This window comes from Pseudophryne corroboree, chromosome 2 (assembly GCF_028390025.1).
Source record: "Pseudophryne corroboree isolate aPseCor3 chromosome 2, aPseCor3.hap2, whole genome shotgun sequence".
NCBI classification, from domain to species: Eukaryota; Metazoa; Chordata; class Amphibia; order Anura; family Myobatrachidae; genus Pseudophryne; species Pseudophryne corroboree.
In genome coordinates this window covers 866323771-866467949 of record NC_086445.1, presented here as the reverse complement: position 1 = coordinate 866467949, position 144179 = coordinate 866323771, and positions in this window count along the sequence as shown.

Below are 144179 nucleotides of genomic sequence, written 5' to 3'. Positions count from 1 at the left end.
CACCTCTACATTTCCCCAATGCATTAGTCCTGTCAGCTCTAAACAAAATTCTATCCTTAAGTCCCAAAGCGGAATCAGGAATAGTCTCCAACAACCAAGTCTCGGTAAAAATTAAAAGAGAACCATTTCTCAAACAGCGTTTGTTTGCTACTGATGTGCTCATCATAAGTTTACATACCCTAGCAGAATTTGTTATTTTCTGGCCATTTGTCAGAGAATATGAATGATAACTCACAAACTTTTCTTTCACTCATGGTTAGTGATTGGGTAAAGCCATTGTCAAACAACTGTGTTTACTCTTATTTAAATCATAATGACAACAGAAACTACCCAAATCACCCTGATCAAAAGTTCTTAATACCGTGTATTGTCCCCTTTAACATCAATGACAGCTTGAAGTCTTTTGTGGTAGTTGTGGATGAGGCTCTTTATTTTCTCAGATGGTAAAGCTGCCCATTCTTCTTGGCAAAAAGCCTCCAGTTCCTGTAAATTCTTGGGCTGTCTTGCAGATTGTGAGTTATCATTCATATTCTCTGACAAATGGCCAGAAAATCACAGGTTTAAACATCAGAAAGTTACTAAATTAGTTTTACCTCATTCTGACCACTTTGTTGACATACTGTACGTCAGGAACCCTGGTAGAACCCAGGAAAGAAATTCACCCCGCACAAGAAGATGCTAGCCCGCTATCCACTTGTGGCTGAGTTGAGTAAAAATTGTGAAACTCCACCGCTGGTGGATTCACAAATTGCTCAGCTGGTGGTGTCATCTGCTCTGCCCGTCACTACCGTCACTTCTCTTAAGGTGCCGACGGATAAGCGGGTGGAGGGCTGCTTAAAAGCTATCTATACCCTTGCAGGGGCTGCGCATAGGCCCACCATTGCGGCTACTTGGGCCGCAGAAGCCATTTAGGTGTAGGCTCAGGAAATAGAGGCTGAGTTTCCGTCCAATTTTTCTGAACATGCCAGACAATGTCTCTCTTATGTTGTCACGGCATCTCATTACATTAAAATAGCAGCTTCAGATGCAGGTGTTCTGGCGGCCAAGGCTGCTATGACATCCATTTTGGCTCGCCGTATTCTCTGGTTGTGGTCCTGGTCAGTAGACTTGGACTCTAAGAAAACTCTGGAGGTGCTCCCATTTAAAGGTAACATCCTCTTTGGTGAGGATCTCAACAAGATTGTTGCTGACTTGGCGTCTGCTAAGACTGCATGTCTTTCTAGTACTGCGCCGAAGGCTAAGAGTACTTCCTTTCGCCCTCCGGGTAAAGCAAAGGGTCAGGCGTATCCGAAACAGGCTTGCATTTCCAAAAACACCAAGCCCAAGCCTAAACGTGCCTGGGTGAGAGGCCGACTTCTACGGTTTACCCAGGTATGGTTGAAGACCACTTCAGACGCCTGGGTATGGGAAGTCGTCACTCATGAATATGCTATATCCTTCAAGACATGTCCCCCTCCTCGTTTAGCCTGACAGATGTCCCTGCGGATCAAGTGAAGGCAAAAAAAAACCTCCGATTAGTGGTACAATCCCTCCTGGACACGGGAGTGGTAGTGCCGGTGCCTTTGGCTCAGAGGGGCAGGGGGTACTATTCAACGCTGTTCCTAGTCCTCTCGGCCCATTCTCAACCTCAAATCTTTGAACAAGTTTGTGAGGGTCTCCAAGTTTTGTATGGAGACCCTTCGCTCTATTGTTCTGGCTTTGGAACCAGGGGACTTTATGGTATCCCTGGCTATACAGGATGCTTACCTGCATATCCCTATTGCCATGTCACATCAACAATACCTGCAATTTGCTATTGGCAACCTCCATTACCAATTCCAGGCCTTATCGTTTGGACTGACCACGGCTCCGCAAATCTTCACCAAGGTCATGGCGGTTATGACGGCCTTACTCCTCCATCAGGGGATCAGGATCCTACCGTTTCTAGACGACTTGCTGATCCTGGCCAACTCACCAGAAGTTCTCCTCCGTCATCTGGATCTGTCAGTTCAGTTTCTGCAAGCCCACGGGTGGCTCATCAACTGGAAGAAATCCCTGGTCCCTGCCCAGAGCATGGTGCCCCTGTGGGCATTGCTGGATACATTGCTGGATACTCACGACCAGCGGTTGTTCTTGTCTCAGGAGAAAGTTCTGAAGCTTCAGGACAAGATACGATGCTTCCTCTCCTGTCCGCGGGTGTCAATACACTCGGCGATGCAAGTACTAGGCTTCATGGTGTCGGCTTTCGACATCGTCCCTTTTGGATCTCCAACTGGGTCCTCCTGACGACGGATGCCAGTTTGAGGGGTTGGGGCGCGGTGTTAGAGCAACACTCTCTTCAGGGTCGCTGGACAAGGGAGGAATCTCTCCTCCCAATAAACATTCTGGAATTGCAGGCAGTGTTCAAGGCTCTGAAACTGGCCCAGCATCTGGTACAGAACAGGCCTGTTCAAGTACAGTCGGACAACGCCACCACGGTAGCATACATAAATCATCAAGGCGGCACTTGAAGCCGCATGGCAATGATGTAAGTGTCAAAAATTCTTCAATGGGCGGAACGCCATCTACCAGCAATATCGGCAGTGTTCATTCCGGGGGTCCTCAACTGGGAAGCGGACTTCCTCAGTCATCAGGACGTACACGCCAGAGAGGGGAGCCTTCATCCAGAAGTATTTCAGCTCCTAGTGGACAAGTAGGGCCTACCAGACGTAGAGCTGATGGCGTCTCGACACAATTACAAGGTTCCGGTCTTCGGAGCAAGGACAAGGGATCCTCAAGCAGCGTTTGTGGACGCTCTGGCAATTCCATGGAACTTTTGGCTGCCATACGTGTTCCCTCCGGTGTCACTTCTGCCCAGGGTGATTAGGAAGCTCAAGCAGGAACAAGGAATCCTACTTCTGATCGCTCCAGCGTGGCCCAGATGGCATTGGTTCTCAGACCTACAGGGTCTCTCATTAGAGCGTCCTCTTCTGCTTCCACAACGACCAGACCTCCTCGTTCAGGGCCCTTGTGTCTACTAGGATTTGGCCCGGCTGGCTTTGACGGCGTGGCACTTAAAGCTTCCGTACTGAGGGCCAAAGGATTTTCTGAAGTGGTCATTCACACTATGTTGAAGGCCCGTAAGCCGGCTTCTGCTCGGATTTACCATAGGGTCTGGAATTCTTACTTTGCTTGGTGCGCATCTAACAATCATGACGTTTACAAGTTTAGTACAGCTAAACTTTTGGCCTTCCTACAACAGGGCCTGGACTAGGGCCTTCGGCTGGCCTCCCGAAAGGTTCATATATCTGCCTTGTCGGTATGGTTTCAGAGAAAAATTGCGACCCTGCTTGATGTTCATACTTTCACTCAGGGTGTTTTACAGATTCAACCTCCCTATGTCCCAACTGTGGCTCCTTGGGATTTGTCAGTGGTTCTGGAGGCTTTGCAAGAGTCTCCTTTAGAACTTCTTGAATCTGCGGACCTTTAGTGGCTTTCCCTGGGTATCAGATTTGAGTGCCTTGTCTTGTAGGTCTCCCTATCTGATTTTTCACCGGGACCGGGCGGTTCTTATACCGCGCCCTGGTTACCTACCTAAGGTGGTGTCTTCTTTCCACCTTAACCAGGAGATTGTGGTTCCGGCCTTTGTCTCGCCGGATCTATCTTCCAAAGAGAGGTCTTTGGATGTGGTACGGGCTCTCCGTATCTATGTGAAGAGGACAGACTCTGTCAGGAAGTCTGATTCTCTCTTCGTGCTGTTTGGTTTTCACAAACGTGGCTGGCCTGGTAACAAGCAGACCTTGGCCAGATGGATTAGAATGGTGATTGCTCCTGCTACCATCAAAGCCCATTCTACTCGGTCTGTTGGACCTTCTTGGGCGGCCCGCCATGATGCGACCCTTGAACAATTGTGCAAGGCGGCTACGTGGTCCTCAGTGAACACGTTCATAAGGTTCTATGCCTACGATACTTCTGCCTCCCAGGATGTGCCCATTACAGTGCGTCCCCTCCCATAAGGAACTGCTTTAGGACATCCCCGATGCAATTCCCTGTGGAATACAGTAACTCGGCTGCAGAAAAGGAGATTTATGGTAAGAACTTACCTTTGTTAAATCTCTATCTGCAAGGTACACTGGATTCCACAGGGCGCCCACCCTGACGCACTTATCTTCTTTGGGTTGGTATGGCATTAGCCACTGAAACTTTCTCCTGCCGTGAGAATGTGGTGTCTGTGGCTACTAACTGTTGTCGTCTCTTTTACCTGCTGCTGCATTGGATTGGTTAACAAAACTGAGCTCTTGTGCACAGAGGCGAGCTTATAGAGGAGGTGGCACTGAGCATCTTGGGAACAGTCAAAAGCTTTTAGTCTATTGATGCCTTGGATCAAGATCCTACTCTACACCACGATGATGGCCCTCATTCCGAGTTGATCGCTAGCTGCTTTCGTTCGCAGCGCAGCGATCAGGCCAAAAACCGGCAATTCACAAAAGCCGATGCAGTTTTACACAAGCTCTAGCGACGCTTTTCAGTCGCACTGCTGGCCGCAGAGTGATTGACAGGAAGTGGGTGTTTCTGGGTGGTAACTGACCATTTTCAGGGAGTGTGTGAAAAAACGCAGGCGTGCCAGATAAAAACGCAGGAGTGGCTGGAAAAACGTAGGCGTGGCTGGGCGAACGCAGGGCGTGTTTGTGACGTCAAAACAGGAACTATACAGTCTGAAGTGATCGCAAGCTAGGAGTAGGTCTCGAGCTACTCTGAAACTGCACAATCTTTTTTTGTAGCAGCGCTGCGATCCTTTCGTTCGCATTTCTGCTAAGATACACTCCCAGAGGGCGGCGGCTTAGCGTTTGCACGGCTGCTAAAAGTAGCTAGCGAGCGAACAACTCAGAAATGAGGGCCGTTATTCCCTGTGGAATCCAGTGTGCCTTGTAACAAAGGTAAGTTCTTACCATAAATCTCCTTTTTTAAATATGGTTTCTTGTGGCCTCGTTTATGGAACCACATGTGAGTAGATCACAGTATGAACAAGCTCTGAAAAAGTATCAGTGTGTTTTCATCAATAAGTAGATCTCGCTGAGCAACAACTGCAACAATGCTCCGTATAGCACAGGCATGTCCAAACTGCGGCCCTCCAGCTGTTGAGAAACTACACATCCCGGCATGCCCTGACACAGCTTTGTCATTCCCTGACAGCAAAACTGTGTCAGGGCATGCTGGGATATGTAGTTTCACAACAGCTGGAGGGCCGCAGTTTGGACATGCCTGGATAGCAGCACACATTCACTTTTAACGCTGCACTCATAGCTGTTTTTTTTACAATCTCCCTGAAACGTTTTTTTAAAAGTAGGCAAGTATGCATTTTTTTTCAACATCTCATAATGATTTGATCACATTATTATTGGGCATTATGATGGATTTGGTGCCAAACACAAAGATATTGCTGCATGTGGTCAGTAATACACCATAATAGCAATCTGATTTATTTCCCCTGCAGCAGTCACCCAAATCATATTAACTACAGAGTACAGCTACAGATACCACCTTTTGTAAGAATGATACTTATTTCCAAAATCCAATTAGTGAATTTGCCATACCCATCTGCCATTGTAGTTATCTACAGTGCATCTGCAAAGTATTCACAGCGCTTCACTTTTTACACATTTTGTTATGTTACAGCATTATTCCAAACTTGAATAAATTAATTTTTTCCCCTTAAAATTCTACACACAATGGGGGTAATTCTGAGTTGATCGCAGCAGGAACTTTGTTAGCAGTTGGGCAAAACCATGTGCACTGCAGGGGAGGCAGATGTAACATGTGCAGAGAGAGAGAGATTTGGGTGTGGTGAGTTCAATCTGCAATCTAAATTGCAGTGTAAAAATAAAGCAGCCAATATTTACCCTGCACAGAAACAAAATAACCCACCCAAATCTAACTCTCTCTGCAAATGTTATATCTGCCCCCCCCTGCAGTGCACATGGTTTTGCCCAACTGCTAAAAATGTTCCTGCTGCGATCAACTCAGAATTACCCCCTATACCGCATAATTACAAAGTAAAAAAGTTTTTTTTAGATTTTTGGAAGTGTATTAAAAATAAAAATCTAAGAAATCACATGTACATATGTATTCACAGCCTTTGCTCAATACTTTGTTGTTGCACCTTTGGCAGCAATTATAGCCTCAAGTCTTTTTGAATATGATGCCACAAGCTGGGCACATCTATGTTTGGGCAGTTTCGCCCATTCCTCTTTGCAGCAATGTACAGCAATTTTCAGATCTCCCCAGAGATGTTCAATCGGATTCAAGTCTGGGCTCTGGCTGGACCATTCAAGGACATTCACAGAGTTGTACTGATGCCACTCCATTGATATTTTGGCTGTGTGCTTAGGGTCACTGTCCTGCTAAAAGATGAACCGTCACCCCAGTCTGAGATCAAGAGCGCTCTGGAGCAGGTTTTCATCCCGGATGTCTCTGTACATTGATGCATTCATCTTTCCCTCTATCCTGACTAGTCTCCCAGTTCCTGCCGCTGAAAAACATCCCCACAGCATGATGCTGCTGCCACCACCATTCTTCACTGTAGGGATGGTATTGGCCTGTTGATTAGCTGTTGATTAGCTGTGCCTGCTTTCCTCCAAACATGACACCTGCCATTCATGCCAAAGAGTTCAATCTTTGTCTCATCAGACCAGAGAATTTTGTTTCTCATGGTCTGAGAGTCCTTCAGGTACATTTTGGCAAACTCCAGGTGGGCTGCCATGTGCTTTTTACTAAGGAGTGGCTTCAGTCTGGCCACTCTACCATACAGTCCTGATTGCTGGATTGCTGCAGAGATGGTTATCCTTCTAGAAGGTTCTCCTCTCTCAACAGAGGAATGCTGTTCTTGGTCACCTACCTGATTAGGGCCCTTCTCCCCCGGTCGCTCAGTTTAGACGGCCGGTCAGCTCTATAAAGAGTCCTGGTGGTTCCGAACTTCTTCCATTTATGGATGATGGAGGCCACTGTTCTCATTGGGACCTTCAAAGCAGAAGATATTTTTCTGTACCCTTCCCCAGATTTGTGCCTTCAGACAATCCTGTCTCGGAGGTCTACAGACAATTACTTTGACTTCATGCTTGGTTTGTGCTGAGACATGCACTGTCAAGTGTGGGACCTTATATAGACAGGTGTGCCTTTCCAAATCATGTCCAATCAACTGAATTTACCACAGGTGGACTCCAATTAAGCCAGGGGTTGCCAAAAGGTAGATGGCGATCTACCGGTAGCTCGCGGAGCATCCGCCAGCAGATCGCGACAGACTTAACAGAAAATAACTGTAAGGGGCCTGCCGCCACTGCTTCAGTTCCCAGGGATGCAGCGTGCAGATGGGCGGGTGAAGTAATTATGTCACCCGCGATGTGAGGAGCCTTGGCGTTAGTTGGATCCAGTTTGAGCCAGCCAGCGGTGGCGACGACAGGAGGAGCAGCCAGCAGGAGGCCATGCAGCGTGAAAGCGGGAGCATGACTGCGGGGAGAGGGAGGACTGAAGCTAGGCAGCGTGACAACTTGTCAGGTAAATTATGCAAAGCAGGGTTTCTTCACAAGGGGAGGGACGATCTGCAAAGGAGGGGGGGGTCTGCACAGAGCATGGTATCTTCACGTGGTAAAGGGTTTTTTTTTTTTTACACAAGGGGGGATCTGTAAAGGGTGGAGGATCTGCACAGAGAGGATTATTGTACAGGGGGCTACTGTGCAGGGGACTGGAAGGGGGTTATCTGCAAAGTGGGGGATTTGCACGGAGGAGGGTATTGTACATGGGGCTATTATGCAGGGGAGTGGAAGGTAGGGTATCTGCACAAGGGAGGGATTTGCACAGAGGGGGGTTATTTGATGTTGTCATTCTTAATACTATTTTTAAATGTGAGTGTTATTGTTGGTGTTATTTATTTATTTATTTTCAAAATATTTTATTAAAGTCCTCCAAATAAACATTACAAAATTGTAAAGAAAACATTGTGTGAATTGTATATACCATCACAGCAGTAACCAAATATAGAAAATGGGAGTACACAACATACATAGGAGAAATTGAGAACATTTTCCAATTTTCTAAAATAATCATATACTATAACAGATGAACTAAAGAGAAATTAGTAATCGATAACATAAAAAAAAACCTGTAAACTATCAAAAGAGTGACAGCAGGGCTATATGATAGCAGAGATAGAACGAAACACAGCTGATTGCATACTGTCACTCAGTTCTAAAAAAGGAAACAAAACAAAACAGTATTCAATAGGATAAACAAAATCAACAATTTCACCTGCCAAGAACCACAGGTCACCGATCCGTCCATAGAATTGTCCGTCCAGCCGCCAAAAGAAGATAAATATATAAAGAAGAGAGAAGAAGAAATGTGGGGAGAGAGGAGCGTAAGAGAAGGGGGAGAGTAAAAGGTTCAGTCAGCCAAAGAATCCCAGCCATCAATTCGTTGGAGCAAATACCAAGAGGTGGATTGAAAATATTTATGTATTGCTAGTTTGGTGTGGGGAGGAAGGGTATGTATATACTTATTCCAGCATGTAAAGAGCGTAGGAGTTAAGGTTTCCTTATGAAGAGAAGCCTCCAGCCAATCCATAGTAAATAAAAAGAGTAATCTAGAGGTAGCCATAGAGAGAATGGGAGGGGTAGAATGAATCCATTGTTGTAATATTGCTTTTTTCCCTACTGCTGAAAGCAATACAATCAGTTTTTTGTCAGTGTTTGGAATTCCAGGCTGGTCCGTCAGGTGTCCAAAGAGAGCCCAAGGAACAGTACATTGAAAGGGGATGCCTAAAATTGAGGTTCCATAGTGCTGTAAGGTACGCCAAAACTCTTGAATAACAGGGCAGTCCCAAAGACAGTGTAGGAAGTCAGCTTCCGCCACAGAGCATTTATTACATCCGACCCTGTCAGATATACCCATTAAAAAACTTTGTTTAGGTGAGACATAGGCCCTGTGTAACAGTTTTTTATTATTATTATTATTATTATTATTATTATCCTTTATTTATATGGCGCCACAAGGGTTCCGCAGCGCCCAATTACAGAGTACATATGCACATAATCAAAACAGGAAAACAGTGACTTACAGTTGAAGACAATATAGGACAAGTACAGGGCAACTAAGCAAAACTACACCAGTAAACATAGAGATAAGTTCCAGGTGGCCAAAAACTGCGGGATCTGGGCAGTTGAGGATTAGTAAAGTAAGAAAAGTATAAGCACATGAGGGAAGAGGGCCCTACTCATGAGAGCTTACATTCTAAGGGGAGGGGTAGACAGACAGGGGTGACACAGATGGGGTACATAGAGAGCATGGAACAGAGGGTTAGGTTGAGATTTGGCTAGGTTTGGTAAAGAAATGGGTCTTAAGAGCCCGTTTGAAGTTTTGTAGAGAGGTGGAGAGTCTGAGGGGGAGAGGTAAAGAATTCCAGAGAAAGGGAGCAGCACGTGAAAAATCTTGGAGATAGGAGTGGGAGGAAGTAATCAGAAGACAGGAGGGTCGGCGTGCATTAGCAGAGCGAAGAAGACGGTTGGGAGAGTAAAGGGAGATAAGGTCAGAGATGTAGATGGGAGAGGAGTGGGTGAGAGCTTTGTAAGTGAGTGTGAAAAGTTTGAATTGGATTCTGAAAGGGAAGGGAAGCTAGTGGAGGGCCTGTAGGAGAGGGGAGGTAGACGTAGTGCGTTTGGTGAGGAAGATGAGCCGGGCAGCAGCATTGAGGACAGATTGGAGTGGAGAGAGGTAATTGTCAGGGAGGCCAGTTAGGAGGAGATTACAGTAGTCCAGTCTGGAAATAATCAGTGAGTGAATAATGATCTTAGTGGCATCCTGGGTGAGAAAAGGTCTGATTCTAGAAATGTTTTTGAGATGAAAATGACAGGTTTGTGAGAGGTGCTGAATGTGTGGTTTGAAGGAGAGGGACGAGTCAAGGATTACGCCAAGACAGCGTACTTGGGGGCTAGGGGAGATAGTCGTGCCATCAATGAATAATGAGATTGTGGGAGGTGAGGCTGTGCGGGAGGGTGGGAAGATGATCAGCTCAGTCTTAGACATGTTGAGTTTAAGAAAGCGCTGAGACATCCAGGAAGAGATAGCAGAAAGACCGTTTGAGGTCCGAGTGAGGAGAGCCGTGGAGAGATCAGGGGAGGAGAGGTAGATTTGAGTGTCATCAGCATAGAGGTGGTATTGGAAGTTAAAAGAACTAATGAGTTCACCTAAAGAGGACGTATAGAGAGAGAAAAGGAGAGGACCAAGAACAGAGCCTTGGGGGACACCAACAGTTAGTGGAAGTGGGGGGGAGATAGCATCATGAGAGGAGACAGAGAAGGAATGATCAGAGAGGTAGGAGGACAGCCAGGAGAGGGCAGTATCACGCAGACCAAGAGAGTGAAGGATTTGCAGAAGGAGAGGGTGGTCCACAGTGTCAAAAGCTGCAGAGAGGTCAAGAAGAATAAGCAGAGAGTAGTGGCCCTTAGATTTGGCTGCATGGAGGTCATTGCAGACTTTTGTGAGGGCAGTTTCAGTGGAGTGGAGAGAACGGAAACCAGACTGGAATGGGTCAAGCAGTGAGTGAGAGGAAAGAAAGGCAGTGAGGCGATTATAGACAATACGCTCAAGAAGTTTGGAGGCAAAGGGGAGGAGAGAGATGGGTCGATAGTTGGAGAGAGTGTTAGGATCAAGGGTAGGTTTTTTAAGAATAGGGGAGACAAGAGCATGCTTGAAGGCAGAGGGGACAGTGCCTGATGAAAGGGAGAGATTGAGAAGGTGGGCAAGATGGGAACAGGCAGAAGGAGAGAGGTAGCGGAGGAGGTGGGAGGGGATAGGGTCGAGCGGTGAGGTTGTGGGGGGGAGGAACGGATGAGGGCCATGACTTCCTCGCCAGATACATGGGAGAAAGATGTCAGAGTTGGTAAGAGGGAAGGGGAGGGGTGGCAAGGGATGGGTGGTGGCTGGTTGCTGGTCTGGTGGGATGTGATATCCTGATGTATGGAGTCAATCTTGGATGTGAAATAAGTGGCAAAGTCAAGAGCAGACAATGAGGAAGGGAGAGGAGGTGGTGGTGGGCAGAGGAGGGAGTTAACAGTGGCAAAGAGGCGCCGGGGGTTGGAAGACTGGGTAGAAATGAGGATTTTGAAGTATGATTGTTTAGCAAGGGAAAGGGCAGTACTGAAGGATGAGAGCATGAATTTGAAATGGAGGAAGTCTGCTTTAGAGCGTGATTTCCTCCACTGTCGCTCGGCAGTACGTGAGCATTTTTGTAGATATCTGGTGCATTTGTTGTGCCAGGGTTGAGGTGTTGATTTGCGAGGGTGAATAGTGGTTGGCGGAGCAACAGAGTCAAGGGCAGAAGTAAGAGATGCATTGTATAGGGATGTGGCTTGTTCAGGGCATGTGAGAGAGAGAAGAGGAGAGAGAAGGGAGTCAAACAGGGAGGATAGGGATGAGGTGTCAATAGCCTCAATGTTACGCTTCGTGGTGGTAGCCTTAGGAGGGAGAGATGGGGAAGCAGAGATAGATAAGTTGAAAGAGAGCAAGTGGGTGTCAGAGAGGGGAAAAGGGGAATTGGAGAAATCAGAAATATCACAGCGGTGAGTGAAAACCAGATCCAGTGAGCTCCCGTTCACATGGGAGGGTGAGGTGGTCCACTGGGAGAGACCAAGTGAAGAGGTGAGGTTAAGGAGTTTAGAGGCAGGTGATTTTGTGGGGTTATCGATAGGGATGTTGAAATCACCTAGAATAATGGAGGGAATGTCAGAAGAGAGGAAGTGAGGTAGCCAGGAAGCAAAGTTGTCGAGGAATTTGGAGGAAATGCCAGGTGGACGGTAAATTACAGCAACTCGAAGATTAGTAGGTTGGTAGAGGCATATTGCATGGACCTCAAATGTAGAGAATGTAAGAGAAGGTTCTGGAGGTATAAGTTGGTATGTGTAGCTTGAGGGTAAAAGGATCCCAACACCACCCCCATGGCGACCCCCGGGTCGGGGTGTGTGTGAGAATGTGAGGCCCCCAGCAGAGAGAGCAGCAGGAGAAGTGGAGTCATGAGGAGTAATCCAGGTTTCTGTAATGGCCAGGAGGTGCAGGGAGTTGGAAATGAAAAGGTCATGAGTGGGGGCCAGTTTGTTGCAAATAGATCTGGCATTCCAGAGTGCACAGGATAGGGGGTATGAGTTTGTGGGAGAGATGTGAATGAGATTATCAGGATTGCTGTAGCGTTGAGGTAGGAGTAATTTGGAAGGAAAGGATAAAGAGGGTGTGATGATGGTGCTGGGGCCTTGGCTAGGAAGGGAGACTGCATGAGTGAGACAGGGAGGGAGTGCAGTTTGATACTGGTGGAGGAGAGGTGAGGAGACAGGCAGAGGAGGGAGAGAGCAGGGTTGAGTGGTGGGGTATAAATGGTGTGAAGGGGCAGAAGTGAATTGCAATGGGGAAACAGAAGAGGGGTAGGGAGGCAGACAGAGGAGAGGAGAGAGGATGAGATGTAGGAGACTGGGAGAGAGGGATAGAGGTGGTAACAGGGGACAGAATAAAGGATTAGAAAGACAATGAGTAATGGGGTTTGCCAGCCTGGCCATAGTGTGGATGGGGTGTAAACTGATAGTAAAAATGAGAATAGGAGGAGGAGTGGTGGCTGTATGAGAGAGCAGTGAAGTTTGCAGAAAGAAATACGATTTGCAAGTATTTAAAATGATGTTAATATCTACAGATTACCAGTAAATCAAATATTCGTTGATGTTAGATGGAAAATTACACAGTGTTGGCAAACCACAAGTCAGTGTTACTTCATCAAATATGCTTCTCAATAAAACATTTGTTTTCCAGGTATTTGCAGGGTCAGAGTAAAAGTTGTTTTGCTGGTGTTTTTGCAGAAAGTGAGTGTATAGTTTCCTGGGTAAGTGAGGTTTGGTGAATAATAGGAGTGTACAAACATTTGTAGCTGCAGTCCAAGTATTGGTGGATTGTGATGATTTATTTGCTGTTGTTTGGAGTTTCCATGCAGTTTCCGTCCAGTTAAAGTCCAGTATAAGTCCCAGACGACACCCTTAGAAATTTTCTCCCTTTGAAATCTTTCTTCCAAAAATGATTCAGCTACGCTAATTCAGCTAAACTACACACTAATATAAAGCCCAAACATGTGTATGTAAGCACATTGATTGATTGGACCCTCCCCTAGCCCATCACCCATTTGGAGCAATAAAACTTAAACAAACAAATGGTGAGTAGGGATGAAACCATTACACATTCCCCAAATAACTACAAATAAAACTTGAATAAATCTGCTAATAATATTTAATACACTAGACATACCTATGGCTAGGCATTCATGATAATCCTATATGATAATTAGCAGACTCAGTACAGCTTGCTGGGAATTGTTGTTCCACTAGACATACCTATGGCTAGGCATTCATGATAATCCTATATGATAATTAGCAGACTCAGTACAGCTTGCTGGGAATTGTTGTTCCACTAGACATACCTATGGCTAGGCATTCATGATAATCCTATATGATAATTAGCAGACTCAGTACAGCTTGCTGGGAATTGTTGTTCCACTAGACATACCTGGTAAGAGAACAATGAGATATGAGGTTACTTCATAGTCCATGCAAATTGATCACAAAGTAGTCCAGTATAAGTCCCAGACGACACCCTTAGAAATTTTCTCCCTTTGAAATCTTTCTTCCAAAAATGATTCAGCTACGCTAATTCAGCCATTCCTGATACATACTTGCCAGTATTAATTTAAGAGTCGTAAAAAAGGTGTCTAGTAAGCTATCTACCGTTAGTGTGGGAACTTGAGAGATCCATTTTGCCAGGTCAGGAAGGTCAGTGTGAGGGTCTAATTCCAAACGGATACGGGCATATATAGATGATATTGAGTAATTATTGGAACGAAAAAGGGAATCTACAGGTTTTAAAGAATCTTGTTCCTTAAGTTGAGGAAGAATGGAATTCAGATAGTGTATATCCTGGGAATAAAAGAACCCATGCAGGGGCGAGATCTTATATTTCTCAATAGCCTCCGAAAATGGCACTTGAGTGTATGAGGACATCAGTAGGTTACGTAAATTTAGTAGACCAGAAGAACACCAAGTACTAAAAGGCGAGGGGCGAGCATGTAAAAGGTAACCAAGGGAGAGGGGAGTACAAAGCTGAGATTCTAACTTGGTATCCATGAATATATCATTACCACTGAGCCAATCCATGGCAAAGCGAAGAAGGCAAGCCAAATTATATTGTTTAATATTAGGTAGATTTACTCCTCCTTGACGTACAGACTGCGACATTTTTTTAAGACTTATTCTAGGTCGCTTACGGTTCCATATAAACTTGGAAAGCAGGGTATTGAGTAAAGAAAAGTCAGAATTAGTGAGAAGAATGGGGGTCATTTGTAGAATATATAGAAGTTTTGGGAAGCTAGCCATTTTAAATAAATTGCACCTCCCTAGCACATTAAGGGAGAGATTTTGCCAAAGACTAAGTTCGTCTCGTATTTTATGTATAATCGGAGTAACATTACGTGAATAGAGAGTGCAAAGATGTTGTGGCAAAGCCACTCCTAAAAATGTGATATGCGAAGGGGCCCATTTAAATGGGAAGGGTCTATCCCAACCCAGTCGCGCCTGACCAAATATAACCAGGGCTTCTGATTTGGTAAAATTGATAGAAAAGCCGGCGAAGGACGAGAACCTGTCAATTGCCTCTATCAAGGCAGGGAGGGACCGTTTAGGATCTGAGGTGAATATAAGTAGATCGTCACCGAAGGCTACAACTCGGAGTTCGCGGTTCCCAATAACAATACCTCGAAACCCAGGTAATAGCTGGATATAGCAAATAAAAGGTTCTAAAGCCAAATTAAAAAGCAAAGGAGAGAGAGGGCAGCCTTGCCTGGTGCCTCTCTTAAGAGAAAAGGAAGGGGAAGCCACATTATTGACTACCACCTGGGCCACCGAAGCAGTGTAGAGGGTTCGTATAAGATTACAAAAATTAGTGCCAAATTGTTGATGGGTAAGTACCTTAGAAAGGTGCGGCCAAGCTATTTTATCAAAGGCTTTTTCAGCGTCTAAATTAATAAGAATATTATCTTCCAGTTTATGAAGGCGGGTATGAGAAATAGCAGCTATCGCTGACCTAATACCCTATACTGATTGTCTGCCCTTAATAAAAACGAGCTGGGCCAGGGAAATGAGAAGAGGTAGACATGTCTGTAGGCGGTTGGCCATTAATTTGGTAAGTAATTTGAAGTCTTGGTTAAGAAGTGAAATAGGGTGGTAAGACCCCACTAGGGAGGAATCTTTGCCCGGCTTGGCTAGTACAATTATCCGCGCCTCATTGAAATATAGTGGTATAGTCCCAGAAGTAAAGATATGGTTATATACTTTGACTATAGTAGGTACAAGTTCAGCACTAAGTAATTTATAGTATTCGGCCCCAAAACCGTCAGGGCCTGGGTTTTTGCCGTTTGGTAAAGATTTAATAGGTGCGTGAACCTCTTCCTCAGTTACCGATACATCGAGAAGGTCCCTGTCATCCTGAGAGAGGACAGGGAGCCGAGCATCTCGCAAAAAGGATTGACCTGAAGCTTCGTCATCCGGCTCTGCAGTATATACAGATTTATAAAACTGCATAAACTCAGCGCAGATAGCTGTCGGGTCTGATATAATGGCTTCTGAAGATTTAACAGCTTGTACCCATGTACGTGTACGGGGTCCCCGAATAAGGTTTGCCTGGAATTTGCCTGACTTGTTACCCCATCTGAAATATTTATTCCACTGGAAATCATATTTTGTCTGAGCCTGCTCTGTTAGAAACGTATCATAAATTTGTTTTGCGCAAAGGTATGCCTCTTTATTGCAGGGGTGTTGTGACGTTTATAAGTTCTATACGTTGAGGTAAGTATGGAACTCAGTTCATGTAAGTGAGAGGTGAATTTTTTTGCGTCTAGAAGTGACATATGAGATAATATGACCCCGGATAACTGCTTTAGAGGCGCTCCAAAATAACGAAACATTCTCCTCCTGGGCCGAATTATCAGAAATGTAAGTGTGCCAGGTATGTCTAAGATGTAGGAGAAAGTCCTCCGAGTGCAAAAGATAAGCAGGGAATCGCCAGCATTTGGAAAAACATTGAGGTAGCGCGAGCCTAAGGGATAACATAATAGGGGCATGGTCGGAAATAATTATATTTTTGATCGAGGTGTGAGTAGCTTTAGAAAAAAGATGTCTGGACAGAAAGAGATGAGGAAGGTAGATGAGCAAGCATTAGTGTGATTCTGCAATAAAGCCAATGTTACTCCATTTTGTTATATTCAATACATTATAAGCTTACTTTAGCATTAATATATGATATGCTTAAATATGCTGGGGAGAAGGAAAAAGTATAGAATGATGAAATGTTCAGTTAGCAAAAAGAGGAACTTGTGGGTAAGCCATGTCTGAGAGATAGAGCAAGAAAGAGGAACCTGTGGGTAAGCCATGTCTGAGAGATAGAGCAAAAAAAAAGAACAAGACCGTTATCAGGAAGAGGACACAACCCTGAGGTTAAACTGTAAACTCCATTTAACTTTTTAAAACAAGTCTAAATATATGTATGTAAGAACAATAAAGCAGAACTCAGATTGACTACACCAGGTTCCGTGTGTGATCATTTGATTTCTCCAGCTAGCTGCATGGCACTATATTTTGTCCACAGGTGATTCTGAATACAAAAGACAGGCTGTTGTTGGAGTCCTCTCAGAGAAGGCTGAGGCTAAAGGAGGTCTACCTCCAACATTTTCATGGTGCCGAAACCCGGGAAGCCAAGAAGTTGAATAGAGGAGCAACAAGTCACCTGACTCTAGACGTTGGAACCGTTTAAACCGCGGTAAGTAACAAATTGATTGCGATTTTTCGCCAATTGTTGCTTTACGTGTTTTAACGTCTGTGTCAGAAGTGTCAGTTTTCTCTGTTCAACTCAAGCGCTTCCTAGTAAAAGCCTTGCCTCTTTTGTATCAGAACAAGCAATGTAAATATATGTCTGAAATTGAAGAATGTATTAATTTTGAAAGCTCATATGGTTGTGGGTGTTGTACTGTTAGTTTAAAGTGGTTTGTGCATGGTCCTCACGGGTCAGTAAATATTACATTTGTTGCACGCACTGAAAAAGATATATCAGGTTTTAGAAGGTGTAGGGGACATTAAGAAGGGGTTTATGGTAAAACTGTGGGTTATATGAAAGGTATATTAACAACAGGAAGTCATGGTTTTGTTAATCTAAGGGAAGGCAAGGACTTGCACCAGATACTGAAAGAACCAGAACCTGGAAGATTCTTTTGTCCCTATTCTGTCAGACCCATCAGATTGAGATATACCTTGATAATGGAAGATTGTGAGTCCCCCCATAATGAAACTGAATGATTACAGGTGTATGTAATCAGTAGGACAGAGGTAAACCTGTAGTGTTCAGGAAACCCATCTTTACAATAATCAACATAGAATACTGAAGTTGTGTAACTCATATCGGAGAGAGAAGTGTTGATAAGTTGGCAGAAGGCAGGATGGGAACCTCTAAAAGCAAGGGTGAATTAACCCCTGTGGAAATAAACAGGAGGTTGGACCACATGCAATTAAAGATATAGCCAAGGTATTTAAAGGGGGAGGATTTCCTTCAGATGGGGTATTTAACACTGACAAATGGAGAAAGTTTAGAATATGTAATAGGGAATGGCAGTGGCGGAACAAGCGAGCGGTGGGCCCAGGTGCGAGAAAATGCTTTGGGCCCCCCCCCCCAACATATCCCCACACACACACATCCCATCCAAGTCCACCCCCTCTCCCCTGGAGAGGATCTGGTGAGGGGGACCTGCTCAGGGCCAGAGAAATGGATACCTAGCAACAGTGCCGTAACTAGACATTTTAGCACTGTGTGCAAGAAACGGCATCGGAGCCCCACCCCTGCATGTAAACAGGGGCAGTGCGCGCCGTAGGCGCGCGCAAAAATACATAGTGGCGTGGCTTCGTGAGGAAGGGGTGTGGCCACAAAATAATACCATTTCATAAAACGGTACACAGTAGTCTCCATTATTCAAATTACGTCGCACAGTAGCACCACTACACCAGGTAGAGACCCTTTTACACCTTACAGCGGACAGATTCCTCTTTTTACACATTACAGCAGACAGCGTGCACTTTTTACACATAACGGCAGACAGCGTGCCCTTTTTACACATAACGGCAGAGAGCGTCCCCCTTTTTACACATAACGGCAGAGAGCGTGCCCTTTTACACATAACGGCAGACCGCGTGCCCTTGTTACACATAGCGGCAGACAGCGTACGCTTTTTACACATAACGGCAGACAGCGTACACTTTTTACACATAACGGCAGACCGCGTGCCCTTGTTACACATAGCGGAAGACAGCGTCCCCTTTTTACACATAACGGCAGACAGCATCCCCATTTTTACACATTGCGGCAGGCAGATTACCCCTTTGTACACATAGCGGCAGGCAGATTACCCCTTTGTACACATTGCGGCAGGCTGAGTCCCCTTTTTACACATTACGTCAGGCAGTCCCCCCTTTTTACACATTGCGGCAGCCAGATTACCCCTTTTTACACATTGCGGCAGGCTGATTCCCCCTTTTTACACATAGCGGCAGGCAGTCCCTCACTTTTACACATAGCGGCAGGCATTCCCCCCTTTTTACACATAGCGGCAGGCATTCCCCCCTTTTTACACATAGCGGCAGGCATTCCCCCCTTTTTACACATAGCGGCAGGCATTCCCCCCTTTTTACACATTGCGGCAGGCATTCCCCCCTTTTTATACATTGCGGCAGGCATTCCCCTTTTTATACATTGCGGCAGGCATTCCCCCCTTTTTATACATTGCGGCAGGCATTCCCCCCTTTTCATACATTGCGGCAGGCATTCCCCCCTTTGTATACATTGCGGCAGGCATTCCCCCCTTTTTATACATTGCGGCAGGCATTCCCCCCTTTTTATACATTGCGGCAGGCATTCCCCCCTTTTTACACATAGCGGCAGGCATTCCCCCCTTTTTACACATAGCGGCAGGCATTCCCCCCTTTTTACACATAGCGGCAGGCATTCCCCCCTTTTTATACATTGCGGCAGGCATTCCCCCCTTTGTATACATTGCGGCAGGCATTCCCCCCTTTTTATACATTGCGGCAGGCATTCCCCCCTTTTTACACATAGCGGCAGGCATTCCCCCCTTTTTACACATAGCGGCAGGCATTCCCCCCTTTTTATACATTGCGGCAGGCATTCCCCCCTTTTTATACATTGCGGCAGGCAGGCCCAAGAAAGAAAGAAAGTAAAAAAAAGAAAGAAAGAAAAAGAGAAAAAGAAAGAAAGAAGAATTATACTTACCCTCTCCGCCGGCTCAGGCTCCTCGGTGCAGCGTCTGACGATTCCCGGGCTGTAGAGAAGAAGGAGGAGGGAGGTGGTGGAGGGAGCCGCAGCAGCGCTTTGTTACTGGTGGAGGCGCTGCTGCTGCTGCTCCTCTGCTTCCCTATAGGCTGTTCTCGGAAGACAGCCTATAGGGAAGCAGAGGGGCAGCAACAGCAGCGCCTCCACCAGTAACAAAGCGCTGCTGCGGCTCCCTCCTCCGGCTCCCTCCTCCTTCCCCCGTCCGTGCCGCTGGCCCGCTGCTCCTCTCCTCTCAGGGCGGCTGTGCGCTGCGGGCAGCGGTTGCCTGCAGCGCACAGCGGCATGTAATGAGTCAGTTTGACTCATTACATGCTTGGGCCCCTGGACAGAGGCGGGCCCCAGTGCAGTGCACTGCCTGCACTGCCGGTAGTTCCGCCTCTGGGGAATGGATAGAAAAACGAAGAAAAGGGGATCAGGTCTATATTTGGCTAACAGCAAGTGAAAAATGGGAGGAAGAGGAGGAGAGGAAAAAGAAGCAAAGGGAAGATGACCAGCATATGACGGTCTGTTTGGCAACTACAGGAACGAACCAGGGCCATAATGTGCCAGTTATTCCCAATCCTCCCCCTCATCCATCTGTAGCACCAGACCCAGTAGCCACACTAGTCACATATCCACCCCCTTATCCTGCAAATCTGGGAACCCCTGTACATCCTCCCACACCATGAAACAATTACCCCACAGTAATTTCATGTAGGCACTGTGGGGCCACGTTGAACCCTGATAGCAGGGAATATCCCTTATGCACCACACCTGCTTTCCACCCCACTTCAAGGATGGTCACTAGACTAGACCCTCATAGTCTACCAGGTAGAAAGGAAAGCCTTCCGCTGACTCCTAGGTCCAGGAGCAGCAGGAAGAAACACAATAGAAGAACCAAACATATCTTTTATACTGAGAAACCAGATGGAAGTCTCCAGATGCATGAAGTAGAAGATAGTGATCAGTAAGAGACTGCCCCACAAACATGCTACCCGGTGCGTACCTTTGCCTATGTCAACCCCAGAGGAGGAGAATTGTTAGTAGCAGGGGACGAAGGTCATGTAGAAGGAGCTGCCAACAGAAGACCCCAATTCCTCACTAGGGAAAAACATAACCCTTTTTCAGTAATGGAAGTTACTGCTATGCTTAAGGACAGTCCAGATCCCTATAAGCAGCCAGGACGGTTTGGGTTATACATAGAGACTATGTGCAATCTGCACTCAGCTGCATGGGTGGATGTGGAACAAGTTTGTAAAAATAAGTTAACAGAAGTGGAGATAAGACAAATAAAGGACATGCCCGCCCATGGAAGAACTGAATATCATGAGGAAGTATGAGATGTGCCGGTAGAAAATAGAAAAACTATAGCCAGTGGGGAACAATTTGTGGCCAGATTAAGAAGATGGTGTCATCTAAGGAACCAAAGATATCCAGAGAATGTGGGACCTCAAGGAGAGCAGTCGTTTAGAACTTATCTCTGTAAAATCAAGGAAGTGGTCAGGAATGAAGGACTTGACCCAGAAGTTGGTCCAGGGGATCGGTCAGTCAAGCTGAGAGCACTGGAAGGTTTAAGACCTTTGGTAAGGCAGAAGCTGATCACCAGCACCCCAGCATACAGATCAGCCCCTATGGAGCAGATTTTGGAAATCGTTGAGGCCATTGAAGACCAAGAGAAGGAAGAGAAAGAGAAGAAGGCCAGCAAGCTCAAAACAGTCTACCTGGTCACTGGAGAAGGAACCAGAAAAGGTGCAGAACCTGGAAAGAGGGAGATGATAAAGCCGGAATCAGGAAAATGCTTTTGGTGTAAGAAGCCAGGACATTTCAAGAGAGATTGCCGAGTGTACAAGGTTTGGGCTTGACAAGAAGGGGTATCAATCAGCCCCCAAGGACAAGTAAGACTGAAGCCCCGGCACCCCAGGACAGACGATACTCCCAATAAACCCCTCGGATAGAATGGAAGATGGGTTTATTGAAATCAAATTACCAACGGGAGAGAAAGTTTCCTGCCTGCTTGATACTGGGGCAAGCCAATCAGTCATAAGACAGGAAGAAGTTCCAGCGCACCTAATTACAGGAAAACCAGTAACGGCAAAGGGATTAAGTGGAGAAAAGATTCAGTTAAGAAAAAGCCGGATACTCAATGTTCAAGTACAAGGACATCCACATGAAATCCCAGTAGAATTCCTGGTATCCCCAGCTGGCCCAGTCAACTTGCTGGGAGCAGATTTGCTGCAGAAACTACAAGCAAGTATTCTGTACAGAGGGAACAAGGTAATATTCAAGACAGCACTATCACCCACAGACTATGATCAAGTGCAAGCCGCTATACAGATATTTCTAGCAACCACCGCAGAAGAGGATGAAGAAGAAACCCCAGAACAAATTAAAACCTGGCGAGGATGGGAAGTTCCAGACAAGGTATGGGCAAAGGGAAAAAGAGATGTGGGAACCATGAAGGTCCAACCTGTGAAGCTGTCGATCAAACCAGGAACTGTACCAGTAACCATAAAACAGTACCCCTTGAACAAGGAACAGACAAAAGCCATAGGAGTACAGATCAAAGATATGCTTGCACATGATGAACAGCAATATTGCTGGACAAGACTACCTCAAGGAGGAGCTACAAGCCCATCAGAGTTCACAGAAGCCATGGCCACAGTCTTGAAAAAATGGGCACCTGAGTATCTAGAAAAAACTCAGCTACTGCAATATGTGGATGATCTACTACTAGCAACTGCTTCCAAACAGCAATGCCAAGAAGAGACAATATCATTGTTAAAGTTTCTTGCAGATAAAGACTGCCGAGTGACACAAGCCAAGCTGCAATTTGCCCAGAAGAAGGTGATATTCCTAGGACACTGCATTTCTCAAGGAACACGCCACCTTACAACAGAAAAAATAAAAGTTATACTGAATGCTCCAATCCACAGACCTTAACACAGAAAAGAGCCTTTCTAGGTTTGGTGTCCTATGTCAGAGACTGGATACCAGGAGCTTCAGCCCTTATGCAACCACTGTATAATGCCAAGAAGACTGCTACAAACTCCTAAGAAGAGCAAGAGACACAATGGGTGGCAGTTAAGCAGATGAAGGAAGCCATATGTTCAGCTCCAGCCCTGGGACTCCCAGACTACACAAAGCCTTTTACCTTGTTCTGCCATGAACATAGGGGACATGCAACAGGAGTCCTGACACAGGAGGTCGCTTATTATTCAGCAGCACTGGATGGAGTGATGCAAGGATCACCAACATGCATAAGGTCAGTAGCAGCTGCAGCCATCCTAAAGGACAAATGTGCAGATGTTGTGTTAGATCATCCACTTACCATACAAGTTCCACATGCAGTCTCAGAAATACTGCAACAGACATCTACAAGACATCTCAGCACAGCAAGGCTGACAAAATATGAAGTAGCCCTTCTATCAGCAAGCAACCTTACTATTAAGAGATGTACCACTCTCAACCCTGCAACTTTACTACCTCTTAAAGATGAACCTGACGGTTCAAAAGGAGGGAAAGATGAAGAAGTACAGCCAGAGGAAAGAACAGAACCATACCCAGAACAAGAACATGACTGTATAGCCCTCATGGAGGAAGAAATACAGCCAGATTGGAAGATTGATGACAGACCGACACATAATACAAAATTTTTATTTTTTACCGATGGTTCTAGTTATTATGTTAAAGGATACAGGGTGGCGGGGTATGTAATTGTTTCCCCCCATGAAGTCTGGAAGAACAGAAGTTTCCTTACAGCAGCAGGTAAACTTATAAAGAATGGGCATCTAATACAAAGACTAACAAGAGCATTGAAACTGCCCAAACAAATGGCAGTCATAAAGACCAAGGCACACACCAAGGAAGAAACAGAAGAAAGTAGAGGAAATGCATATGCAGATGCAGAAGCAAGAAAGGCAGCCCTGAAGAACAAACATGAACCAGCCATTTATGTTCAGGAAGAAGCAGAAGAAGTGAACATAAAGACTCTCATCAAGCTACAAGAACAAGCAAAAGCAGAACACAAGGCATGGGAAAAGATGGGAGCCAAAGCAACCTGTTTAGGTTTATGGAAGAAAGAAGATAAATGGTACCTGCCTAGAGCACTATACCCACCTATGCTACGTGTATCCCATGGATCAGATCACAAGGGAAAAGAACAAATGACAAGGCTGGTACAGGACCATTGGGTAGCACCAGGATTCTATGTGGCAGCAAATAACTTTACGGATCAATGCTGGATATGTGCAGAGAATAATCCAGGAAGAAGAACAAGAACAAGCTTTGGGCAAACACCTCAAGCTTATTTTCCTTTCCAGAGACTACAAATTGACTATATACACATGCCAAAGCATGGAACATATGAATATGTTCTAACCTGCACAGACATTTTTAGCAGATGGCCAGAGGCGGGGCCGGTAGCAAAAGCAAATGCTATCTCTACTGCAAGGAAAATAATAGCAGAAATAGTGTGCAGATTTGGGGTTCCAGAAGGAATAGAACGTCTAAATGGGACCCTAAAGCTTAAAATACAAAAGGCCATGCAAGAGACAGGGAAAGCATAGGTAAAGTGCTTGCCCTTAGCATTGTTTGCAGTTAGAACACCAGGCAAGGTTTATTTGGGACAAAACCCAAGACAGGGTGTTATTTGCCCCAGGAACTGCAGCATAAACATGGAAATATGACAGGATATATAAAACAGTTGAATGAACACCTAACTGAAATACATTCTCAAGTTTTATCCTCAGGACCTGAAAGAGCTGATCTTGAACCACATAGCATCCTGATTGGCGATTGGGTCTACCTAAAAAGACACGTGAGAGGAGCACTTGAACCCAGATATGATGGTCCTTTCCAAGTGTTGCTAGTGACCCCCACCTCGGTGAAACTCGAGGATCGAGACTCGTGGGTACACGCATCGCACTGCAAAAAGACCAAGATCACTATTAAACCCCCAGGAAAGTAATAACTATGAATTTACTTGGACCTAAGCCTGAGCCTGTGGGGGGTTATTTGGGATCCACAATGTTGGTTGTTGCCATTGTATTTACTGTACATTTGGTAAACACGCCTGTAAGTCAAGGCCCTACTCCAGCCCCTGAGATAAGTACGGAAAAATACCCTGTAACCATGAATAAATACCCCTGAAGTGTAAGAAAGACATGCAGTTTGGCTTATACTCCCGTGTGCAAAAATGGAAGGCAGGGATAAATGTTTGTGTGAGTGTGGACAGGAACCAATGGAAAAAGCAATGGAATGTCAGACTAAATGTAAATTTGATTACAATACATGGGGAAAATACTTTGCAAGGGTACAGACATGTTGGAAGTGTTGCCCAGAAAACAGTTTGAAATGGTCATGTATGACTGGATGTTGGACAAGGCCTTTCCTGCATAAGAGTAATGAATGGGCATGGCTGTTAGAAGCCAGGCAAAGAGAGGCAGGAGGGCAGTAAGAAAAAATGCAGGAAATAGAAGATATAAAAAAGCAGTTTGTGAGAAAGGTGGAGGAATCATCATGGACATGGGGAGACTAGGATTTTGGATGGTTAAACCCTGCAAATTGGTTCAAGGGGATTGGAGGATGGTTAATGGGCATTGTTCTCCTAATTGCAAAAGTAGCTGGAGTATGTTTGTTGGTATATGTACTCATATGTATTATTCTCTGTTGTATTTCATGCACTTTCGAAAAAAGTAAAACGCAAGATAAACAAAAAGAAACCTGCTAAACACGTAAGATTCGAGCATACAGAGGAAATAGATGAATGTGACCAAGATGAATATGATGATATTGAATCACGTAATGACAGACCACCCGTCTACAAAAATGAAAGCAATCAAAATAGACTGTAAAAAGGACTCTTATGCATCTATGCCTTGTGACTATTTTGTCTGTACGGGATGGTTATTACCCTCCCTTGGCAATAGGCCCAGGGGGACAGACGTACTTGACCAGGTCATCGCCTGGCCTGCACGGCGAAGGAGGGTAGCAAGGTATAGTGTGATGTCTTTTTGAGAATCAAAAGGAGGGAAAATGAGGAAGGTAGATGGGCAAGCATTAGTGTGATTCTGCAATAAAGCCAATGTTACTCCATTTTGTTATATTCAATACATTATAAGCTTACTTTAGCATTAATATATGATATGCTTAAATATGCTGGGGAGAAGGAAAAAGTATAGAATGATGAAATGTTCAGTTAGCAAAAAAGAGGAACTTGTGGGTAAGCCATGTCTGAGAGATAGAGCAAGAAAGAGGAACTTGTGGGTAAGCCATGTCTGAGAGAGAGAGCAAAAAAAAAAGAACAAGACCGTTATCAGGAAGAGGACACAACCCTGAGGTTAAACTGTAAACTCCATTTAACCTTTTAAAACAAGTGTAAATATATGTATGTAAGAACAATAAAGCAGAACTCAGATTGACTACACCAGGCTCCGTGTGTGATCATTTGATTTCTCCAGCTAGCTGCATGGCACTATATTTTGTCCACAGGTGATTCTGAATACAAAAGACAGGCTGTTGTTGGAGTCCTCTCAGAGAAGGCTGAGGCTAAAAGAGGTCTACCTTCAACAGAGATAATCAATACGAGAGTGGGTAGAGTGAGGATGGGAGAAGAAAGAATAGTCACGGTGTATTGGGTGATTTATACGCCAAGGGTCAGAAAGAGCAAGTTGTGTGCAGAAGGAAGAAAGAAGATCACAGAAAGATTTGGAAGATGGGTTACTCACCCCAGACCTGTCCATGGACGGATCAATGACCGTGTTAAAGTCTCCACCTAAATTCAAACTCTCCCAAGACAAAATCTTCTCCAAAACAGCTGCAAAAAAATCATGTTGAGAAACATTCAGGGCATATAAATTAAGAAAAGTATACAAGATATTATCGATTACCACATCCAATAAAATAAACCTCCCATCATGATCAAGAAATTTCCTGCGTATTGAGTATTGTAAAGATCTGTGGAAAAAAATGGCAACTCCCCTGGTCTTATTAGTGTAAGGGGTCGAGATACAATCTCCAATCCAGGGGGCACGTAAGGTGTTACGAGGATCGTCTAACCAGTGTGTCTCTTGCAGAAAGGTAACATGAGGGGTCATACGGTGGAGGTGGGAAAGTGCTTTTTTTTACGTTTTAACGGGTTATTAAGGACCTCCACATTCCATGACACAATATTAAAGGAAAGAAGTGGAGTATCTCCCGTGGTGGTGGGCAAAAGAGGAGAAGGGTCACCCATATCAGCCTATTCCCTCTGACGGGAATACAAAGAAATATATAGCAAAGATAAAACAGGGCCCCTGCCTGTCCCAGCGAGCAGGAAGGGGTTGACCCATGGAGGATTGAGACCGGCAGGCCCGGCAGGTGATACAAACAACATTAAACATTAACAAAATTAACAAACAAGAGTAACAAGAAAAAACGCAGCTCATTGCAAGTACAGAGATGAGCAATTATTCTTCACCACGTGACCTACAGGTGGAAAAAGAGAGAAAGGCATAGATACAAGCAGTAACAACATCATATTATTCAGGTGGGTAAACGTGAAAAGTGGGCTTTAGCAAGTGTTATATAATCAAAAAACAATCGTTTGCCATCCTCAAAGACTCGCAGTTGAGCCGGGTACAAGAAGGAAAACTTGATTTTGGTGTCAAACAGTTGCTTGCATAATGGGGCAAACTCCTTGCGTTTTGCAGTGACAATAGTAGAAAAATCTTGAAAGATTAGAAGCCGATCTCCATTGTAGGTTAGGCTGGCCGTCCTACGGTAGTGATCTAAAAGCATAGCTTTGTCAGCATAATTGAGAATTTTCATGATCACAGGGCGTGGGCGACCAGAGTTCGTTTTACGCCCAGGCCCAATTCTATGTGACCTCTCGATAGCCAGAGGGGTGCCTTTGAGATCCATAGCTAATTGTTGTGGTATCCATTGGAAAGAAGGTCAAGCAGTTCATGGCCTTTGACCGATTCAGGGATGCCCACCACCTGAAGGTTACTTCTGTGTCCGCGATTTTCCAAATCATCTAGCTTTTGGGTTAAATCTGTAATGTCTTTTTGTTGTGAAGCGATGGTAAGTTGCGCCGTATGTAAATCATCTTCCAAGGTAGACACCCTCTGTTCAACGTCATCCAGGCGGCCAGAATGCTGGGTTAATTTGGACAAGGTGGAGTCAATAGCTTCCCTAATACCCACCAATTTTTCTTCTAGCAAAGGGCCTAGCACCGCCGCGATATCCGTAGGTTTCATTTTGGAAGACTTACTAGCTGGAACAGATTTGCGTTTTTGACGAGGTCTGGAACGGGTGACGGAGCAATCTGAATCAGAGGAATCGCCACACACAGTATCTTCTCGAGTTGCAGCGGGGGAGCCAGCAACAGACATTGAGGTGGGTATTAGCAACTTTTCCATAAAAATAGCAGTAAGCGGGATATGGAGATCTCAATTATACAGTAGGTGTCGTCGCACACAAGGAGCAGGTAATAATTGTTATGATCCAGACACTCAGGTCAGGGGAGATCTTATACTGTGAGACCTGAGTACCAGGATGTAATGCTGGAAAGGGGAAACGGAATGGGAATAGCCCCTGGCGCCCTACCTCCGTTGTCTTACCCGTGCTGTCAGTTCACTCTTGCGAGACTATGGTTTCTTGGGCCCATAGCAGCCGCGTTTGAAGGGCGGATTATGTCTGCCCAACTCCGATGCCCCCTCAGGTCTTAAGGAGAGACAAAGAGTGAACCGAGGCAGGGTAATAACAAGGGGCCCTCTAATCAACAAGGCCAGGGGCTACTGGCTAACCTGAAACTAAAAGTATGCGCGGCTTACCGCCAGGGAAAAGAACAACCAAAATAATCCACTTGTCCACTCTCCTACACGGCACCGCCGAGTACCGGAGAGGACTATGGAAGCGGAAACCTCCGCAAATGCTCCAATGCAAGAAAATAATACTAAAGCGGCCTAGGCCGTAACACGCGGCAGGGCCGCCACTCACGAAACCAAGTGGGAACCTAAATCGACTGCCACAGGTAAATGAGGACCAGGAGAACTCCTTGGGACCAGATGACAAACTCCAAGATTTAGGGACTCAGAGAACTGGAGAGACCGGACACAGCAGACCAGGAACAGACGTTCACCGAACATGAGCAGCATGCAGGAAGCTATCACCGGCGTCTGTGTGAGGCACTGAGGAGGCATTTAACAGGGAACCCTCCAATAAGAGCACAGAGCCTACTTACAAAAAATGTCGTGCAGCTGCCTTGCTGCACGACCAGAGAACATGTGTGAACACTTTAATTAATCAATCCCTGCAACGGGGAACGCGGTCCGCCTGTGGCGTCCCCGTTGCTAAGGTCCTAGCGTTGCTAGGGACCCGGCGGCTCAGCACGCACGGCGTCCCTAGTTGCTAGGCACCGGGTGGGCAAGGAGGAGGGTGCAGCGGCCGCGGTCGTCGCTCGGAGATGGACCGAGCGACGCCACGGACCGCGGCGCCTAACATTTCCCCCCCCTTGAGGAGGGGTCAAAGAACCCCTAAAGCCCGGCTTCTGAGGAAACTCCTGAAAAAATAATCTCTTGAGTTTAGGGGCATGAAGATCTCTATCCAAGACCCAAGATCTTTCCTCCGGACCATAGCCTTTCCAGTGAACCAAAAAATAAAGCCGGCCCCGAGAAATTTTTGAATCTAAAACCCTCTCTACCAAGAACTCCTGTTGCCCCTGAACATCCACCGGAGATCTACCCTGGGAAGTTCTCCGAGGAAATCTCCTGGAAGAAAAATACTGTTTAAAAAGGGAACAGTGGAAAGTATTTCCAATTCTGAGAGATCTTGGCAAGCGTAGCCGAAAAGCAACTGGGTTGACCTTTTTAATAATAAGGAATGGTCCAATAAATTTGGGTCCCAATCTGGCCGAAGGTTGTCGGAGCTTGATGTTGCGAGTTGACAACCACACCTTATCTCCCACCTTAAAAGTGCAAGGACGTCGGAGCCTATCAGAAAATTTATTTTCTCGGAAGGCAGCTTTTTTCAGGGCAAGGTGCACTTTTCTCCAAATTGCTCTGAGATGGGAGGTTAAGGTCAACGAGGAGACTGGAGAATGATGGAAAAAAGAGTTGGCTCTAGGATGAAAACCAAAGACTGAAAAGAATGGGGACTTCTTGGTGGAGGAATGACAGGAGTTATTATAAGCAAATTCGGCTAAAGGAAGAAATTCAGACCAATCATTCTGGAGTTTGGCCGAATACAAGCGTAAATATTGTTTTAATGACTGGTTGACTCGTTCGGTTTGCCCGTTAGACTGTGGATGGTAACCAGATGTTAAAGACAGTTTCATATTCAATGAGGCACAAAAACATTTCCAGAATTGTGCGATAAATTGCCGACCCTGATCAGAGACAATATCAGTGGGCAAACCATGGAGCCTGAACACATGGCGGAGGAACAAAACTGCCAACCCTTGAGCAGAGGGTAATCGGGGAAGAGCAATGAAATGAGCCATTTTACTAAAACGGTCTACTACCACCCAAATGACTCGACATCCGGCTGAAAGGGGAAGGTCCACCACGAAATCCATGGATATATGAGACCATGGCCTGAGAGGAACGGCTAAAGGTATGAGTTGCCCGATCGGCAACCAACGAGGGACCTTATGCTGTGCACAAACCTGACAAAAGTGGACAAATTCTTTTACGTCTTTAGAAAGACTAGGCCACCACACCGAGCGAGAGACCAGTTCCAAGGTCTTAGTGATACCTGGATGACCAGAGACCTTGTTGTCATGAAACTCAGCTAAAACAGTGCCTCTCAAAAATTCAGGGACAAAAAGACGACCAGCAGGAGTAAGTCTAGGAGCCTGGTGTTGAAGCTGGTTTAACTGAGTAAATAAATCCTGTGTGAGACCTGCCCGGATGACTGAAGATGGAACTATGGGGGTAGTAACAGGATTGCTATTGTGAACCGGAAGAAAGCAACGTGACAGGGCATCAGCTTTCGTATTCTTGGAACCAGGGCTGAATGTGATAATAAACCTGAAACGAGTAAAAAACAATGCCCAACGTGCCTGCCTAGCATTAAGCCGTTTAGCTGACTCAATATATTGCAGGTTCTTATGGTCAGTAAATACTGTAATAGTATGCCTAGCTCCCTCCAGCCAATGCCTCCACTCCTCGAAAACCCATATTACTGCCAGTAATTCCCGATTACCAACGTCATAGTTGGATTCTGCGGAGGAGAATTTCCTGGACATGAAGGCACAAGGATGTAATTCCTGAGACTCCGGATCTTCCTGAGAAAGGATAGCCCCCACTCCAACCTCTGAGGCATCAACCTCAACAATAAAGGGGAGCTCCGGATTAGGAGCTCCGGATTAGGGTGTCTGAGGACAGGAGCCGAGACAAAGGCCTGCTTCAAGGCCCGAAAGGTAGACTCGGCTTCAGGCGACCAATTGGAAGGATCCACTCCTTTTTTAGTCAAGGCTACTATAGGAGTGACCAGGTCAGAAAAGGAATGAATGAACCGCCTGTAATAATTTGCAAACCCTAAAAAGCGCTGAATTGCTTTTAAATTAGTGGGTTGCACCCAATTAAGGATGGCCTGAAGTTTTTTCGGTTCCATAAAAAATCCCTGGGGAGAAATAATGTACCCCAAGAAGGACACTTCTGTGATGTGAAAATCACACTTCTCAAGCTTAGCGTATAAATGATTCTCTCGTAGTTTTTGAAGAACCAGACGCACCTGGGTAACATGTTGTTCCATAGACTCAGAGTAAATCAAAATGTCGTCTAAATAAACGACCACGAACTTCCCAAGGAAGTCACGGAGAACATCGTTGATGAGGTCCTGAAACACCGCAGGAGCATTTGACAGGCCAAACGGCATCACCAGGTATTCATAGTGACCCGACTGAGTGCTGAAAGCCGTCTTCCACTCATCCGCAGATCTTATTCGGATGAGGTTGTAACCTCCCCTAAGATCGATTTTTGAAAAGATCATGGCGGAGCGTAACTGATCAAAAAGCTCAGAAATCAATGGCAAAGGATAGGTGTTTTTAACCGAAATCTTATTCAAAGCCCGAAAATCAATACATGGTCTGAGTGACCCATCTTTTTTCTCGACAAAGAAAAAACCCGCACTCAACGGAGATTTTGAAGGCCTAATAAAGCCTTTTTTCAGGCTTTTCTGAATGTAATTATTCATGGCTGTGGTTTCTGGCCCAGACAGGGCATATAATCTCCCCTTAGGCAAAGTGGCACCTGGTACTAACTCTATCGCACAGTCATAGGACCGATGGGGAGGCAGAATGTCCGCATTGCCTTTGGAGAACACATCGGCAAAATCTTGATATTCTATAGGAATAAGTTCTGGGACGACTGCCGCCACCCGGACTGGATGGGAAATACATTCCTTAACACAAAAAGGACCCCATTGGGAAATCTCCCCAGACCGCCAATCTATGGTGGGATTATGAAAGGCAAGCCAGGGGTGACCCAAAACTACAGGAACTGCCGGACAATGTGTAAGGTAAAATTCTATGTCTTCAGAATGTAAGGCCCCCACTGTCAGTAATACTGGAGGTGTGCGGTGAGTAATTATCCCATTGGAAAGCGGACCCCCATCCAAGCCGTGCATGGTGATACGTTTGTCTAGTGGTATCTGTGGAATGCCTAAAGCCTTAGCCCAAGCCAAGTCCATAAAATTTCCTGCAGCTCCACTGTCGACAAAGGCCGACACCAATGAACTGAGGCTGCCAAAGGAAATCTTAACAGGAACTAATAGAGAATCATTTGAGGAGATTAGCTGCAGACCCAAGTGAACCCCCTCACAATTCACTTGGTCAGAGCGTTTCCCGACTTGTTCGGGCAGTTGCAAGCAATATGTCCCTTACCACCACAATACAAACAAAGACCAGAGCTTAATCTTCTGGTTCTTTCCTCTGGAGACAGCCGGGAGAGACCCATCTGCATGGGCTCCTCGACGTCCTCAGGAAAGGTATAAACACAAGGATTAGGCCTAAAAGTTGTTCCTCTTTCAGCCCTCCGCTCTCGGAGACGACGATCTATTTTAATAGCAAGCTCCATGAGTTTGTCGAGAGTCTCAGGAGCGGGGTACTGAAGGAGACTGTCTTTAATAAGTTCAGACAAACCGAGGCGAAACTGACTGCGCAGGGCTGGGTCATTCCAGCCACAGTCGTTCGACCAACGGCGAAATTCGGTACAATACACCTCTGCTGGATTTTTACCTTGTTTAAGGGCACGCAGGTGACTCTCAGCTGATGCCTCTCTATCTGGGTCATCATATAACAGGCCTAACGATTTAAAAAAGGCGTCTACAGATAACAAAGCAGGATCATCTGTTCTTAACCCAAACGCCCAGGTCTGTGGATCACCCTGGAGCAACGACATAACTATCCCAACCCGCTGAGACTCAGTACCAGAGGAACGAGGCCTTAAACGAAAATAAAGCTTACAAGCTTCCTTAAAATTAAAAAAATCTTTTCGGTTACCCAAAAAACGGTCGGGTAAATGCATCTTTGGCTCTGGGACCACATTCGGGGAGGCTCGCAAAAGATCTTCCTGCGATTTCACCCGAAGAGTAAGGTCCTGAACCATCTGAGTTAGTTCATGAATTTGGTTAACCAAAAGCTGACCGGGATTTGGCCCTAACCCTGCCGGATTCATGAGGCCGAATTTTACTCTCACCAAAACAAAAAATGGAAAAAATAAACCCCCCCTTTTTTTTTTTATGTTTTGGGCCGGTGATAATGTTATGATCCAGACACTCAGGTCAGGGGAGATCTTATACTGTGAGACCCGAGTACCAGGATGTAATGCTGGAAAAAGGAAACGGAATGGGAATAGCCCCTGGCGCCCTACCTCCATTGTCTTACCCGTGCTGTCAGTTCACTCTTGCGAGACTATGGTTTCTTGGGCCCATGGCAGCCGCGTTTGAAGGGCAGATTACGTCTGCCCAACTCCGATGCCCCCTCAGGTCTTAAGGAGAGACAAAGAGTGAACCGAGGCAGGGTAATAACAAGGGGCCCTCTAACTAATCAACAAGGCCAGGGGCTACTGGCTAACCTGAAACAAAAAGTATGCGCGGCTTACCGCTAGGGAAAAGAACAACCAAAATAATCCACTTGTCCACTCTCCTACACGGCACCGCCGAGTACCGGAGAGGACTATGGAAGCGGAAACCTCCGCAAATGCTCCAATGCAAGAAAATAATACTAAAGCGGCCTAGGCCGTAACACGCGGCAGGGCCGCCACTCACGAAACCAAGTGGGAACCTAAATCGACTGCCACAGGTAAATGAGGACCAGGAGAACTCCTTGGGACCAGATGACAAACTCCAAGATTCAGGGACTCAGAGAACTGGAGAGACCGGACACAGCAGACCAGGAACAGACGTTCACCGAACATGAGCAGCATGCAGGAAGCTATCACCGGCGTCTGTGTGAGGCACTGAGGAGGCATTTAACAGGGAACCCTCCAATAAGAGCACAGAGCCTAATTACAAAAAATGTCGTGCAGCTGCCTTGCTGCACGACCAGAGAACATGTGTGAACACTTTAATTAATCAATCCCTGCAACGGGGAACGCAGTCCGCCTGTGGCGTCCCCATTGCTAAGGTCCCAGCGGCTCGGCGCGCCCAGCGTCCTAGCTTTGCTAGGGACCCGGCGGCTCAGCACGCACGGCGTCCCTAGTTGCTAGGCACCGGGCGGGCAAGGAGGAGGGTGCACCGGCCGCGGTTGTCGCTCGGAGATGGACCGAGCGACGCCACGGACCGAGGCGCCTAACAATATTGAGGTCACATGGAGAAGAAAAAAAAAAGGAAAAATATGATAGGCTACATCCTAAAGGGTAACAGCCCAGGAGTAGTCGGCATCAGTCCATAGACAACGTGACATATGTGTAGTTGGGCGAGAGTGGATGTCAGATAATTGTATTGTAGTTGAAAAATCTCCAAAATATTGAATGAATAAAAAAAAGTCTATAGAGCATATGATGTAAGAAAAAATACTCCTGCACAGCACCTCCTTCAATGAACCTCTAACGTAGATGAAGAGGATAGATGAGAGGAAAAAAAAAAAATGGCTGTGCAGATGAGGGGGGGGGGGGGTTTTGCGTAGAAGGAGTAGTTGGCTTGAAAGAATCGGCAAGATGGCCAGCAGTGTAAAGAAACTATATCTGTCCCCTTTGACCATCCATCATGTTGGGAGAGGAGGAGGGACAATATGGAGCAGGAGTGCAAATAGAGAATGGCTGCTGTGGCGGCAGCAGGTACTCACAGTATTCCAGGTAGGCTGGGGACAGAAGGTATTGCAGCCTTCATATGCACTGTCCCAGGATAGCAACCCACAGGATCCCCAGTACAGCTGGTGTGTGGAGAATCCCTCGGCAGAGGAACAGTCTGGGAGGTGAGCAGATGGTATAGCACCTCCAGGCTTATGTGCGGCAGCGGCACAATCAGGCGCCTTCACTGGGGGGTGTAGGGGCTTCAGCAGCAGGTAGCAGTCCAGTAACAGGGGGACAGTGTCAGCGGTGGTCCCGTCGGGCGCCGCGACGAGCGGCCGCAAATTCGGGGCTTCCGGTTCTCCCTCCAGGCAGGCTCAGAAATTGAGGCCCCGGTCTTGGGGTGGAGGTAGGCCGCAACCTGCAGGAGCGTTTTCCAACACTCCCCGGCTCCGCGGCGCTGACTTGTCCACAGCGGGAGGTAGGCAAGGGTAAGAGGGAGGTGGATGGGACAAAAGGGCTGGTAAGAAGGGGCAGGGAGAGTGTTTATTTGGGCAAGAAGACAGGAACTTGGGGATTCTGCTGCCACTCTCCTCTGCCGCTAGGTCACGCCCCCCTTGTTGGTGTTATTTGATGCCGGTAGATCACCGGTAAGTAAGTGAACAAACAGTAGATCCCAGGTCCCAAAAGTCCGTCCACCCCTGAATTAAGCTGTAGGAACATCTCAAGGATGATTAGTGGAAACAGGATGCACCTGAGCTCAATTTTGAGCTTCATGACAAAAGCTGTGAATACTTATGTACAAGTGATTTCTTAGTTTTTTATGTTTAATACATTTTGGAATAAGGCTGTAACACAACAAAATCTGGAAAAAAGTGTAGCGCTGTGAATACTTTCCGGATACACTGTATCTATCTATCTACCTACCTACCTACCTATCTTTCTATCTTACTGTGAAAGACCTTTACTCAAGAGCATGGAGAGGACAACTGACAGATATATTGGACAGCAGTGACAGAGATGTTAAATAGGTAAAGACACATACATTATTTCTCAGTGTTGCTAACTATTAGTAAATGTAAATTACCCGATTCAGACCTGGAAGCAGCCGCGCGGTCGCATTCAGGTGGTCTGCGCACACTCATCCGCCTGACAGCGCGACCAGGGGTCAACCTTAGATCCGATGCCTCCACAATCTAATTGCAGACACATCGTGGGGCGGCCTCACACATGATGGGCAGCCTTGCCCTGTGCTGGGCAGTCCCCAGCATGTGCGGAGGTGAACGCAGTTCTGGCTGCGTAAAAAAAAATGCGGGAATATATTCATGCACCAATTACAAAAAAAAATATTCACAAGGTTTGGATGGGTTCACTACGGGTGGCCGGCGGTCGGGCTCCCGGCGACCAGCATCCCGGCGCCGGGAGCATGACCGCCGGCTTACCGACAGCTTGGCGAGCGCAAATGAGCCCCTTGCGGGCTCGCTGCGCTCGCCACGCTACGGGCACGGTGGCGCGCTACGCGCGCCACACTATTTTATTCTCCCTCTATGGGGGTCGTGGACCCCCACGAGGGAAAATAAGTGTCGGTAAGCCGGCGGTCGGGCTCCCGGCGCCGGTATACTGAGCGCCGGGAGCCCGACCGCCGGCAAACAGAAGACCACCCGGTTTGGATACCTTGACATTGCTTATTAATGACCTTCTGAAATGATTCAAGACTGGTTGAAGTAAAAGAACAAATGACTGGACCCCAAAGTCCTCTGGGGCCATGCTAAAACTCACATAAAGTTACGCGGGCTCGGGAATGGCATTTAATGGGGACAGACAAGAGACAGATTGTAGAATGGCCAGAATATGGGACAGCTTGGGTGATATGTCCGTGGATGAAATAGATGTCATATGAGTCCATATGTGTCCACCTGGTGTTATTACTGGTAAGAGGATGTGACCAGTCTTCTTATCTCACATTTTGCAACAGGTCTCAAGGGGCTTTTAGTCTGGATCATAAATTTACTTGTTAGTTTAACTCATTTTACCAGTCTCAGTTGCCATTGTATAGGTTGATATGTAAGATGACTGATTTATTCTCGATGTTCCCACCTTCTAAAACATTTGCCCACCCATCAGTGATTGATTTTAACCAGAAGGAAGTACTATACATTGCTTTATTACAGCACATTTTACTACACAGTACTGACTGTTTTTTATTTGTCCCTGTTTCCAAGAAAAGAAAATACTGCAATATCCAGGAAAAAGCTCATCTTCTTGCTCTGACCTGAGCGTGTTATTTATGAGAGGCTCCCAAAGCAGTGGTAGCTTCAGATGAATGTTAAACTGACCCTGGGGGGCTAGTTTATATCACAGACTTTACAGTAGAAGTAATTAAAACCCAAAGAGAAAGAGATATAGATAAATCACAGAGAATATAAAAAAATGCAACAGGGATTGGCAATAAAAAAAACTAGCATTGTAATATTTTGTACTATGCTAGAAGTCATCTGTGATGATAAAATAGTATGGGGGATTGTGATAAAGGTGTCAGTTCACTGCTTTGAGAAATCTGCCTATCCTTCAGAACATACTGTATTCCAGCAGAAGCATTTTTTAAGAACTAGAACATACAGTTACTATTTGTACAAGTATGAAAAGCACAGGGCTGGGAACAGAACCCAAACTTATAGTAGGGGTCACGTTTACTAAGGATCATTTTTTTGGTGTGATTCCAAATCGCCCATATCGGACCTTAACGCCAGAATGAAAATCATAATTTTACTAAAAGTCGTGTGGTCCGATGGTGAGAAGAATCATCATGTTGTGTCGTGTTTTTAGCTGCGATAAGCCAGCGTGTTTGCAGTGAAGCCTGCACAGATCAATGCGATCCATACATGCTGTTGTGTTTAATGTGAATTAAGGGGGCAGCATTCTGTGACTTGTAGTCCTCCTGTAAAAGACAATATAATTTCTACATTTACACCAAATGCTATCAATTCGGCACCCACTGCCCAGGGGTGCTGGGGATAGCCCTGGTTTTCACCCTAGCTCTGGGGGATCCTCAAGAGGGAGGAACCCCTTTAAAGGATTGAGTTTTTAAAGTGTACCTGTTACTTACATAATGAAAGGGGTTGGGTAAAATATCCTGGCAGTAACTATCCCAATGGTCACAATACTGGCAGCAGAATCCTGACGGTCAAAATCCCAATGAGTTTTGGTAAGTATGCTAACCCAAACCCACCCCTCCCGCAGCCTAACCCTAACCATCCCCTTTGTCAACCTAACTTTATCCCTCCCCCTAGTGCCTAACCCTAAACCTAACAAACCAAAACACTAATACCATCGGAATTTTGACTGCCTGGTTTCCGTAACCAGTATTGTGACCATCGGCATGGGATCCTGACTACATTCTGTGAAAGCAGCCAGTCTGTGTACTGAACCATTCTTGTAGGTTTATGTCAGTGCAGCCTATCAGTTAGAAATTACTGACATCAGTGAGGTCACTAGTGAATTGGTAAAGTGTATGATGGTTGAACCCATTAATAAAAGGGCTCACACCACTGTGTGTTGCTGATACATACAATTCAAACATGTAAGTCAAATGCAAGCTCACCAAATACCAGAACCTACTGTGCTGTCAGATTGGGACAAGAAAGGCCTGCTTATTGGGTGTTGCCAGCCACCACAGAGGCTTGGTTACCCATTAAAGAGTGCATGGTGTGGGCCCCTTTATAAATAAATAAATATATATATATATATATATATATATATATATACATAATTAGCAGGGGATCCTTCTACTTGAGGAAGAAGCACATGGGAAAAAGTAGTAAACCCTATTTTAGGTACATACTTATTGTCATTCAGCTGAGTATCATATACAGGGGCGTAATTAGAACCCGTAGCAAAATTTTAAAAGGGCCCTATTTCTACAGAGAGGGGAGGTACAGGGTGACACACACAGTGGTAGAATGGGGGTAAAAGGTGACACACATACAGGCTGAGTGGGTTTACAGGGTGTCTCACACACACAAGTGTAGAGATAGTTTATATTACTATTTAGTTTGCTCCCCCTGCCCCCCTTACATACACACTTTGCTTGCTGTGCTGCCAGGATATAGGGCAGAGAGGACGACACTGACCAGCAGTGACCAGCCAGTATCTAAAACACAAAAGAACTGCATTAGTGTTATGATTCCAGTACTTCTGACCAGAGGAGATCTTATGACAGAGGCCAGAGTACTGGAAGGAAATGCTGGTTACGGGAGCGGGAAAGCCTAGTAACCCCTGGCGCCCTAACTCCGTTGTCTCGCCCGTGTAATCAGAAATCCCCTGCGAGACTATGGTTGCTTGAGCCCATGGCAGCCGCGTTTGAAGGGCGGATTATGTCTGCCCAACTCCGATGCCCCCTCAGGTCTTAATGGGAGACAAAGGGAAATCCGAGACAGGGTGATAACAAGGGGCCCTCTGACTAAGCAACCAGGCCAGGGGCTACAAGCTAACTAACTTAAACCAGAAGTATGTGCGGACAAACCGCCAGGAAAAAGGACAACCAAAAATCCACTAATCCGTAACTCCTATCCAGCACCGCTGGATACCAGAGTGGATTTGTGGGAGCGGAATCCTCCGCAAAAGCTCCGAAACACAATATAACCAAATAATAAATAGTAAGCGGTCAAGCCGCAACACACGGCTACGCCGCGACTCACGAACACCACAGGATGTTAAAGGTGCTCGGTCTGGACTCCAGGAAAAGATGACAACTTCCGAGTACTGGACCACTGAGGACAGGAACGACCGGATAGAACAGGACTGGAAAACTCTCTGCAACTGACACAGCAAACAGGAAGCTATAACCGGCGTCTGTGAGAAGTCCTGAGAGTGCCTTTAAATGGGAGACCTCCAATCAGGAGCCAGACAGGGCTAATTACAACATGCCGTGCAGCTGCATGCTGCATGGCCAGGAACCAGTGAGGTGATTAACTTAGACCCAGCAACGGGGAACGCGGTCCGACAGTGGCGTCCCCGTTGCTAGGGTCTGTGCGGCTCCGTGCGCCCGGCGTCTAGCGTTGCTAGGGAGCCGGCGGCTGTCCGCATGCGGCGTCCCTAATTGCTAGGCGCCGGGCCGTACTGACGAGCGGACCCTCGGCGCCTAACAGTACCCCCCCCTTGAGGAGGGGTCAAGGAACCCCTAAAGCCAGGTTTCTGAGGAAATTCTCGAAAAAATGCCCTCTTGAGCCTCGGGGCATGGAGATCCTTATCCAGGACCCAAGACCTTTCTTCTGGACCATAACCTCTCCAATGTACCAGAAAATAAAGCCGACCCCGGGACAACTTGGAATCGAGAACCTTCTCCACCAAGAACTCCTGCTGACCCTGTACATCTACTGGTGATTTCCCCTGAGAGACCTTTCGAGGAAATCTACTGGAAGAAACGTATGGTTTCAACAAGGAGCAATGGAACGTATTTCCGATCCGGAGAGTTCTTGGTAAACGCAACCGGAAAGCAACTGGATTGATCTTTTTTATAATATGAAATGGTCCAATAAATTTGGGGCCCAATCTGGCTGAGGTTTGTCGAAGTTTAATGTTGCGAGTCGACAACCATACCCTATCTCCTACTTTAAAAGTGCAAGGCCGCCGGAGCCTGTCAGAAAATTTTTTCTCCCGAAATGCCGTTTTTCTGAGAGCAAGGTGCACTTTTCTCCAAATGAGTCTGAGATGAGAGGTCAAGGTCAGCGAGGAGACAGAGGAATGTTGAAAAAAGGAATTAGCCCTGGGATGAAAACCGAAAACTGTAAAAAATGGAGACACATTGGTGGAGGAATGACAGGCATTGTTGTAAGCAAACTCCGCCAAAGGAAGAAACTCGTACCAATCATTTTGGAGTTTGGCCGAGTACAAACGCAAATACTGTTTTAATGATTGATTAACTCGCTCAGTCTGCCCGTTGGATTGGGGATGGTAGCCGGACGTTAAAGACAATTTCATCTTTAATGAGACACAAAAAGACTTCCAAAATTGTGCAATGAATTGTGGACCCCGATCAGAAACAATATCAGTGGGTAATCCATGGAGTCTGAAAACATGGCGGAGGAACAAAACTGCCAATCCCTGGGCAGATGGCAGTCGGGGAAGAGCAATGAAATGGGCCATCTTGCTAAAACGGTCCACTACTACCCATATGACTCGGCATCCGGCTGACAGAGGGAGGTCTACCACAAAATCCATGGAAATATGAGACCATGGCCTGAGAGGAACATTTAAGGGCATAAGTTGACCGATAGGCAAGGAACGGGGAACTTTATGCTGTGCACAGACTTGACAAGAAAAAACAAACTCCTTTAATGTCTTTGGAAAGACCAGGCCACCATACTGAGCGGGAGACTAATTCCAAAGTCTTAGAGATCCCCGGATGCCCGGCAACTTTGCTATCATGAAACTCAGTCAAAACAGTTGCTCTCAAAAACTCAGGGACATAAAGACGACCAGCAGGAGTATTTCCAGGAGCTTGATGTTGAAGCTGCTTTAACTGGGTGAATAAATCTTGTGTGAGACCTGCCCGAATGACTGAAGACGGAAGTATGGGAGTAACAGGACTGTTATCATGAACTGGAAGAAAACTGCGTGACAAGGCATCCGCCTTGGTATTCTTGGAACCTGGCCTGAAGGTGATAAAAAACTTGAAACGAGTAAAAAATAAAGCCCAACGAGCCTGCCGGGCATTCAGCCGTTTAGCTGATTCGATGTACTGAAGATTTTTGTGATCAGTCAAAACTGAAATGGTATGTGTTGCTCCCTCAAGCCAATGCCTCCACTCCTCGAAAGCCCATTTAATAGCCAGTAATTCCCAGTTACCAACATCGTAGTTGGATTCAGCAGAAGAGAATTTCCTGGACATAAAGGCACAAGGATGTAATTCTAGAGAGTCCGGATCCTTCTGAGACAGGATAGCCCCTACTCCAACCTCCGAGGCATCAACCTCAACAATGAAAGGCAATTCTGGGTTGGGATGTCTGAGGACTGGGGCTGAGATGAAGGCTTGTTTCAAGGCCTGAAAAGATACTTCAGCTTCACGTGACCAGTTGGTTGGATCCGCTCCCTTCTTAGTCAGTGCCACAATGGGAGCAACCAGGTCGGAAAAAGAATGAATAAATCTTCTATAATAATTCGCAAACCCTAAAAAGCGCTGAATTGCTTTTAAGTTGGTGGGTTGCGCCCAACTAAGGATGGCTTGGAGCTTCTTTGGTTCCATACAGAATCCCCGAGGGGAAATAATGTACCCTAAAAAGGATACCTCCGTGACATGAAATTCACACTTCTCCAGCTTGGCATATAGGTGATTTTCACGTAATTTTTGAAGAACCTGACGCACCTGGGTAACATGTAGTTCAATAGAGTCAGAATAGATCAAGATATCGTCTAAGTAGACGACTACGAATCTTCCAAGAAAATCACGGAGCACATCGTTAATGAGATCCTGGAAAACTGCTGGAGCGTTAGACAGGCCGAATGGCATAACCAGATACTCGTAGTGACCCGATTGAGTACTGAATGCCGTTTTCCACTCATCTCCTGACTTGATTCGGATGAGGTTATACGCTCCTCTCAGGTCAATCTTAGAAAAAATCACAGCCGAACGAAGCTGATCAAAGAGGACAGAAATCAGCGGCAAAGGGTAAGTATTCTTTACTGAGATTTTATTCAAGGCTCTAAAGTCAATGCAGGGTCTGAGTGATCCATCTTTCTTCTCCACAAAGAAGAAGCCTGCACTTAAAGGGGATTTAGATGGCCTGATAAATCCTTTCCCTAAGCTCTCTTTAACATACTCATTCATGGCCACAGTTTCTGGTCCGGACAATGCATATAACCTTCCCTTTGGCAATGTGGCACCAGGAATTAGCTCAATAGCACAATCATAAGGCCGATGGGGAGGCAGAATGTCCGCATTGCCCTTGGAAAATACATCAACAAAATCCTGGTATTCCACAGGAATGGGTGCGGGAATGACAGCAGCAATTCTGAGGGGAAGCGTAATACATTCCTTATTACAGATGGTACCCCATTGTGAGATCTCCCCCGACTGCCAATCAATGATGGGATTATGAAAGGCCAGCCAAGGGTGACCTAGAACCACCGGAACTGCTGGGCAATGGGTAAGGAAAAATTCAATCTTTTCGGAGTGAAGAGCTCCTACCGAAAGTAGAACAGGGGGTGTACAGAGGGAAATAACCCCATTGGACAAAGGACTCCCATCTAAACCATGCATGGTGATACGCCTACCCAAGATTAACTGAGGAATACCTAAGGCCTTGGCCCACGTTAAGTCCATAAAGTTCCCTGCAGCTCCACTGTCAACAAACGCCGACACCGAAGAACAGAGGCTGCCAAAGGAAACTTTAGCTGGGACTAACAGGGAATTATTCGAGGAGATAAGCTGCAGACCAAAGTGAACCCCCTCACAATTCACTTGGTCGAAGCGTTTCCCGACTTGTTCGGACAGTTACGGGCAAAATGTCCCTTACCCCCACAGTACAAACAAAGACCAGAATTTTGCCTTCTGGTTCTTTCTTCAGGAGACAGCTTGGAGAGACCCATCTGCATGGGTTCCTCTATGTCCACAGGAATGGAAAAAACACAAGGAGTAGATCCGACAGGTGCTCCTTTTTCAGCCCTCCGCTCTCTGAGGCGACGATCAATCTTAATAGAAAGCTCCATGAGTTTATCGAGAGTCTCAGGAGCGGGATACTGAAGGAGACTGTCTTTTATAGACTCAGATAAGCCGAGGCGAAGCTGACTGCGCAGGGCTGGGTCATTCCAGCCACAGTCGTTCGACCAACGGCGAAACTCCGTACAATAAATCTCTGCGGGATTCCTACCCTGTCTGAGAGCACGTAACTGACTCTCGGCGGATGCCTCTCTATCAGGGTCATCATACAAAAGCCCTAACGACCCCAGAAAGGCGTCTACCGACAACAATGCCGGATCCTCTGTTCTTAAACCAAAAGCCCAGGTCTGGGGATCCCCCTGAAGTAAAGAAATAATAATTCCGACCCGCTGAGCTTCAGTACCTGAGGAGATTGGTCTTAAACGAAAATAAAGTTTACAAGACTCTTTAAAATTAAAAAACTGCTTCCTATCACCAGAAAAACGATCAGGCAAATGCATTTTCGGTTCAGGGACGACCCTTGGGGAAGTCCGTAAAAGATCTTCCTGCGACTTCACCCGAAGGGAAAGATCCTGAACCATCTGAGTAAGTTCTTGAATCTGGCTAACTAGAAGCTGGCCAGGATTTGGCCCTAAACCAGTGGGATTCATGAGGTCGACAAATCTTCTAAACTGAATAAGGGAAAAAATCAAACCCTGTTTAATTTTAAGTTTTGGTCTGGCCGGTTATAATGTTATGATTCCAGTACTTCTGACCAGAGGAGATCTTATGACAGAGGCCAGAGTACTGGAAGGAAATGCTGGTTACGGGAGCGGGAAAGCCTAGTAACCCCTGGCGCCCTAACTCCGTTGTCTCGCCCGTGTAATCAGAAATCCCCTGCGAGACTATGGTTGCTTGAGCCCATGGCAGCCGCGTTTGAAGGGCGGATTATGTCTGCCCAACTCCGATGCCCCCTCAGGTCTTAATGGGAGACAAAGGGAAATCCGAGACAGGGTGATAACAAGGGGCCCTCTGACTAAGCAACCAGGCCAGGGGCTACAAGCTAACTAACTTAAACCAGAAGTATGTGCGGACAAACCGCCAGGAAAAAGGACAACCAAAAATCCACTAATCCGTAACTCCTATCCAGCACCGCTGGATACCAGAGTGGATTTGTGGGAGCGGAATCCTCCGCAAAAGCTCCGAAACACAATATAACCAAATAATAAATAGTAAGCGGTCAAGCCGCAACACACGGCTACGCCGCGACTCACGAACACCACAGGATGTTAAAGGTGCTCGGTCTGGACTCCAGGAAAAGATGACAACTTCCGAGTACTGGACCACTGAGGACAGGAACGACCGGATAGAACAGGACTGGAAAACTCTCTGCAACTGACACAGCAAACAGGAAGCTATAACCGGCGTCTGTGAGAAGTCCTGAGAGTGCCTTTAAATGGGAGACCTCCAATCAGGAGCCAGACAGGGCTAATTACAACATGCCGTGCAGCTGCATGCTGCATGGCCAGGAACCAGTGAGGTGATTAACTTAGACCCAGCAACGGGGAACGCGGTCCGACAGTGGCGTCCCCGTTGCTAGGGTCTGTGCGGCTCCGTGCGCCCGGCGTCTAGCGTTGCTAGGGAGCCGGCGGCTGTCCGCATGCAGCGTCCCTAGTTGCTAGGCGCCGGGCCGTACTGACGAGCGGACCCTCGGCGCCTAACAATTAGGTCTAGTAAAAGGTGAAATACGTGCCATTGTAAAAAACAAATTCTAATAATTCAACTATCTAAGCGCTTACCACTTGGACGACACTAGTTGTAGGTTAATGAATGAAGAGCTACAATGCACTACAAGAGCTATAATGCCCATCCAATCACTGTCAAGAACTGTATTCACTATGATTACAGCCACTGGCAACAAGAAGAGGGGACAGAGGTGTGTCATTGCCATCCACTTTGATTGGCAGAAGGGCGAATCTTGGTGTAGTTTCTATAGAAGCCAACCAAGCACCCATGTTCATCCGTGGTCCTGCTCCACCAGGTAAGAACCTTCTAATAGAGTAACAATGTATTATTTGTGTACACATTCTGGAACCTAACTAAAAGAGGGGTAGGCCCTTCAGGCAGGGGGGTCCATCTGGGATTGCTCTTGTACCCTTTTGACCCAGTCCAATCCTGCCGGAAACCACCCACATAACATTGTAAAGTGCAATGGATTATGTGGGCCCTATTACAATAACTGAGAGAAGCCTTTCTAATGTACAGACAGGAAAAAGAAAAAAAAAAACAAGCTATTCTGTGGCATAGGAGGGTGGTTTTATTTTAGCATTTTGTTGGTGCAGAAGATCCACTCTGTGCAGTAGGTAAGTATGTCATGGCATTATCTGACAAGACTTTTCCTATTTGGATTCTTTGTTTTTCTCATGATAATTTGTTTTTTCTCTAACGTCCTAGAGGATGCTGGGACTCCGTAAGGACCATGGGGAATAGACGGGCTCTGCAGGAGACATGGGCACTTTAAGAAAGACTTTGACTCTGGGTGTACACTGGCTCCTCCCTCTATGCCCCTCCTCCAGACCTCAGTTTGAGACTGTGCCCAGAGGAGATATGTGCACTGCAGGGAGCTCTCCTGAGTTTCCTGCTAAGAAAGTATATTTGTTAGGTTTTTTATTTTCAGGGAGCACTGCTGGCAACAGACTCCCTGCATCGAGGGACTGAGGAGAGAGAAGCAACCCTACTTCTCTGAGTTGCAAGGTCTTGTTTCTTAGGCTACTGGACAACATTAGCTCCAGAGGGATTGGAACACAGGTTCGTCCTGGACGTTCGTCCCAGAGCCGCGCCGCCGTCCTCCTCACAGAGCCAGAAGAAAGAAGCCGGGTGAGTATGAGAAGAAAGAAGGCTTCAAAGGCGGCAGAAGACTTTGTGAGCTTCACTGAGGTAACACACAGCACTGCAGCTGTGTGCCATTGCTCCCATACACCTCACACACTCCGGTCACTGTAAGGGTGCAGGGCGCAGGGGGGGGGGGGTCGCCCTGGGCAGCAATATAAACCTCTCCTATGGCAAAAAGAGATATATACATGTACAGTTGGGCACTGTACATGTATATAAAAGAGCCCCCGCCATGTTTTACATATTTTGAGCGGGACAGAAGCCCACCACCGAGGGGGCGGGGCTTCTCCCTCAGCACTCACCTGCGCCACAGCGCTGAGAGGAAGCTCCCCGGACTCTCCCCTGCTTACAGACGGTGACAGTGGGTTTTCAAGAGGGGGGGGGGGGGGGCACATAATTGGCGGTATACAGGTGTTTCAGCGCTAATGGAAGGAACATACTGTGTTTTTTTCCTGGGTTATAGCGCTGGGGTGTGTGCTGGCAAAGGGCCTAGGGGGAACCTGTCTTCAGAAAAGAGAGTCCCTGTGTGTGTGGAGTGTGTCGGTACGTGTGTGTCGACATGTTTGACGCTGAAGGCTCACCTAAGGAGGAGGGGGAGTGCATGAATGTCAGGTCGCCGTCGGCAGCGCCGACACCAGACTGGATGGATATGTGGAATGTCTTGAGTGCTAATGTAAATTTATTACATAAGAGATTAGACAAAGCTGAGGCTAGGGAACAGGCAGGTAGTCAGACCATGCCTGTCCCAGTAGTACCGGGACCTTCCGGGTCTCAGAAACGCACATTATCCCAAATCACTGACACAGATACCGACACGGATTCAGATTCCAGTGTCGATTATGAGGATGCAAAATTACAGCTAAAAGTGGCTAAGGGTATTCGTTATATGATAATTGCTATAAAAGAGGTTTTTGCATATTACTGAGGAACCCCCTGTTCCGGACACGAGGGTACACATGTATAAAGAGAAAAAACCTGAGGTCACCTTTCCGTCCTCATATGAGCTAAGCGAATTGTGCGAAAAGGCTTGGGAATCTCCAGACAGGAGACTGCAAATTCCCAAAAGGATTCTTATGGCGTATCCCTTCCCACAAAAGGACAGGATACGATGGGAATCTTCGCCTAAGGTGGACAAGGCGTTAACACGCAAAGGTAGCACTGCCATCCCAGGATACTGCTACCCTCAAAGATGCTGCTGATCGCAAGCAGGAAGTTACCATGAAGTCCATTTACACGCATTCTGGTACTATTATTAGGCCGGCTATGGCACCGGCCTGGGTTTGTAGTGCTGTCGCAGCATGGACTGATTCCTTATCAGCAGAGATTGAAACTCTGGATAAGGATACCATTTTAATGACCCTAGGGCACATAAAAGATGCTGCCTTATATATGAGGGATGCTCAAAGAGACCTTTGTTTACTAAGCTCTAGAATAAATGCTATGTCTATTTCTGCTAGGCGACTCTTGTGGACCCGGCAGTGGACGGGGGATGCCGACTCAAAACGGCATATGGAGTTGTTGCCTTACAAGGGGGAAGAGTTGTTTGGAGAAGGCCTCTCGGACCTTGTCTCTACTGCTACAGCAGGTAAATCTAATTTTTTGCCTTATGTTCCCCCCGCAACCTAAGAAGGCGCCTCATTATCAAATGCAGTCCTTTTGTTCAAATAAAGGCAAAAAGGTACGGGGATCGTCCTTTCTTGCCAGAGGTAAGGGCAAGGGGAAGAAGCTGCACACAGCTAGTTCCCAGGAGCAGAAGTCCTCCCCTGCGTCGGCAAAATCCACCGCATGACGCTGGGGCTTCCCTGGGGGAGTCAGCTCAAGTGGGGGCACGTCTTCGATTTTTCAGCCACATCTGGGTTCACTCACGGGTGGATCCCTGGGCACTAGAGATTGTTTCTCAGGGATACAGGCTGGAATTCGAAGAGGTGCCTCCTCGCCGGTTTTTCAAGTTGGCTCTGCCAGCTTCTCCTTCAGAGAGGGAGTTAGTGTTAAATGCAATTCAAAAATTGTATCTTCAACAGGTGATAGTCAAGGTTCCCCTTCTGCAACAAGGAAAGGGGTAATACTCAACCCTGTTTGTGGTACCGAAACCGGACGGTTCGGTCAGACCCATTTTGAATTTAAAATCCCTGAACCTGTACTTAAAAAAGTTCAAGTTCAAGATGGAATCGCTCAGAGCCAGCCTGGAGGGGGGTGGATTGGATGGTTTCTCTAGACATAAAGGATGCATACCTTCATGTTCCGATATTTCCTCCTCATCAGGCGTTCCTGAGATTTGCGGTACAGGACTGTCATTACCAATTTCAGACGTTGCCGTTTGGGCTTTCCACGGCCCCGAGGATTTTTACCAAGTTAATGGCGGAAATGATGGTGCTCCTGCGCAAGCAGGGTGTCACAATTATCCCATACTTGGACGATCTCCTCATAAAGACGAGATCTCGAGAGAAGTTACTGGACAGCGTATCACTGTCTGTGAAGACGTTACAGCAACACGGCTGGATTCTCAATATTCCGAAGTCACAGCTGGTTCCTACAACGCGTCTGACCTTTTTAGGCCTGATTCTGGAAACAGACCAGAAAAAGGTTTTTCTTTCGATGGAAAAGGCTCAGGAGCTCATGGCTCTGGTCAAGAACCTGTTGAAGCCAAAAAAAAGGTTTCGGTGCATCACTGCACACGTGTCCTGGGGAAGATGGTGGCATCTTACGAGGCCATCCCCTTCAGCAGATTCCATGCGAGGACTTTTCAATGGGACCTACTGGACAAGTGGTCCGGGTCTCATTTACAAATGCATCAAAGGATCACCCTGTCTCCCAGAGCCAGGGTATCTCTCCTGTGGTGGCTGCACAGTGCTCACCTCCTAGAGGGCCGCAGGTTCGGCATTCAGGACTGGATCCTGGTGACCACGGACGCAAGGCTCCGAGGTTGGGGAGCAGTCACACTGGGAAGAAATTTCCAAGGTCTCTGGTCAAGTCTAGAGACCAGGGACGTGCAGTCAGGGGAGGCAGGGGAGGCAGTGCCTCCCCTGTCATAATCATTAAAATAATATAAAGAAAATACTTATGACACATATTCTGTGTCATAAGTATGTGCGTTAGGCTTTATATTATTTTAATGATTCCTAGTGTGTAAAATACTTGTTTAAATGAGGTTAGGAGGCACCGCTGTTGGTGCCTCCCGCTGTCAGTGCAGAGGGCAGGAAGCGGGGAGGCGGGACCAAGAATTGGGCAGTAAAAGCCCATCAAAAAATGAAGCTGAAGCGGCACTTAGTGGAAGTGCCGCTTTGACAGGGGAGTGACAGGGGCGTGCTTTAAACCCATAGCACGCCCCTGTCTCTAAGACTGACCACAACAGCAGCAGCGGTGGAGCGGGAACTTGCCGGCTGCGAGTCCCGGTCTCTGCCCAAGTCTCTGTCCCGCCGCCGTTACGACTGTGCGGCGCGCCTTCCCCTTGCCTTGTCCCGCCGCCGCCGTCGTAGCTGAGTCCCGCCGCCGCTGTCACCACTCAGCCCCTGAGACCTGCTTTCTGCTGCGCCGGCTGTCTGGTCCGGAGCATCGCCGCAGCTGCCAGGAACCGAGGAGAGTGTCTGTGGATGGTGGATCGTGACCCCCCCCCCCTCCCCCAAGGCGAGTACCAACAACACACTCACTCTCTCTCTCTCACTCACTCTCTCTTTCTCTCTCTCTCTCGTCTGCTGATGTAATGTGTAAAAAAAAATCAAAAAGGGGACGCTGTCTGCCGCAATGTGTAACAAAGGGGACGCTTTCTGCCGTAACGTGTAACAAAGGGGACGTTGTCTGCCGTAACGTGTAACAAAGGGGACGCTGTCTGCCGTAACGTGTAACAATGGGGACGCTGTCTGCCGTAACGTGTAACAAAGGGGGACGCTGTCTGCCGTAATGTGTAACAAAGGGGGACGCTGTCTGCCATAATGTGTAAAAAGGGGGACGCTGTCTGCCGTAATGTGTAAAAAAGGGGGTCGCTCTCTGCCGTATTGTGTAAAAAAGGGGGACTGTCTGCCGTAATGTGTAAAAAGGGGACGCTGTCTGCCGTAATGTGTAAAAAGGGTGACGGTCTGCCGTAATGTGTAACAAAGGGGGACGCTGTCTGCTGTAATGTGTAAAAAAGGGGACGCTGTCGCCCGTAATGTGTAAAAAAGAGACGCTGTCTGCCGTAATGTGTAAAAAGGGGTGCTGTCTGCCGTAATGTGTAAAAAAGGGGCCGCTGTCTGCCGTAATATGTAAAAAAGGGGTACCTCTGATCCCAAAGCCCCAACTATTATAACTCAAGGGCTACCTAAAACACATATTTTCAAAAAATAAATAAATGTTTAAATAAAAAAATAGAAGTAGGCAGGCACTGTCAGCCTACTTCCATGACATCACAAGTGGCGGTAAGGTTCATCGCTGGACTTTGCAGATCATTATGGCTGCAGTGCCTCACTAGCCAATGACCTCACCGCACGCCACTACTAGAGACTTGTTTCCACATCAACGTCCTGGAGTTGAGGGCCATATACAACGCCCTACGTCAAGCGGAGGCATTACTTCGCAACAAGCCAGTTCTGATTCAGTCGGACAATGTCACAGCAGTAGCTCATGTAAACCGCCAAGGCGGCACAAGGAGCAGGGTGGCAATGGCAGAAGCCACCATGATTCTTCGCTGGGCGGAAGGTCATGTAAGCGCACTGTCAGCAGTATTCATTCCGGGAGTGGACAACTGGGAAGCGGACTTCCTCAACAGACATGATCTGCATCCGGGAGAGTGGGGACTTCATCAGGAAGTCTTTGCACAGATCGTGGGTCGGTGGGGACTGCCCCAAATAGACATGATGGCGTCCCGTCTCAACAAAAAGCTAAAGCGGTATTGCGCCAGGTCAAGGGACCCTCAAGCGGTGGCGGTAGACGCCTTGGTGACGCCTTGGGTGTTCAGGTCGGTCTATGTGTTCCCTCCTCTTCCTCTCATACCCAAGGTGTTGAGAATAATAAGACGAAGAGGAGTGAGAACAATCTTCGTTGCTCCGGATTGGCCACGAAGGACTTGGTATCCGGGTCTGCAGGAGTTGCTCACAGAAGATCCGTGGCCTCTTCCTCTACGACAGAACCTACTGCAACAGGGGCCCTGTATGTTCCAAGACTTACCACGGCTGCGTTTGACAGCATGGCGGTTGAACGCCGGATCCTAGCGGAAAAAAGGTATTCCGGAGGAGGTCATTCCTACCCTGATTAAGGCTAGGAAGGACGTGACATCGAAACATTATCACCGCATATGGAGAAAATATGTTTCTTGGTGTGAGGCCAGGAATACTCCTACGGAGGAATTCCATTTGGGCCGTCTCCTTCTCTTCCTTCAAACTGGAGTGAATTTGGGCCTAAAATTAGGGTCCATAAAGGTTCAAATTTCGGCTTTATCCATTTTCTTTCAAAAGGAATTGGCTTCACTTCCTGAAGTTCAGACATTTGTGAAGGGAGTACTGCATATTCAGCCTCCGTTTGTACCTCCGGTGGCGCCTTGGAACCTTAACGTAGTTTCCTTAAGTCACATTGGTTTGAACCACTCAACGCGGTGGAGTTGAAGTACCTCACTTGGAAGGTGGTCATGTTGCTAGCCTTAGCTTCAGCAAGGCGAGTTTCGGAATTGGCGGCTTTGTCACATAAAAGCCCCTATCTGGTTTTTCATGTTGATAGGGTGGAATTGAGGACTCGTCCTCGCTTCCTTCCTAAGGTGGTCTTATCTTTTCATATGAACCAACCTATTGTAGTGCCTGTGGCTACGTGTGACTTGGAGGATTCCGAGTCCCTTGATGTGGTCAGGGCTTTGAAGATTTATGTGGCCAGAACAGGTAGGGTCAGGAAGACAGTAGCTTTGTTTGTTCTATATGCGCTCCTGCTTCAAAGCAGACTATTGCTCGCTGGATCTGTAACACGATTCAGCAGGCGCATTCTACGGCAGGTTTGCCGTTGCCAAGATCGGTTAAGGCCCATTCCACTAGGAAGGTGGGCTCTTCTTGGGCGGCTGCCCGAGGGGTCTCAGCACTACAGTTGTGCCGAGCAGCTACTTGGTCGGGGTCAAACACCTTTGCAAAGTTCTATAAGTTTGATACCCTGGCTGAGGAGGACCTTTTGTTTTCTCAATCGGTTCTGCAGAGTCATCCGCACTCTCCCGCCTGTTTGGGAGCTTTGGTATAATCCCCATGGTCCTTACGGAGTCCCAGCATCCTCTAGGACGTTAGAGAAAATAAGATTTTAAACCTACCAGTAAATCTTTTTCTCGTAGTCCGTAGAGGATGCTCGGCGCCCGTCCCAAGTGCGGACTTCTTCTGCTGAACTTGTATATAGTTATTGCTTACATAAGGGTTATGTTATAGTTTCATCGGTTTTGGACCGAGACTATGTTGTTTGTTCATACTGTTAACTGGGTAGTTTATCACAAGTTATATGGTGTGATTGGTGTGGCTGGTATGAATCTTGCCCTTGGATTAACAAAAATCCTTTCCTCGTACTGTCCATCTCCTCTGGGCACAGTTTCTCTAACTGGGGTCTGGAGGAGGGGCATAGAGGGAGGAGCCAGTGCACACCCAGAGTCAAAGTCTTTCTTAAAGTGCCCATGTCTCCTGCGGAGCCCGTCTATTCCCCATGGTCCTTACGGAGTCCCAGCATCCTCTACGGACTACGAGAAAAAGATTTACCGGTAGGTTTAAAATCTTATTATTTTTTTTACTTTTTTTTTTTTGAAGCAAATGTATTTGACAGTTTTCATAAATCAGGATTAAGTCACTAATCATGACAATACAACATATAGTTCAAATAAGCTGATAAGGCATTTTTGAGACATCATATTACACAGATTGACAAGTTTTTATATGAACAGTTTACAAAAGTATATATTAATCACAGGCTGAGTAAATAATGCAGTGCTCCACTTTTTTTCCCAAAATTTCCCAAACAAAATGGGGAGAGCATGAGCTACGGCCGTAGCCCATGGTCATAGAATAAACTGCAAGTTTTTATTTAAACTACATACAGTATGTGGTTTAAACTGTATTTCATTGAGGGCTAAATAAAAATATCTGGAAAACAGGACTGAAGTTGTTATTGAACAGGAAAAATATCTCCTCTGTGAAACAAAAGTGTTAAAAAAAGAAAAACTCAACATATATATATATATATATATATATATATATATTCTTTTTTTTCTTCTTTTTTTTTTTAACTGAAGTTACAACAAAAGAAAAAAGACATCCCATCTATAAAGTGGCTATATCCAGGGAGGCCTTCTAACACAAACTAAAGTGCTAATGAGAGGTACAAAATCAAATGATACATCCCTACACACACAGGTGGATGTTATGATAACTATCTGATATGGCCTAATGGGTCAGAGTAGATGGATGTGAAAGACATATAAACATAAGCACCTATTTACTATTCTACAATGAGAAGAAAAAAAATCTTAAATTAACCTGGGACTTGAAGATTGAGGTATCACATAAATCTCTCTAGAGAGTTGGTAGGGTTATAAGAAGTATTCACAATAAAAATGGTAACAAAGCAATCACAAAAGCAGTGTTGTTATCACAAAGTTATAGTTGGCAGGGAGAGAGCAATAGAACATGGGTCATTAACCATCTCTTCATGTAATTGCCCCTAATGGGCTTAAGTAGAAAGGTAAATTAAACATAGTGAGGGGTGAAAAACAATAACACAGGAATAGGTATCATGATGCAAGTATGGACGTGGTTAATCTAAAGCTGTAAATGACAAAAGCCCTCATTCCGAGTTGTTCGCTCGCTAGCTGCTTTTAGCAGCATTGCACACGCTAAGCCGCCGCCCTCTGGGAGTGTATCTTAGCTTAGCAGAAGTGCGAACGAAAGATTAGCAAAACTGCTACTAAATAATTCTTTGCAGTTTCCGAGTAGCTCCAGACCTACTCACAGATTGCGATCAGCTTAGTCCGTTTAGTTCCTGGTTTGACGTCACAAACACGCCATGCGTTCGGCCAGCCACTCTCCCGTTTCTCCAGACACTCCCGCGTTTTTCCCTGACACGCCTGCGTTTTTTAGCACACTCCCGGAAAACGCTCAGTTACCTCCCAGAAACGCCCCTTTCCTGTCAATCATTTACCGATCAGCAGTGCGACTGAAAAGCGTCGTACGAACACCAGCAAAACTGCTAAGTTTCTTAGTTAAATAACTTAGCGCATGCTCGCTGCGTACCATGCGCATTTAGCAGTAAATCACAGCATAGCGAAAATCGGCAACGAGCGAACAACTCGGAATGACCACCAAAGTCAGAAGTAAAGGTGCCAAGTAGTGACCTCTGAGACGATCCGTGCAGAGTCTGAACTGATAGCAGCTCCCGACCATGTTGTATAGCCTGTATTGATTGAATAGCATGCACCATTGTGTCCCCTTGTCCCGAGACAGAGACACCGTCCATCCAAGTGTTAGGGTATGAGTCACTCTGAGTATAGAGGAGGCTAGACGTGGGAGGATTAACCCCTTCCAGGTGCTGGGGACAGCAGGCAGTGGGATCAGGCATCACTACAGGTGGAGAAATTTCACATTGTGGACGCATCCGCAGACCAAAATGCAGGAACCTTAGAATCCACCACGGCGTCTATCCGAGATAGCAGATGATTGTTTCTGTCATCCAAATATGATAGTAGGAGATCACTGAGTTCCTCAGTCAAGCGATACAGCGCTTCAGTAGCCATATTCAGTGAATAGGGGTTGCTCTTGGTGACTGGAGAAAGATGTAGGAGAGGCACCTCAGCTCTGGCCAGCAGCAAACTAAAATGATGACCCAGCAGAGAGATCCAATACCTCCAATGTAACGCAGAGTTGCAGCTGCAGACAAAAAGATTTCTCCTTTGAAAACAGGCTCCAGCGACTTGCAAGCCTTAGAAGAGGAATAGTTGAGTGGGAAAGACTTGCACGTTCTCCCCGATAATCGTGCCCATAAAATGGCGGGCGGTCATACGCGCCTGATACCTTGCAGGCTGGATTCCGGCATGATAAGAGTGGCTCCAGACCCAGGACCCATACAGAAAGTGGCAGTAGGGTGTTAGAAAGTCTGTACGTAGCTGGGTAAAAGCAATCCCAGGGTAAAGCTGTAGTTTGGGAGCAGTTTTTTAGCAGCTGAGTCCAGAGCCCATATAAAATGCGGCCACACTTGGTGCCCCGCCCACCGGAAGTCATTCTTCTCATGATAAATTAATGAATTAGCCTTTAAATATGCTCTATCTATAGCTCCACATTTCCTGTGCTCAGTGAAACCCCATTTGTGGCAGGCAGCTTTCCCTTCTTAGGACTTTTTCACATTGGTCGGTTTTCCTCAGACGGCAAAAAGCTGCCCCTTTTTTTGGCCACGGTCAGTGGCTTTCACGCACAACGGCTTTGTGCCGTGTTGAACATTGTGGGCATGAACAGCAGCAGCACCCGCAGCAGTAGCAGCAGCTGTCCTGGTCAGTGGATATTGACGGCTGTAACACAGAAGCCGTGCTGTGACCTTGCCGTCTGAAAGCTTTTAGGTGCTACAATACTTAATTAACAAAAGTACACTGTAAAAATACGGACGTCCAAGGAAAACCGGCCAGTGTAAAATAGCCCTTACTGACCAGAATAGAAACATTTTGCAATATATTGGTATTTGGTAAACTTAAATTCAGGGTTGTAACTAGGGTATGCAACAGGTGCCACTGCCCAGGGTGAAAGGTCGAGAAAGCACAGTCGTTGTCTGGACAGCATAGAATTAATCCAATCAACTGCATTCATGGCCATACAGTTCATCCCCAGAAAACTGATTGCCAGTGACAGATCTTGCTACGGGCATGCAAGATTTTTACCCGGGGCACTGCCGCCGTCCGGAGGCCGCCGCCGTAGCAAGATCTGCTACTGGTGCCCCCGGTCCTCGTTAGATGCGGTGCAGTGCAGTGCGCGCTGAAGTCATCGCACACTGCACGGCATTGTGGGGGCGGCACATAGACACTAGGGGTCATGATTGACCTCTAGTGTCTATGCGGTGCTATGGGAGAGACGTCATGACGTCTCTCCCATAGATCAGAGTAGCGGCACTGGTGGGCGGAAACGGAGGGCAGCAGCAGTCGGGAATCAGGAGCGGGGATGTGAGTATTAATATATTTTATTTTTATAAGCGGCGCAACTCTACTGGGGAGCACAAATGGGGGCACAACTCTACTGGGGGCACAAACGGGGGCACAACTCTACAGGGGGCATGACTGACCACGCCCCTTTATGAAGCCACGCCCTATTTTCACCCGGAGCACCACAAGGGCTAGAACCGGCCCTGCTGATTGCAAGCGCTGGCAGATAAGTGCATAACCTAAAACTCCCAAGTCCCTGTGTTTCTACTATTTATGTGTAAACATTTTTTTAGTTTGAACGTGTTCATTTTTAGGGGAGGGAATTCAGTTGTTTAAAAAGTCGGTTGGGTGTCTGTTTTTTCCTGTCTATTGTCGAAGTCAAAAATATTACATACCACATACACACATACAAACCCCACACAGAGTGGTCTCTGTGCGTGCACGTGTTCTGCCGTGCGTGTGCATACCCGTATGCTGCGTAAATTGGCCCGTGAAGCTCTGCGTATTAGCGCGTGGTATGAATACAGTAACATACACATTCGCATAGCAAAGCCATATTCAATATTTTATTTATATAGTGCATAATTTACACATAGTCTATACACACTTCACCAGCAAGTAACTGTGTGCATTACGGTAGAAGATGCATGTGTTAATTAAAAATCACATTGTCACAAAATAGCAAATCGCTCTTATACACATTCAAAGGTGATACTTCCAGGAATACAATACAAACAATTTCTTAAACGTATCAGACTGTCTTGTTTAAGCAAGCATTGTGACCATGGAAAATGGACCTTGGACAGAGGGAATGTGTAAATACTGTTGTTTGCCCCAGTTGTTTTAGAGTTGTATATTGAGTCAATAGATACTGGACTGTCATTGTTACACTAGAGGTCAGAACAAACAAGAACACAATATAGCCTACACAAACACAAGCCAGACCCTTGTTTGCTTAATACCTTTCAAAACCACAAAAAAGCTGACATTACAGACCAGACATTGATGTATGATATAACAAATGTATAATATTTATATTCTCGTACACATAGTCTAAACACATCTAACCCATGGTTTATATATATTTCATAACTAATTATGAATAGCAGGAAACCATATATACATATATATATATATATATATATATATATATATACATACACATCACAAGGATGGGAATTAATAAATATATCATGTGTGGGATCATATTGTTCAGGGTCACAAGCAGTAATCCGGTGGGTGTGAGGATATTGTCTCATATTGCGGCAATAAGTTATTAGCAATACCGGATTCATGTATGATAATGTGGTGGGTTTAACTAGTCTTGGGGCGGGAACTCAGATATAAACAACAGTAATCACATCTCAGGACTTAGTCATCGCCCACCGGTTGAGCTGGCCAAAGATCCCCAGTGCACTGGATATGTCCCACCCCCGGACCAATGGAAGAAGAGCTTACATTTCCCATTGTATTGTTTTTGGAACCATTGTTTAAAAGAGGCTTCCTGGCCAGGCTCAGTGCTAATTCTCTGAAGGTCATCTTGCTAAGACAGACTGAGTCTTGGGTCCAGGAGCGCTCGCGAACAAACGTATGTATTATTGGTTGTAGCTCTTCTCTGTGATATTGTTGTATTTCTGTGTATATCCCTTATAGTAAATACTTGTTGCTGCGTTGGACCACAACATAACATATACAACTGGTGTCGCATTCCGTTCTTGTTTGGGTATAGAAGTGTATTCAGCCACAGGTGTCGCTGTATAGTGCGCATAGCATGTTAGCGTGCATACGCTACGTCTATTCACGTTGTAGGGGTATTGTCTGCATTCAGCGGCCGCAGCAGCCCGAACCATAGTATTGTAAGGTATAGCATTTCCCTGTAAGTTAAACGAACGTAACAGTTGCGGGCTCATCCGGTTCACCTCATACTCACGGACTTGCAGGGCCGAACAGACTTTGGTCTACCAACAAAGGGTGGAGACGCGTCTTAAGTAATTTTCTATTGTGTTTAAAACTATCTAATGTTGTTAGACCACATCTGTTCTGTATAGTCTTAGAGGTGCTGGTGCAATCCGAGGGAAAACAGGGAAAAACCATTTACTTTCTTTTGTGTGTAATTTTTTTTGCGCGTACTGATAGTTTGCATACATTCTCACATATTGTTGCCATAGGTTGTAATAGTCATTATAGATCTGCATAAAATCGGATACGTTTATTTGTTATATATTTGATATATTTTGTTAAGGGAGTAATTATAAAAACACAAAACGCAGTTCCGACCTAAAAGTTTAGGTAAACACTCAAAGGAGGATTACCCTTGTGGGCGACTTCCGGCGAGTGTGAGGAACAACAGTGTATTGTGGAAGTGGGCAGTAGCATTTTGCTCACATTGATCGTGATAAGTGTGGTATAGTCAGTTGCGAACGCACGTTGTACACATGGTACGGTATGTGAGGTAAACGTATGGGGACGCGCACGTGGCGCAGGGACGCGCACGGTTGCATGCTTGCACAAGGTTGCGTGCAGTAGCGAGCACAAGTTTAACCACACAATAGGAATAAATTTAAAGGCGGGATAGAAGCCATTTTTACAGTAGCAAGTAACTATCCGATTTTAAAAGCACATTACAGGTTGAGTATCCCATATTCAAATATTCCGAAATACGGACTTTTTTGAGTGAGAGTGAGATAGTGAAATCTTTGTTTTCTGTGGCTCAATGTACTCAAACTTTGTTTAATACACAAAGTTATTAAAAATATTGTATTAAATGACCTTCAGGCTGTGTGTATAAAGTGTAAATAAAACATAAATGAATTGTGTGAATGTAGACACACTTTGTTTAATGCACAAAGTTATTAAAAATATTGGCTAAAATTACTTTCAGGCTGTCTGTATAAGGTGTATATGAAACATAAATGCATTCTGTGCTTAGACTTGGGTCCCATCGCCATGATATCTCATTATGGTATGCAATTATTCCAAAATACGGAAAAATCCGATATCCAAAATACCTCTGGTCCCAAGCGTTTTGGATAAGGGATACTCAACCTGTATTATAATAGTTTTATTTAAAGTGTACTACCTCTGGGGCAAACTATCGATCAAAGGGAGTGATATTTTTCTGTACAGAAAACCTTGTGTATTAGTGTTACAGAGTAATTCCATATATCCATTTTAGAGATACAAAGAATGAATGATAATATTGGCTTCTGTAACCTGAAGCCGAATTAACATCCCTACACTGTAGCCTTGGCTAATTAGCATTTGAAGAACCAGCACATGGCCAGCTCAGCTCACTGATACAGCTAGCCCACATGCTGTGAAAGACACACCCACAGGTATGAATATACTGTACCCACTTGAAATCAGAGCTCACTCACTCAGAATCAATCTAGCTCTCAGAAGCATGGCTTGTTCATCACCAGGACCGATCTCCTTACTAAGGCTAAGTATCATACTCAATATCTCATAGATAAATAGCATAGAATAGTTAAATATGTGTTTGTGGTAAAGTAGTTATGAAATGATTGGCATAGAATAGTTAAATATGTAAATACATTTGACTTTAAGGTTAATAGTACTTGTGCAATCATGTGATTGTTATGTGTTGGTGATAATACTCTATGAAATCTGTAATGAATTGGAACAGTAGACAATCTGTAGCATAGCATTCCTGGTATACATTTGTGGATGGTGATTTATAACAGATTGTAGTGGTTTTATATAGTGCATCTTGCTGAAATATAGCATGTGCTTGTAGCAATGGCAGGCTGATACTTGTGGTTACCTGGTGATCTGGTCTTGTGATGGTTCATATAATATGGACAGCATACAATATGCTCTGGTTATTGAGATACTGTGTTGGCTTGGAATTGTGAAAGGTGATTAGATGGCTTGGAATTGTGAAAGGTGATTAGATGGCTTGGAATTGTGAAAGGTGATTAGATGGCTTGGAATTGTGAAAGGTGATTAGATGGCTTGGAATTGTAATATAAGTTGGAATATAGTGGAGTCTTATGGCTTCTGCTATGTGATTATGGTGTAGCAAAGAATGCCATGTGTTTGGACTAGCAAATCTAAAATGGCTGCTGGCATTCCCTTTTGAACCATATGTTACAGACTTTGGAATCATGGGAGTTTTCCCAAAATGGAGTCTAGCTTCTGTCCCATGCGGTCTGTGGACAATGCAGCCACATGCTGCCCCTCCCCCACACACACACAAACACACACATACATAAACCAAAACCAATCCCCTAAGGTTTTTCTCTAAGATATATATATTTTCCAATATATATCAATAAATCTAGGATTTAGCCGAGTGCTTTGAGTAATATCTCCCCAGTAATAAATACACACATACAGTACAGTACATACATCTCTCACACTTCTTTCATCCTATTTGTTCCTTATATAGTTTAAATCTGTGAAACTATTACAGGTTGAGTATCCCTTATCCAAAATGCTTGGGACCAGAGGTATTTTGGATATCGGATTTTTCCGTATTTTAGAATAATTGCATACCATAATGAGTGATCATGGCGATGGGACCTAAATCTAAGCACAGAATACATTTATGTTTCATATACACCTTATACACTCAGCCTGAAGGTAATTTTAGCCAATATTTTTTATAACTTTGTGCATTAAACAAAGTGTGTGTACATTCACACAATTCATTTATGTTTCATATACACCTTATACACACAGCCTGAAGGTCATTTAATAAAATATGTATAATAACTTTGTGTATTAAACAAAGTTTGTGTACATTGAGCCATCAAAAAACAAAGGTTTCACTATCTCACTCTCACTCAAAAAAGTCCGTATTTCGGAATATTCCGTATTTCGGAATATTTGGATATGGGATACTCAACCTGTATATGGTGACTTGCATTGTATTTGACCAATACTGTTTAATGATAAAAGTGAATTCTATGAGTAGCAATTGTTTGTTGAAATACATTCTTATGATTTACATTCTATATGACTGGCATGCATTCTTATATGAACAGAATATTCCTAATGATTTAAAGATATATATGTCTAGATGCAACCTCTGCGGGTTTGCTTATAAAAGGTACACAATTAGTGATGAACTATTATAAATCACTAAAGGGTTAAAATTATACATTTGCTTCAAAGATATGAAATATAGTTATATAATACAAGCAATAGAATCAGACAGAGAAAAGGAGGGGAATAGAGAAGGAAAAGTATACCCTTACCATGATCCCCTTATCATTGGCGCCCAACAGTACTGCTTTCAATTTAAAAGCAGAGAACCCATATTATTATTTTTTCTGTTTAAATCGCTTGTATACAAAATATACTTTATCTCTCTCCGTGCAAGATTTATTTTTTTCAGCACTAACAAGTTTCCTCAAGACCAAGGATTCACACTGAAGACATTAACCAAGCAAGTATGGTTTTAATTTATAACTTTTATTTGTTACAGCAAATACAGTTATCAAATGCATTATAAACTGTAGCACTCTCCCCAAGTTTATAAAGCAGACATTTTGCTGTTCAGATCAACTTGTTCACAGCCAATACAGCCAGGAATTATCACCATTGTTCTAAGTGATGTGCAAACAGTTCCTTTTCTGGCTGGTTTAAAACCTAAGATTTGCATACCAATAGGTTTCCTTGAATACTAAAGTAACTAAAGAATTTGTATGGGACAGAGTAAAAATACATTTTTACAGTTGAAACTCAAACTGCTTTAGTTTTGTTCTTAACAGATGCATAATTAATTACAGCAAACCCATATATGACTTGTACATTTTTTTGGGATAAATATAAAAGTTTTTATAGTTTTGAAGCAAAAATAAATAGAACTGAAAATTTATTGATAGTGATAGTAATTTTTTTGTTTAACTGAAATGTATGGAAAGTGTATTCCAATGTACTGTGCTAAAGTAATGACACAAACATTACTTAATTGGCAACTTTTCTAATGTTTGTTAAGGAAATCATATTTCACACATGAAGGCTTTTAGCACCAATGTGAAGCATGATTTCAGCTTACCACTAGAGATGAGCGGGTTCGGTTTCTCTGAATCCGAACCCGCCGAACTTCAGCTTTTTTTACACGGGGCCGAGCAGGCTCGGATCCTCCCGCCTTGCTCGGTTAACCCGAGCGCGCCCGAACGTCATCATCCCGCTGTCGGATTCTCGCGAGGCTCGGATTCTATCGCGAGACTCTGATTCTATATAAGGAGCCGCGCGTCGCCGCCATTTTTCACACGTGCATTGAGATTGATAGGGAGAGGACGTGGCTGGCGTCCTCTCCGTTTAGAGTGACTAATAGTACTAGAGAGAGAGAGACACAAATTTTGGGGAGCATAATATAGGAGGAGTACTACTTGCTGCTGATAGTGTGACCAGTGGCAGTGACCAGTGCCACCAGTTTAATGAATCCGTTCTCTGCCTGAAAAAAAACGATACACAGTGTGACACAGTCACACATACCATATCTGTGCTCAGCCCAGTGTGCTGCATCATACACTGTATATCATTATCTGACTGCTGAGTGCTCACTGCAGTGCTCACACAGCTTAATTGTGGGGGAGACTGGGGAGCAGTTATAGCAGGAGTACATATTTTAAGTACAGTGCACACTTTTGCTGCCAGAGTGCCACTGCCAGTGTGACTGACCAGTGACCACTGACCACCAGTATTGTGATTGTCTGCTGACCACCAGTATATTGTGATTGTCTGCCTGAAAAAGTTAAACACTCGTCGTGTGGTGTTTTTATAAACGCATTCTGCAGACAGTGTCCAGCAGGTCCGTCATTACATAATATATACCTGTCCGGCTGCAGTACTAGTGTGATATATATATATATATATATTTTAATTTTATCTCATTATCATCCAGTCTATATTAGCAGCAAACACAGTACGGTAGTCCACGGCTGTAGCTACCTCTGTGTCGGGACTCGGCAGTCGCTCGTCCATCCATAATTGTATACCACCTACCCGTGGTTTATTTATTTTTTCTATCTTCTTGATACTAGTAGCTTACTTTAGGAGTCTGCAGTGCTGACAGACAGTGTCCAGCAGGTCCGTCATTACATAATATATACCTGTCCGGCTGCAGTACTAGTGTGATATATATATATATATATATTTTAATTTTATCTCATTATCTTCCAGTCTATATTAGCAGCAGACACAGTACGGTAGTCCACGGCTGTAGCTACCTCTGTGTCGGCAGTCGCTCGTCCATCCATAATTGTATACCACCTACCCGTGGTTTATTTTTTTTTTCTATCTTCTTGATACTAGTAGCTTACTTTAGGAGTCTGCAGTGCTGACAGACAGTGTCCAGCAGGTCCGTCATTACATAATATATACCTGTCCGGCTGCAGTACTAGTGTGATATATATATATATATATATATTTTAATTTTATCTCATTATCATCCAGTCTATATTAGCAGCAGACACAGTACGGTAGTCCACGGCTGTAGCTACCTCTGTGTCGGCAGTCGCTCGTCCATCCATAATTGTATACCACCTACCCGTGGTTTATTTTTTTTTTCTATCTTCTTGATACTAGTAGCTTACTTTAGGAGTCTGCAGTGCTGACAGTGTCCAGCAGGTCCGTCATTACATAATATATACCTGTCCGGCTGCAGTACTAGTGTGATATATATATATATATATATATATATATATATTTTTTAATTTTATCTTATTATCATCCAGTCTATATTAGCAGCAGACACAGTACGGTAGTCCACGGCTGTAGCTACCTGTGTGTCGGCAGTCGCTCGTCCATCCATAAGTATACTAGTATCCATCCATCTCCATTGTTTACCTGAGGTGCCTTTTAGTTGTGCCTATTAAAATATGGAGAACAAAAATGTTGAGGTTCCAAAATTAGGGAAAGATCAAGATCGACTTCCACCTTGTGCTGAAGCTGCTGCCACTAGTCATGGCCGAGACGATGAAATGCCAGCAACGTCGTCTGCCAAGGACGATGCCCAATGTCATAGTACAGAGCATGTAAAATCCAAAACACCAAATATCAGTAAAAAAAGGACTCAAAAATCTAAAATAAAATTGTCGGAGGAGAAGCGTAAACTTGCCAATATGCCATTTACCACACGGAGTGGCAAGGAACGGCTGAGGCCCTGGCCTATGTTCATGGCTAGTGGTTCAGCTTCACATGAGGATGGAAGCACTCAGCCTCTCGCTAGAAAAATGAAAAGACTCAAGCTGGCAAAAGCACCGCAAAGAACTGTGCGTTCTTCGAAATCACAAATCCACCAGGAGAGTCCAATTGTGTCGGTTGCAATGCCTGACCTTCCCAACACTGGACGTGAAGAGAATGCGCCTTCCACCATTTGCACGCCCCCTGCAAGTGCTGGAAGGAGCACCCGCAGTCCAGTTCCTGATAGTCAGATTGAAGATGTCAGTGTTGAAGTACACCAGGATGAGGAGGATATGGGTGTTGCTGGCGCTGGGGAGGAAATTGACAAGGAGGATTCTGATGGTAAGGTGGTTTGTTTAAGTCAGGCACCCGGGGAGACACCTGTTGTCCGTGGGAGGAATATGGCCGTTGACATGCCTGGTGAAAATACCAAAAAAATCAGCTCTTCGGTGTGGAAGTATTTCAACAGAAATGCGGACAACATTTGTCAAGCCGTGTGTTGCCTTTGTCAAGCTGTAATAAGTAGGGGTTAGGACGTTAACCACCTCGGAACATCCTCCCTTATACGTCACCTGCAGCGCATTCATAATAAGTCAGTGACAAGTTCAAAAACTTTGGGCGACAGTGGAAGCAGTCCACTGACCAGTAAATCCCTTCCTCTTGTAACCAAGCTCACGCAAACCACCCCACCAACTCCCTCAGTGTCAATTTCCTCCTTCCCCAGGAATGCCAATAGTCCTGCAGGCCATGTCACTGGCAATTCTGACGAGTCCTCTCCTGCCTGGGATTCCTCCGATGCATCCTTGCGTGTAACGCCTACTGCTGCTGGCGCTGCTGTTGTTGCTGCTGGGAGTCGATGGTCATCCCAGAGGGGAAGTCGTAAGCCCACTTTTACTACTTCCACCAAGCAATTGACTGTCCAACAGTCCTTTGCGAGGAAGATGAAATATCACAGCAGTCATCCTGTTGCAAAACGGATAACTGAGGCATTGACAACTATGTTGGTGTTAGACGTGCGTCCGGTATCCGCCGTTAGTTCACAGGGAACTAGACAATTTCTTGAGGTAGTGTGCCCCCGTTACCAAATACCATCTAGGTTCCACTTCTCTAGGCAGGCGATACCGAGAATGTACACGGACGTCAGAAAAAGACTCCCCAGTGTCCTAAAAAATGCAGTTGTACCCAATGTCCACTTAACCACGGACATGTGGACAAGTGGAGCAGGGCAGGGTCAGGACTATATGACTGTGACAGCCCACTGGGTAGATGTATGGACTCCCGCCGCAAGAACAGCAGCGGCGGCACCAGTAGCAGCATCTCGCAAACGCCAACTCTTTCCTAGGCAGGCTACGCTTTGTATCACCGGTTTCCAGAATACGCACACAGCTGAAAACCTCTTACGGCAACTGAGGAAGATCATCGCGGAATGGCTTACCCCAATTGGACTCTCCTGTGGATTTGTGGCATCGGACAACGCCAGCAATATTGTGTGTGCATTAAATATGGGCAAATTCCAGCACGTCCCATGTTTTGCACATACCTTGAATTTGGTGGTGCAGAATTTTTTTAAAAACGACAGGGGCGTGCAAGAGATGCTGTCGGTGGCCAGAAGAATTGCGGGACACTTTCGGCGTACAGGCACCACGTACAGAAGACTGGAGCAACACCAAAAACGCCTGAACCTGCCCTGCCATCATCTGAAGCAAGAAGTGGTAACGAGGTGGAATTCAACCCTATATATGCTTCAGAGGTTGGAGGAGCAGCAAAAAGCCATTCAAGCCTATACAATTGAGCACGATATAGGAGGTGGAATGCACCTGTCTCAAGCGCAGTGGAGAATGATTTCAACGTTGTGCAAGGTTCTGCTGCCCTTTGAACTTGCCACACGTGAAGTCAGTTCAGACACTGCCAGCCTGAGTCAGGTCATTCCCCTCATCAGGCTTTTGCAGAAGAAGCTGGAGACATTGAAGGAGGAGCTAACACGGAGCGATTCCGCTAGGCATGTGGGACTTGTGGATGGAGCCCTTAATTCGCTTAACAAGGATTCACGGGTGGTCAATCTGTTGAAATCAGATCACTACATTTTGGCCACCGTGCTCGATCCTAGATTTAAAACCTACCTTGGATCTCTCTTTCCGGCAGACACAAGTCTGCTGGGGTTCAAAGACCTGCTGGTGAGAAAATTGTCAAGTCAAGCGGAACGCGACCTGTCAACATCTCCTCCTTCACATTCTCCCGCAACTGGGGGTGCGAGGAAAAGGCTCAGAATTCCGAGCCCACCCGCTGGCGGTGATGCAGGGCAGTCTGGAGCGACTGCTGATGCTGACATCTGGTCCGGACTGAAGGACCTGACAACGATTACGGACATGTCGTCTACTGTCACTGCATATGATTCTCTCCCCATTGAAAGAATGGTGGAGGATTATATGAGTGACCGCATCCAAGTAGGCACGTCAGACAGTCCGTACTTATACTGGCAGGAAAAAGAGGCAATTTGGAGGCTCTTGCACAAACTGGCTTTATTCTACCTAAGTTGCCCTCCCACAAGTGTGTACTCCGAAAGAGTGTTTAGTGCCGCCGCTCACCTTGTCAGCAATCGGCGTACGAGGTTACTTCCAGAAAATGTGGAGAAGATGATGTTCATTAAAATGAATTATAATCAATTCCTCCGTGGAGACATTGACCAGCAGCAATTGCCTCCACAAAGTACACAGGGAGCTGAGATGGTGGATTCCAGTGGGGACGAATTGATAATCTGTGAGGAGGGGGATGTACACGGTGATATATCGGAGGATGATGATGAGGTGGACATCTTGCCTCTGTAGAGCCAGTTTGTGCAAGGAGAGATTAATTGCTTCTTTTTTGGTGGGGGTCCAAACCAACCCGTCATTTCAGTCACAGTCGTGTGGCAGACCCTGTCACTGAAATGATGGGTTGGTTAAAGTGTGCATGTCCTGTTTATACAACATAAGGGTGGGTGGGAGGGCCCAAGGACAATTCCATCTTGCACCTCTTTTTTCTTTCATTTTTCTTTGCGTCATGTGCTGTTTGGGGAGTGTTTTTTGGAAGGGCCATCCTGCGTGACACTGCAGTGCCACTCCTAGATGGGCCAGGTGTTTGTGTCGGCCACTAGGGTTGCTTAGCTTACTCACACAGCTACCTCATTGCGCCTCTTTTTTCTTTGCGTCATGTGCTGTTTGGGGAGTGTTTTTTGGAAGGGCCATCCTGCGTGACACTGCAGTGCCACTCCTAGATGGGCCAGGTGTTTGTGTCGGCCACTAGGGTCGCTTAGCTTACTCACACAGCTACCTCATTGCGCCTCTTTTTTTCTGTGCGTCATGTGCTGTTTGGGGAGTGTTTTTTGGAAGGGCCATCCTGCGTGACACTGCAGTGCCACTCCTAGATGGGCCAGGTGTTTGTGTCGGCCACTAGGGTCGCTTAGCTTACTCACACAGCTACCTCATTGCGCCTCTTTTTTTCTTTGCGTCATGTGCTGTTTGGGGAGTGTTTTTTGGAAGGGCCATCCTGCGTGACACTGCAGTGCCACTCCTAGATGGGCCAGGTGTTTGTGTCGGCCACTAGGGTCGCTTAGCTTACTCACACAGCTACCTCATTGCGCCTCTTTTTTTCTTTGCGTCATGTGCTGTTTGGGGAGTGTTTTTTGGAAGGGCCATCCTGCGTGACACTGCAGTGCCACTCCTAGATGGGCCAGGTGTTTGTGTCGGCCACTAGGGTCGCTTAGCTTACTCACACAGCTACCTCATTGCACCTCTTTTTTTCTTTGCGTCATGTGCTGTTTGGGGAGTGTTTTTTGGAAGGGCCATCCTGCGTGACACTGCAGTGCCACTCCTAGATGGGCCAGGTGTTTGTGTCGGCCACTAGGGTCGCTTAGCTTACTCACACAGCTACCTCATTGCGCCTCTTTTTTTCTTTGCGTCATGTGCTGTTTGGGGAGTGTTTTTTGGAAGGGCCATCCTGCGTGACACTGCAGTGCCACTCCTAGATGGGCCAGGTGTTTGTGTTGGCCACTAGGGTCGCTTAGCTTACTCACACAGCTACCTCATTGCACCTCTTTTTTTCTTTGCGTCATGTGCTGTTTGGGGAGTGTTTTTTGGAAGGGCCATCCTGCGTGACACTGCAGTGCCACTCCTAGATGGGCCAGGTGTTTGTGTCGGCCACTAGGGTCGCTTATCTTACTCACACAGCTACCTCATTGCGCCTCTTTTTTTCTTTGCGTCATGTGCTGTTTGGGGAGTGTTTTTTGGAAGGGCCATCCTGCGTGACACTGCAGTGCCACTCCTAGATGGGCCAGGTGTTTGTGTCGGCCACTAGGGTCGCTTAGCTTACTCACACAGCTACCTCATTGCGCCTCTTTTTTTCTTTGCGTCATGTGCTGTTTGGGGAGTGTTTTTTGGAAGGGCCATCCTGCGTGACACTGCAGTGCCACTCCTAGATGGGCCAGGTGTTTGTGTCGGCCACTAGGGTCGCTTAGCTTACTCACACAGCTACCTCATTGCGCCTCTTTTTTTCTTTGCGTCATGTGCTGTTTGGGGAGTGTTTTTTGGAAGGGCCATCCTGCGTGACACTGCAGTGCCACTCCTAGATGGGCCAGGTGTTTGTGTCGGCCACTAGGGTCGCTTAGCTTAGTCATCCAGCGACCTCGGTGCAAATTTTAGGACTAAAAATAATATTGTGAGGTGTGAGGTATTCAGAATAGACTGAAAATGAGTGGAAATTATGGTTTTTGAGGTTAATAATACTTTGGGATCAAAATGACCCCCAAATTCTATGATTTAAGCTGTTTTTTAGTGTTTTTTGAAAAAAACACCCGAATCCAAAACACACCCGAATCCGACAAAAAAAATTCGGTGAGGTTTTGCCAAAACGCGGTCGAACCCAAAACACGGCCGCGGAACCGAACCCAAAACCAAAACACAAAACCCGAAAAATTTCAAGTGCACATCTCTACTTACCACACTTTCTGTTGTTTTGCTCAAAATTTAAGCAAACAGAATGGGCGTATTGTTTACAGTGTACAAGACCCAATAAAACAGGGATCTGTATCACTGTACAGCAGCATTACTGAGCACACACTTGCAATGCACTTACAATACAATTAGTTAAAATTAATAGATTGTTAATGACTGAATATAAGAACCTTATTTAGGAAGAAGAAAAGAATATGGATAATTCTACCTATGCTAAACTTGCTAACACTATTTTCTTCTCTTTCCAGATGGACTAACTGTTATTTTTTGTTGTTGATGTTCCTCTTCTTAGAATAAGTTTGTGTAGATTCCATGGAATTATGGATACTTGACAGGTTTTAGTCAAGGGTGTGATATCTGAGTGTGGTACTCAGTCAAGGTATGAGCCGCGTGGGGCGCTCCCACGGACTCATAGATGTGACGCATTAAGCGTAACATCTGTGGGACTCTGCCCTGGTTGCAGTGGTACAAGGCATTCGTTGAATATGTCTTTGAAAGTTGTCTAGGTGGGTACGTGATTAACGACACATTAAGAATTTTGAGCTGACCAATGCGCACTGGATACCTGTTTTAAGGCCGTTATTAGCGATTTCGGCTGGGTGACTCCAGGTCTGCAAGATAAATTCACCGATTCTATAGAGAATCGAGGACTTCATTTCCACGCAGCAGGCAGCAGGGATATCACACAAATTAGTAATACAGTCATAGAACACCATACATTAAAATATCGATTTCCTTAAATAGTTTAAGAAACTCGCAGAAGGGGGGTATACTAGACCCATTTATTCAACTCTGTTACAATTTATAGGTACCCTGGTAAGAAGCTTATAATCAGGTAAGGTATTGATAAGCAGGGTGTAATTACGTGGACCTTATAGCGGGTTTTGCAATGAGTCCTGTAATAATCGTTCTATAGATTGGTAAGCAGAATGTATTTGAAAGAAGACTAAATCGCAGGAAGGCGAAGTCTTTAACAATAACGGTAAAGATGGATATTCATATAATTTAAGATGCCGCAGATGTTAGGATGTCTAAATTTTTCTTTCCTTAGATAAACGGGTCATATGGTAAGTATATATATATATGACTTCAGGAAACATGAATTTTTAGACTGCTATATACATTACATTATAAATATTAAGAAACAATGCAATATATGTAATACTCGGAACGTTGGACATGTAATATGCCCTTAGTACTAGGCATGTTATATGATAAGCAAAGATAAGGCGATCTGGGTCTGTCATGTACATGTACATAAGGAGACGTCTTTTTGTAACATTGTTGACAGATGATAACGGATTCAACCTTTCAGCTTATAATGATGTTCAAGATACATATAATTGTTCTTAAAACTGTATATGGTAATATATGGGATACAAATAGACAGGTGGTATTAAAATCCTGCTCTTTGTGAAATCCCAGGTATATACAGGTATTTATAATGGAATATATATGTATATATTGGAGGAAAATATCCTCAAACCACCTAGTGGTAGTAAGTATGTATTGTAGCCCTCTGACCAGATTCTTAGGAATTGGAAAATGGGCGGGACAAGGTTCTTTTGGAAGATCTGGAAAAGTTTAATTGCTGACATATCTCTCATAAGGTGACACAGAATTGGATAAACATTGTCACAACTGTTGTAACAGTACATATAGAAAGGTTGTTTAAATCCCAAGTGCTTGTTAAGAGCTGACACAAATGTGATTTTATTTTTTGTGTTCACAAATCTCTGTAAATCCTAGTTAAATTGAGATGTTCAGAATTAAGGAATTAAGAATAACCCTGACGTTTATGGTTTTATACACCAGGACAGGGGGGTGACCATAGGTCATAAAATATGATCATCCTGTTTAAACTGTCACAGTAATGATTGAAACGGTGGGAAGGTAAGTTATCCTTAAATGCATATAGTGGTAATTTTGATGTTTTTTTTTAACCTCTGGTGACCAGTAGGGACACTCCCATACTTTAGGAGTTTTGGAACTCCAAGATATTGATGGTGTTAGATCAAATGGTAGGACAATTCGTGGTTTCTTTTAACCAGAAAATGGAGGAACGCCCTCATGTTAGAAAAGTGGCTTTGCAGAACAGGCACTGGATCAGCTGTTTGCAAAGAAACTATAAAATCATAATCACAAGGTAGTCATAAGATATTGAGCTAATGGTTGCCTAATATCTGATATATGATTGGTCTGTTAACTAGAGTTGTTTCATCTCATCTTTACCGGTCCATAGCAGGTAAAAGAATGGTCTCATATTTAAATAGGTTCTACAGGACAATGTTGTGTTATTGGTAATCTATTTGGGTAAAACTTACTAACAGTTTGTGTGTTTGCAATAGATAGGAAAAAGTTCATTTTGACAGTAATTGTATTATGTATACTAATGTTTCTATTTTCTCAGAACATCAAGGAACAGTCCAAAAATTTGTCAAAGAGCCCAAGACTTCCTCAATTCTCCTTCACAATTAATATACAGATTATTGGACAGGAGAAAGGGGGGGGGTAGTATATGAGCTGGTTCAGGATAAATATATGTGAAAATCCTGAATATCAGGACATTTTTGGAGAAATGTTTTATGAAAATGTGAAAAGCAAAGGCATCCTAGGATCTGGATGCCATCTAGTGGCTAAAATAATGTGAAGTTCAATCTGTAGCACTCGCAAATAGTGGCAAATGTGATTTGTAAAAATTTCAGAATGGAGTATACAAAATCATCACGTATCATAGAGGGTGGGGAGGGACAACTAATGCTCTGGAAGAGTTTCTGTTTCTCGCATCTACAGGGAAACAAGTCAACAGAAGGATATCAAAAGACTACAAGTGGATCGGATGGAAGAGAAGACATCATGGGTAGGTAGAGAGACATCCAAACTGATACCTCTTTATTTCCTACATAGATACAGATGAGAAGGACGAGCCCAGCTGTAGACAGACGATATATCCAAAGATGACTGCATGGACCCTTAGATGATCGGACAGGACACAGACCAGAAGTACCGGACACAGATGACCTGAACCAGATGGTCCAAGGGATGAAGACACCTTCAGAAGACCCCACCACACTATGAGAAGAAGACTTCACAAAGAAACAACTAGGCCTTTAGTTTCCATTGTTGAGGGATATTAGGAAAGGGCTTGCCCACATAGGCAGATTTTTTTGTCCTTGCATAAGTATGCATAAATATAAAAACAAGGTTTTTTTCCATCTACGTATGGCGGTGCAGGGGAGAAATGCCTCTTCTCAACCCCTTCATTACTTTATACTTTGAACTGTGAAATGACTTTGTTGTAATCTTTTCCAAACTAAATCTTTTCTTTCTTTAGACACCTGTACTAACACAGAACACACACTTACACTAAAATGTTTTTGACTGTATATCAGTTAAATCTGTCGAATGCCAGATCACTGTCAACAGGGGGATATGTTACAGAGTAATTCCATATATCTATTTTGGAGATACAAAGAATGAATGATAATATTGGCTTCTGTAACCTGAAGCCGAATTAACATCCCTACACTGTAGCCTTGGCTAATTAGCATTTGAATAACCAGCACATGGCCAGCTCAGCTCACTGATACAGCTAGCCCACATAGACACACCCACAGGTATGAATATACTGTACCCACTTGAAATCAGAGCTCACTCACTCAGAATCAATCTAGCTCTCAGAAGCATGGCTTGCTCATCACCAGGGCCGATCTCCTTACTAAGGCTAAGTATCATACTCAATATCTCATAGATAAATAGCATAGAATAGTTAAATATGTGTTTGTGGTAAAGTAGTTGTGAAATGATTGGCATAAAATAGTTAAATATGTAAATACATTTGACTTCAAGGTTAATAGTACTTGTGCAATCATGTGATTGTTATGTGTTGGTGATAATACTCTATGAAATCTGTAATGAATTGGAACAGTAGACAATCTGTAGCATAGCATTCCTGGTATACATTTGTGGATGGTGATTTATAACAGATTGTAGTGGTTTTATATAGTGCATCTTGCTGAAATATAGCATGTACTTGTAGCAATGGCAGGCTGATACTTGTGGTTACCTGGTGATCTGGTCTTGTGATGGTTCATATAATATGGACAGCATACAATATGCTCTGGTTATTGAGATACTGTGTTGGCTTGGAATTGTGAAAGGTGATTAGATGGCTTGGAATTGTGAAAGGTGATTAGATGGCTTGGAATTGTGAAAGGTGATTAGATGGCTTGGAATTGTAATATAAGTTGGAATATAGTGGAGTCTTATGGCTTCTGCTATGTGATTATGGTGTAGCAAAGAATGCCATGTGTTTGGACTTGCAAATCTAAAATGGCTGCTGGCATTCCCTTTTGAACCATATGTTACAGACTTTGGAATCATGGGAGTTTTCCCAAAATGGAGTCTAGCTTCTGTCCCATGCGGTCTGTGGACAATGCAGCCACATGCTGCCCCTCCCCCACACACACACAAACACACACATACATAAACCAAAACCAATCCCCTAAGGCAGGCATTCCCAACCACGGTCCTCAAGGCACACTAACAGTGCAGGTTTTAGTGATATCCAGGCTTCAGCACAGGTGACTTAATTAGTAGCTCAGTTATTTTGATTTAACCATCTGTGCTGCAGCCTGGATATCACTAAAACCTGCACTGTTGGTGTGCCTTGAGGACCGTGGTTGGGAATGCCTGCCCTAAGGTATTTCTCTAAGATATATATATTTTCCAATATATATCAATAAATCTAGGATTTAGCCGAGTGCTTTGAGTAATATCTCCCCAGTAATAAATACACACATACAGTACAGTACATACATCTCTCACACTTCTTTCATCCTATTTGTTCCTTATATAGTTTAAATCTGTGAAACTATTATATGGTGACTTGCATTGTATTTGACCAATACTGTTTAATGATAAAAGTGAATTCTATGAGTAGCAATTGTTTGTTGAAATACATTCTTATGATTTACATTCTATATAACTGGCGTGCATTCTTATATGAACAGAATATTCCTAATGATTTAAAGATATATATGTCTAGATGCAACCTCTGCGGGTTTGCTTATAAAAGGTACACAATTAGTGATGAACTATTATAAATCACTGTGAGATAGGGGGTGGTATCTGTCTATGTACAGGGCGCATATAAAATATTTATAAGGTATTTATAACGTGAAATACATCCCTTTTATTAGTGAGAAGATGGTATGTCCTTCATATGACAACTTGATGGTTTCTCTGATTCCTTCTTCCTCCTCTCGTAGGGTCATATGGTGAGCCCAATGATCATATAAAACAGAAGTAAAGGCAAAAATGTGTAGAACAGTTTGTCACCAAATAGATATTTCCACAAATTCAGGAAATAGAAGGGCGTACCCCACTCACACAGAGACAAGTGAGTGGAAACCCATAAAGGTATCTTTCAACCGGGTAAATCTCTTTAGAGTGTTTGAAGACTATATTTCAGGAGCGTACCCAAAACTCACAATCATGGAATGATGAGAAATCACGTAATGGTATCTTTAGAATCTTTTGTTCTCGATAGTTTCTCTGATTTCTTCTTCCCCCTCTCGTGGAGTCATATAGTGATCCCAATGATCATATAAAACAGAATTTAAAAGAAAATGTGTAGACCAGTTTTTCACCAATTAATTATTTCCACAATATTAGGAAATAAAAGGGCGTACCCCACTCACACAAAGACAAGTGGGTGAAAACACATAAAGGTATCTTTCAACCAGCCAAATTTCTTTAGAGTGATGAAAGACTAAATTTCAGGAGCGTACCCCAAACTCACAATAGTGAAATTATGAAAAATCACATAAAGGTATCTTTAAAATCTTTTGATCTGTCGGATGCGTACCCCAACTTACACAATTTTTAATTGAAACATATGCATAAAGGTATCTTTCAAATTTTCTATCACCAAAGAGAATGCGTACCACAACTCACTGGATATGAAGGTATTCAACTCCTATCAGGGTATCTTTATCCTCGGTCTCAAGAAATTATATCACATGGGATATATGAAGAAAACAGGGAAGGATTCCTCTTTGTTTGGTTAAAACGGAGGGTTTTATTTCCCAAATACATTAAAAAGTCAAAACAATTCTTCTTATGAACATAAGTCCAAATACACGTGGCAAAAATACAAGATAAAAAATAAAAATTAAAAATTCAGAAATAAATCCAAATCTGGTTGTCCCAGGCTACTCACAGTACTGTTTGTTCCAACAAAGAAATTTGGCTGGTTGAAAGATACCTTTATGTGTTTTCACCCACTTGTCTGTGTTAGTGGGGTACGCCCTTTTATTTCCTAATATTGTGGAAATAATTAATTGGTGAAAAACTGGTCTACACATTTTCTTTTTAATTCTGTTTTATATGATCATTGGGATCACTATATGACTCCACGAGAGGGGGAAGAAGAAATCAGAGAAACTATCGAGAACAAAAGATTCTAAAGATACCATTACGTGATTTCTCATCATTCCATGATTGTGAGTTTTGGGTACGCTCCTGAAATATAGTCTTCAAACACTCTAAAGAGATTTACCCGGTTGAAAGATACCTTTATGGGTTTCCACTCACTTGTCTCTGTGTGAGTGGGGTACGCCCTTCTATTTCCTGAATTTGTGGAAATATCTATTTGGTGACAAACTGTTCTACACATTTTTGCCTTTACTTCTGTTTTATATGATCATTGGGATCACCATATGACCCTACGAGAGGAGGAAGAAGGAATCAGAGAAACCATCAAGTTGTCATATGAAGGACATACCATCTTCTCACTAATAAAAGGGATGTATTTCACGTTATAAATACCTTATAAATATTTTATATGCGCCCTGTATATAGACAGATACCACCCCCTATCTCACGTTGTATATTGCTTTTGTAAAATTGGTGATTTTTACTTTGGCATCTGTTAGTGGACGGGCTGCATTGCGCCACATGGGCAAACAGTTCAGAACCAACCTTTTTTTCTATTATAAATCACTAAAGGGTTAAAATTATACATTTGCTTCAAAGATATGAAATATAGTTATATAATACAAGCAATAGAATCAGACAGAGAAAAGGAGGGGAATAGAGAAGGAAAAGTATACCCTTACCATGATCCCCTTATCAATTAGTGTGAGCTGAGAGTAGGTGTGGATGTATCTAACCCCGGAGAAACCGGGATCCCGTGAGAGACGCTGAGTTGGCAGAGGCTTGGCGGCGTGAAAGGGTCGCAGCCTTACGTATTAACGAAGTAGGCACATATTACAACGTGAAGAGGATCGTAATAGATTGTGAAGTAGGCACATACTACAACGTGTAGAGTATTGAGGAAGTAGGCATGTACTACAACGTGTAGAAGTATTTTAGTGTTATGCATGTAGATAACAAGTATCTATAGCCTGTGCGATTGGACCGCACCTCTGTGTGTGTAATACACGGCGCAACGTGATACCATTTGCGTTCTTTTCGCAATTGTGTCATCATACGCGCTCTGTGGAGCATACGCACACGTGATTTGTGTAAAGTAGCAGGAATTTTTCGCTGACTCTCTCTCAGGAAAGCATCCCAACAGACTTTTAACCTCCACTGGGCAGGTGTTGTATTGATTCTGTTAATGCTTCAATAATTTCAGTGCTGAGGGGTCTGGTAGGAGCGTAGTCTGGGCACACGGGGGTCACTATTGGAGTGAGTCTTGGTACTGGCCAGCGTAGGCAGGAGCGAGTGAAAATCGCTCGGTAAGGACTTTTCACCGTTTGCTCGTATTGTGCATTTGGGGATCGTGTCAAAAGTCCACGATGGGAGCCAAGTGCACAAGCGAGAAACGTTTCGGCAGCCAGTGTTCAGGCTGAAGAGTTGAGGCCAAGAGGGTCCGCTCGGTTGATAATGTGTGGGAAGTATGGTCCACACGCAGAGGCTTTTTGTGATGAATGGGTATGAATGACTGTTGATGATAAGGCATCATTTCCTAGGGTTGGTACTTTTGAACCAGAGATGCTGCAGAATGTTAGGAATAGAGTACGTCTGATCAAATCTAAGAAACAAAAGATCAGACATAACGACTGTTTAAACATATGGCAACAAGAGGGAGAGATGCAAAAGGAACTTGCTCGTGCAGCGAATTCCAAACCAAACAGGAATGCGAATGCAAGTGCACCACCACCACCACCATATGTCGATTTAAAGAAGACAGCTACAACCAATGGTACATCAGAAAATGATAGGAATGCACTTATAAATTGTATTAACCCTAACCCATGCATATTGTACCCTGTTTAAGTTCTCTCAAAGGTCATGGTTCAAAAGAGGATGACGAACCCAGCATGACCTCAGCCACCATGCAGGAAACCCAGGTGGGCACAGCCCAACCAGTAAGAGTGATGACTGTGTCTTCCACAGGAGGGATGGGTGAGATCATAACCACCAGTAGTTAAGAGACTGTTCATTATACAGAGACAATAATGCCCCACATTGAGCCGAATAGGAATGGAGTGGTTGGATTACACCCTGTCTGGGTAATAGCAACTCCCAATGGGAGACCCGATAGCCAGGGAATAACCCCCATCAGAAATACTGTGATGTATTGCCCGTGGATCAGATCGGAACTGCAGTCAATCATTTCAGAATTCCCTGATCCCAGGAGAGATTTAGCCAGGTGCCAGAAGTTCATTAAAGATCTGGGCAATGTGATGAGCACCGGAAATTTTTCGGATTTTGTGTTTTGGTTTTGGGTTCGGTTCTGCGGCCGTGTTTTGGGTTCGAACGCGTTTTGGCAAAACCTCACCGAATTTTTTTTGTCGGATTCGGGTGTGTTTTGGATTTGGGTGTTTTTTTTTAAAAACCCTAAAAAACAGCTTAAATCATAGAATTTGGGGGTCATTTTGATCCCAAAGTATTATTAACCTCAATAACCATAATTTCCACTCATTTTCAGTCTATTCTGAACACCTCACACCTCACAATATTATTTTTAGTCCTAAAATTTGCACCGAGCTGGATGGCTAAGCTAAGCGACCCAAGTGGCCGACACAAACACCTTACCCATCTAGGAGTGGCACTGCAGTGTCACGCAGGATGGCCCTTCCAAAAAACACTCCCCAAACAGCACATGACGCAAAGAAAAAAAGAGGCGCAATGAGGTAGCTGTGTGAGTAAGCTAAGCAACCCTAGTGGCCGACACAAACACCTGGCCCATCTAGGAGTGGCACTGCAGTGTCACACAGGATGGCCCTTCCAAAAAACACTCCCCAAACAGCACATGACGCAAAGAAAAAAAGAGGCGCAATGAGGTAGCTGTGTGAGTAAGCTAAGCGACCCTAGTGGCCGACACAAACACTTGGCCCATCTAGGAGTGGCACTGCAGTGTCACGCAGGATGGCCCTTCCAAAAAACACTCCCCAAACAGCACATGACGCAAAGAAAAAAAGAGGCGCAATGAGGTAGCTGTGTGAGTAAGCTAAGCGACCCTAGTGGCCGACACAAACACCTGGCCCATCTAGGAGTGGCACTGCAGTGTCACGCAGGATGGCCCTTCCAAAAAACACTCCCCAAACAGCACATGACGCAAAGAAAAAAAGAGGCGCAATGAGGTAGCTGTGTGAGTAAGCTAAGCGACCCTAGTGGCCGACACAAACACCTGGCCCATCTAGGAGTGGCACTGCAGTGTCACGCAGGATGGCCCTTCCAAAAAACACTCCCCAAACAGCAGCACATGACGCAAAGAAGAAAAAAAAGAGGCGCAATGAGGTAGCTGTGTGACTAAGATAAGCGACCCTAGTGGCCGACACAAACACCTGGCCCATCTAGGAGTGGCACTGCAGTGTCACGCAGGATGGCCCTTCCAAAAAACACCCCCCAAACAGCACATGACGCAAAGAAAAAAAGAGGCGCAATGAGGTAGCTGTGTGAGTAAGCTAAGCGACCCTAGTGGCCGACACAAACACCTGGCCCATCTAGGAGTGGCACTGCAGTGTCACGCAGGATGGCCCTTCCAAAAAACACTCCCCAAACAGCACATGACGCAAAGAAAAAAAGAGGCGCGATGAGGTAGCTGTGTGAGTAAGCTAAGCGACTCTAGTTGCCGACACAAACACCTGGCCCATCTAGGAGTGGCACTGCAGTGTCACGCAGGATGGCCCTTCCAAAAAACACCCCCCAAACAGCACATGACGCAAAGAAAAATGAAAGAAAAAAGAGGTGCAAGATGGAATTGTCCTTGGGCCCTCCCACCCACCCTTATGTTGTATAAACAGGACATGCACACTTTAACCAACCCATCATTTCAGTGACAGGATCTGCCACACGACTGTGACTGAAATGACGGGTTGGTTTGGACCCCCACCAAAAAAGAAGCAATTAATCTCTCCTTGCACAAACTGGCTCTACAGAGGCAAGATGTCCACCTCATCATCATCCTCCGATATATCACCGTGTACATCCCCCTCCTCACAGATTATCAATTCGTCCCCACTGGAATCCACCATCTCAGCTCCCTGTGTACTTTGTGGAGGCAATTGCTGCTGGTCAATGTCTCCACGGAGGAATTGATTATAATTCATTTTAATGAACATCATCTTCTCCACATTTTCTGGATGTAACCTCGTACGCCGATTGCTGACAAGGTGAGCGGCGGCACTAAACACTCTTTCGAAGTACACACTTGTGGGAGGGCAACTTAGGTAGAATAAACCAGTTTGTGCAAGGGCCTCCAAATTGCCTCTTTTTCCTGCCAGTATAAGTACGGACTGTCTGACGTGCCTACTTGGATGCGGTCACTCATATAATCCTCCACCATTCTTTCAATGGGGAGAGAATCATATGCAGTGACAGTAGACGACATGTCCGTAATCGTTGTCAGGTCCTTCAGTCCGGACCAGATGTCAGCATCAGCAGTCGCTCCAGACTGCCCTGCATCACCGCCAGCGGGTGGGCTCGGAATTCTGAGCCTTTTCCTCGCACCCCCAGTTGCGGGAGAATGTGAAGGAGGAGATGTTGACAGGTCGCGTTCCGCTTGACTTGACAATTTTCTCACCAGCAGTTCTTTGAACCCCAGCAGACTTGTGTCTGCCGGAAAGAGAGATCCAAGGTAGGTTTTAAATCTAGAAGGAAAGAAAACACCAAAAAAGCCAATGCGCAAACACCACAAGTGCAGCCCAGGTCAGCTCAAAAATGGCTAACCACACCATAACCAATACATGTAATAGAAAAGAGAGAGACCCTGTGGCGCAGATGTGGTAGATAATACAATACAGTCCCTTTTTGTTTCCCTTGCTAGGGATCGAAGATTTCTTCCAGGAATGTCGTCCTCCTCTCCAGGGGTTCACTCCAGATAATCGCCTCAAATAGGAGAAAAATATTCTTAGTGTAACACTGTGGGGTCTAAGTGGAACACACTTTAAACTTTATGATGTTGCACTCACATTTTATGATGAATAAACATGCCCATCATCCTCCAAATGTCTGTTTCTCCTTCACCACAACGTATATGGCTCAAATAAAGAAAAATATTTAGTGCAACACTGTATGTTTGAAGGCTAAAAAATGGGTTTATTACAGGATTACACTCATATTTATTAAAATCAACAAAAGCATATAGAACCTCCTCAGAATAGGGTAAGATGATTCTCACGACAGGTAGATTCGGAACCAGCCGGTCCAACCGCCAAAAGGTATCACCGTCCCCGAGATGTTCCCAGAGGTAAGTCCAGAGTCCAGAGTACAGAATCCACCTGCTTTACGCGTTTCGGACTCAAAAGTCCTTCATCAGAAGCATGGTGGACTAACAGACTGAATGGGTTTTTATACCCAAGGAAACATAATTAGGACCACCCCCACCCCACCCGAGAATGGGCGCCTAGATTCAAAACACCCAATAGTGGAAGAGACCGGAGCCGTTCTTCACATTGTATCACTTCCGATTACCGGAAGAGTGCGTTCCACCGCGTTCCAGTTGTACATCTACGTCACATCCGCTCACTTCCGGTAATACCCAGAAGTGAAGTTTGCGTTCCACCGCGTTCCATTGCGGCGCTTCTTAGGGCTTCCTTCTTCACGTTCCCTTTAGTCTAACTCGGAAGCATAGCGGTGAGGGTTGCCATAGCAACGTAGGTTACCATAGCAACGTGGTTGGCGTTTACTGGCAGCTCATACTCTCATGGGGTGAAAGTGGTCAATGGAAACACATGATCTATAACAAATATAACAAAGGCATGATTAATTATACAATAGAGAGATTAAAAAATACTGGAAACTAGAGGAAATGCTTAAGCTCAAAGTCTCCATTTAAACCTCTGGGGACCAAAGATTTCAATAAGTAGATCCACTTCATTTCAGCTTTGGAGAGCCTAAGATCCACATCCCTTGTTTTCCAATTATGTTGTACTACTTGGATACCCCAAAAGGATTTAACATGACACTCTTTCGATTGATGTTTTTCTTTAAAATGGGCCGATAGTGTGTGTGACTCTAAGCCCTTTTTAATATTATATATATGCTCTGCTAGCCTGGTTTTCAGATTTCTAGTTGTTTTACCTACATAAATTAAATTACAGGTGCATTGTATAACATAAATAACATTTTTAGAGTTACATGTTATAAAATCCCTTATGGGATAAGTTTTGCCATTGATAATAAATTCTTTTATTTTAGAGGGATTATTCTTCGTGGTCGTCCTGCACATTAGGCAGGATCCACATCGATGAAAGCCTTGTATTCTGAGACTACTACGTTTTACTTCATCAATACTGCTACGTACCAATTTATTTTTTAAAGTTGGTGCTCTCCTGTATATAAAGGACGGTTTACACGGGAGCTCCTTTCCAATTACAGGGTCTTTAAGGAGTAGAAACCAATTTCTCTTAATGCATTTTTCTATTTCTTTAGAATTGGAACTGAATCTACTAATAAAGGCCCATGTGTAGCTGTTATCATTTAGTACTTTTGCTTTGTCCTTTAGTAGATCAGTTCTTTCTATTTTATCAAGGCGATTTTCTGCCTTGTTAAGTTCTTCTAATGTATATCCCTTTTCCAAAAAACGTCCTTTGGTTTCATTTATAAGTTCTTTACAAATCTCTGGTTCTGAGCAGTTTCTCTTAATACGGCTGTACTGCCCAAAAGGGATTCCGCTGAGCCAATTATCATGATGCTGACTATCCCTATAGATATAACTATTGCAGTCAGTCGGCTTTCGATAGTTCTTTGTTTGAATTTTACCATTTTTTATATATATCAATAGATCCAAAAATACTAATTCACTTGTGCTTGTTTGAAAAGTAAGGGAGATATTAAAATCATTAAGATTCAAAGAATTGCAAAAAATCTGAAGGTCCTTTTCTGTTCCATTCCAGACGAAAAATATATCGTCTATGAATCTTTGCCAGGATACCAGGCCCGTCCCCAGCACGCCATCATGCCAAATGGATTGCTCTTCCCAATAGGACATGAAAAGATTGGCGTAACTGGGGGCGAACCTGGTACCCATGGCGGTCCCAACAGACTGTACATAATAAGAGCCATCAAAAAAGAAATAGTTATTTTTCAAAATAAATTCTATTCCTTCCAAAATAAATGCTGAAGTTTTTTCATCAACATTATTAAGATCAAGGAAAAAAGAAACCGACTCTAATCCTTTTTTACAATCTATGACCGTATATAGGGTGCTAACATCCGCACTACATAAGATAAAATTATCCTCCCACACCGTATCAACCATCTTGTTTAAGACATCCTTGGTATCTTTTAGGTATGCTCGAGTGAGTTTAACTAACGGTTGTAGATGGCTGTCAATAACCGCTGAAAGATTGCTAGTAGCACTATTAATCCCAGCAATTATAGGTCTACCTGGGGGGTGTAACGGATTTTTATGTAGCTTAGGCAAAACATATATGGTAGGGGTATTAGGAGTTTTGATATTAATAAATTCATACTCTTTCTGAGTAATGACTCCCTTTTCTACCGCAGTTTGAGTAAATTCCATAAGTCCCTTTAATACTTTATCTGTGGGGTCACTTTTTAATTTTTTATATGTTTCCCCATTATTTAGCTGTTTATATATTTCTGCCATATATGCTTCTTTATCCATTAATACAATACTTCCCCCCTTATCTGCGGGTTTTATTATTAAATTCTTATCGTCCTGAAGATCTTTAAGTGCAGCATATTCTTTCATAGTCAAGTTACATCTAGATTGTTTTTTTGGAGCTGTGGTAATTAAATCTAATTCCTCACTTACAATTTTATTGAAGCAATCTATAAAACTCCCTTTACAAAAGGTAGGATAAAAGGTAGATCAGTTCTTAAATTGAGATCTAGAGGAACCTTCCAGAGGCCCCTCTAGGGGTTCTACACCTTCCCCTTTACCTATAAAAAACTTTTTCACCGTCAATTTACGGATATATTTTTGCAAATCAATATACGTATCAAAAGGGTCAGCTTTTGTACTCGGTGCATACTTTAGCCCTTTCATTAAAACATTTTCCTCCTCTTTAGACAATTCCCTTTTGCTTAAATTGAAAATTTTCATCTTTTCAACATTCTCTACTTCCTTAGGAAATTCGCTAGCTATTAATTTACAGGATTTTGTGGGTTTAGAACGTCCTCCTCTTTTTCCTCTTTTAGTTTTTGTTAAAACCTTCTCCTGTTTCTGTGGTCCCTCTCTAAAAAAGATGTAGTATTTTCAGATGTATGCCAATCTTCACGTAGAGGTAAAAATCTATTCTCAGTGGAGATTGGCCTGTTATGTGACCTATCATATCTATATCTTGATGGATGGTTCCGACTCTCCTCCCATCCTTCATTTTCATTTGCATGTGATCTCCATGACTCTCTATTGTAACTCCCTTGATCCCTAAAATTGGACCTATTTTTTTGTTTGGGCCTTTGATATATTGGGATTTTATATTCCCTGGGGTTATCTTCTGGTTTCCTTCGAGGAAAGAACCTCTTCCTTACAGTCGGGGTTTTTAGCTTGGGTGTGTTTACATTTACCTCCTCCATTTGAATAAGGGGTGGTTTGTTTAACTGTTTTAGATCTCTATTAAATTTTCGGATTTTCCTTTCTTTCAATTCTCGAGTCTCTTTATTTATTTTTCTCATTATCTCCTCCTCAGATGACTTAAAGTCCTTCTGATCTTTAAAGGGACCAATTAGAACGAGAAGATTATTGATGTCATCATTCAAGGACTTCAACAATTTCTTCCGTTCTCTGAGAATGAGATCAATCAATTTATGGGAACAGTGGTCAAGCGTGGCTTGCCACTCATTAGAGAAGGTCTCATCAATTCCATTAAGGGATGGTGGTTTTATAATTTGGAGCCCTTTTGGTATCAGATTTTCAGTTTGATATTTATCTAGGGTCATAACCTCCCACCATACCCTATTTTCCCTTAACATAGCTGTTTCTAATTTCTTACTCAAACTATAGAGATCTTCATCACAACATTCTTCCTCTATAATAGAGGTTTCAAAAAGATTCTTAACAGATTCATTTCGACAATCCTGAAATGCAAACATGTTTGCTGCAGTACTTAATTGGTAAGAGTGACTGATAACACAGAAGGAAAGAAAACACCAAAAAAGCCAATGCGCAAACACCACAAGTGCAGCCCAGGTCAGCTCAAAAATGGCTCACCACACCATAACCAATACATGTAATAGAAAAGAGAGAGACCCTGTGGCGCAGATGTGGTAGATAATACAATACAGTTCCTTTTTGTTTCCCTTGCTAGGGATCGAAGATTTCTTCCAGGAATGTCGTCCTCCTCTCCAGGGGTTCACTCCAGATAATCGCCTCAAATAGGAGAAAAATATTCTTAGTGTAACACTGTGGGGTCTAAGTGGAACACACTTTAAACTTTATGATGTTGCACTCACATTTTATGATGAATAAACATGCCCATCATCCTCCAAATGTCTGTTTCTCCTTCACCACAACGTATATGGCTCAAATAAAGAAAAATATTTAGTGCAACACTGTATGTTTGAAGGCTAAAAAATGGGTTTATTACAGGATTACACTCACATTTATTAAAATCAACAAAAGCATATAGAACCTCCTCAGAATAGGGTAAGATGATTCTCACGACAGGTAGATTCGGAACCAGCCGGTCCAACCGCCAAAAGGTATCACCGTCCCCGAGATGTTCCCAGAGGTAAGTCCAGAGTACAGAATCCACCTGCTTTACGCGTTTCGGACTCAAAAGTCCTTCATCAGAAGCATGGTGGACTAACAGACTGAATGGGTTTTTATACCCAAGGAAACATAATTAGGACCACCCCCACCCCACCCGAGAATGGGCGCCTAGATTCAAAACACCCAATAGTGGAAGAGACCGGAGCCGTTCTTCACATTGTATCACTTCCGATTACCGGAAGAGTGCGTTCCACCGCGTTCCAGTTGTACATCTACGTCACATCCGCTCACTTCCGGTAATACCCGGAAGTGAAGTTTGCGTTCCACCGCGTTCCATTGCGGCGCTTCTTAGGGCTTCCTTCTTCACGTTCCCTTTAGTCTAACTCGGAAGCATAGTAGTGAGGGTTGCCATAGCAACGTAGGTTACCATAGCAACGTGGTTGGCATTTACTGGCGGCTCATACTCTCATGGGGTGAAAGTGGTCAATGGAAACACATGATCTATAACAAATATAACAAAGGCATGATTAATTATACAATAGAGAGATTAAAAAATACTGGAAACTAGAGGAAATGCTTAAGCTCAAAGTCTCCATTTAAACCTCTGGGGACCAAAGATTTCAATAAGTAGATCCACTTCATTTCAGCTTTGGAGAGCCTAAGATCCACATCCCTTGTTTTCCAATTATGTTGTACTACTTGGATACCCCAAAAGGATTTAACATGACACTCTTTCGATTGATGTTTTTCTTTAAAATGGGCCGATAGTGTGTGTGACTCTAAGCCCTTTTTAATATTATATATATGCTCTGCTAGCCTGGTTTTCAGATTTCTAGTTGTTTTACCTACATAAATTAAATTACAGGTGCATTGTATAACATAAATAACATTTTTAGAGTTACATGTTATAAAATCCCTTATGGGATAAGTTTTGCCATTGATAATAAATTCTTTTATTTTAGAGGGATTATTCTTCGTGGTCGTCCTGCACATTAGGCAGGATCCACATCGATGAAAGCCTTGTATTCTGAGACTACTACGTTTTACTTCATCAATACTGCTACATACCAATTTATTTTTTAAAGTTGGTGCTCTCCTGTATATAAAGGACGGTTTACACGGGAGCTCCTTTCCAATTACAGGGTCTTTAAGGAGTAGAAACCAATTTCTCTTAATGCATTTTTCTATTTCTTTAGAATTGGAACTGAATCTACTAATAAAGGCCCATGTGTAGCTGTTATCATTTAGTACTTTTGCTTTGTCCTTTAGTAGATCAGTTCTTTCTATTTTATCAAGGCGATTTTCTGCCTTGTTAAGTTCTTCTAATGTATATCCCTTTTCCAAAAAACGTCCTTTGGTTTCATTTATAAGTTCTTTACAAATCTCTGGTTCTGAGCAGTTTCTCTTAATACGGCTGTACTGCCCAAAAGGGATGCCGCTGAGCCAATTATCATGATGCTGACTATCCCTATAGATATAACTATTGCAGTCAGTCGGCTTTCGATAGTTCTTTGTTTGAATTTTACCATTTTTTATATATATCAATAGATCCAAAAATACTAATTCACTTGTGCTTGTTTGAAAAGTAAGGGAGATATTAAAATCATATTAAAAAGGGCTTAGAGTCACACACACTATCGGCCCATTTTAAAGAAAAACATCAATCGAAAGAGTGTCATGTTAAATCCTTTTGGGGTATCCAAGTAGTACAACATAATTGGAAAACAAGGGATGTGGATCTTAGGCTCTTCAAAGCTGAAATGAAGTGGATCTACTTATTGAAATCTTTGGTCCCCAGAGGTTTAAATGGAGACTTTGAGCTTAAGCATTTCCTCTAGTTTCCAGTATTTTTTAATCTCTCTATTGTATAATTAATCATGCCTTTGTTATATTTGTTATAGATCATGTGTTTCCATTGACCACTTTCACCCCATGAGAGTATGAGCCGCCAGTAAACGCCAACCACGTTGCTATGGTAACCTACGTTGATATGGCAACCCTCACCGCTATGCTTCCGAGTTAGACTAAAGGGAACGTGAAGAAGGAAGCCCTAAGAAGCGCCGCAATGGAACGCGGTGGAACACAAACTTCACTTCCGGGTATTACCGGAAGTGAGCGGATGTGACGTAGATGTACAACTGGAACGCGGTGGAACGCACTCTTCCGGTAATCGGAAGTGATACAATGTGAAGAACGGCTCCGGTCTCTTCCACTATTGGGTGTTTTGAATCTAGGCGCCCATTCTCGGGTGGGGTGGGGGTGGTCCTAATTATGTTTCCTTGGGTATAAAAACCCATTCAGTCTGTTAGTCCACCATGCTTCTGATGAAGGACTTTTGAGTCCGAAACGCGTAAAGCAGGTGGATTCTGTACTCTGGACTCTGGACTTTGGACTTACCTCTGGGAACATCTCGGGGACGGTGATACCTTTTGGCGGTTGGACCGGCTGGTTCCGAATCTACCTGTCGTGAGAATCATCTTACCCTATTCTGAGGAGGTTCTATATGCTTTTGTTGATTTTAATAAATGTGAGTGTAATCCTGTAATAAACCCATTTTTTAGCCTTCAAACATACAGTGTTGCACTAAATATTTTTCTTTATTTGAGCCATATACGTTGTGGTGAAGGAGAAACAGACATTTGGAGGATGATGGGCATGTTTATTCATCATAAAATGTGAGTGCAACATCATAAAGTTTAAAGTGTGTTCCACTTAGACCCCACAGTGTTACACTAAGAATATTTTTCTCCTATTTGAGGCGATTATCTGGAGTGAACCCCTGGAGAGGAGGACGACATTCCTGGAAGAAATCTTCGATCCCTAGCAAGGGAAACAAAAAGGGACTGTATTGTATTATCTACCACATCTGCGCCACAGGGTCTCTCTCTTTTCTATTACATGTATTGGTTATGGTGTGGTGAGCCATTTTTGAGCTGACCTGGGCTGCACTTGTGGTGTTTGCGCATTGGCTTTTTTGGTGTTTTCTTTCCTTCTGTGTTATCAGAAGGACTTTAAGTCATCTGAGGAGGAGATAATGAGAAAAATAAATAAAGAGACTCGAGAATTGAAAGAAAGGAAAATCCGAAAATTTAATAGAGATCTAAAACAGTTAAACAAACCACCCCTTATTCAAATGGAGGAGGTAAATGTAAACACACCCAAGCTAAAAACCCCGACTGTAAGGAAGAGGTTCTTTCCTCAAAGGAAACCAGAAGATAACCCCAGGGAATATAAAATCCCAATATATCAAAGGCCCAAACAAAAAAATAGGTCCAATTTTAGGGATCAAGGGAGTTACAATAGAGAGTCATGGAGATCACATGCAAATGAAAATGAAGGATGGGAGGAGAGTCGGAACCATCCATCAAGATATAGATATGATAGGTCACATAACAGGCCAATCTCCACTGAGAATAGATTTTTACCTCTACGTGAAGATTGGCATACATCTGAAAATACTACATCTTTTTTAGAGAGGGACCACAGAAACAGGAGAAGGTTTTAACAAAAACTAAAAGAGGAAAAAGAGGAGGACGTTCTAAACCCACAAAATCCTGTAAATTAATAGCTAGCGAATTTCCTAAGGAAGTAGAGAATGTTGAAAAGATGAAAATTTTCAATTTAAGCAAAAGGGAATTGTCTAAAGAGGAGGAAAATGTTTTAATGAAAGGGCTAAAGTATGCACCGAGTACAAAAGCTGACCCTTTTGATACGTATATTGATTTGCAAAAATATATCCGTAAATTGACGGTGAAAAAGTTTTTTATAGGTAAAGGGGAAGGTGTAGAACCCCTAGAGGGGCCTCTGGAATGTTCCTCTAGATCTCAATTTAAGAACCGATCTACCTTTTATCCTACCTTTTGTAAAGGGAGTTTTATAGATTGCTTCAATAAAATTGTAAGTGAGGAATTAGATTTAATTACCACAGCTCCAAAAAAACAATCTAGATGTAACTTGACTATGAAAGAATATGCTGCACTTAAAGATCTTCAGGACGATAAGAATTTAATAATAAAACCCGCAGATAAGGGGGGAAGTATTGTATTAATGGATAAAGAAGCATATATGGCAGAAATATATAAACAGCTAAATAATGGGGAAACATATAAAAAATTAAAAAGTGACCCCACAGATAAAGTATTAAAGGGACTTATGGAATTTACTCAAACTGCGGTAGAAAAGGGAGTCATTACTCAGAAAGAGTATGACTTTATTAATATCAAAACTCCTAATACCCCTACCATATATGTTTTGCCTAAGCTACATAAAAATCCGTTACACCCCCCAGGTAGACCTATAATTGCTGGGATTAATAGTGCTACTAGCAATCTTTCAGCGGTTATTGACAGCCATCTACAACCGTTAGTTAAACTCACTCGAGCATACCTAAAAGATACCAAGGATGTCTTAAACAAGATGGTTGATACGGTGTGGGAGGATAATTTTATCTTATGTAGTGCGGATGTTAGCACCCTATATACGGTCATAGATTGTAAAAAAGGATTAGAGTCGGTTTCTTTTTTCCTTGATCTTAATAATGTTGATGAAAAAACTTCAGCATTTATTTTGGAAGGAATAGAATTTATTTTGAAAAATAACTATTTCTTTTTTGATGGCTCTTATTATGTACAGTCTGTTGGGACCGCCATGGGTACCAGGTTCGCCCCCAGTTACGCCAATCTTTTCATGTCCTATTGGGAAGAGCAATCCATTTGGCATGATGGCGTGCTGGGGACGGGCCTGGTATCCTGGCAAAGATTCATAGACGATATATTTTTCGTCTGGAATGGAACAGAAAAGGACCTTCAGATTTTTTGCAATTCTTTGAATCTTAATGATTTTAATATCTCCCTTACTTTTCAAACAAGCACAAGTGAATTAGTATTTTTGGATCTATTGATATATATAAAAAATGGTAAAATTCAAACAAAGAACTATCGAAAGCCGACTGACTGCAATAGTTATATCTATAGGGATAGTCAGCATCATGATAATTGGCTCAGCGGCATCCCCTTTGGGCAGTACAGCCGTATTAAGAGAAACTGCTCAGAACCAGAGATTTGTAAAGAACTTATAAATGAAACCAAAGGACGTTTTTTGGAAAAGGGATATACATTAGAAGAACTTAACAAGGCAGAAAATCGCCTTGATAAAATAGAAAGAACTGATCTACTAAAGGACAAAGCAAAAGTACTAAATGATAACAGCTACACATGGGCCTTTATTAGTAGATTCAGTTCCAATTCTAAAGAAATAGAAAAATGCATTAAGAGAAATTGGTTTCTACTCCTTAAAGACCCTATAATTGGAAAGGAGCTCCCGTGTAAACCGTCCTTTATATACAGGAGAGCACCAACTTTAAAAAATAAATTGGTATGTAGCAGTATTGATGAAGTAAAACGTAGTAGTCTCAGAATACAAGGCTTTCATCGATGTGGATCCTGCCTAATGTGCAGGACGACCACGAAGAATAATCCCTCTAAAATAAAAGAATTTATTATCAATGGCAAAACTTATCCCATAAGGGATTTTATAACATGTAACTCTAAAAATGTTATTTATGTTATACAATGCACCTGTAATTTAATTTATGTAGGTAAAACAACTAGAAATCTGAAAACCAGGCTAGCAGAGCATATATATAATATTAAAAAGGGCTTAGAGTCACACACACTATCGGCCCATTTTAAAGAAAAACATCAATCGAAAGAGTGTCATGTTAAATCCTTTTGGGGTATCCAAGTAGTACAACATAATTGGAAAACAAGGGATGTGGATCTTAGGCTCTCCAAAGCTGAAATGAAGTGGATCTACTTATTGAAATCTTTGGTCCCCAGAGGTTTAAATGGAGACTTTGAGCTTAAGCATTTCCTCTAGTTTCCAGTATTTTTTAATCTCTCTATTGTATAATTAATCATGCCTTTGTTATATTTGTTATAGATCATGTGTTTCCATTGACCACTTTCACCCCATGAGAGTATGAGCCGCCAGTAAACGCCAACCACGTTGCTATGGTAACCTACGTTGCTATGGCAACCCTCACCGCTATGCTTCCGAGTTAGACTAAAGGGAACGTGAAGAAGGAAGCCCTAAGAAGCGCCGCAATGGAACGCGGTGGAACGCAAACTTCACTTCCGGGTATTACCGGAAGTGAGCGGATGTGACGTAGATGTACAACTGGAACGCGGTGGAACGCACTCTTCCGGTAATCGGAAGTGATACAATGTGAAGAACGGCTCCGGTCTCTTCCACTATTGGGTGTTTTGAATCTAGGCGCCCATTCTCGGGTGGGGTGGGGGTGGTCCTAATTATGTTTCCTTGGGTATAAAAACCCATTCAGTCTGTTAGTCCACCATGCTTCTGATGAAGGACTTTTGAGTCCGAAACGCGTAAAGCAGGTGAATTCTGGACTCTGGACTTTGGACTTACCTCTGGGAACATCTCGGGGACGGTGATACCTTTTGGCGGTTGGACCGGCTGGTTCCGAATCTACCTGTCGTGAGAATAATCTTACCCTATTCTGAGGAGGTTCTATATGCTTTTGTTGATTTTAATAAATGTGAGTGTAATCCTGTAATAAACCCATTTTTTAGCCTTCAAACATACAGTGTTGCACTAAATATTTTTCTTTATTTGAGCCATATACGTTGTGGTGAAGGAGAAACAGACATTTGGAGGATGATGGGCATGTTTATTCATCATAAAATGTGAGTGCAACATCATAAAGTTTAAAGTGTGTTCCACTTAGACCCCACAGTGTTACACTAAGAATATTTTTCTCCTATTTGAGGCGATTATCTGGAGTGAACCCCTGGAGAGGAGGACGACATTCCTGGAAGAAATCTTCGATCCCTAGCAAGGGAAACAAAAAGGGACTGTATTGTATTATCTACCACATCTGCGCCACAGGTTTTAAATCTAGGATTGAGCACGGTGGCCAAAATGTAGTGCTCTGATTTTAACAGATTGACCACCCGTGAATCCTTGTTAAACGAATTAAGGGCTCCATCCACAAGTCCCACATGCCTAGCGGAATCGCTCTGTGTTAGCTCCTCCTTCAATGTCTCCAGCTTCTTCTGCAAATGCCTGATGAGGGGAATGACCTGACTCAGGCTGGCAGTGTCTGAACTGACTTCACGTGTGGCAAGTTCAAAAGGTTGCAGAACCTTGCACAACGTTGAAATCATTCACCACTGCGCTTGAGACAGGTGCATTCCACCTCCTATATCGTGGTCAGTTGTATAGGCTTGAATGGCCTTTTGCTGCTCCTCCAACCTCTGAAGCATATAGAGGGTTGAATTCCACCTCGTTACCACTTCTTGCTTCAGATGATGGCAGGGCAGGTTCAGGCGTTTTTGGTGGTGCACCAGTCTTCTGTACGTGGTGCCTGTACGCCGAAAGTGTCCCGCAATTCTTCTGGCCACCGACAGCATCTCTTGCACGCCCCTGTCGTTTTTTAAATAATTCTGCACCACCAAATTCAAGGTATGTGCAAAACATGGGACGTGCTGGAATTTGCCCATATTTAATGCACACACAATATTGCTGGCGTTGTCCGATGCCACAAATCCACAGGAGAGTCCAATTGGGGTAAGCCATTCTGCGATGATCTTCCTCAGTTGCCGTAAGAGGTTTTTAGCTGTGTGCGTATTCTGGAAAGCGGTGATACAAAGCGTAGCCTGCCTAGGAAAGAGTTGGCGTTTGCGAGATGCTGCTACTGGTGCCGCCACTGCTGTTCTTGCGGCGGGAGTCCATACATCTACCCAGTGGGCTGTCACAGTCATATAGTCCTGAGCCTGCCCTGCTCCACTTGTCCACATGTCCGTGGTTAAGTGGACATTGGGTACAACTGCATTTTTTAGGACACTGGTGAGTCTTTTTCTGAGGTCTGTGTACATTTTCGGTATCGCCTGCCTAGAGAAATGGAACCTAGATGGTATTTGGTACCGGGGACACAGTACCTCCAACAAGTCTCTAGTTGCCTCTGCAGTAATGATGGATACCGGAACCACGTTTCTCACCGCCCAGGATGCCAAGGCCTCAGTTATCCGCTTTGCAGCAGGATGACTGCTGTGATATTTCATCTTCCTTGCAAAGGACTGTTGGACAGTCAATTGCTTGGTGGAAGTAGTAAAAGTGGTCTTACGAGTACGACTTCCCCTCTGGGATGACCATCGACTCCCAGCAGCAACAACAGCAGCGCCAGCAGCAGTAGGCGTTACACGCAAGGATGCATCGGGGGAATCCCAGGCAGGAGAGGACTCGTCAGAATTGCCAGTGACATGGCCTGCAGGACTATTGGCATTCCTGGGGAAGGAGGAAATTGACACTGAGGGAGTTGGTGGGGTGGTTTGCGTGAGCTTGGTTACAAGAGGAAGGGATTTACTGGTCAGTGGACTGCTTCCGCTGTCGCCCAAAGTTTTTGAACTTGTCACTGACTTATGATGAATGCGCTGCAGGTGACGTATAAGGGAGGCTGTCCTTACCCCTACTTATTACAGCTTGACAAATGCAACACACGGCTTGACAAATGTTGTCCGCATTTCTGTTGAAATACTTCCACACCGAAGAGCTGATTTTTTTGGTATTTTCACCAGGCATGTCAATGGCCCTATTCCTCCCACGGACAACAGGTGTCTCCCCGGGTGCCTGACTTAAACAAACCACCTCACCATCAGAATCCTCCTGGTCAATTTCCTCCCCAGCGCCAGCAACACCCATATCCTCCTCATCCTGGTGTACTTCAACACTGACATCTTCAATCTGACTATCAGGAACTGGACTGCGGGCGCTCCTTCCAGCACTTGCAGGGGGCGTGCAAATGGTGGAAGGCGCATGCTCTTCACGTCCAGTGTTGGGAAGGTCAGGCATCGCAAACGACACAATTGGACTCTCCTTGTGGATTTGTGATTTCGAAGAACGCACAGTTCTTTGCTGTGCTTTTGCCAGCTTGAGTCTTTTCATTTTTCTAGCGAGAGGCTGAGTGCTTCCATCCTCATGTGAAGCTGAACCACTAGCCATGAACATAGGCCAGGGCCTCAGCCGTTCCTTGCCACTCCGTGTGGTAAATGGCATATTGGCAAGTTTACGCTTCTCCTCTGACAATTTTATTTTAGATTTTTGAGTCCTTTTTTTTACTGATATTTGGTGTTTTGGATTTTACATGCTCTGTACTATGACATTGGGCATCGGCCTTGGCAGACGACGTTGCTGGCATTTCATCGTCTCGGCCATGACTAGTGGCAGCAGCTTCAGCACGAGGTGGAAGTCGATCTTGATCTTTCCCTATTTTTGGAACCTCAACATTTTTGTTCTCCATATTTTAATAGGCACAACTAAAAGGCACCTCAGGTAAACAATGGAGATGGATGGATACTAGTATACTTATGGATGGACGAGCGACTGCCGACACAGAGGTAGCTACAGCCGTGGACTACCGTACTGCGTCTGCTGCTAATATAGACTGGATGATAATGAGATATAAAATATATATATATCACTACTGCAGCCGGACAGGTATATATTATATAATGACGGACCTGCTGGACACTGTCAGCTCAGCACTGCAGACTCCTAGAGTAAGCTACTAGTATCAAGAAGATAGAAGAAAAAAAAACACCACGGGTAGGTGGTATACAATTATGGATGGACGAGCGACTGCCGACACAGAGGTAGCTACAGCCGTGGACTACCGTACTGCGTCTGCTGCTAATATAGACTGGATGATAATGAGATATAATATATATATATATCACTACTGCAGCCGGACAGGTATATATTATATAATGACGGACCTGCTGGACACTATCAGCTCAGCACTGCAGACTCCTAAAGTAAGCTACTAGTAGTATCAAGAAGATAGAAAAAAAAACACACCACAGGTAGGTGGTATACAATTATGGATGGACGAGCGACTGCCGACACAGAGGTAGCTACAGCCGTGGACTACCGTACTGCGTCTGCTGCTAATATAGACTGGATGATAATGAGATATAAAATATATATATATCACTACTGCAGCCGGACAGGTATATATTATATAATGACGGACCTGCTGGACACTGTCTGTCAGACTCAGCACTGCAGACTCCTAGAGTAAGCTACTAGTATCAAGAAGATAGAAGAAAAAAAAAACACCACGGGTAGGTGGTATACAATTATGGATGGACGAGCGACTGCCGACACAGAGGTAGCTACAGCCGTGGACTACCGTACTGCGTCTGCTGCTAATATAGACTGGATGATAATGAGATATAATATATATATATATCACTACTGCAGCCGGACAGGTATATATTATATAATGACGGACCTGCTGGACACTATCAGCTCAGCACTGCAGACTCCTAAAGTAAGCTACTAGTAGTATCAAGAAGATAGAAAAAAAAAACACCACAGGTAGGTGGTATACAATTATGGATGGACGAGCGACTGCCGACACAGAGGTAGCTACAGCCGTGGACTACCGTACTGCGTCTGCTGCTAATATAGACTGGATGATAATGAGATATAAAATATATATATATCACTACTGCAGCCGGACAGGTATATATTATATAATGACGGACCTGCTGGACACTGTCAGCTCAGCACTGCAGACTCCTAAAGTAAGCTACTAGTATCAAGAAGATAGAAAAAAAAAAAAAACACCACGGGTAGGTGGTATACAATTATGGATGGACGAGCGACTGCCGACACAGAGGTAGCTACAGCCGTGGACTACCGTACTGCGTCTGCTGCTAATATAGACTGGATGATAATGAGATATAAAATATATATATATCACTACTGCAGCCGGACAGGTATATATTATATAATGACGGACCTGCTGGACACTGTCAGCTCAGCACTGCAGACTCCTAAAGTAAGCTACTAGTATCAAGAAGATAGAAAAAAAAAAAAACACCACGGGTAGGTGGTATACAATTATGGATGGACGAGCGACTGCCGACACAGAGGTAGCTACAGCCGTGGACTACCGTACTGCGTCTGCTGCTAATATAGACTGGATGATAATGAGATATAAAATATATATATATATATCACTACTGCAGCCGGACAGGTATATATTATATAATGACGGACCTGCTGGACACTGTCAGCTCAGCACTGCAGACTCCTAAAGTAAGCTACTAGTAGTATCAAGAAGATAGAAAAAAAAAACACCACAGGTAGGTGGTATACAATTATGGATGGACGAGCGACTGCCGACACAGAGGTAGCTACAGCCGTGGACTACCGTACTGCGTCTGCTGCTAATATAGACTGGATGATAATGAGATATAAAATATATATATATCACTACTGCAGCCGGACAGGTATATATTATATAATGACGGACCTGCTGGACACTGTCAGCTCAGCACTGCAGACTCCTAAAGTAAGCTACTAGTATCAAGAAGATAGAAAAAAAAAAAACACCACAGGTAGGTGGTATACAATTATGGATGGACGAGCGACTGCCGACACAGAGGTAGCTACAGCCGTGGACTACCGTACTGTGTCTGCTGCTAATATAGACTGGATGATAATGATATAAAAAATATATATATATCACTACTGCAGCCGGACAGGTATATATTATATAATGACGGACCTGCTGGACACTGTCAGCTCAGCACTGCAGACTCCTAAAGTAAGCTACTAGTATCAAGAAGATAGAAAGAAAAAAAACACCACGGGTAGGTGGTATACAATTATGGATGGACGAGCGACTGCCGACACAGAGGTAGCTACAGCCGTGGACTACCGTACTGCGTCTGCTGCAGTGCTAATATAGACTGGATGATAATGATATAAAAAATATATATATATCACTACTGCAGCCGGACAGGTATATATTATATAATGACGGACCTGCTGGACACTGTCAGCAGAATGCGTTTATAGAATAAAAACACCACACGACGAGTGTTTAACTTTTTCAGGCAGACAATCACAATATACTGGTGGTCAGTGGTCACTGATCAGTCACACTGGCAGTGGCACTCTGGCAGCAAAAGTGTGCACTGTTAAAATATGTACTCCTGCTATAACTGCTCCCCAGTCTCCCCCACAATTAAGCTGTGTGAGCAGTGAGCACTCAGCACAGTCAGATATACAGTATTACATAGATGATGCAGCACACTGAGGCTGAGCACAGATATGGTATGTGACTGTGTCACACTGTGTATCGTTTTTTTTCAGGCAGAGAACGGATTAATTAAACTGGTGGTCACTGGTCACACTATCAGCAAGTAGTACTCCTAATATGCTCCCCAAAATTAGTAAATCAAGTGTCTCTACTACTCTCTAGTCTACTCTAAACGGAGAGGACGCCAGCCACGTCCTCTCCCTATCAATCTCAATGCACGTGTGAAAATGGCGGCGACGCGCGGCTCCTTATATAGAATCCGAGTCTCGCGAGAATCCGACAGCGGGATGATGACGTTCGGGCGCGCTCGGGTTAACCGAGCAAGGCGGGAAGATCCGAGTCTGCCTCGGACCCGTGTAAAAAGCGTGAAGTTCGGGGGGGTTCGGTTTCCGAGAAACCGAACCTGCTCATCACTAGGCAATGCCCATGAACCCACAAACAAAGATTGGCGGACAGTGTTAAGACTGTGCCTACCCCCTAATATTGACACCCAGAAATTCATAACTGATTGTAAGATAGAGGCAGTCGTCTGACTGATGAATACAATCAGGAGAGCGTAAAACAGATCAATGTGCAATTAGGATTGTATTTCCCCACAGATGTCAAGTGGAATAAAATTTTCTCCATCCAACAGAGAGAAAATGAACTAGCATCTGAATATTTTCATAGAACGTTACAAGAAATGGCTAAATACACCGGGGTAAGGGATATAAAGAATGATGAGAACCACAGGAAAGTAGCTGTCTCTGTGTTAATGGACGGACTCAAGGAGGCATTGAAAGTCAAGGTACAGACATATTTGCCTAATTAGAGAAGGGTAACCGTACAGGCTCTGAAGGAGTCTGCAATTGAACATGACAAAAATATCTCCAAATATAAAGAACAACAGGGGAAGAGGTTGATGGTGATGAGTATGCAGGCTCTGAAAGGACAAACTACACAACCTATTCCCCAGGTGTTTGAAGGACCAAGGAAGAGAGTAAGTAGATGTTATGCTTGCAAAAAGGAGGGACACTTTGCCAGAGAATGTAGGAATACAGGGACACATAGTAAGCATAGACCCCCTAGACAAAGAACACGAGCCACGTTATCAAACACATAGACGGGACCAAGGGACATATTGTAAGGATTTAAAGCCATATAGAAAGAAAGATAACTGGTAAACACTAATCCGGCAAATGGGAAGAACAAGAGAAGTGCAACATTACCCTTTGACAAAACCTGCAGAAGTTACGATTGGGCCTCTATGATGCTAAACCTTTTTCTTTTTTTTTCCTAGCAGCAGTGGCCCCTGACTAACTTAATCGACAGAGATTTTGTTATGTAACTTGAAATGTGAAATACATATATTGTACTCCCGCTCAGGAAGTACAAGGTATGTTAGATACCCACAAAGACTAATGTTGCATTCCACTGTTATGACTTCATGTCCATCACAGGTAGAGGAAATTAGCTCGCAGATACCGGGTTCCCTATGAACTTAGGATGGACAGTACACTGGATTGATGGCTGGGGTAGTCCCAGTAATGACACGACAAGCACAAGCTTAAAGGGGAGTAGACCAAGTAGTTAATCAATTCCCCGTAGTGCCCAATACAGCTGTCATTTTGATAAAATCCTCTCCACCTCTACAAACTTATCTGTTACCAACCACTATTCTGTTTTTCTTCACAGTTTCCTCTTCATCTTTTGCGTTCACCTACAGGGGAGTACTATCAATGACAACCTGAGTATTTTCTCCCAGGCCCTACATGACTGTTTTCAATCCCTTCAACCTGAGAATGGGTCGGTGCTGATACAATATGTTGATGACTTCTCGTTGTGCGCCGATTCATTTGAGTCGTCCCTGGCAGATACGAAACAGTTTCTGTTTCGTCTTTTCCAGACAGGACACCAGGTCTCAGGAGATGGACTACAATTGTGTGGGACAAGGGTCAAATACCTGGGACGTAGTACTGGTACATGCTTTGACAGTTCATGCACCACATGCTGTATCGGTCCTTCAAAGTTCTGCCCAAACCCGGTATGTCTCATCAGCACAATGACACCAGTATATTACTGCAGTGTGCATGTCATGCATAAAGGGTGGAGGATGAGAATACTGGTGAAGGGAAATTTTGTATAGACACTGATATGCATGATGGTGTGGAATATCTGAATCAGACCTTACTACGAGACCAAACATAAGTGACAGCCCGTTGGTGAACGCAAACCTGATATTTTTTTATTTTTTTCTCTTCTCTCTCCTCTAGAGATGTTTTTACCCTACACAACAAATACACAACAGTTAATTGAAATGCTAAATTTGTGTTCCCTACAGGAGAAGGCAGTCTGGAAGGCAAAGGGATATGGTCAGGAGTCCTCAGGACTTTGGAGAGATGGACAAGGTAAGCCAGTGACTCCTGGGGCATATCTCCCAAGCCTAGCTGAAGTGGCACATGGTCTGACTCATCTGGGCAAGGAAGGTATGTGCAAATTGGTAAGAGCCTACTGGAGTGCACCAGGGTTCTCTTCTCAGGTGAGCAAGAAAGCAATTACATGTCTTACTTGCTTGAGGAAGAATATTGGAAAGACAATACCAACGGAGCCATCCCATATCCCTCCTACAGACGGACCTTTCCAGGTTAGTCAGAAATGACTTCATACAGCTACCACCCTGTAGGAATTTAAAGTATGTGTTAGTTTGTACCGAAGTCTTTTCAAACTGGGTAGAAGCATTCCCTGCTGCCACAAATACTGCTGTGTTCACTGCAAAGAAAATCGTGCAGGAATTTGTGTGCAGATATAGTATCCCTAGAATGATTGAAAGTGATAGGGGTACCCATTTTACAGGTGAAGTCTTTCAGGTCATGTGCAAGCTTATGGGTATTAATAGTAAGCTAAAAACTCCGTACCGGCCACAGGCGAGTGCGAAGGTGGAGAGATTGAATAGCACTATTAAGAACAAGCTGAGCAAAGTGATGGCTGAAACTGGACTGTTGTGGCCGGAAGCACTGCCACTAGTGTTGTACAGCATCAGAACCACTCCCAGGTCACCGCTTAACCTATCACCCTTTGAAATCCTTTTTGGACGACAGCCCCATGTAATGATAGACCCCCAGGATGATCTGAAGTGCAATAATGAAATGACTGTGCAATATTTGATTAGGATGAGCCAGCAACTGAGAAGCCAGCAAAGGAATCTGAAACTGGCGATTCCTGACCTACCAAACAGTAATTGTCAAGACATTGAACCTGGGGACTATGTGATGATTCGAAATTTTCTACGCTCAGGTTGCCTCATAGACAGGTGGGAAGGACCGTATCAAGTTTTGTTGACCAGCACGACAGCACTGAAGGTTGCCGAAAGAAAGACTTGGGTCCACTCGTCCCACTGCAAGAAGGTCACTGACCTGGAGAAAACTCGTGAGAAGGAGAAAGGTGAAGAGAACTTCATATCACTAGAGAATCTGTTCCGGGAAGGCTGAAAGGCTGGACTGTTGAACGGCACCTGAGCGTGGTGAACAGCAAAATCAAGGACAGTTGTCTTTTTTTTCTCTCCAAACACCCCCCCCCCCCCCCCCCCACCCTCTTCAAGTTTTTTACTTTTTTCCTCCCTTCTTTTTTTTCCTTACCGAAATGGATCCACATCAAGAGACTGTGTTCTGGCTTTTTCTTGTGATTCTGTTTTTGATCAGGACAATTTGTTTTTGTGAGGGTCCCCGAGAAGTCGAGCTAGAATCTGGAATGGGTTCTGATGGAGAGGATGAATTTGTAGGACCTCAGGATCAGTCCATCACTTTGGTCAAAGCTGGTAAAAGTAAGAGATCTGGTAGTCACGGAGCTCGGAGGCAATGTGAAGGGTTATTGTATGATGAAAACTGCATATGTAAGTACTGCAATAACAGTCAAAGATGGGTGCATCCAGAGATGTCAGTCAAACAATAATATCAATATTGACGGACATCCTTTGAGTGATTACCACTCATTAGTGGGTACGGAATGCTGGGTGTGCTCACAAGTACCTCAAGGACAGAGTAAATCGGGATTAGTGCCATACCCCTTAACAGTAAATGAGGTACTCGAATTACATGGGGGGAGACCGGTGGACAGAAAATTCAATATATCTAGGCCCCCTAGCTTGAAGCTCCACCAGTACCACGTAGATAGGTCACTACTGTGTTTCAACATATCCAATTTCCGGAAACCAGGAAATTGGTAAGTAACATGGAACAATCAGACAATGACCTTTTCACACAGAGCTGATAAAGAACCCATCAACTCTGAGCTTGTACGTGGGATAACCACAAGTGGGAGGTACTTCCGATACAGGTATACACGTGGGATCAAAACCATGTGGGCCGGAAAGGTGTCACAGGGATATTGTGCACACATCATCCAGCCAGATACTTGTATCGAACAGATGGTTTCTTCATGAAAATTATTTGTGATATGATCTTGACGCATTTTGTCCCCTATGTTCTTCCAGATGACGCCTATTTCATATGTGGAAGGAAGGCTTACAAGTGGCTTACTCCGAGCTCTGAAGGGCTGTGTTACATAGGCAGAGTACTACCAGGGGTCATGACCATTGGACATGACAAAATGAAAGATATTCACCGCAGTGCTCCGACTCCTTATACTCACACCCACTATGAACACATTTTCAAGAGACACCTCATAGATAGGAGAGAGCTCGCAGCCTCCAATTTGATCCATGAATCTACCGGGATTCAGATTCTTCTCACATTAGATATCACCCATACTGCCAGAGGAATTATAAATTATAGGTACATCCATGCGCTAGCGAACTTGATAGATAATATCACTGAGATGTATGATGACACTTTCAGGTATACGGGTAGGGAACTACAGGCCTACAAGAAGGAACTGGTCCAGCACAGGATGGTCTTAAATTATGTCATGGCCATGACAGGTGGGTATTGTGTTACTTTGGCGACCCAACATGGTGTGAAGTGCTGCACGTATATTACGAGCAGTACCGAGGACTCAACGGAGATCATTGATCAAAAGATGGACGAGATCTTGCAGTTGAAGTGGGAATTCAGAAGGAAACACAATCTCACTTTAGCGGCTGTGGGTAATGAATTGACCGGATGGGCCTCATGGTTGAACCCACTCAAATGGTTCTCTGGGTTAGGAGAGTGGGCACAAAATGTGATTGCAAGCGTGGGAAAGTTTCTCCTTTGTATCCTGGGTGTCGTCATAATTATCGGTCTGATATTTAAATGTGTTCAGATTTTGACGCAGCGAAAAAGGCATAATACAAATTTGATGAGTCTATGGAGCGAGGGCGTTGTAAATGCTGCAGATCTGGTATACGATCCAACCATAGAAACAGTGTTGTGATAAGGAATGTAAATGAATTTCATGATCTGTTTCTTTTCACTATTTATTTTTGTTTTCTCCTCTACCCAGAGATCTACAATCAGAAACGACATCTTTGTACCCTGATTTAGGTGTATGTACCTTTACATGTCTTACTCTCATCTCTGCAATCTTAAGTTAATAATACACATAGCTGATAAACGTTATCCACACATAATGGCATACACATACATCTCCCTGCATGTATCAACAGATAAATGTGCTCCCCATTTATTATTAAAAGAAGCCGAACAAGGTGAGGGCAAAAAGTCCTTGTCTAGAAAGAGCTCGGTAATGTTTGTTTGACCATGTACAGACCCTAAATACGGGATGAGAAGGATTAAATGTATACTTCGCAGAACCTTGAAGCTTACATAGAATTTACACGGCTCGATGATACATCCCCCTCAAACATTTACTCATACATACACACTTTTTCCTATCCCACTAGGCCATATATTTCCCACCTACAACTCTTCCTCCTGTTCTAAGGTATATACTCGAATGTTGTGCATATTGTATATGAAATATTTTTATGTTTAGTGTGAGTTATGACAGTTATTGTCTACTGTCAAAGGGTGGACTGTCGAAGTCAAAAACATTACCTACTGCATACACACATACAAACCCCACACAGAGTGGTCTCGTGTTCTGCCGTGCGTGCGCATACCCGCACGCTGTGTACATTGGCTCGTGAAGCCCATATTCAATATTTTATTTATATAGTACATAATTTACACATAGTCTATACACACTTCACCAGCAAGTAACTGTGTGCATTACGGTAGAAGATGCATGTGTTAATTAAAAATCATATTGTCACAAAATAGCAAATCGCTCTTATACACATTCAAAGGTGATATTTCCAGGAATACAATACAAACAATGTCTTAAACATATCAGATTGTCTTGTTTAAGCAGGCATTGTGACCATGGAAAATGGAACTTGGACAGAGGGAATGTGTAAATACCGTTGTTTGCCCCAGTTGTTTTAGAGTTGTGTATTGAGTCAATAGATACTGGACTGTCATTGTTACACTAGAGGTCAGAACAAACAAGAACACAGTATAGCCTACACAAACACAAGCCAGACCCTTGTTTGCTTAATACTTTTCAAAACCACAAAAAAGCTGACATTACAGACCAGACATTGATGTATGATATAACAAATGTATAATATTTATATTCTCGTACACATAGTCTAAACACATCTAACCCATGGTTTATATATATTTCATAACTAATTATGAATAGCAGAAAACCATATGTATATATATATATATATATATATATATATATATACATACACATCACAAGGATGGGAATTAATAAATATATATCATGTGTGGGATCATATTGTTCAGGGTCACAAGCAGTAATCCGGTGGGTGTGAGGATATTGTCTCATATTGCGGCAATAAGTTATTAGCAATACCGGATTCATGTATGATAATGTGGTGGGTTTAACTGGTCTTGGGGCGGGAACTCAGATGTAAACAGTAATCACATCTCAGGACTTAGTCATCGCCCACCGGTTGAGCAGACCAATGATCCCCAGTGCACTGGATATGTCCCACCCCTGGACCAATGGAAGAAGAGCTTACATTTCCCAATGTATTGTTTTTGGCCCCATTGTTTAAAAGAGGCTTCTGGCCAGGCTCAGTGCTTATTCTCTGAAGCATACAAAGAAAATTGCACTCACATCTATTTGCGCTATACACGAGGCAGCAAGGAATAGGCTATCCCCTTGGGTGCTATCTGTTATGCACACCAGTGCCTGCAGGAATGTACTGGTGTCTGAACAGAGAGGGATGCAAAACAAATGAACTCACAGACAGACTGGGGAATATGACATTACGTACACAGAAGGTGATAGGGTAACAAAATAAACACAAAGTGAACAGAGAAGCCCAGAGGCTAAGAAACTGGGTGTCTCCCTAGTATTAGGAATGCTCAGATGGAAAGAAGCGAGATGTTGTGTTTTAATACGTAGAGAACCTGAAATGCCGTTGCTAAGGGCAACAGCAAAACCCTAAAGGGTTACCAACGGGTGTGGCAGTAAACTCCTTGGTCAGAGATGGAATAATAGACACAAGGAGAGTCTCCACAATCCTAGTCCTCACTTGCAGTGCACTGGTTCAGCTTACTGCCACTAAACTGACACCTGAACACCTTGCACAGTGAGAAAGGATTTTGGCAGGCAAGTCTGAGAATACAGCCGCAAACTTGCTAAGTTCACAGAGTAGCAAAAGAACCCCAGCAAGTTAAACGACTGACTCCAGTCTTACTGCTAGGTCTGGATTGGCAGAGTGTAGTACCAAATCCCAAGGCCTATTTGCAGTAAGCAACAAACAAATACAAAGCTACACAGTACTGGCTAACTTTCAGGAACTGACTAACCAACAAAGATTCAGCAGCATCTGCTTAACCTGAGAAGAGGGTTTATATAGCAGGTGCTGTCCACGCCCCACTCAGACCTCACAGACTGTGAGCACAAAAACCAGCACCGGATCCCCTGCCGTGCACAAAGCCTGTAACCACTGCTCAGCAAAAGACCCGAACCGGAGTATCAGCTGCGCTCAGGTTACTCCGCTAGCACTTGTCTCCCGGTTGCCATGACGACGTGGCAGCACAGGGCAGGAGACCCTAACAGTACCCCCCCTCTGACGAGGGGTCAAAGAACCCCTACCACCGGGTTTATCGGGGAACTGCGAGAAGAAAGAGCGTATCAGTCTGGGGGCATGAAGATCACAACTGCACACCCACGACCGCTCCTCCGGGCCATACCCCTTCCAGTGCACCAAAAATGACAGCCGACCCCGAACCATCTTGGAGTCAAGAATCCATTCAACAACAAACTCCCTCTGGCCACGTATCAGAAGAGGAGAAGGTCTTCCACTGGAAGAAGGATTACTAATCGCCCGTTTTAAAAGGGAACAATGAAATGTTTTATTGATACCCAAAGAACGGGGCAGATCTAACTGAAATGCCACCGGATTGATAACCCTAGTGATCTTATAAGGGCCGATGAACCGGGGGCCTAACTTATGAGATGGCTGTCTCAACTTCAAATTCTTGGTAGACAACCAGACGAAGTCTCCTAATTTGAAGCTGCAGGGTCTTTTCCGCTTATCAAAAACCCTTTTGGTCACTAATGACACAGACACAAGGGCTTTCTTCACTTTCCTTCAAATACCCCTAAGGACCGAAACCACAGAGGAACCACCAGGCGTGGAGTCCAGGGGGTCAAAAGAATTGGCCTTAGGATGATGCCCATACACACAAAGGAAGGGAGAGATCCCTGTAGCAGAGTGAGCCGCGTTGTTATAGGCAAACTCCGCCATGGACAGATGAGCAACCCAGTCAGTCTGACACTTGGAGACATAACACCTGAGGAACTGCTCCAAGGACTGGTTCACCCTTTCAGTCTGCCCATTAGACTGCGGATGGTAGCCTGACGACAAGCTGACAGAAATCTGGAGATCGGAACAAAATGCCCTCCAGAATTTGGCCACAAACTGGGATCCGCGGTCAGAGACCACATCAAGTGGCAACCCGTGGAGGCGCACAACATGCAGCATAAATAATTCAGACAGGCGTCTGGCCGATGGCAGCCCAACCAGTGGAACGAAGTGCGCCATCTTCGAAAACCTGTCAACGACAACCCAGATGGCTGTCATCCCCGAGGATTTGGGCAAGTCCACCACAAAATCCATTGAAATATGGGTCCATGGCTTAGATGGAATAGAGAGTGGATGTAATGGGCCAACAGGAACCCCTCTAGGAGTCTTATTTCGGGCACAGATGTCACATGCCCGAACCCACTGATCCACATCCTTAGCCACCGAGGGCCACCATACCCCTAGATAGCAACTCCCGAGTTCTGGCAATACCCGGGTGACCTGCCGACTTCTTGGCATGGAATTCCAGGAACACTCGCTGTCTTAACCTAGGAGGCACAAACAAAAGACCTACCGGAAGGTCTGGAGGAGCCTGCTGCTGTGCTTTAAGGACTAATGACAAGAGGTCCTGGGTAATGCCCACATTAATACATGATGGGGACACAATGGGCAATGGCTCCTCGGTGGTCTCCTGGATTGGAGCAAAACTCTGCGAGAGCGCATCAGCCTTGATGTTTTTTGACCCAGGGCGATATGTTATCAAAAAATTAAAGCGAGCAAAAAACAAAGCCCATCGTGCCTGCCTGGCATTGAGACGCTTCGCTGACTCTAAATATGCCAAATTCTTATGGTCGGTGAGAATTGAGACCACAAACTTAGCCCCCTCAAGCCAGTGTCTCCACTCCTCGAGTGCATCCTTAATAGCCAACAATTCCCGGTTACCCACGTCATAATTCATCTCGGCAGGCGAAAATTTACGGGAAAAGTAAGCACAGGGATGAAGGCGATTATCAGACACTCCCATCTGATAGAGCACTGCCCCAATACCCATCTCAGAGGCATCCACCTCCACCACAAAAGGACGCTCTGGATCTGGGTGTCGCAGCACCTTGGCCGAGACAAATGCCCTTTTGAGACGGGCAAAAGCCGCTTTGGCCTCACAAGACCAGTGAGCAACATCCGCCCCTTTCTTAGTGAGTGCCACCAAGGGCGCCACTATAGACGAAAATCCAGCGATAAATCGTCTATAAAAATTCGCAAAGCCCAGGAAACGCTGAAGCGCCTTCAAACTAGTGGGCTGCACCCAATCCAGGACTGCCTGTAGCTTGGAACCCTCCATTTGGAAACCTTCTGGGGAGATAATATATCCTAGAAATGCGATTTGCTGAACTTCAAACTCGCACTTCTCCAGCTTCGCCCCAAGCCGGTGGTCTCTGAGTTTCTGGAGGACTAAGCGTACATGCTTCCGATGTTCCTCCAGGGAATGGGAGAAGATTAGGATGTCATCTAAGTATACAACTAAGAATCTATCCAAATATTCCCTGAGCACATCGTTCATGAAATCCTGGAAGACTGCCGGGGCATTACAGAGCCCAAAAGGCATCACCAAATATTCATAATGCCCTGAGTGGGTATTAAAGGCAGTCTTCCATTCATCCCCCTCTCTTATTCGGATTAGATTGTACGCATCGCGTAGGTCAATCTTAGAAAAAATGGTAGCAGTACGAAGCTGGTCAAACAAGACCGAAATGAGAGGCAGTGGGTATGAGTTTTTAATCGTGATACGGTTCAATTCCCTGAAGTCGATGCAGGGTCGCAACGAACCGTCCTTTTTACCCACGAAGAAGAACCCCGACCCAACTGGAGACTGTGAAGGTCTGATAAATCCCTTAGCCAAGTTCTCCTGAATGTACTCTGCCATAGCCTGAGTCTCAGGACGTGACAGGGAGTACAACCTGCTCTTGGGAAGCTTAGCATTCGGCAACAAATCAATGGCACAGTCATAGGGGCGATGGGGAGGTAGTACCTCTGCAACTTTTTTGGAGAACACGTCCACAAAATCTGTATAACATCCTGGCAATCCTGGCAAACTTAGCTGCGAAAGCCTGACTGGAAGGCTCAAGCAACTCCTGAAACAATCAGTACCCCAACTAAGAATCTCCCCAGAGACCCAGTCAAATTGAGGATTGTGGGCCCTTAACCAGGGTAACCCCAACACCAATGGGGCAAAAGTACAGACAGTCACATAAAAGGACAATTTTTCAGAGTGTGTGGCTCCAATAAACAAAGAAATCTGGCTAGTGCAAGAGGTAATTTTACCCTGGGATAATGGTTCCCCGTTTAACCCACAGATCTCAATTTCCGTTGCCAAGGGTACTAAGGGAACAGAGTGTTTCAGGGCGAATTGGCGGTCCATAAAAACCCCGTCGGCCCCACTGTCCACAAAGGCCTCAGTCTTGACAGTTTGACCGAGGATCTTCAAGGTCACCGGAATGATAAAAGTCTTCTTGGGAAATTCTGACTTCTGGCCTGACAGGATATTTCCCATCACCCTCAGGCCCTGAAGTTTTCCGGCTTTTCTGGGCATGATACTACCACATGACCTTTATTCCCACAGTACAAACACAACCCCTGCTGTCTCCTCCGCATCTTCTCACGCGAGGAGAGGCGGGTAGCCCCAATCTGCATAGGCTCCTGAGGTTCCCTTGGGAAAGAAGGAAACCTCGGTCTCCCTTTCAAGCCTACGCTCTCTGTCGTCTATCCACCCGGATGGATAACTGCATGAGCTGATCCAAGCTATCAGGCAAGGGATATTGTACCAGTTGGTCTTTTATCTGGTTAGAAAGACCTCTTCGGTACTGGTGTCTCAGGGCTGGGTCATTCCACTGGGTATCATGGGCCAACCTCCGAAACTCCGTACAGTAAACCTCAACTGGCCTTCGCCCTTGCTTAAGGATCGAAATCTGAACCTCGGCTGAGGCCGTCTTGTCAGGGTCATCATACAACATGCCCAGTGCCGTAAAAAAAGCATCAACACTTTTAAGCGACGGACAGTCAGGCTGCAACCCATATGCCCAGACCTGTGGGTCTCCTTGTAGCAAGGAAATCACTATGCCCACCCGCTGAATCTCCGACCCAGAAGACTGAGGCCTAAGCTGGAAATATAGCTTGCAGCTCTCCTTGAAACAAAAGAACTGCGAGCGATCTCCAGAAAAACGATCCGGGAGATTTACTTTCGGCTCCTTAACCCCTGAAGGTGCTGCTGCTGCGGGAGCTCCGCCAGCGGCCTGGGAGGTGTGCATTTTAATGGACAAATCATTAAATTGTCGAGTCAAGACCTGCACCAGATCGACCACCTGTTGCAAAGTATTTTGAGGGGTATGCTCCATATTCCCACAAAATTTCAACAGGAGTATTGGGCTGCTGAATATGTTATGCACACCAGTGCCTGCAGGAATGTACTGGTGTCTGAACGGAGAGGGATGCAAAACAAATGAACTCACAGACAGACTGGGGAATATGACATTACGTACACAGAAGGTGATAGGGTAACAAAATAAACACAAAGTGAACAGAGAAGCCCAGAGGCTAAGAAACTGGGTGTCTCCCTAGTATTAGGAATGCTCAGATGGAAAGCACAAGCAGTAATCCGGTGGGTGTGAGGATATTGTCTCATATTGCGGCAATAAGTTATTAGCAATACCGGATTCATGTATGATAATGTGGTGGGTTTAACTGGTCTTGGGGCGGGAACTCAGATGTAAACAGTAATCACATCTCAGGACTTAGTCATCGCCCACCGGTTGAGCTGACCAATGATCCCCAGTGCACTGGATATGTCCCACCCCCGGACCAATGGAAGAAGAGCTTACTTTTCCCAATGTATTGTTTTTGGCCCCATTGTTTAAAAGAGGCTTCTGGCCAGGCTCAGTGCCTATTCTCTGAAGCATACAAAGAAAATTGCACCCACATCTATTTGCGCTATACACGAGGCAGCAAGGAATAGGCTATCCCCTTGGGTGCTATCTGTTATGCACACCAGTGCCTGCAGGAATGTACTGGTGTCTGAACAGAGAGGGATGCAAAACAAATGAACTCACAGACAGACTGGGGAATATGACATTACGTACACAGAAGGTGATAGGGTAACAAAATAAACACAAAGTGAACAGAGAAGCCCAGAGGCTAAGAAACTGGGTGTCTCCCTAGTATTAGGAATGCTCAGATGGAAAGAAGTGAGATGTTGTGTTTTAATACGTAGAGAACCTGAAATGCCGTTGCTAAGGGCAACAGCAAAACCCTAAAGGGTTACCAACGGGTGTGGCAGTAAACTCCTTGGTCAGAGATGGAATAATAGACACAAGGAGAGTCTCCACAATCCTAGTCCTCACTTGCAGTGCACTGGTTCAGCTTACTGCCACTAAACTGACACCTTGCACAGTGAGAAAGGATTTTGGCAGGCAAGTCTGAGAATACAGCCGCAAACTTGCTAAGTTCACAGAGTAGCAAAAGAACCCCAGCAAGTTAAACGACTGACTCCAGTCTTACTGCTAGGTCTGGATTGGCAGAGTGTAGTACCAAATCCCAAGGCCTATTTGCAGTAAGCAACAAACAAATACAAAGCTACACAGTACTGGCTAACTTTCAGGAACTGACTAACCAACAAAGATTCAGCAGCATCTGCTTAACCTGAGAAGAGGGTTTATATAGCAGGTGCTGTCCACGCCCCACTCAGACCTCACAGACTGTGAGCACAAAAACCAGCACCGGATCCCCTGCCGTGCACAAAGCCTGTAACCACTGCACAGCAAAAGACCCGAACCGGAGTATCAGCTGCGCTCAGGTTACTCCGCTAGCACTTGTCTCCCGGTTGCCATGACGACGTGGCAGCACAGGGCAGGAGACCCTAACACTATCCTAACCCAGAAGAGATACAAATTTAGGAAAAATGGGGTAGCCCCCTCTCTGCGCCTCCTAATGAGCCAATACCATAACATGTATATTTACGTAACTTATGGCTTCCTACCAGATTTACGGAGTATAAGGTGCACATAAAAGGAAGTGATAGATGATCCAAATAAATCCCCGGGGAAGGTTTCAGCTCCAAGAATGGGTCACCCGTCCTCTCCTCGTCTGGTCAGGTCGCCGTTCTGTCCCTCTCATCAGCCAACGCGTTTCAATCAGTGATTCTGATCTTTATCATGCCTTTTATGTGCACCTTATACTCCGTAAATCTGGTAGAAAGCCACCCTCATAAGTGTTCATGTTGATGTAACATCTGTGGATCATTCAGTATATCCTTGCATGGATATTTTATTATGAACTTTTTAAATTAAAAAACCTTTTTAATAAGAATTACACTTTTGTCCGTTATCAGTGAATCATATGCTGGTAAAAATATATGAGTAACACTTCATGTGAATATGCTGCACTAGATTGTCTCTTTTTATATTTTTACATGTTTAACTGCCTGGAAATTATATCTCATAAAAACTGAGAAGAAACAAGCAGATTGAAAGAGTTCCATCTATTCATAAGTTAAGTAAATATACATGTTATGGTATTGGCTCATTAGGAGGCGCAGAGAGGGGGCTACCCCATTTTCCCCAAATTTCTTATTCTCTGAAGGTCATCTTGCTAAGACAGACTGAGTCTTGGGTCCAGGAGTGCTCGCGAACAAACGTATGTATTATTGGTTGTAGCTCTTCTCTGTGATATTGTTGTATTTCTGTGTATATCCCTTTTAGTAAATACTTGTTGCTGCGTTGGACCACAACATAACATATACAACTGGTATCGCATTCCGTTCTTGTTTGGGTATAGAAGTGTATTCAGCCACACGTGTCGCTGTATAGTGCGCATAGCGTGTCGGCGTGCATACGCTACGTGTATTCACGTAGGGTTACTGTCTGCATTTAGTGGCCGCAGCGGCCCGAACCATAATATTGTAAGGTATAGCATTTCCCTGTAAGTTAAACGAACTTAACACTATTAGATAGGAAAAAACAGACACCCAACTGTCTTTTCAAACAACTGAATACCCCCCTATGTCTTTATTACTAGACTGTGCAGCATAACATGGCGGGCGGAGAAGGAATGGGTGTATATGTGTATTGTGGGTAATTGAATGTTTCCTCTGAACATTTTTCCATGTACCGCATTATTTGTAGAGATGAGCGGGTTCGGTTTCTCTGAATCCGAACCCGCCAGAACTTCATGTTTTTTTTCACGGGTCCGAGCGACTCGGATCTTCCCGCCTTGCTCGGTTAACCCGAGCGCGCCCGAACGTCATCATGACGCTGTCGGATTCTCGCGAGGCTCGGATTCTATCGCGAGACTCGGATTCTATATAAGGAGCCGCGCGTCGCCGCCATTTTCACACGTGCATTGAGATTGATAGGGAGAGGACGTGGCTGGCGTCCTCTCCGTTTAGAATAGATTAGAGAGACACTTGATTTACTAATTTTGGGGAGCATTAGGAGTACTCAGTACAGTGCAGAGTTTTGCTGATAGTGACCAGTGACCACCAGTTTTATTTATAATCCGTTCTCTGCCTGAAAAAAGCGATACACAGCACACAGTGACTCAGTCACATACCATATCTGTGTGCACTGCTCAGGCTCAGGCCAGTGTGCTGCATCATCTATTATCTATATATAAATAATATTATATATATCTGTCTGACTGCTCAGCTCACACAGCTTATAATTGTGGGGGAGACTGGGGAGCACTACTGCAGTGCCAGTTATAGGTTATAGCAGGAGCCAGGAGTACATAATATATTATATAGTGAGTGACCACCAGACACACAGTGCAGTTTATTTAATATATCCGTTCTCTGCCTGAAAAAAGCGATACACACAGTGACTCAGTCAGTCACATACCATATCTGTGTGCACTGCTCAGGCTCAGGCCAGTGTGCTGCATCATCTATATATATTATATATCTGTCTGACTGCTCAGCTCACACAGCTTATAATTGTGGGGGAGACTGGGGAGCACTACTGCAGTGCCAGTTATAGGTTATAGCAGGAGCCAGGAGTACATAATATTATATTAAAATTAAACAGTGCACACTTTTGCTGCAGGAGTGCCACTGCCAGTGTGACTAGTGACCAGTGACCTGACCACCAGTATATATAATATTAGTAGTATACTATCTCTTTATCAACCAGTCTATATTAGCAGCAGACACAGTACAGTGCGGTAGTTCACGGCTGTGGCTACCTCTGTGTCGGCACTCGGCAGCCCGTCCATAATTGTATATACCACCTAACCGTGGTTTTTTTTTCTTTCTTTATACATACATACTAGTTACGAGTATACTATCTCTTTATCAACCAGTCTATATATTAGCAGCAGACACAGTACAGTGCGGTAGTTCACGGCTGTGGCTACCTCTGTGTCGGCACTCGGCAGCCCGTCCATAATTGTATATACCACCTAACCGTGGTTTTTTTTTCTTTCTTTATACATACATACTAGTTACGAGTATACTATCTCTTTATCAACCAGTCTATATATTAGCAGCAGACACAGTACAGTGCGGTAGTTCACGGCTGTGGCTACCTCTGTGTCGGCACTCGGCAGCCCGTCCATAATTGTATATACCACCTAACCGTGGTTTTTTTTTCTTTCTTTATACATACATACTAGTTACGAGTATACTATCTCTTTATCAACCAGTCTATATATTAGCAGCAGACACAGTACAGTGCGGTAGTTCACGGCTGTAGCTACCTCTGTGTCGGCACTCGGCAGCCCGTCCATAATTGTATATACCACCTAACCGTGGTTTTTTTTTCTTTCTTTATACATACATACTAGTTACGAGTATACTATCTCTTTATCAACCAGTCTATATATTAGCAGCAGACACAGTACAGTGCGGTAGTTCACGGCTGTGGCTACCTCTGTGTCGGCACTCGGCAGCCCGTCCATAATTGTATATACCACCTAACCGTGGTTTTTTTTTCTTTCTTTATACATACATACTAGTTACGAGTATACTATCTCTTTATCAACCAGTCTATATATTAGCAGCAGACACAGTACAGTGCGGTAGTTCACGGCTGTGGCTACCTCTGTGTCGGCACTCGGCAGCCCGTCCATAATTGTATATACCACCTAACCGTGGTTTTTTTTTCTTTCTTTATACATACATACTAGTTACGAGTATACTATCTCTTTATCAACCAGTCTATATATTAGCAGCAGACACAGTACAGTGCGGTAGTTCACGGCTGTGGCTACCTCTGTGTCGGCACTCGGCAGCCCGTCCATAATTGTATATACCACCTAACCGTGGTTTTTTTTTCTTTCTTTATACATACATACTAGTTACGAGTATACTATCTCTTTATCAACCAGTCTATATATTAGCAGCAGACACAGTACAGTGCGGTAGTTCACGGCTGTGGCTACCTCTGTGTCGGCACTCGGCAGCCCGTCCATAATTGTATATACCACCTAACCGTGGTTTTTTTTTCTTTCTTTATACATACATACTAGTTACGAGTATACTATCTCTTTATCAACCAGTCTATATATTAGCAGCAGACACAGTACAGTGCGGTAGTTCACGGCTGTGGCTACCTCTGTGTCGGCACTCGGCAGCCCGTCCATAATTGTATATACCACCTAACCGTGTTTTTTTTTTCTTTCTTTATACATACATACTAGTTACGAGTATACTATCTCTTTATCAACCAGTCTATATATTAGCAGCAGACACAGTACAGTGCGGTAGTTCACGGCTGTGGCTACCTCTGTGTCGGCACTCGGCAGCCCGTCCATAATTGTATATACCACCTAACCGTGGTTTTTTTTTCTTTCTTTATACATACATACTAGTTACGAGTATACTATCTCTTTATCAACCAGTCTATATATTAGCAGCAGACACAGTACAGTGCGGTAGTTCACGGCTGTGGCTACCTCTGTGTCGGCACTCGGCAGCCCGTCCATAATTGTATATACCACCTAACCGTGGTTTTTTTTTCTTTCTTTATACATACATACTAGTTACGAGTATACTATCTCTTTATCAACCAGTCTATATATTAGCAGCAGACACAGTACAGTGCGGTAGTTCACGGCTGTGGCTACCTCTGTGTCGGCACTCGGCAGCCCGTCCATAATTGTATATACCACCTAACCGTGGTTTTTTTTTCTTTCTTTATACATACATACTAGTTACGAGTATACTATCTCTTTATCAACCAGTCTATATATTAGCAGCAGACACAGTACAGTGCGGTAGTTCACGGCTGTGGCTACCTCTGTGTCGGCACTCGGCAGCCCGTCCATAATTGTATATACCACCTAACCGTGGTTTTTTTTTCTTTCTTTATACATACATACTAGTTACGAGTATACTATCTCTTTATCAACCAGTCTATATATTAGCAGCAGACACAGTACAGTGCGGTAGTTCACGGCTGTGGCTACCTCTGTGTCGGCACTCGGCAGCCCGTCCATAATTGTATATACCACCTAACCGTGGTTTTTTTTTCTTTCTTTATACATACATACTAGTTACGAGTATACTATCTCTTTATCAACCAGTCTATATATTAGCAGCAGACACAGTACAGTGCGGTAGTTCACGGCTGTGGCTACCTCTGTGTCGGCACTCGGCAGCCCGTCCATAATTGTATATACCACCTAACCGTGGTTTTTTTTTCTTTCTTTATACATACATACTAGTTACGAGTATACTATCTCTTTATCAACCAGTCTATATATTAGCAGCAGACACAGTACAGTGCGGTAGTTCACGGCTGTGGCTACCTCTGTGTCGGCACTCGGCAGCCCGTCCATAATTGTATATACCACCTAACCGTGGTTTTTTTTTCTTTCTTTATACATACATACTAGTTACGAGTATACTATCTCTTTATCAACCAGTCTATATATTAGCAGCAGACACAGTACAGTGCGGTAGTTCACGGCTGTGGCTACCTCTGTGTCGGCACTCGGCAGCCCGTCCATAATTGTATATACCACCTAACCGTGGTTTTTTTTTCTTTCTTTATACATACATACTAGTTACGAGTATACTATCTCTTTATCAACCAGTCTATATATTAGCAGCAGACACAGTACAGTGCGGTAGTTCACGGCTGTGGCTACCTCTGTGTCGGCACTCGGCAGCCCGTCCATAATTGTATATACCACCTAACCGTGGTTTTTTTTTCTTTCTTTATACATACATACTAGTTACGAGTATACTATCTCTTTATCAACCAGTCTATATATTAGCAGCAGACACAGTACAGTGCGGTAGTTCACGGCTGTGGCTACCTCTGTGTCGGCACTCGGCAGCCCGTCCATAATTGTATATACCACCTAACCGTGGTTTTTTTTTCTTTCTTTATACATACATACATACTAGTTACGAGTATACTATCTCTTTATCAACCAGTCTATATATTAGCAGCAGACACAGTACAGTGCGGTAGTTCACGGCTGTGGCTACCTCTGTGTCGGCACTCGGCAGCCCGTCCATAATTGTATATACCACCTAACCGTGGTTTTTTTTTCTTTCTTTATACATACATACTAGTTACGAGTATACTATCTCTTTATCAACCAGTCTATATATTAGCAGCAGACACAGTACAGTGCGGTAGTTCACGGCTGTGGCTACCTCTGTGTCGGCACTCGGCAGCCCGTCCATAATTGTATATACCACCTAACCGTGGTTTTTTTTTCTTTCTTTATACATACATACTAGTTACGAGTATACTATCTCTTTATCAACCAGTCTATATATTAGCAGCAGACACAGTACAGTGCGGTAGTTCACGGCTGTGGCTACCTCTGTGTCGGCACTCGGCAGCCCGTCCATAATTGTATACTAGTATCCAATCCATCCATCTCCATTGTTTACCTGAGGTGCCTTTTAGTTGTGCCTATTAAAATATGGAGAACAAAAATGTTGAGGTTCCAAAATTAGGGAAAGATCAAGATCCACTTCCACCTCGTGCTGAAGCTGCTGCCACTAGTCATGGCCGAGACGATGAAATGCCAGCAACGTCGTCTGCCAAGGCCGATGCCCAATGTCATAGTACAGAGCATGTCAAATCCAAAACACCAAATATCAGTAAAAAAAGGACTCCAAAACCTAAAATAAAATTGTCGGAGGAGAAGCGTAAACTTGCCAATATGCCATTTACCACACGGAGTGGCAAGGAACGGCTGAGGCCCTGGCCTATGTTCATGGCTAGTGGTTCAGCTTCACATGAGGATGGAAGCACTCAGCCTCTCGCTAGAAAAATGAAAAGACTCAAGCTGGCAAAAGCAGCACAGCAAAGAACTGTGCATTCTTCGAAATCCCAAATCCACAAGGAGAGTCCAATTGTGTCGGTTGCGATGCCTGACCTTCCCAACACTGGACGTGAAGAGCATGCGCCTTCCACCATTTGCACGCCCCCTGCAAGTGCTGGAAGGAGCACCCGCAGTCCAGTTCCTGATAGTCAGATTGAAGATGTCAGTGTTGAAGTACACCAGGATGAGGAGGATATGGGTGTTGCTGGCGCTGGGGAGGAAATTGACCAGGAGGATTCTGATGGTGAGGTGGTTTGTTTAAGTCAGGCACCCGGGGAGACACCTGTTGTCCGTGGGAGGAATATGGCCGTTGACATGCCAGGTGAAAATACCAAAAAAATCAGCTCTTCGGTGTGGAGGTATTTCACCAGAAATGCGGACAACAGGTGTCAAGCCGTGTGTTCCCTTTGTCAAGCTGTAATAAGTAGGGGTAAGGACGTTAACCACCTCGGAACATCCTCCCTTATACGTCACCTGCAGCGCATTCATAATAAGTCAGTGACAAGTTCAAAAACTTTGGGTGACAGCGGAAGCAGTCCACTGACCAGTAAATCCCTTCCTCTTGTAACCAAGCTCACGCAAACCACCCCACCAACTCCCTCAGTGTCAATTTCCTCCTTCCCCAGGAATGCCAATAGTCCTGCAGGCCATGTCACTGGCAATTCTGACGAGTCCTCTCCTGCCTGGGATTCCTCCAATGCATCCTTGCGTGTAACGCCTACTGCTGCTGGCGCTGCTGTTGTTGCCGCTGGGAGTCGATGGTCATCCCAGAGGGGAAGTCGTAAGCCCACTTGTACTACTTCCAGTAAGCAATTGACTGTTCAACAGTCCTTTGCGAGGAAGATGAAATATCACAGCAGTCATCCTACTGCAAAGCGGATAACTGAGTCCTTGACAACTATGTTGGTGTTAGACGTGCGTCCGGTATCCGCCGTTAGTTCACAGGGAACTAGACAATTTATTGAGGCAGTGTGCCCCCGTTACCAAATACCATCTAGGTTCCACTTCTCTAGGCAGGCGATACCGAGAATGTACACGGACGTCAGAAAAAGACTCACCAGTGTCCTAAAAAATGCAGTTGTACCCAATGTCCACTTAACCACGGACATGTGGACAAGTGGAGCAGGGCAGGGTCAGGACTATATGACTGTGACAGCCCACTGGGTAGATGTATGGACTCCCGCCGCAAGAACAGCAGCGGCGGCACCAGTAGCAGCATCTCGCAAACGCCAACTCTTTCCTAGGCAGGCTACGCTTTGTATCACCGCTTTCCAGAATACGCACACAGCTGAAAACCTCTTACGGCAACTGAGGAAGATCATCGCGGAATGGCTTACCCCAATTGGACTCTCCTGTGGATTTGTGGCATCGGACAACGCCAGCAATATTGTGTGTGCATTAAATATGGGCAAATTCCAGCACGTCCCATGTTTTGCACATACCTTGAATTTGGTGGTGCAGAATTTTTTAAAAAACGACAGGGGCGTGCAAGAGATGCTGTCGGTGGCCAGAAAAATTGCGGGACACTTTCGGCGTACAGGCACCACGTACAGAAGACTGGAGCACCACCAAAAACTACTGAACCTGCCCTGCCATCATCTGAAGCAAGAAGTGGTAACGAGGTGGAATTCAACCCTCTATATGCTTCAGAGGTTGGAGGAGCAGCAAAAGGCCATTCAAGCCTATACAATTGAGCACGATATAGTAGGTGGAATGCACCTGTCTCAAGTGCAGTGGAGAATGATTTCAACGTTGTGCAAGGTTCTGATGCCCTTTGAACTTGCCACACGTGAAGTCAGTTCAGACACTGCCAGCCTGAGTCAGGTCATTCCCCTCATCAGGCTTTTGCAGAAGAAGCTGGAGGCATTGAAGAAGGAGCTAAAAGGGAGCGATTCCGCTAGGCATGTGGGACTTGTGGATGCAGCCCTTAATTCGCTTAACAAGGATTCACGGGTGGTCAATCTGTTGAAATCAGAGCACAACATTTTGGCCACCGTGCTCGATCCTAGATTTAAAGCCTACCTTGGATCTCTCTTTCCGGCAGACACAGGTCTGCTGGGGTTGAAAGACCTGCTGGTGACAAAATTGTCAAGTCAAGCGGAACGCGACCTGTCAACATCTCCTCCTTCACATTCTCCCGCAACTGGGGGTGCGAGGAAAAGGCTCAGAATTCCGAGCCCACCCGCTGGCGGTGATGCAGGGCAGTCTGGAGCGACTGCTGATGCTGACATCTGGTCCGGACTGAAGGACCTGACAACGATTACGGACATGTCGTCTACTGTCACTGCATATGATTCTCTCAACATTGATAGAATGGTGGAGGATTATATGAGTGACCGCATCCAAGTAGGCACGTCACACAGTCCGTACTTATACTGGCAGGAAAAAGAGGCAATTTGGAGGCCCTTGCACAAACTGGCTTTATTCTACCTAAGTTGCCCTCCCACAAGTGTGTACTCCGAAAGAGTGTTTAGTGCCGCCGCTCACCTTGTCAGCAATCGGCGTACGAGGTTACATCCAGAAAATGTGGAGAAGATGATGTTCATTAAAATGAATTATAATCAATTCCTCCGCGGAGACATTGACCAGCAGCAATTGCCTCCACAAAGTACACAGGGAGCTGAGATGGTGGATTCCAGTGGGGACGAATTGATAATCTGTGAGGAGGGGGATGTACACGGTGATATATCGGAGGGTGAAGATGAGGTGGACATCTTGCCTCTGTAGAGCCAGTTTGTGCAAGGAGAGATTAATTGCTTCTTTTTTGGGGGGGGTCCAAACCAACCCGTCATATCAGTCACAGTCGTGTGGCAGACCCTGTCACTGAAATGATGGGTTGGTTAAAGTGTGCATGTCCTGTTTTGTTTATACAACATAAGGGTGGGTGGGAGGGCCCAAGGACAATTCCATCTTGCACCTCTTTTTTTCTTTTCTTTTTCTTTGCGTCATGTGCTGATTGGGGAGGGTTTTTTGGAAGGGACATCCTGCGTGACACTGCAGTGCCACTCCTAGATGGGCCCGGTGTTTGTGTCGGCCACTAGGGTCGCTAATCTTACTCACACAGTCAGCTACCTCATTGCGCCTCTTTTTTTCTTTGCGTCATGTGCTGTTTGGGGAGGGTTTTTTGGAAGGGACATCCTGCGTGACACTGCAGTGCCACTCCTAGATGGGCCCGGTGTTTGTGTCGGCCACTAGGGTCGCTAATCTTACTCACACAGCTACCTCATTGCGCCTCTTTTTTTCTTTGCGTCATGTGCTGTTTGGGGAGGGTTTTTTGGAAGGGACATCCTGCGTGACACTGCAGTGCCACTCCTAGATGGGCCCGGTGTTTGTGTCGGCCACTAGGGTCGCTTATCTTACTCACACAGCGACCTCGGTGCAAATTTTAGGACTAAAAATAATATTGTGAGGTGTGAGGTATTCAGAATAGACTGAAAATGAGTGTAAATTATGGTTTTTGAGGTTAATAATACTTTGGGATCAAAATGACCCCCAAATTCTATGATTTAAGCTGTTTTTTAGTGTTTTTTGAAAAAAACACCCGAATCCAAAACACACCCGAATCCGACAAAAAAAATTCGGTGAGGTTTTGCCAAAACGCGTTCGAACCCAAAACACGGCCGCGGAACCGAACCCAAAACCAAAACACAAAACCCGAAAAATTTCAGGCGCTCATCTCTAATTATTTGTACATAATTACTAGCATGGAGAACTCCAGGAAAGGAGAAATGATGACATCAGCAGTCCCAGATGCTGAAATCAACTGAAAGGTCAGAGTCTCGCCCAAATGTAGCTCTTTCTAGTAGCAGCTAATTAGAGTATAATTAGAGGACCAGTTAGGGAATTGTGTCAGGATAAATCAGTGAAAGGAAAGTTACTGAATAAAATAGCTAGTTTTAAGGGATTAAGGGCCTCATTCAGTACCGATCGCACAAGCAACCCCCTGCGCAGTTTTCTGATTATTGGGAAACTGCGCACAGGTCCCATTCTGCACATGTGCGTAATGGGTTATGCATGATAGCAAGCAGCCCTCCGTAAGCTTCTGCCTGATTGACAGGCAGAGGCGTTCAGGGGTGGGGGCGGCCAGCATTGCCAGAAACCGCGTTTTGTCGCCCCGGTTTCCTGAAGTGGCAAGGCCAAAGATGCAGATTTCTTGGCCTCGCATGGCCCCTGCGACAGCCAGCCTGCGTAAGCTGAGGTTTAATTACAAAACTGAGGGTTCTATTTATTAAGGTTTCTCTGACGTCCTAAGTGGATGCTGGGACTCCGTAAGGACCATGGGGAATAGCGGCTCCGCAGGAGACTGGGCACAACTATAAAGAAAGCTTTAGACTACTGGTGTGCACTGGCTCCTCCCACTATGACCCTCCTCCAGACTTCAGTTAGAATCTTGTGCCCGGCTGAGCTGGATGCACACTAGGGGCTCTCCTGAGCTCCTAGAAAGAAAGTATATTTTAGGTTTTTTATTTTACAGTGAGATCTGCTGGCAACAGACTCACTGCAGCGAGGGACTAAGGGGAGAAGAAGCGAACCTACCTAACTGGTGGTAGCTTGGGCTTCTTAGGCTACTGGACACCATTAGCTCCAGAGGGATCGACCGCAGGACCCGACCTTGGTGTTCGTTACCGGAGCCGCGCCGCCGGCCCCCTTACAGAGCCAGAAGCAAGAAGTGTTCCGGAAAATCGGCGGCAGAAGACTTCAGTCTTCAACAAGGTAGCGCACAGCACTGCAGCTGTGCGCCATTGCTCCTCATGCACACCTCACACTCCGGTCACTGATGGGTGCAGGGCGCTGGGGGGGGGGCGCCCTGAGGGCAATATAAGACACCTTGGCTGGCAAATCTACACCATATATAGTCAGGAAGGCTATATAGGTGTAAAAATACCCCTGCCAGAATTCCAGAAAAAGCGGGAGAAGTCTGCCGGAAAAGGGGCGGGGCCATCTCCCTCAGCACACTGGCGCCATTTTTCCCTCACAGCTCCGCTGGAAGGACGCTCCCTGGCTCTCCCCTGCAGTGTACAAGCTACAGAAGGGTAAAAAAGAGAGGGGGGGGCACTAAATTTAGGTGCAGTATATATATATATAGAATATAAGCAGCTATAAGGGAAAAAAACACTTATTTATAGTGGGATCCCTGTGTTATATAGCGCTCTGGTGTGTGCTGGCATACTCTCTCTCTGTCTCCCCAAAGGGCTTTGTGGGGTCCTGTCCTCTGTCAGAGCATTCCCTGTGTGTGTGCGGTGTGTCGGTACGGCTGTGTCGACATGTTTGATGAGGAGGCTTATGTGGAGGCGGAGCAGATGCCTATAAATGTGATGTCACCCCCTGCAGGGTCGACACCTGAGTGGATGGTGCTGTGGAAGGAATTACGCGACAGTGTCGACTCCTTGCATAAAAGGTTTGACGACATACCAAATGTGGGACAGCCGGCTTCTCAGCCTGTGCCTGCCCAGGCGTCTCAAAAGCCATCAGGGGCTCTAAAACGCCCGCTACCTCAGATGGCAGACACAGATGTCGACACGGATACTGACTCCAGTGTCGACGACGATGAGACTAATGTAACTTCCAGTAGGGCCACACGTTACATGATTGAGGCAATGAAAAATGTGTTGCACATTTCTGATGTTACCCCCGGTACCACAAAAAAGGGTATTATGTTTGGAGAGAAAAAACTACCAGTAGCTTTTCCTCCATCTGAAGAGTTAAATGAAGTGTGTGAAGAAGCGTGGGCTTCCCCTGATAAGAAACTGGTAATTTCTAAGAGGTTACTAATGGCGTACCCTTTCCCGCCAGAGGATAGGTCACGTTGGGAAACATCCCCTAGGGTGGATAAAGCGCTCACACGCTTGTCAAAGAAGGTGGCACTACCGTCTCCGGATACGGCCGCCCTGAAGGAATCTGCTGATAGAAAGCAGGAGGCTATCCTGAAGTCTATATATACACACACAGGTGTGATACTGAGACCAGCTATTGCTTCAGCATGGATGTGCAGTGCTGCAGCTGCGTGGTCAGATTCCCTGTCGGAAAATATTGATACCCTAGACAGGGACACTATATTGCTAACTGTAGAGCATATTAAAGACGCACTTTTATACATGAGGGATGCACAGAGGGATATTTGCCGGCTGGCATCTAAAATAAGTGCAATGTCCATTTCTGCCAGGAGAGGGTTATGGACTCGGCAGTGGACAGGAGATGCAGATTCTAAAAGGCACATGGATGTTCTGACTTATAAGGGTGAGGAGTTGTTCGGGGATGGTCTCTCGGACCTCGTTTCCACAGCAACAGCTGGGAAGTCTACATTTTTACCCCATGTTCCCTCACAGCCAAAGAAAGCACCGTATTATCAGGTACAGTCCTTTCGGCCCAATAGGGGCAAGCGGGTTAAGGGCGCGTCCTTTCTGCCCAGAGGCAGAGGTAGAGGGAAAAAGCTGCAGCATACAGCCAGTTCCCAGGAGCAAAAGTCCTCCCCCGCTTCCTCTAAGTCCACAGCATGATGCTGGGGCACCACAGGCGGAGCCAGGTACGGTGGGGGCCAGTCTCAAATATTTCAGCAATCAGTGGGCTCGCTCACGGGTGGATCCCTGGATCTTCCAAGTAGTATCTCAGGGGTACAAGCTGGAATTCGAGACGTCTCCCCCCCGCCGTTTCCTCAAATATGCCTTACCAACCACTCCCTCAGGCAGGGAGGCAGTGTTACAGGCAATTCACAAGCTGTATTCACAACAGGTGATAGTAAAGGTGCCCCTACTTCAACAAGGACGGGGTTACTATTCCACAATGTTTGTGGTACCGAAACCGGACGGTTCGGTGAGACCCATTTTAAATTTGAAATCCTTGAACACATATATAAAAAAATTCAAGTTCAAGATGGAATTGCTCAGGGCGGTTATTGCAAGCCTGGACGAGGGGGATTACATGGTATCACTGGACATCAAGGATGCTTACCTGCATGTCCCCATTTACCATCCTCACCAGGAGTACCTCAGATTTGTGGTACAGGATTGTCATTACCAATTCCAGACGTTGCCGTTCGGTCTATCCACGGCTCCGAGGGTCTTTACCAAGGAAATGGCCGAAATGATGATACTCCTTCAAAAGAAGGGAGTTTTAATTATCCTGTACTTGGACGATCTCCTGATAAAGGCGAGGTCCAGGGAGCAGTTGTTGGTCGGGGTAGCACTATCTCGGGAGGTGCTACAACAGCACGGCAGGATTCTAAATATTCCAAAGTCACAGCTGGTCCCTACGACACGTCTACTGTTCCTGGGGATGGTTCTGGACACAGAACAGAAAAAAGTGTTTCTCCCGGAGGAGAAGGCCAAGGAGCTGTCATCTCTAGTCAGAGGCCTCCTAAAACCAAAACAGGTGTCGGTGCATCACTGCACGCGGATCCTGGGAAAGATGGTAGCTTCCTACGAAGAAATTCCATTCGGCAGGTTCCATGCAAGAACCTTTCAGTGGGACCTGTTGGACAAATGGTCCGGATCGCATCTTCAGATGCATCGGCTGATAACCCTGTCTCCAAGGACAAGGGTGTCTCTGCTGTGGTGGCTGCAGAGTGCTCATCTTCAAGAGGGCCGCAGATTCGGCATACAGGACTGGGTCCTGGTGACCACGGATGCCAGCCTTCGAGGCTGGGGGGCAGTCATACAGGGAAGAAACTTCCAAGGACTATGGTCAAGTCAGGAGACTTCCCTGCACATAAATATTCTGGAACTAAGGGCCATTTACAATGCCCTAAGTCAGGCAAAACCCCTGCTTCAAAACCAGCCGGTACTGATCCAGTCAGACAACATCACGGCGGTCGCCCATGTAAACCGACAGGGCGGCACGAGAAGCAGGACGGCGATGGCAGAAGCCACAAGGATTCTCCGATGGGCGGAAAATCACGTGTTAGCACTGACAGCAGTGTTCATTCCGGGAGTGGACAACTGGGAAGCAGACTTCCTCAGCAGGCACGACCTCCACCCGGGAGAGTGGGGACTTCATCCAGAAGTCTTTCAAATGATTGTAAACCGTTGGGAAAGGCCACAGGTGGACATGATGGCGTCCCGCCTAAACAAAAAGCTAGAAAAGTATTGCGCCAGGTCAAGAGACCCTCAGGCGATAGCTGTGGACGCTCTAGTGACACCGTGGGTGTACCGGTCGGTTTATGTGTTCCCTCCTCTTCCTCTCATACCAAAGGTACCGAGGATAATAAGGAGAAGAGGAGTAAGAACTATACTCATTGTTCCGGATTGGCCAAGAAGAGCTTGGTACCCGGAACTTCAAGAAATGATCTCAGAGGACCCATGGCCTCTACCGCTCAGACAGGACCTGCTGCAGCAGGGGCCCTGTCTGTTCCAAGACTTACCGCGGCTGTGTTTGACGGCATGGCGGTTGAACACCGGATCCTGAAGGAAAAGGGCATTCCGGAGGAAGTCATTCCTACGCTGATTAAAGCTAGGAAAGAAGTAAAGGCCACAGGTGGACATGATGGCGTCCCGCCTAAACAAAAAGCTAGAAAAGTATTGCGCCAGGTCAAGAGACCCTCAGGCGATAGCTGTGGACGCTCTAGTGACACCGTGGGTGTACCGGTCGGTTTATGTGTTCCCTCCTCTTCCTCTCATACCAAAGGTACCGAGGATAATAAGGAGAAGAGGAGTAAGAACTATACTCATTGTTCCGGATTGGCCAAGAAGAGCTTGGTACCCGGAACTTCAAGAAATGATCTCAGAGGACCCATGGCCTCTACCGCTCAGACAGGACCTGCTGCAGCAGGGGCCCTGTCTGTTCCAAGACTTACCGCGGCTGTGTTTGACGGCATGGCGGTTGAACACCGGATCCTGAAGGAAAAGGGCATTCCGGAGGAAGTCATTCCTACGCTGATTAAAGCTAGGAAAGAAGTAACCGCAAACCATTATCACCACATATGGCGAAAATATGTTGCGTGGTATGAGGCCAGGAAGGCCCCAACGGAAGAATTTCAGCTGGGCCGTTTCCTGCACTTCCTACAGTCAGGGGTGACTATGGGCCTTAAATGGGGTTCCATTAAGGTCCAGATTTCGGCTCTATCGATTTTCTTCCAGAGAGAACTGGCTTCACTACCTGAAGTTCAAACTTTTATTAAGGGAGTGCTGCATATTCAGCCCCCTTTTGTGCCTCCAGTGGCACCTTGGGATCTCAACGTGGTGTTGGATTTCCTAAAGTCACATTGGTTTGAGCCACTTAAGACCGTGGAATTGAAATATCTCATGTGGAAAGTGGTCATGTTGTTGGCCTTGGCTTCGGCCAGGCGTGTATCAGAATTGGCGGCTTTGTCATGTAAAAGCCCTTATCTGATTTTCCATATGGATAGGGCAGAATTGAGGACTCGTCCCCAATTTCTCCCTAAGGTGGTATCAGCCTTTCATCTGAACCAACCTATCGTGGTGCCTGCGGCTACTAAAGACTTGGAGGCTTCCAAGTTGTTGGACGTAGTCAGGGCCCTGAAAATTTATGTTTCCAGGACAGCTGGAGTCAGAAAGACTGACTCCCTATTTATCCTGTATGCGCCCAACAAGTTGGGTGCACCTGCTTCAAAGCAGACTATTGCACGCTGGATCTGTAGTACGATTCAGCTTGCACATTCTGCGGCTGGACTGCCGCATCCTAAATCAGTGAAAGCCCATTCCACGAGGAAGGTGGGCTCTTCTTGGGCGGCTGCCCGAGGGGTCTCGGCTCTACAACTTTGCTGAGCAGCTACTTGGTCGGGGTCAAACACATTTGCTAAACTCTACAAGTTTGACACCCTGGCTGAGGAGGACCTTGAGTTTGCCCATTCGGTGCTGCAGAGTCATCCGCACTCTCCCGCCCGTTTGGGAGCTTTGGTATAATCCCCATGGTCCTTACGGAGTCCCAGCATCCACTTAGGACGTCAGAGAAAATAAGAATTTACTCACCGGTAATTCTATTTCTCGTAGTCCGTAGTGGATGCTGGGCGCCCATCCCAAGTGCGGATTGTCTGCAATACTTGTATATAGTTATTGTTTAACTAAAGGGTTATTGTTGAGCCATCTGTTGAGAGGCTCAGTTATATTTCATACTGTTAACTGGGTATTGTATCACGAGTTATACGGTGTGATTGGTGTGGCTGGTATGAGTCTTACCCGGGATTCAAAATCCTTCCTTATTGTGTCAGCTCTTCCGGGCACAGTTTCCTAACTGAAGTCTGGAGGAGGGTCATAGTGGGAGGAGCCAGTGCACACCAGTAGTCTAAAGCTTTCTTTATAGTTGTGCCCAGTCTCCTGCGGAGCTGCTATTCCCCATGGTCCTTACGGAGTCCCAGCATCCACTACGGACTACGAGAAATAGAATTACCGGTGAGTAAATTCTTATTTTAAAAAAATATATATATATTTTGCAAAAACAGCCATTTTAATGAGATTATGGCAACAATTATATTTGCACCTATTTATTATTGCTATAATCTGTGATCTCCCTGATGGTTACTAAAGTACCGCCACTTGTTAAAGAGAAGACCTTTGGCGCTAACTGGTTAAATTCTCAATTCAGAAACTACTGAGAAAGCTACTGCCTAAATTCCACATTTACTAATAAATGATTTCTGTTTTTTTTTTTTTTTAAAGGATGTCAAAAATCATCTGTTAGTAAATGTGTGATTTAGGGGTCTAAACGCACCCTTGTGTGGAGATAAAGTGGACGGAGATAAAGTACCAGCCAATGAGCTCGTAACTGTCATTTTTTAAGCCAAGCCTGTGACACGGCAGTTAGGAGCTGATTGGCTAGTACTTTATCTCTGTCCACTTTATCTTCACACAAGGCTTAGTAAATAAACCCCTTAGACCCTGAAACACAAAATTGATCAATAATCTTTCAAAATCTGTCAAAATCGACATATAGTAGATACACCCCCAAGTGTCACATTAGATATACAGGGACAAATTATGAGACGAAAGCTTAAACGCATGCAATAGTGTCTATTGGGGGTGACACGTCAGCAACCTTATGCAAATGGTCTTTAAACTCCTTCCCTTGTCACCATACATGTAGCCGAATGTGCAAGGACTGAGATACCTTTAATCATCCGTGTATCATTACATGCCACCAGCGGTAGCATCATCGAAAATTGCACCAGCCCTATGGCAGGTGCAGTGTATCTGCCTGACCATGGCTTCCTATGCTCGCATCTGTGAATGCAGCCACTTGCATTGTCACACACGCGACACTCCCATAGTACACTAACTGGGTGGGATGTACTAACCTTGAAGTGTACATCCCGCCACACCTCGCCAGGCATCGCACCGATACTAATCGCATATGTACTTACATATGTGATTAGTATTGCGAAGGACAGCTCTTCCAATAAGTGCTGCACTTCGCGATGCGCAGAAGGACGTGGCAGCCGCAGGGCATACTGGCAGGAATCTGATCAGATCCCCAGAGGCTTCTATAGAGTAATGCTAGCTGGTGTTACCCTCCACGTCAGAGCCCCATTGGTGGGGCTTTAGGGGGTCATTCCGAGTTGATTGCTAGCTGCATTTGTTTGCAGCGCAGCAATCAGGCTAAAGAAATTGCAGTTCTGCGCATGCGCGACGTACGGGTACAATAAACGATGTATTTTCACACAGGGTCTAGTGATGCATTTCATTCGCACTGGCTGCCGCAGAGTGATTGACATGAAGTGGGCATTTCTGGGTGTCAACTGACCGTTTTCAGGGAGTGTTTGAAAAAAAACGCAGGAGTGGCTGGGCGAATGCAGGGCGGGTTTGTGACATCAAATCCGGAAGTGAATGGTCTGAAGTGATCGCAAGCGCTGAGTAGGTTTTGAGCTACTGTGAAACTGCACAAATTTTTTTTGCTGGCACTCTGCGATCCATTCGTTTGCACTTCTGCTAAGCTAAAATACACTCCCAGTGGGCGGCGACATAGCGTTTGCACGGCTGCTAAAAACTGCTAGCGAGCAACTCGGAATGACCCCCTTAGTAATTTCTGAAATGCAGTAAAACCCAGAAAACGAGGTTTTTACCGCATTTATGCTTTAATACTTCCCGCCCATTGAACTGACTATTTTTGCCCGCACTACTGGCTATCGCTCAGTCACGGTCCAGGAACGTTGATCACTTTTCTTCCACACTTCTAATATGGCAGAATGTGCTTCAGCGATTGGAAAGAGATAGTACTAACCAATCAGTTCCTAGCTGTCACTTTATGGGCTTTTTTAAAAAATTAATAGGAGACGATAGGTTGGTAATTTATCTCTCTCCACTTTATCACTCTCTAAACATTGCTGCATATGTCCCATGGTCTGTTCTGATCGCAACAGCACCTTTTTTGCGTACACTCGCTCAACTACGTGAACATTGGCGTTGCGTACAGATTGCACACTAATCAGAATCAGGCCCACAATGTATATGATGTGATACAGGGAAGGTGGCAGTTTATATGACAAGTTTTAGGTGGGTGGAAAGGGGAAAGTGTGCTGGCAAAGATGGACGCTACTGCATCCGCTCTAGTGCCCGTTGCCAGAATAGCAGGCGTGATAATATGCAAATGCTAGTTTCAGGCACAGAGACACCCATTTTCTGCTAACCTGTGCAGAGTACTGTGGTTCCAGAGAGCCTACCATCGATGCATCATCGCTTTTAGAATCGACAGTTCCAACTGCCTATGGCAGACGTAGTGTCTCCAATTGAACATGGCCTCTGTTGAAGCGGCTCTGTGTCTGAGAATGCAGCCCGCTTGCACTCCCTGCGGCCACCTCCCAGACATCGCCCAGGAACGTCCATTGATTCTGGATATCTGATACCAGTAGCTTCATACGCAATAGCACATTTGTGCAATGCATGTGCCTTAGGAGTTTCAGAGTCATTTATGCATGCGCAGTAGCAAATAGTAACTAAGCTATGAAACATTGGCATTGCGTGCAGTTAGTGTCCACCTCTGAATCAGGTCTATAATATGACACTGTAAAAGGAAATAAATGCATGTGAAAAGGTACATCATGCAGTGTGCCATGCACCTGCAGTTTAACATGTGTGTTGGGTGGAGACCCAGGACATATGTATAGCCCAAAGTACAATGGGGGTAATTCAGACCTGATCGCTGCTGTGCATTTTTCGCACAGCATGCGATCAGATCTGAACTGCGTATGCACCACATTGCGCAGGCGCGACGAACCGCAGCAACGGGGATCGCCAGTCAGCGATGGGATGGTGCAAAAAATTGGACGTTCGCAAGGTGATTGACAGGAAGAGGCCATTTGTGGGAGGCAACTGACCGTTTCCAGGGAGTGTCAGGACAAACTCAGGAGCGTCAAAGTGTTTGAAGAGAGGGTGTCTGACGTCAGCTCCGACCCCGATCAGCAAGAAGGAATCGCAACAGATGCGTAAGTCCTGGGCTGAGCAGAGACTGCACAAAATCAGTTTGTGCAGCTCTGCTACACATCCGAATGCACACTTTCACAGCGAATTCACCCTCCTCCTGTAGGCGGCGACTATCTGATCGCAGGGCAGCAAAAAATGCTGCCCAACGATGAGGTCTGAATTACCCCCACTATCATTTTAACGCGCCACTTATAATAACAGTAAACTCTGCATATCCTTTGCTCTGTCATTACACCAATCTGGCTGGTCCTTCTCATACACATCAGCACCGCAACCCTCTTTCTACTAGCGATTACCGGATTCAGACAGTCCAACAGATGATGGAAAGAAATACCAAATTCCCTTGTTACAAAATATCCTTAAATATTTTACACAGGGTGTTTAAACTATCCTCTGCAAACTACATTTTTACACAGTTAAGGTGTGCCAATGTCCTTTACAAAGTAGAGGCAGACATTTTTTGAGATAAGACAATGGGGGTAATTCAAAGTTGATCGCAGCAGGAATTTTGTTAGCAGTTGGGCAAAACCAGGTGCACTGCAGGGGAGGCAGATATAACATGTGCAGATAGAGAAAGATTTGGGTGTGGTGTGTTCAATCTGCAATCTAATTTGCAGTGTAAAAATAAAGCAGCCAGTATTTACCCTGCACAGAAACAAAATAACCCACCCAAATCTAACTCTCTCTGCAAATATTATATCTGCCCCCCCTGCAGTGCACATGGTTTTGCCCAACTGCTAAAAAATTTCCTGCTGCGATCAACTTGGAATTACCCCCAATATACATGAATATCATATTTAGCAGTCTATTCACAAAACTGTGATGGGCCAAAAATCTGGAGTTAACAGCTGTTTTCTCTGGGTACTGGCTGTCGCTGCATTCCATCCAATTGACTAAAGAGTTAACACTGCACAGTGACGGAACTTGTGAGTGGTGGGCCCAGGTGCAAAAGTATAATTTGGGCCCCCCTCCTCCACCCCAACCCAAGGTCACAATATGCCACACAGCAGTAAGTGACAGGGTGAGGCAGAGAGAGTCAGAGATTGACACAGAGAGGCAGAGGGTGACAATGGAAGGCAAGGGGAGGCAGAGAGTGACACCAGAATGCAGAGGGTGACATTGGGAGGCAGCAGGTGACATGGGGAGACAGAGGGTGACAGGGAAAGACAATGGGTGACTGGGGTACAAGCACAATGTCTTGTGTGGTGTGGAGAACAGGGGGCATGTACTGTACCTTGGTGGGGCAGGATCGGCCTCTGGTCTGTCTGTGACAGGAGACCCCACCTCTTGTGCTTTCCTCAGTTTGGCACTTAGTCAAGCAGGCTGTGATCATTAGTGCTGATGGGTGGCAGGATCAGTCCGGCACACACAAGCCCTGTCTATCCTAGTTATGAAGCAGATCCCTAAGACAGTGGTGCCCACACCACTCTCTGCACTGGGCCATTCATCCGATTTGGGATTAACTCATTGCTGGTCTGGGCAGCTGTGAGCCCCTTAGTCTTTAGGGGCCCCGGTGCAATGCACCTGCTGCACCAATGGTAGTTCTACCTCTGACACTGCAGTAATCCATGATTTTACCTATATTCCACTGCTTAATGTTTTCCCCATAAACATCTGTGTAGATGGCAAAATTACTCTTATTACACAAAATTTGCCACTATCACTTAAAATGTAATCTCAAAATGGTGTTAGCTTACCTTTACCAACCTTTCAGCCAATCATAGTGCCACTGATGCGCATAGAGGCATAGAGTAGTGGATGGTCGCTGCAGCTTTCAGCTGCCAGCAAAAACCATCCAATTATCACTAAGGAGGATGAATTTTACAGTGGATCGCAAGGTAGGAGTAGAGCGGTATATAACGGCAGTACATTATGTAATGCTACGTTCAACAGTTATACCAGATGATAATTAACCTTGCACACTTGCTACCAATGAGTAGTAGTAAACTCCTTCATTCTAGTGTCCCAGGCCAAACAGAAACTGCTGCCACTCTGAGCAGGCCAGTACGGTTTAGACACCGCCCTATTCTAAATAAACACCCAGCATTACACAAGGATATCACCTGCTTAATATATTTCTGTGGAAGGACTAATCACCTGCAAAATACCCTTGCCAGGAGTTCAGCCCTTTTCTCATCACTATATGCATTTCTTATTAGAGATAAGTGGGTTTGGTTTCCAGAAAACTGAACCCACCCGAACTTGCCCATTCTGAGTAGATCTGAGTCAGGACTAGGATCTCTCCGCCATATTCGGATCCTAAAACGAGGCAAAATACAGGTGTCCTCCTGGCACTGAATCTCGCATGCTTTGGATTTGATAAAAGTCCCTCCCGCTGTGATTCGTTCGCCATTTCACTTTGTACACCATCTGGAGAGGGTGCCTGGCAACTGGGCTGCTTTGTATTATTAATAATAATAAAAAAGATTAGAGGCACTGTACTGTGGTGGGGCTGACTGCAGCAGTAGACCATACCTCCCAACATTCATATTTGAGGATCCGGGACCCTGCGCACACTGAAGGGTATAGGAACTGGGTTGCAGCACTTTTTCCATTTCCATTCCATCTATTTCCATTACTTTCCTATAGGGGCAATTTTTATTAAAAGAATAAAAAAAAACCGTGTGTGTTGTTAAGGTTCAGGCATTGTGTTGTAAAATAATGTTCATTAGGTACCAGTGTGCCTATAAGCACAGTGGGTCACAGCAGTGTTTAAAAAAAACAAAACATGAAAATAAAAAACACACAAAATTGTGTGTTCTGACTGAGGCATTGTGTTGTGAAATAATAATGTTCATTAGGTGCCAGTGTGCCTATAAGTGCAGTGAGTCGCAGCAGTATGTGAAAAAAACAAAAACTTGGGTGTGTCCAGTGCCAGGCAGTGGCAATGTATTAAACAATAATGATCAGTAGGTGCCGTGCTACCATAATAATAATATAAGCGCTATGAGTCGCAGTGTGAAGTTGTCATTTGTAAACAACAACAAAAAAAACTTGTGTGTGTGCAGTGCCAGACAGTGGCAATGTACTAAACAATAATGATCAGTAGGTGCCGTGCTACCATAATAATAATATAAGCGCTGTGAGTCGCAGTGTGAAGTTGTCATTTGTAAACAATAACAACAAAAAACTTGTGTGTGTCCAGTGCCAGACAGTGGCAATGTATTAAACAAGTATCTATATTATCCCCCATGCTTTTTGCAGTATACATGCTCTCCCTGGGTGAAATAATCAGGCGCCATGGGCTGGTCTACCACTGCTATGCAGATGATACACAACTGTACTTGTCCTTTGCTCCGGGCACTGATAACCCAATAGCAACCCTAAATGGCTGTCTAGCTGAGCTACAGGAGTGGATAAGCGCCAGTTGGCTGCGACTGAACCCGGATAAAACAGAGGTCCTTATGATAGGACTGCAAAATCAAAGGACAAGACTGCAGCATAGCCAACCAAATGGACTTACACTCTGGGATTCAGAATTACAAACCACTGATCATGTGCGTAATCTTCTCGTCCTGGATGGTGGCTTGACACTTAAACATCAGATATTAGCCACAATCAAATCCTCGTTCTTTCACCTGAGGAACATAGCCAGAATCAAGCACTTAATTCCCTCAGATGATCTGCCAAAAGTCACCCATGCTTTTGTATCATCTCGATTAGACTACTGTAATGCCCTCTACCTTGGTCTCCCAGCAAAAGACTTGCACCACTTACAGCTGGTGCAAAATACAGCTGCCAGGCTGTTAACCATCCAGCCCCGTTCTAGCCACATAACACCCATATTCTACTCCATTCACTGGCTGCCTGTAAAATGGCAAATCATCTTCAAGATTGGCTTACTGAGTTTCAAAGCACTACATGACCAGGGCCCGAGGTATCTGAAGCAGCTTCTGACCCCATACTGCCCCACTCGATTACTGTGATCTGTAGATGAAGGACTTTTAGCAGTACCTAGAATCTCCCGCATTTCATCTGGGGGTCGAGCTTTTAGTCATGCGGCTCCGACTCTATGGAACTCACTTTCCCGCACAGTGTGAGAGGCCTCAACTATAGAATCCTTCAAAAGTAGACTCAAGACTTTCCTGTTTACTCAAGCATTTCCATAATGTCCCTTTAGTATCTACATGCTTCTGTATTTTCTGAAAAGCTTTTCTGTACTTCATTATTTTCTGTACTATATTATGCTATGTATCTGTTAAGCGACTTGAGTCCTATTGGAGAAAGAGCGCTGTATAAATAAAATTATTATTATTATTATTAATAAACAATAATGATCAGTAGGTGCCATGCTACCGTAATAATAATATAAGTGCTGTGAGTCGTAGTGTGAAGTTGTCATTTGTTAAAAAAAAAACTTGTGTGTGTCCAGTGCCAGGCAGTGGCAATGTATTAAACAATAATGCTCAGTAGTTACCATGCCACCGCATTAATAATATAAGTGCTGTGAGTCAATATGGATCACGATCAGTCAATAGAAGAACAGGAGCAGCAACCAAATACTAGTGCTGTGGCTGCTGCCATTCATGATGATACTAGTACTTCAACATCTACAAAAGCCAGTGCTCAAAGGCATAGAGCAGGGATGGGAAACCTTCGGCCCTCCAGCTGTTCTTGAACTACACATACCAGTTTGCCTTGCTGCAGTTTTACTATTTGGCCATGCTAAAACTGTTTCAGAGCATGCTGGGATGTGTAGTTCAACAACAGCTGGAGGGCCGAAGGTTCCCCATCCCTGGCATAGAGGATTTAAGAAAGGGCACCTGAAATCCATACAATACTTCACAATGTTAAAGAAGTACACATTACCTCTAATAAAAGGAAAGTTTACTGCTGAAAACCATTAAATTGTCAGTGGCAACGAAAGGCTCAGGTCTTGGCCTTTATTTGCAAGTGGTGGTTTAAGAACTGCTGTCAGTAAGGCATCTTCTTGTGTAGCCTCACATGATGATGCAACACCTCACTCAGATTCTAGAAGAGGTGTCAAATGTAAAACAAGCAAATCAGTGCAGGAAACCCCCACTAAAGCTGAAGAACAAACTGTGTTCAGAAACATCACAAATACCTGAGGAGAGTCTAAGGGCATCCATGAGTGCTATGTGTGAGTCTAACATTACTGATACTGTACACTTCCACTTTTTCTGCACCTTCTGCAAATGTTGGGATGAGCAGTACAAGTAAAGACGGTGATGATGACATAATAGACATAATAAAAACTGAGGATGCTAGTGTGCAAGTGCAACAGGATGAGGGGGATATTTGTGTACGATCTGACTCTAATGAGGATATTTATTATGAGGATCTTGTTTGTGTAGGCCAGCCACCAGTGACAGCAGTTCTTGCTCATGATAAAAAGAAGGCCATGGTCATGCCTGGGCATAAAAAAGCCAAGTCTTCACAAATCCCGACAAAATTTGTGAAGGCATCTGTTCTATTTGAGAGGCCAAAGTTTGTACACATGCTTGTGATAGGCATAAGGACACCTCTGAAAATAAGGAAGAAATAAGGTTTGAGGTAACAATATGGTTAAAAAAGGGTCAGACTAGATGGGCCAAGTGGTTTTTATCGGCCGTCAAATTCTATATTTCTGTATTTCTATTTTCCAAAATTATAAGAGTTTGTAAAATCATAACAAGCAGTCCAGTATCAGCTACCATCAGTTTGAGACAGGCAACAAAACAAAAATTCGGCGCTAGGGCTAATCACAACTATGTATGAATTTCTGCCAATGCTTAATTAATACACCAATCTTAAAGCAGCTGTTAAAAAGGGAATACTCAACCCTTGAGACAGCACAACACAAACAGACATCAAACAGCGCTAAATTGAAAGTGTGTATTTTTTAATAAAAATGAATAAGTGAATATATAAAAAATATAAACAGTGTATACCGGTACCGGAAACTATTGCACATAAAACCCTATATGCATATCAATTCCAACTTAATTGTTAGGATAACTGATTAGTAATCATGCACAGATGGTAAATTAGTCCAATTAATGGGAACTTCATGCAGCTAGAGTCAGCTGAGATGGTAACTTTTTTCAGTGCACTGAAGTAAATGGTTCCTTGTCCGATTTAAAAGTTAGAACAATGTTAGTTTAGGGGAAAAACTTGGACAGGAACTGTGATCAAAGATGTTTAAAACAGTGAAGCACATCGGTATTTGGTATCACCTTTTTTAAATAGCCCAACACCCAACAGCCGGGAGTTCCCAAAATTGCCCCCTGTTGGGAGTTGGGCTATTTAAAAAAGGTGATACCAAATACCGATGTGCTTCACTGTTTTAAACATCTTTGATCACAGTTCCTGTCCAAGTTTTTCCCCTAAACTAACATTGTTCTTACTTTAAATCGGACAAGGAACCATTTACTTCAGTGCACTGAAAAAAGTTACTATCTCAGCTGACTATAAGTGCATGAAGTTCCCATTAATTGGACTAATTTACCATCTGTGCATGATTACTAATCAGTTATCCTAACAATTAAGTTGGAATTGATATGCATATAGGGTTTTATGTGCAATAGTTTCCGGTACCGGTATACACTGTTTATATTCTTTTTATATATTCATATATTCATTTTTAATAAAAAATACACACTTTCAATTTAGCGCTGTTTGATGTTTGTTTGTGTTGTACCATCAGTTTGGACCAGCACATGCAATCTCTCAACCTCCTCATTAATGATTGGGGGTATTCCTTCCAAAATATTGTTTTTTGGGGCCCAAACAAACCAAGCACTTCAGTCACAAAAGTGTCTGTCCCTGTCACTGAAGTGCTTGATTTGTTAAACTGCATGTCCTTTTTAATATACAACATAAGGATGGGTGGGATGAGCCCAAGGACAATTCCATCTTACACCATTTTTCTTTTCTGCCACTGCTGTGTGGCATTGTTTCATAGCTGTGCTATATTTCTTTAAACTGACGTGTGTTTGTGTCATTGCGCTGTTGTTTAGTAGCCAGCCTGGTCAAAATTGCCTGGAAACTAATGTTACTGAGGTTAATAATACTGTAGGAACAAACACAGGCCCAAATTACATGATTTTAGCTGTTTTTAACATTTAAATAAACAAATACAAAACCAAGACGCATGAGGGTGGTTTTGCAAAACCAAAACACATTAAAAAAAAATGTGTCCATATCCAAAACATGGGGGTCAGTGCACATCTCTATTTCTTATCAGCAATTTTAACTAGGGAGATTAGACAGAGCATGACAGTTTGATCTGTTTAAATTGGCTGCAGCTGAGTGCGTCCAGAAGAAAGGTGAAAGGTTAAGGGAGGTATCAATAATTAAATCCAAGGATGTAGAAGCAGCTGTTCAGTTTCTGTGTTATAGATTTCATTTTGAGCTTTCATGGTCTCTCAAGCAGTGAAAAGATGGTATTTCCCTTTGTGTAAGGCTTCAGGGCTGACACTGAAGTGGAGAAAAAGGGTCATTCCTTGTCCATCAGTCACAGCAATGCATGGACTCCTGTTCTATGGATGTAATTGCGATTGCAGTTCATTTTCTTCAGCAATATTTTTTTTAGCCAGTACAGACAACTAAACAATATTCATAACTGAAAATTCATTCTTTTTTTATACAATTAAAAGTACAAAAAAATATTTTAACCCTGAATATTTATTTGCCGAAGATTAGTTAAAATCATATTATTAGCTTCTAGGCTGTAATTAATAATGTACTGCAATAAGCCATTGTTAATTATGATGTTTGTCCCCAGGTGAATAAGTTGGCCCAATATACATTATTATTATTATTATTATTCCTCACACAAATAATTGAAGATATCCACTATTTTAGGGCAGATTCAATTAGCCACGGGGTCTACCCAGTGGCCAATTGTCAGCCCTGAGCAATTCAGTTGATTACTGCATCCCTGCCCGTTAAGCCCCAGGGGGCATTAAATGCACCCTATGGGACTTATAGTACGGGGTAACCAGTGACGTGCGGTGGGGTGAGGCAGAGCCTTTCCGGTCATACTAATGTATTGCCAGGGTTTTGACTAAATAAAGTATATGAAAAATACAAAGAACATATTAGAAATATATTCTTTGTAATATTCTAATAATTTTTTATAGTCAAAACTCTGGAGTAAAACGTCTATGACAAGTGAGGAAGTGCCTCACCTGCCTATCTTTTCCGCACATCTCTGATCAGCATTCACCAAATTTCCAGCAGTATATACTGCTACACATGTATGCACATTGGCCCTCATTCTGAGTTGATCGCTCGCTGGCGATTTTTGCAGCGCAGCAATCAGGTTGAAAAATGGCAGTTCTGCGCATGCGCATGGTACGCAGCGCGCATGCGCTAAGTACTTTCACACAATATTTTGTATTTTTACAAAAGCTCGAGCGACACTTTTCAGTCGTTCGAGTGTTTGTTGTTTGATTGACAGGAAGTGGGTGTTTCTGGGCGGCAACTCAGCGTTTTCAGGGTGTGTGCTAAAAAACGCAGGCGTGCCAGGTAAAAACGCAGGAGTGGCTGGAGAAACGGGGGAGTGGCTGTCCGAACGCAGGGCGTGTTTATGACGTCAAACCAGGAACTAAACAGACTGCAGTCATCGCAAGCTAGGAGTAAGTCTTAAACCACTCTGAAACTGCATGAAATTTTTTAGTTGCAGAACTGCTAACCTTTCGATCACACTTCTGCTAAGCTAAGATACACTCCCTGAGGGCGGCGGCCTAGCATTTGCATTGCTGCTAAAAGCAGCTAGTGAGCGATCAACTCGGAATGAGGGCCATTGTAACCAATAGATTCCTTTACTAATGTGTAAAAAAATGGTACTCTGCCTGCCTAATGTGTAAAAAAGGGGACTCTGCTGTAATTTGTAAAAAAAAAAAAAAAAGCGTGACTCTGCCTGCCGTAATGTGTAAAAGAGGGGGACTATGCCAGATGAAATATGTAAAAAAGGGGGACTCTGCCTGCCGTAATGTGTAAAAAAAGGGGGACTCTGCCTGCCGTTATGTGTAAAAAAGGGACTCTGCCTGCTGTTATGTATAAAAAAAAGGGGGACTCTGCCTGCCACTATTTGTATAAAAAAAGCGGGACTCTGCCTGCCGTAATGTGTAAAAGAGGGGGACTATGCCAGAGGAAATATGTAAAAAAGGGGGACTCTGCCTGCCGTAATGTGTAAAAGAAGAGGGACTCTGCCTGCCGTTATGTGTTAAAAATAGGGACTCTGCCTGCCACTATGTAAAAATAGGGGGACTCTGCTTGCTGTAATGTGTAAAAAAAAAAAGGGACTCTGCCTGTGGTTATGTGTAAAAAAAAAAAAAGGGGGACTCTGCCACTATGTGTAAAAAAGGGGGACCCTGCCTGCTGTAATGTGTAAAAAAGGGGGACTCTGCTGCTGTAATGTGTAAAAAAGGGGGACTGTGCCTGCCTAATGTGAAGTTGGGGGGCTGTGCCTGCCATTATGTGTAGAAAAGGGGGACTCTGCCTGCCTATTATGTAAAAAGGGGACTCTTCCTGCTGTAATGTGTAAAAAAAGGGACTCTGCCTGCCGTTATGTGTAAAAAAGGGGGACTCTGCCTGCCTAATGTATAAAAGGGGGACTCTTCCTGCTGTAATGTGTAAAAAAGGGGACTCTGCCTGCCTAATGTGTAAAAGAAGGACTATGCTTGCCGTTATGTGTAAAAAAAAAAAAGGCGGACAGTGCCTGCCGTTATGTGTAAAAAAGGGGTACTCTACCAACCATTGTGTGTAAAAAAGAGGGACTCTATAGCTGTAATGTGTAAAAAAAGGGGACCCTTGCCTACCTAATGTGAAAAAGAGGACTCTGCCTCCGTAATATGTGAAAAGGGGGAGTCTGCTGCCATAATGTGTAAAAAGGGGACTCTGCTGCCATAATGTGTAAAAATAGACTTCTGTACAGCGTAATATGAATTGGTATTATTTTATGGCCATGCCCCTTCCCCATGAAGCCATGCCACTATATTTTTGGCTCTGTTTTGTATATGGGGTGGGGGTGCCGATGCAGTTTCTTGCACACAGTGCTAAAATGTACGGCACTGTTGAGAGGACAACTGAATTAGTCCCTAATTCAGATTATCCATAGTTTGATGCACTGTAGCCCACCTGTGGGACTGAATAGGCCTGGCCACTTTCTGTTCCGCTCGAGTGTCCGGTAGGCGTTTCAGACCACAGGTCTTTTTTTTTTTTTGTCTGATGTTTCCCTCTGTGTACAACTGATGTACACCAACAATTCACAAGTGCATGCATTATGCTTCATGAGTGATACACTTCATTAGTCTCTGCATACCTTTGCCTTTCTGTTCTTATACAGACTCAGACATCCTACGTCAGCATTATCTGCAGAATAGCTTCATTACCTAAAATCGGCTGGTGGTCATAATATACTCAGTGTATTTTTGGCCGCACATTGGGCCTGATTCGTGTTTGCATACCTCCGAACTTCTTACTTGGGGGGGGGGGGTCAGATGGTCGCAAGCGATCCAAAAAGGGGGCATGGCCTCGTGTGAAGTGGCCGTGACATTACACCACTAACCCGTTGTCCAGCATTAAGGGGGTCTGCCCAGCAATCCACGAGCAGCTGACCAGCACCCTGCTCACCTCCCAGCACTGAATAGATGCCATGCGCGTGCGCACAGCATCTATTCAGAGATTACTTGCTGCTTTGCAAAGCAGAGCAGCGGGTGATCAAAGCCTCCCCAACTGCCCCCACCCTCTGTCCGCAGGACACTGCTGCCCATGGGAGGGACATCAGGACAGTGTGTGTCTGAATAGTGGGACTGTCCCGCTGGATTCGGGACAGTTGGGAGGTATGATGTTTGTAAATAAAGCAAAACAAGTAACAGCTCTTTTTAGGTTTTGTTTTTTTATGGGGTTTTTTGTCCACTAATACTGTTTTTTTTATGAGAAAGTATATAAATTGTAAAGTGCAACGGAATTTGCTGTGCTATAAAAGAAACTTAATAAATAAGCACATTAACTAGTACTCCTTAAAGGTTCTGTAAGTTTTAGCTCAGTTCAGACAGCTGACAAGCCATGCTGCAGCTGAGAGCAACCCCCTTCTCCAGTACACCCAGGAGTGGGACTCTAAAGGGGGGTACTCACGGAGCGATCGCTGCTTAAAATCTTAGCAATCTGACTAGATTGCTTAGATTTTAAGCCTGATCGCTCCGTGTGTACCCCCTACAGCGATAGCGATGCGCAGCCCCGCGCATTGCTATCGCTGGTGCTAGATTGGCCTGCCGTGCAGGCCAATCTAGCGGGTCGCTCATTTCACTCGCTGGGTGAAATGAGCGCCCCCCCCCCGTCTCCCTCCGCACGCTCAGCACACATCTCTCCCGCATCAGCCAGTGAGTACTGGCCTTTAAGGTAGTCTTGCACTGAAATGTCAGTTCATAAATGACCCTAGTGACTCCCAGGGGGCTTTGTATGGGATGATATTTGATGTATCAAAACACCAGTTCAGCTACCTTTCATACTGAGCTCATACATGAAGATTTATACTGTACAAAATTAAGCATGTGCATAAATTCCCCATTCTTGCATCAAGTCTCTCCTGGGGAATCCACTAAATATTTTAGTAATCACCCAGGGAATTGTGTCACATGAGGAGAAAGCATGAGACTTCAGCAGCTACATCAGACTCAGAGAGCACACAAAGAAAGCCTGGAGCTCTCCAAGTCACCCATATTCCACTACTCAACTGCTGCCAGAATCTACTTCAAAGCAAAAAAAAACTTCTGCACTTTCCTCCTTTCTTATTTGTGTTCCTGCAGCCTAGAGACACTACCTTCCAAGTTTTTCTGATCGCCCAAATTGTCCTACTTAAGTAAACAAATTGGTTGCAAAGCCTCCGTAATGTACAGTACACTAGACCAGGTCAGGAAATACAAATCCTCGACCCATTTTATTATAATAACTCAGTGTGTAGCATTACACGCTCATTTTTGCCTGCATTATCAGCAGATAACATTTGGGATGTAGCCAGACTTGTTCTCCAATGTGTTTGGGGAAGGGGTTTGTTTAATACGCTTTTTCCACTGTCGCAATAATACAGATTTTTTTCTGAGTTTACCTAGGTTATGGCACAGTGGAAAAGGGCTTTTGACAAATAACCAGTGGTGGATTTCCCACTAGGCATGGGCGGCATGTGCTTAGGGGAGGCATTTGCTGGTGGGTGGGGGGGCACACCAGTCTGATGAAGCCAAGTGATAATTTTTATTTTGCAAATGACGAGAGTGGGACATTGGGCAGCAAATTGTGGTCCGGGAGGTGGTAGTGAATTAAAGTTGGGGCTGCTTTGGTAGTTTTGAGGCATCTGAACGGGCAACTAAACAAAGAGGCTAGCATGACCCCTAAATCCGCCCCTGCAAATAACCAAGGAAGGACCCAGGTTATACTGTAGTGTGAACGGGTAACCCAGGTCTCCTGACTCGGGTCCCGCTAAAAGCCTTTGGAGAGCCAGGTCAGCATTGCTTGGAGATGATATCACATCCAAGCCCCAGCAGAGGGAAGACCTGCCACTATCTCAGGTGAGTCCAGTGGTGCAAGTGGGCGGGTACGGGTGGGTACGGCGTACCCGTAAGAATTTAGCCGTGGGTACGCCGTACCCACACCGACGGGCCGCCGCTCCTCTTCCCTCCCTCCCTCTGCTGCTCCACGCCGCACCCGCCGTCCCCGCCGCACCGCCGCTGATGTGAGGGGAGGAGAGCGCAGCCTGCGTCTCTCCTTCCCCTCAGTCTCCGGCGAGTGTCATAGTTTAATTCAGCGCCGATCCGTGAGCCAATCAGAGCTCGCACCGCGAGCTCTGATTGGCTCACGGATTGGCGCTGAATTAAACTGTGAGACACCCGCCGGAGACTGAGGGGAAGGAGAGGCGCAGGCTGCGCTCTGCTTCCCTCACATGACAGACAGGACGGCAGCGGGCAGCGGTGAGCAGGGAAGGGGGGGGGGGAATGTTATACCTGGCACTGGGGGATATCTGGCACTGGGGGGGGGGGGGGGGCATTTCTATCTGGCACTGGGGGATATCTGGCACTGGGGGGGGCATTTCTATCTGGCACTGGGGGATATCTGGCACTGGGG